Source organism: Haemaphysalis longicornis, unplaced genomic scaffold, assembly GCF_048455015.1.
Source record: "Haemaphysalis longicornis isolate Haplotype H1 unplaced genomic scaffold, Haemaphysalis longicornis Haplotype H1 scaffold_9, whole genome shotgun sequence".
Classification (NCBI taxonomy): Eukaryota; Metazoa; Arthropoda; class Arachnida; order Ixodida; family Ixodidae; genus Haemaphysalis; species Haemaphysalis longicornis.
Genome location: NW_027526460.1, coordinates 167,653,507 through 167,796,639, shown reverse-complemented (window position 1 = coordinate 167,796,639; position 143,133 = coordinate 167,653,507). Strand labels below are relative to the sequence as shown.

The following is a 143,133-nucleotide window of genomic DNA, read 5'->3' as shown; positions in this document are numbered from 1 at the left end:
CTCTTGCCATGTTGGTCTGGCTTTGTCGAAATTCTCCACTTGCTCCAGAAGAAACCTAGCGGTTTTGTCACCCTCTTTTGTGGCGTCACGAATCTTCACAACTGCCTGCACAGCGCGATCCTCCTCGAACTTCTTCACTTGTTCGCGGAGTTCGTCGCAGCGTTCATGCAGTTTTTGTAGTTTTTCGTTTAGTCTGTTTGCTTGCATTTGAAGGCGGTGGGCATTTTTCTTGGTATCAGTGATAAAGCCTGTCAGATAGAATGAAGTCTGGCATTCTTGAGTCCCAAAATTAGGTTTGTCGCATGACTGCTTGTCCGTGAGAGAGTAGAGGATTGGGTCTGCATCTGTTGGTGAGTGCGGTGGCATCGGTTGATGTCTTTCTTCATTCCCAGTTTGCGTCGTTTCATTTTCTGCAGCCGTTGTGCTCACTTGCTCTTCATTGCTTGCTTGAGATGACGGCGCACACGCCTCGAGCGGCGGCCGAACAAGCGCCCTCCTTCTTTTCGGGCTTCCCGGCTGCATGTACGTTGGGTACGACGGGAATCTTGTCGGCACAGCTGTTGGTAGCAAGAACTTGCGCTTCAATCCCACCTTGTAGTCATCCTCTTTGAAGTGCAGCGAGCAAACGACTGATCGGGAGCTTGGTTTCCATTGGCTGCCCTTGTCGATACCTTGACGGGAGATGTTGTGCAGCCAGGCGTCACGGAGTTGCTCTTTGGCCGGAAACTCGTGGTAGCAGACGTCCGAGGTTTTCGAGGAATTCGACTTGCAGCGCGGCACGCAGCAATACTTAGGCATTTCATAGCCTGAAGCACACTAGTACGTTATATTAAGCGCGCAATCCGCGGAAGTATGCGAAACGAAAAGCTCAAAGCGCTCACGCGAGCTTCAACACTCCCGCCACTGCTGCTTTTCGCGCCCAAACCGTAGTCTGCGCTGATACGTGGCGCCCCACTGCGAGTACAAGCGGCAACCGTAAGCTTCGCTTTCATGACCTCGCCCGTCGCCCACGCGCGATGGTGCAAGCCGCATTAATCCTTCCGACCACGGCTGCTCGATGGATCCCATCGAGGGGCCGTGTTCCAACCGTGTTGCTTGCCCGGGTTATTCCGGTTCCACTCTCCTGAAGTTAACATGTACGGATTACTAACACTGGAAGCTGAGCTAATTCGTTGGTGTTCAAAATGAAACACGACAAGCAGTGCATATGCTAGACGACATAGAATCACGCAGAAATACACAAGTTCTCACTCGCACGCAGTTTTTATTACATCTTTGAATACACACCCAAGCGGCCTTTCAGACTTCACACAACAAATTTCACACATACGGGACACTCGATCGCACATGCGAAATCAAACCACGATTCAAACGAAATACGGAAAGAAGAAAGCAAACCAAAAACACATTACCGATAGCACGCAGGTGTTTCTCTAGCAAAACAATCAGGTTCGCAGCGCATCTCAGCATTTTACGTCCCTGTTTAACGAGTAAATAACTGGTTTACTAAGTGATGTGGCCAACTATTTCTCCGCATTTGGGGACACGTACTTCGGGGCAAAATTACCGTGCCTGAATTCAAAATGAGACAGCCCTGGTGCTGCTGAGCCTGTGCTTGGCCATGTTAAAACACGGCCGTTTTAACATTGTCCTTCAATTAGCATATGGTGAATGGCAGCTTAACAGAATTTTATTTTCCAGCACAAACGGGCTGCAGTGTTCAAACCGAATTGGCATTGTAACATCTACAGTCATATTCCCGAACATCGCGGGAACTGGGTCGCGCGAGCGGTCGCATCGCTTTCGTCCTTTTAAACCGCGAGCAAGAATTACTTACCGCCGTCAAACAGATGAAATTCTTAGATGTTGAAGGCATGTCTTTGCCGTAAATTGTGGTGTTATTATTTTCCAGATACGCATGTTACAACGCGAGTGAACGACGTAGTTTCCATCGAGCTACCGATGGAAAGCCCCCGCGTATGCCGCATGGCTAATGACGAAAGCCTGCAGCAGACGCAGGAGGCTTCCTTCTCTCATGCCTCGCGAGCGAGACGAAATCCGCTTTACGAGACGTGCCGCGATGTCCGTCTTGGTGACGATGTTCTTCACCGCCGTACCATTGGTTTGGGTGCCGTCCACGAACATACCCAGGACTCGGAGCCCCGGGACGTGTGGGATCGGTTCCCCGTCGCCCGTGCGTACGACGATGTGACGAGCCGCTTCTTGGCTTGCGCTCTTCCTGTGCCGTCCTGGCGGTGGTAGGATGAGCAGTTGTGATTTTTGCGGCGAGCATCGCAGTCCCGTGCCCGAGAGCGCGGACTCCACGGCATCCACCGCCGCTTGCAGGCCTGCTTCTATGTCGCCGTCGCTGCCACCCGTTGCCCAAATGGTGATATCGTCGGTGTACAGGCAGCGTCGGATTTTGGGATCGAGTGTCTCCAGGTTGCTGGCCACCTCTATCATAACGAGGTTGAACAGGAACGGGGAGATTACTGAGCCTTGTGGAGTCCCCACGCTGCCCAGCTCTCGCTCTTCCAGCTTCGTTCCTCCCACCTCTAGCCGAGCTGTGCGGCGGGAGAGGAAGGCCTTGATGTAGTCGTACGATCTTGTTCCCAGCCCCAGGCGGGATACCTGAGCCAGGATTGCCGAGTGGCGGACGTTGTCGAACGCACTCTGCAAATCTAAGCCCAGGATCGCTCTGTTGTCGTTCTTCGGGATCCCGCCCGGGGGGTCCAGGATTTCCCGTTGAAGCAAAAGCATGGCATCTTGGGTTCCTAGTTTTGCTCTGAAACCCAGCATGGAGTCCGGGTACATGTTCTGGGTCTCCAGGTAGCGGTTCCACCGGGTGTTGAGGACATGTTCCAGCACCTTGCCCACGCAGGACGTGAGCGAGATGGGGCGCAGGCCCTCTATTCCCGGTGGCTTATTTGGCTTTGGCAGCAGGATGGTCTTTGCTGTCTTCCAGGCTTTGGGCAGCTGCCCGCTGTGCCAGCACTTGTTGTAGAAGCGCGTGAGCGACGAGATGGCCGAGTCGCTGAGGTTGCGCAGAGCTTTGTTGGTGATTCTGTCGGGTCCGGCCGCCGAACGACAGTTCAAATTTTGCGTGGCCTGGCGTACCTCCCACTCCTCGATGTCTCGGTCGAGGGTAGGGTTCGGCGGACCCGCGTAGCTCGGGTGATCTTCATGCTGGGTGGAGGGGAGATAGCGCTCGTTCAGGCGCCTGTGCATCTCTTCCTCCCCCAGTTGTCTTGCGGTGGTGTGCAGGATTTGAGCCATGCGCGTGCGTTGGTATTCACAGCTCTTGGTTTCGTCCATGAGCTGCCTCAGGAGCTTCCAAGTGCCGCCACGGTGCAGCCGCCCGTCAGCCTGGCTGCAAAGCGCAAACCATTGCTGGGAGCATAGCTGTCTACTGTAGCGTTCAATTTCTCGTCCGAGCTCTGCCACTCTTTTGCGCAGCTTCCTATTGTGCCGCTGCCTTCTCCAGCGTTGTTGGAGCGAGCGCCGAGCCTCTAACAAGTGGGCTAGGCGTGGGTCCATCTTTTCGTATTCTTCTGGCGCGTCGACTTCGTCTGTGGCGCCTTCTGTGGCTGTCAACACTCTCGCTGTCCAGTCTTCGATATTGTCAATTTCTCCAAGTTCCGCGTCTCGGTATTTGTGCCAATTGACCAGCTTGTGCTTCGTTGTTTTGCCGTAATTCACTCCTTCGTTGGGGTGACTTAGTGGCACTTCGATTTCTATGATAAAGTGGTCGCTGCCCAAGTTGTGTCCCGTGTTCTTCCACCTTACGGCCCCGCCGTCAGGCAGGAGCGCAAAGGCAAGATCCGGGTTCGTGTCTCGGGCAGTCGACGTTCCAATTCTCGACGGATGAGCTGGGTTCGTCAGTAGCGTGAACTCGGCCGCACTTGCGTCTTCTAGGAGATCTCTCCCCTTGGATGTGGTGTGGGTGTATCCGAGGTCTGTGTGTTGAGCGTTGAAGTCGCCGCAGATGATTGCTGCCGCGTCTCCTCTTTTCGCCAGATCCTTTTGCGTTTGCATCGTGGCGTTCTTGATTTTTTGGAACAGGGTTCTGAATTTCTGTTTTCCATGCTGTGGGTTGCTGTAGGCGTTGGCAATGTGTATCGTTGTCGACGTCTTCTTCTTGCCGCCTCGAGTCTTACGTCCCTTGCTAGAAATGACTAGCTCGGTGACGCAGAGCTCGATTGCGGTGTCTCTATTGCCCAAGAATTTGTCGTGTTTTACGTGAGCGATGCCTTTGCGGACAAACGTGCACACTCCCTGCGCCGCACCCTTCCCGCATGTGCGGGCGCTCGGCGGGCAGGCATGCGCACGCTATCCGGGCAGCGTCGGCGTGTCTTCCATGTGTGTTTCCTGTATCGCTAATATGTCTGGTTGTTCCGACGGATCAAGTGATTTCAGGTGCTGTTGCAGTATTGCTTTGCGGCATCGGAACCCATTTGCATTCCAGTGCCATATCTTCATCGTGCTGTCGCTGTTTCTATCCATTATTGCGGCGACTGTTTCTGCGCGTTGCAGTAACGTTGCACCGCCGTCTCGATGAGTGGTTGCAACTTCTCGGGGCTTAGTAGTTGTTCGATCGCCTGCTTTACTTGCAGTTGTATGGTTTGGGCCAGCTGTTGCTGGATGGTTTGGGTGCATTTAGTCAGGAGTCTTTGTTCGAGAGCCTCGAAGTTCCTGCCCCAGCGGTTCACCGTTGTGGTGAGCTGGTTGATGCTTCTGTTGAGCCCGGCATATCCAAGAGGTTGCCTCTTAGCCTTGTCCCCTCCGTGTGTTGCAGTGGATTTGACGGAAATGTCGTCTTCATCGTCTTCGCATTCGCTGTCTCTGTCGAGCTCCTCTGTAGGTTGCTCTTCTATTCTTCTTGCGGCCGCAATGATGGACGCCCTAGTCTTGGGAGTCGTCGCCTTAGCGGTGAATTGAAAGGTCTTGGGTACGGTGGTGTTGATGCTGCAGCTTGCCGAGGCTTTTGCCTGGGTGCCCTCGTCATCTTCGTCGGCGTCTATCGACATCATGGTGTTGTTGGCTTCGCTCGTTGCTCTGCCTTCCTTGAGTTTCGATATGGTTCCGCGTTGGTGCGCTATCGTTAGCTGCATTGCAGCCATCTTCGTTTGCTGGTCCTGCATCATCTTTTGCAGTTCCCTCACGGTGGCCTTTAGCTCTCCCACCTCTTTCTTGTATTGCTCCTCGCAACCGTTGCTGGGCATTCTGCCAGACTCCTTATCTCTGCCTGGCGTCGCGTCCGCGTTATCAGGGGTTGTTTTCGTTCCCCGGGACACGGACCTCCTTCTCTGCGTCTCCTTCTTTCCCTCCTGTGTGACGTCAATCTTGTTTTCCGATCTTTCGCGCTCTCGTTTCTGCGAAACCGAGCGCTGACGTCGAGTTGTTTTCGACTCTCCAGTAGTGATGTCAGCCCACGTTGGGCCGTCTGACGTCATCTTTCGCCAATCGCGGTTCACCACGTTGCTCCCCTTTCGGCCTGCTTCCAGTTCCGGGAATTCGTCCCTTCGAGAAAGTCTGGCCTTCATGGCGGGTTGCAAGGGCGCGGGCGCCATCTTTGCAGGGGCTTCAGCGTTCTGCTTGGCCCACTGTCCCTTCTTGATTTGGATCGGCGTTTTGAATTTGTTCTTGCAGCTACCCGCGCCCGTAACGTGGGAGCCGCCACACAGCCTGCATTTAGGCTTGCAGTATTCTGCGTGATCTTCGCCCGGATTTCTCCGTCCGCACGCAAAGCACACTTTCACATTTGGGGTAGGGCATACATCCTTCCTACGCCCCACTTGGCCGCAGATTTTGCACACCTCGCGGTGCTGGCGGTACAACGTACACTTTGCAATAAAGCCTCCGTACTTTACGTAGTGCGGGACCTTTTGCCCTTCAAATAATATTACAACCGACGTGGAGTTGCCCAGTCGGTGCGCGGCCATGGCCGTTGGATTGTACTTGTTCACGATGCACTTGGTGATCTCCTCATCAGTTTCATCGTGCTCAACCCCGCTGATCACGCCACGGGAGGTGTTGTCCGGGGTAGCTTTGTACGCGAAAGTCTCGTACGAGCATTCTCCGATCGTTAGTCTTCTGATCGATCCGTACTGGAAAGATCTCTTTTCGCTGGGCGTACTCAGCACTATGATGTTTTGAGCAGCGTTAAGGGCAATTGAGTCCTCCTCTGCTTCCTCATAAGTAATGTTGGCTGCTGCGAGTATCGCTCCACGCAAAACAGTCATCGCAGTCGTGCTTACGACTAGCCCGCCACGAGGCCTAACCACCACGCGGTGCTCGTCCTTCCCGGCAAAGTTTGGCATGCGTGCCGATTTGGCCATATTGGCGTTAACTTTAGCTACAAATTGCGCTTTGGCTGCGCATTGTCGCTCCTCTTTACTTCTAGCGTTCGAAGCCGAGAGAGATGTGCTCGGCTTACCTTGGCTCGGCTTACGAAGGCTGGGTCCCTTGCTGCGACGAGGCTCCCGTTGCCTGCTGTTTCTTGCTGCGGCGCGAGACTACAACAGTCCAACCCGCGCACAAGTTCGCCGGTTCACTCGCACAGTCCACTGATTCGGTGCACAGTCCGGTGCCGGTCTTGGCAAAGCTGCCGTCGCCGATAGCCGAAACGCTCCCGTAAGCACTGGGTGGCGGTCCCGAAGTAGTGTTAGCAGCCTTCTCCCTCGCTGGGTCTACGTCCACGTGGCCGTGTCTCCTCTTGCGAGTCTGGTCTGCATCCGTAGTCGCAGCAGTGATGTCCATGGATTGGATTTCTTCATTTCCGTAATCCATTTCGCCTCCAGGAGTCGTGGTGAACTCAGAAACGGCGCCCAAGGCCGCTTCAGGGGCCGCGACGGCCGAGCACGTGGCCGCCGCGGAGGCAGTCAGCGTTAGGCTTAGCGGGGCGGCGCCCACTCTAGACGCAAAAGTCGCCTTAATTTCTCCAAAATTGGGTAAAATGGCCCGAATTTGGTATCAACGTGGTCCGCTAGTTAAGAGGAACGCTCACGTACCAAAATTGATCCGGTCGGGGTCGATGATCCGCTGATAATTAGCATAGTCGACGGAGCCGATGTGAAGTGCGTTCGCTCTCTCCGCGCGCTCGCAGCGCCCCCTCAGGGGCCTAGACAGAGCAATGCTATTGACACAGCGAATCGTTATATTAAAATGTAAAAACAAGGGTAACAAGAATGTTGCTTTGTTCAGAAGAATGGTTGTCATACGTATCTGTATTTTTGTGCAGATTTTGTGCGTCGACGAAACAAATAACACAGACATCACTAAAGCAGAAAAACGAAAATTGTTTCGTCGCAGGATCTATTTCTTTTTATTTTTTTATCTGTGGCGTATAGCAACCCCCGAAAATAATTTCTGGATACGCCACTGTGGGAAATAATAGACACCGCAATGCAAGGCTTCAAATTAAAACCGAATTGGGTTATTCAAATCGTACAGAACACGGGCACCAGTTGCATTCTTTCGCTGATGCCGCAGTCAGTGTTTCACTTATGTTGTTCGATTGATCTCCCTGATCAGTAAAATCTCACAATATCAAAAGTCTGGAGGTCACAAGGCCCCCGGATAAAATAATTGAGGCTTTCGCAAATTTTGACAAAAAAAAAACCGTGTAAGGAAACAGAAACATGAGCTCTTGTATTTTCCTTTATTCGCCCTTGTCTACGTGAAGTTTTTCTGTCAAAATGTGCGAAAGAACCAGCTAGCCCAAGTGCCAAATTTATTAGAAATAATTGAGGCTACCGATGCCGATATCTTCCATGTTTTTTCAAAGAAGCATGTATACATATGCACACCACACGCCGTATGCCATGGCAGCGATGCGGTTAAGTTCATACAGCCATCGCGGGTCCAGTTTTTACCCGCTGCACATTTTGGTTTAACATAATACGTTTATAAAGCTGTATAATATGCCCTGACCCTACGTTCGGCGGAAAATTTTGTGATCCACGAAGTCGCCTTACCTAGCCGACTGCAATTATTCCAAACTGACATCCGCCAATCCCAGTTTAGAGTCGCGCCAGTATTTTATATCTGGGCGTGCACGCCTGTTTCCGAGATATCAGGGGCGGATCCAGCCACTCATTTTAGGGGGGGCGGTCACTTGAAGTACAAATGAAGAGGGGGAGGGTGTCTTTTGTTTTTAGTAGTTACTATTATCAAAGGAACCCCGTCAGAGCATAAATACTGTTAATTTTTGCTCACAGTGGTTCTACTCATTTGTTCTAATCAGTTTTCTAATCTTAATGAATTTCAAGAAATACTACAAATATCCGGCTACCTAGTGTCACTAAATAAACCTTATTTAGTGACTCTACGGCTACCATACTTCAGATGTAGGCACATTTTGCTGTGCTAAGCCTTTGTTAGGAATCGGGTTGCGTGGCCGGTGCGAACACGGGTTGGTGTCGTGCCGGGCAGTCATCAGGACAAGTTGATGTGAGAAAGAACGCTGTCTTTATACAAGTATTTACATTATCCCGATCACAGTGAACAGGCACGGCGCTTTCCGGTGCACGGCACCATATTAAATGAGCCGATTGACGTCCAATCATTTTCCCTCTTTCGATGTGGTCACCAGAATTCCACTAATTCTTGGATATTTCCGGGGTCATAATGATGAGCACATACCTGCACAATTCAAAAGTGAATGTCCCATTGATAACCAAGCATTACTGCAGATACAATGGGAGTTCATGTACGAGACAAGAAACAATGCCACAGAAATATGTGCAGCTAGAGCACCACGACGTCTGGTTGGTAGATTTGGGAACTTCTACTGAAAGTTCTAATGTGAGCAATCCAATGCTACAACACAAATTTCAACCTCCGTCGTCCACAATTTCCGTTGGCGAAGCGATCAATAACTTTTTCACAGCCAACAGGGATGTCTCTGTGCGTATGTAGCAAGGCGAGGCCGGTCAGGCATGTCTCACTCATCTCTGATCGCAGCCATGTCTTTAAGCGGCGAAGCGTAGAGAAGGATCTTTCGGCGCTGGCGACGCTGACAGGGAGAGTGGCCAGTATTTGTAGTAGTGCTTTGATCGAAGGAAAGATGTCGACGTCGCACATGCAGAATGCTTCAACAGCAGTCGCAGGGATGTCGGCTCCTTGTTCTCTTTCACGCTTCCACTTTTCCCGCCATAGCCGCAGTTCTGCTGCAATAACACTAGCACTTATTGGGCCGTGCCTTACGAGCGATCCATACCGCTGGGCAATCTGCTTGACTACTTTTGCTTCGTCTTCTGATGCTATGGTATTCAGCAGCTGGGACGGCAAAAATAGGAAGAGCTCACAAACTCCAAAAGTATCATCATTGAATCTCCATTTCATGTCTGCCAACACATTATCCAGTAGAGGAATATACCTTACTAGCGATTGCGAACCTGCCCCAGGTTGTAGAGGCATTTGTGGATGCTGGGGCCCAAGACGGCGTTTTAACTACAGCGATCGTATGCCCCTCTCATCCAGAAGCAAACCAAAACTGTGCATATGAAACACTCCGCACCTGTAAGCTGCTGGCGGAGCTTACAGCCATCCGGGACGGACTGCAAGCTCTCCTACCGGCACTTCTTGAAGCTCCTGGAAGTTTTACGGCACACATTTACACGGACTCAACGGCGGCCATACGGGATTTGCGACGTGTAGCCTCCAACTCGTCTGTCTCAAGAGACATTCATGACCTGCTGGACACGTGGCCCTGCCCTCTCCGACTGTCATGGATACGACGTAATACTATCACCGCTCATATTGCGGCGGATAGTTTCTGTCACGTTACGTCGGTTCCACGGCCCCTGCCCTAGCTGACAACTGACCCACATGACCAACTTGTCCAACTAAAGGAAGATCTGCGTCGCGCCACACGTGCTCTCATCCCACCGTGTGGAACAGACCTTCCCAGTGGGCTCGCTCGCTGGGAGGAGGTCCTGCTGCGTAGACTACGAGTTGGGGTGGCCCTCTCTCCTGCGGTAACCCGGGCGTGGCCACCGCGATACCATGCCCCGTTTTCCACGACCTGCCCCTTTTGTACGGCTCCTGCCGAAGAAGCCGACACCAACCACCTGCTATGGACGTGCCCTTCACTGAGTGCAGCGAGATCCCGGCACCTTCGCGGCACAGGCCTGCATCCGGGGAGACCCCCCGATCTTCAGCGATGGCTGTGGGGGCCCCACCACCGCTGTCTTCTGGACTTCATCCGGGAAACGGGTGCAAGCTTGTACCTGTAGGAACTTATGCCAAAGGGCATACTGTCGCAATTAAAAAAAAAATACACTGTTGTCCTGAAGAAGCTCTCTGGATCAAGCGCTGGAGTGTTAGACCTGTAGGACTGTCTCTTCGTGATGCGAGGGAGCCGCAGCTCTGTTTCAAGTTCATCCGCGAGCGCGACGGCTTTCTCGTAGAGAGGTGTGAACGCCTCTTCACTGTCACGCCTTTGAGCAGTGAGGGCAGCTACAGTGTCTGTCAGCGTATTCCTTGCTGTATGCACATCAACGCACTCCTTTTGGTAGAGACGACTCAACGGAAGCGTGTGAGCCGAGAGGCAAACTATCGCCATTATGAACTCACCATCGCCAACGGCGACGCGGAGCGTCCTTGCTTTTGCATCGCTTTGAAGCTCCTTCCAGTTGGCGACGGCGTCAAGAGCTTTCGCCACGAAGACAAGAGAGTCCCGAAATTGGATGACACTGTCATGTCGCTCCACCCATCTCGTCTCGCAAAGGCTTTTCAGCTGGTGGCCAAGTGTGTTCTTTAATACACTGTTTCGTTTTGGTGAGTTGAGGCGGTGAAGAAGGCAATTACCTCCTTCATAACCCCCACCGCGTTCCTAACGGCTTGAACGCGCGATGACTTCGAGATCGACAAGTTGAGTGCGTGGTTAAAACACGGAGAGTGAACTGCTTTTGTGGCACACCGCTTAATTTCTGACACGGCGCAACGCAGCTCTGACACCATGAGGCTGCATCCATCTGTAGCTATGGCGACGCACCTGCCCAAGTCGAATTGTAGGTCCTTCAGCATCTTCAGAACCCGCTCACCAAGTACTCTTCCTGTCAGGATAGGCTCAGTTATGTTGGCGTCGACAGCATGGCTGTCATTGCGAGGGTCAACAAATTGGAAAAAGTCCTCTCGTACAGCGTTCTCGTGTACATAGCGCAGAGCAAGACTTAGCTGCGACGTGTGAGATACATCGGTTGTTTCGTCGAACATAATGCTGTAGACGCGCGACTCGTGCACCCACTGAATAAAGGTATCAAGAACCTCTTCTCCACAGCACTTGATCAATTCGTTCTGGGTCGTCTTGCTGATGTACGTGGCTCGAGATGATGTGCTGGCAAGGCGCTTCTGAAATTCAGTGTCCCCGCTTGATACTCGAAAGCGCAGAAGCTCGCGGAAATTACCCTCATTCGAAGTCATTGAGGCCTCATTTGACCGCTCAAGAAGTCTTCCGTCGTCTCGATACCCACGAAATGGTATGTTTTGGCGCCCTAGAAAGATGATAGACGTTATAATTGGGACCAAGCGGTTTCGGTTCTCGTTCACTTGATGTAAACGCTGATTGCTGATTTGGTTGGCTACATCTTGTGGGCTAACGTACGGGATAGCAGAGGACCCCGGCTAGCTTTGCTAGAGAACGCTACGCGCCGTACACTAGCCCTGCGGAATCCGAAGACTCACGCACGGGTTCGAGTACTCACATGCGGTAGACAGGCTCCGGCAATCCAAAGTGAGGCTTTATTGCCTGGCAGATACAGTGCATACACCAGACAACACGACTATCGCTCGCGGGGAGACAGTGGCTCCTGTCGCTCGCTCAAGCCGCTGGGCTCAGACCTCGATATCCGTCATCACGGCCGCGGGAGCAGGGGAGGCATCCCGAGGCGACCGATCAGGGCAGAATCTCTCGGCAGAGTCCGTGGAGCCAACTGGGTTCACCTAGCGTCACTAAATAAAGGCTTTTAGAGTATCGGCACTCTTTTCTCTCATTGTTATGTGCCGCCGGCATTTCCATTGGTCGGTCGGCACCACGTGATGTTTGTTTACATATGGGCGCAGCCATTTTGTTTTTGGGCGCCTCTCCTCTCTCTCTCTCGGCTGCGAGGGCGTTAAAGCGGCCGGTCGCACTCTGCCCGTCACAACCGGCGGCGGTTTCGTTCGGAGAGATGGCAACACTGCAACCCAGAAACAAAATGGCCCCCAGACGCCTCCGGACGCACGAAGTGGCGGTACTCTTAAGCGTAGCTTATTTAGTGACGCTAGGTTCACCGTCATCGGGGCATTCGGCGTAGGCACAGCCGAGCCAACCGACTCCGACCAAATCGCCCAGTCACTCTCCGCCGGAGCGCTCGTTCGTCCCGCAGGTCAGCTCAGAGGGGAGAGGAGATCTTCCCCAGGTCGGGGAGAGGGTGGCGCTAAGGAAGGTGACAAACTGGTCCTCCTTCCCTCGCGCCCTCGCGCACACGTTCGCGGCAAGCCGGTTCGGCGCGTCGCGCGGGGTCATGAAGAGGACACGACCTACGTGACGCGCCGGCTACCCAAAATGGCGGCTCCCAGCTCGCGGAAACATGTGCAGGCGAGGCGTAGGGGAACACGGGCCCCCACAATCTTTTTCGGGTGCCTTCAGACGTGCGAGAAATTCCTCCCCAGCCTGGATTGCTTCATTGTGGTACTTGCTTGCTTCATGTACAGAAAGATCGCCGTCCTTTCCCAGCAGCTTCGCAAAGGATGTGAGCGGCTTGGTGACCAGTTTTTGGAGTGGAACATTTTTCTGGTAGCCTCCCATCGCACCTGTTACGAACAAAACGCAGTACTTGCAGTACAGGCCCCTGCTATAATCGGACAGGACAAGACACTTGAACTTGTTTAAATGCGACCGACTTACGTATCGCTTCTCATTTTTGCCGTTTTTCCGGTGAAGTGAGAATGGAAAACTGTAGTTATCCGGAGGGCACCAATGCGTTTCCAACAAACGCCGTTTAGTGTAGTCATCGACTTTCCTACCGATGAACTTTCCTATGTCACTCGAGAATTCCGCGGAGATGCTCGGAGATACCACGTCCAATCTTTCGCTTTCAAATTCGGTATTCTGGCCGCATGGAGAAGAAAGGGGTGAACATTCGCCTTGCAGAGGTAGCGATGCGCTACATGCTGCCGACCGTGGAAGAATACAGGTGTTACCGTATTTCTCGTCCAGTCGTAGCGTTGGCACAACTGCTGATGAGGTGGCCTGTTCCGTGCCTTCGACTGCAACATGTAGGGATTTCTTAGCAGCAGGAAGGAATAACTTGTCGATCTTCTGCGAACTTGCCCTCTTCATTCTTCAGAGAGAGCTTTGGGGTTGCAAACAGGCGAAAGAAAATGTGATAGTCCAATGCTGTCGGTGTACATGACAAGCCGCAATTGCGAGCTTCATGTTTTAAGATGCTTCATGTATCAATATGCAGAATACAAAAAGTAATATTTGCTGACCTGACGATAGAACGAGAACTCATGACTTAAAGCCACATCCTAGAATCTGTGCAAGAGTATATGAACATTTAAATTACTAACAGGGGAGCTTACCCAGCAAAGAAAATTCTTCGAACAATAAATGAATACACACAGGAGATTGCGCAAGCACTGCTCCACTTGCTCATCTTCAATCGTGCGTTGCATCGTTTTAAGAAGTAAAACAGAGCGAGAGCAACTTCAACGTGCAGAAGCATCGCAGACGACGAAAATTAGCAAACGGCGCAGTGCTTAGGCATATTTACGTAAACCTTACAGGGGACTTTCAGCGGAATACTTTAAAAAGAACTGTTCATCGTGTAATCGAAAGAATTAATCACAAAGCGCGTAGCGACATGATGTCGTGCTAAGCTTGAACAAGAGATGCTGTATCGGCTTGCGATAATCAAATCTCTTGTACTTTAGAAAAATTATTTCAGTCTATGTGACATTGCTTCACTACCTTTGAAACTCCCCAGCATAAAATCGTGGGCAGTGTTCATTTCATCAATATGAAACAACACATGCTCGTATTCTTTGTAAACGCATGTTTAGAAAAACGTACCTTGAAGTTTTATCATATGAATAACCTATACTGCTGCAAAAAGTACTTAATTCAATCACTGATGCATATTGTCGTAGCGGGTTCTATAGGATTTTGGTACATTCCTCGTAACTGCGCTAGAAGGGTCAGTATAGTAACTACAACATCCGGGGTATGCTTGGCTGAATACTGGCGTGACTGGCATCTCGAATACTGCAGCTAGCAATGATAGGCACGTTTCAAGTCTTCTTCTACTCAAAAACGAAACAATTAAGAGGTGCGGGTATCAAATCTAAAGTTCTAAACGCAAGCTATATATTTGCGCGTGGCCAACGCTTACCTCGAGTCGTCAGGATGGATCAAGTGGCTACTACAGTACCAGTCGTCAGATTCATGCGACTCGGCCGACGAAATCATGTGCTGGTCATGTATTGAGCACGTGAGTGTTTCGTCACCTTCGACCACATGTCACACCTCCTTCAACTTGTGCCGCAGTACTGAACCAACTGAACCACCGAACCTTCTTGCCTCGTCGGCTGACGAATGACGATAAAAGCGTACACACCGATCGGTTGCTGGAACTCAGGTGTCTTTATTAAGCGAAGAGAAATGGTGACCCCCCCCCCCCCCCCCCCCCGGTCCCCGATGGCGCGGCAGCGCAGGCGTGGAACACGATATCTCACGTGTCATACATCCGGCGGGTCAGGTAACTCGAACCGCCCGAGCAAGCGTGAGAAAGGCACATTCAGTGAGCTGTGAAGTGCGCGTCCACTACACTTCTGTTTATTTTGATGGAAAAAAACAGAGCGGTCAGAGCGGCTGTAGCAATCCCGGCTACGCAGCGGCGGCCGCGGCTTATTGCACCGTCTGAATAAATACAAAAGCACACAAAAATGTGGGAGGTCACTGCTCTTTTTGTTTCAATCTCCTGAACGGCAGCATGCGCGAAGAAAGCGGGGGCAGAGAGAAATCCCAAGCACGGCTGCTCCCCCCGCCGCTCCGCGAAGCTGTCGATTAAAGCGCTGGACACATGTACGACTGGTACACGCGATTCGCATGCGACTGATCGTTACGATTGATCGTTAGGACCCGTTTTGGCGTCGATCGCTGGTCGGAGGAGGCTCACGACGTGCGTCTGGCAAGCCAGATGCAGTCGTGCCATCGTTGCAATCGTCGTGAGGCCACAGCCAATGAGAGCCCGCTGAGCCCCAACACCCCGCAACCGGCGTGCGTTGCTCTGGTCGGCTCGGGTGTTGGAAACTCTAGGCTTAGCATCCTGGCGGATATTTGATTGCCGCTATCTGTGTAACTGCGAATGACAATCCGTAACACAACTTTTCACCACACTATCATCCCTTTTCTCGCATAAGCTACTTCTTTTTTAGCGATCAGATTGATTCAGAAGAGCAGCGACAAGCGCGGTTGCTACCGTGGTCTGCGCCGGTTCGAGCCGCTGAGTGTGCCGAGCTGGCAGGCGCGACCGGCGTGTGCGCGGACTGTTTCCGAAGGCAGAAAACACTTCGCGATTGCCTGCTTTATCAATTTCTTGCGAACAAACGCGCGGAATCTACAAATTCAGCTCAGCGATCGTCGTAGTTGAACATCTGCGTAGCCTGTTTCGATGTTTCCGCGCAGGTATTGCCATCTCTCGACCGGTCGGCGCACCGTCCGCCGCGCTTGCATCGCGGCAGATATCTGATCGCCGCTTTTAAAATAAGCCCTGATAACAATCCCAAGCACAATTTTTCACCACACTAACACCTACTTTCTCGCATGTGGAACTTCATTTTAACGACCAGATTGATTCAGAAGAGCAGCGACAAGCGGTTGCTACCGTGGTCTGCGCCGGTTCGAGCCGCTGAGTGTCCGAGCTGGCAGGCGCGGCCGGCGTGTGCGCGAACTGTTTCCGAAGGCAGGAAACGCTTCACGATTGCCTTCTTCATCCATTTCTTGTGAATAAATAAGGGGAATCTACAAATTCAGCTCAGCGATAGTCGTAGTTGACCATGGAGCAAAAACGGTGGGCGGAGCGACGCCGACGACGCATCGCATGCACGCATCGGGTCATGTGTCTCAAATTCACGCGTACGACTAGTCGTGGTGACAGTCGTGACGATCAGTCGCATGCGAATCGCGTGTACCAGTCGTACATGTGTCCAGCGCTTAACTTGCGCCGGTTCACGGCTGGTGCACCGGTCTGCAGCTCCTGGGTTTGTGAGGGTAAACCGTGCTTGCCTAGCTCGGTTTGCGATAACCACGGTTAGGAGACTAACTTCGGTTATGCCTGCCGTGTAGTTACCTCTCAAGCCGTGAAGGCCGATCATAACAGCCGTTCCAGCCGTTCTAGCCATTCGGCTTCCACTGCGGTTAGGGCAGTCGTGTCGGGGCAACCTGACCAAGGAGGTGGCCACAGGCACTGAAGGGAGGGGGGAAAGGGGGAGATGTTGACACAGGCTTTGGGGGGGGGGGGGGGGGGCGATCGCCCCTACCGCCCCCCCTCTGGATCCGCCACTGCCTCCTCGTCGCTCTCCGCTGACCACAACATCTCGTCCTTGGTGCCATCAAGCGCGTTCGCGATGCCACACTTCATAACGAACGTTCACCCATGATCGATGGGATCGTGGCCCACGCCTCGCACGCCCATCCTACGAACTTCTCCAGAGGCGCACGCTTCAGCCGACCACTCGTTTTGAACGCGCGAGAGCCGCTGCTGCCATTGCTGTTATCAAGTGCGCAAGTGGAACGATTTGACAATTTGTGTGAACGCCGATCGAAAAGCCTGGGCGCCTATGCTTCCTGCGTCCGAAAAATTGTTGCTAAAAGCTTTGGCGCCATCTTGAGATGGCGATGGGCGAGACGAAATTTCCGTTGTTTCGGCAGTTTTGGTTTCGTATCCGATTCTAACGTGCATGCAATTTTTCGACCTATTTTTCCGGAAAAAAGGTGCGCGTTAGAATCGGGTAATTACAGTACCTCCGGGAGACATTCTTTAAGGACGACCCATGCCCACGTCACCACACAGAACCTCCAGCAAAGGAGAGCCATTGCAAGAGGTGCCGTTGTGAACACGCACAAGCACAAGACAGGTGCAGAAAGCATCAAGCCACTTGGACGGCAAGCAGGAGGTCAACATACCCAACGCTCGGAAGTTTCTCAGAAACTGGAAAGTCATCACAGCGACGCCCTGTCCCCAGAGGCTACCAGAGCAAGAATCCTCGACCCCAGATACCCGGTGCATACCTGCCAGGTTTGCAGGGATGGCATTAGGGAGATCGGCAGCGTCTCCTGCCACGCGCGTGGCAGCAGCCACGCCCCCCTGGCAACGGCTGCTGCCACGCGTGACGTCATAATGACGTCATAACATTAATAATTGTCATTATTTTGTGTAGTGTAGTCCGAAATACACATTTTTTTTATTTGCAGTACAAAATAACGCACCACTGAACTGCTAAAACTTTTCTAAACAAACAATTTTTGTTCTTGCGGGAGCAGCCGGCGATGCTGCTGCTGCTGCCAGCTGCCGTATCGCGCACATGGAGTCGCGTATCCGAAAGCGTGACGAAGCTCAGATTTTCTCGGGCCGACAACGTAGATAAACCGGAGTTCATATTGTTAGAAGCACTATCTGAAAACGTGAGAAAGTTGCTTGTGATTATGTATTGCGTGGGGACCCAGCCAGCCTTTCCAGACCGCAGCAAAATAGCCGCTCTCGAGTACTGTTGACCTGTGACCGCTTGGTTCTGCTTGGTGTACGCCGATGGTACCTGCGTACAGTTTTAGCGTACGTGAGACGACATCGCACAGCCGACTGGCCTCGTTCGAACAAGCTACGTTCCACACAAGAAAAGACACCGTCCGAGCGTAATTCTGTGAACCTTCCGACGCATGTCGGCGCGGCGGCATCTGCTATCAACAGTTTGCACCACGGCAAGTCCAGAATGCTTAAATGGGCGACCTGAAATCGCGGTGTGTGTTCTCGAAATGAAGACAACTTAGCAGCGCCAAAAGATAATCAGAATGTACAGTGCCGAGGACGAAGGGTAGTGGCGGCAACCGTTTTTTACTAGGCACATGTGCGCATTACAATTTTAGACAATTGCGCCGAGAATAGGAAAGGTAATCTTTGGTGTCCCCACACATGTACCACGTACGTACCACTACAGTAGATCTCCTCTTCTGAAATATTAGCAAGGAAAACTCGAAAATCGGGAAGTTCTTATTTTCTAGTGGGCGAAATTGTAGCTTAAAATTTGTTTTACACCCACGATACGTTTTATGAGCAGAAAAGTCTTGTGAGCATGCGCCACAAGGATCATAATTGCGTGATATTCAGCGCTTAAAAAGATTTCCTAGTAGAAACCAAATATTTCGTAGTAGGATACATGATTCTACAACAGTTTAGGACCTGCGACCTTCAAAAGGTAGACTAGCTAGACGCTTCATCTCATAGCCACTGCACTGGTATAACTTTCACGTCTCACTGTACCGTGGTGTACGCTATGTTGGCCAGACTTGACTGAGTCCCTCATGCAAAGGAAGTTAATTCAGGACACACACCCAGACGATAGGGTCAGAGAAGAGGCTGTAGAGACGGCAATAGGAAGGGTATACGCTTGGCCGGCCATCATGTCTAATACACCTACATGCACTCCAGCATATGAAAACCTATGGGTTCTGCACAGGCTCAATAAGCAACGTCAAAGAGAATCTTAAGATGTGCCTGGAACGTGAAAGCATCTACGGATTGTTTGTGTAAACAGGTATAAGCAGCGAGCATGCTGCAAATGTAATTGATAGGCAAACGTCAAGGCTATCATGGGGCGAATTTAACAAAAAGAAATGGTGCAAAAGATCCCAATTTTAAACTACATTGATGTTATATGTGCATGCACTATAAACACAGTCATCAGTATGTTAACTGTACGTAAACACTCAAGTGATATGATCAAACGGAACTAGAGGCCCCACTGCAATCGCCCAGTTATGTTTCTTTGCAGTGGAATAGGTCGGTATCTGTTAGTCGCACAAACAAGATTCTCTGATGGCATGGAGAAATAGCTGGAAAGTGGCTATGGAGCTCCAGCTGCTTTACACATTTTCTGTAATACCAGTTATTTGTTTGAAGTTTGCAATAAAATTGATCTCATTTGTTAGTCTTTTTAATTAATGAACGAAACTTTTCATGGCCACAAAACAGTGGTCGATAAACAAATGCTCACTTTCTTTGGTGGCTTGTAACGATTCACTAGAATTTCACATGGCCAACCCAAGGAATCCATGGCTTGTACACTGCAGGGTAGTGCTAGTCTCCAAAAACATTTGCCAGGACGACTGGAAACTAGTGCGGCCCACAGGCTCCATAGGTGGAAACCAGTAGCCCACCCAAAGTGCCATAAAACAGCTAATGAATGGAGTGAGTCTCTGCTAAATATTAAGCAGGTTCAAAGGGTAGGTTCGCATTGATAGATTTTGTGCCATCGTTCACTGTGCGTAGATTAACTATTTAACGGGCACAATAGTCATTTTTGTTATTTCGGACAGTTGAAGGGTTGCCTAAATGTTCTTTAACAAAACAAAAAGTGAAAGCTCTCAGGGATTTTAAAAACATTGTTTAGCCTCTCCAGCAATTGTCCCAGCCTGAAGGAACTCAGCTGATAGTTTGTGCCGACTGTCGTCCTCGCTTGCTAGCTCCCTGACCAAGCACATGAATGCAGTGACTAAGAAAGATGGTGACCAAAGTGAGAAGAGAAGGTGGATCCCGTACAACAGCCCTTGATCATCTAAACACCAGAAAAAAGCGCCGATGACTCACAGGCCACGACTAGGGCGTTAAAATACCTTTTGACATACATTTACAGGGCATTTACAACCTTTTATCAAAAAAATCTTGATTACACACAGTCCCTCCATGGAAGGGGTTTGTTTCTGACAAGGTCGTTGAAATTTGTTATTAGTGACAACATAAACTCATCATTGGTCCCTTTCATTCAGCACACTTACGGGCTTCGTTTTAAAAACCCTGCTGTTTCTATTTCACGTATAAATGAACTGCTTATGCAATATTCTCTTATTTACCTATGTTCGAAGTAAACTGTGTTATACCGTAAAATGTGATGTGCCGAGTGCATGCAGGTGTAACATTCTTCAATGGGACATGCAGAACATGAAGCTCAGTGCTGATAAACTTAAATCAGGAAAAATAAAGCTTCCCATGTTGCTTCTTTATTTTTGTAACTATTCTCTCTACCAAATACCTTGGTGGTAAACTCAACTAAGCTCATCTTTTCCCTAGGCCTTTATAATTGTTTTGCTCTGCAATTATACATTCTCAGCTGGAGCATGCCTGCTGAATTCAGGCCCCAACCACGCTTTACTATTTCTCAATTGCAGCTGTATGAAATGTTGCTCTTTAGGTTTTGCCAATGATTTCCAACAGGCCATTTAATTGGTGTCAGAACCATTTTATACCTTTAATTGCTATTTATAGCAAACAGTATTATATCATTTTTCATAACACATTTTCTTGTAACCTCATTCAATGATTTTGTTACCCCGCCAGCCTGGTTCATAAATCTTTGCGTGAACATGCCCGTCTTGCAGCTAATCTGCATTAACAGACACCACACATTTTGGCTTTCCAGCGTAGCTTTGGTGTCCGCAAAAAGGAATATTTTTCTTGGCTCCTCTGCAGCGCTTTGTAGAAAAAGATCACTTGCTGGTTTCGCTTTCCCACAGGGCTCTAGTGTAGTGCAAGAAAGTATCGCGTGCTTATTCCTTTTTTGTTGAGGTTTTAATGCTGTGCATCTTCCAGAAGAACCCTGGCATTTTGTTTAGAAATGGAACTTCACAGCACAAACAGTGCAGAGAAAGTAGAGCTACTCACTTTTTGCATAGACACGGAAGTTTGGCAGATCACTTGTCATTGACAAGCAAGTTTGATTTCTGGCTTAAGGTGCAACGCTGGGATAGTTTACTAGCTGGGGGGAAAAAACACAGCACTGATAAACGGTACTGAAGTACTAGGAAAGGTGCTGTGATCAACATGGTTTCCATGTGTTGGCAGCTTTTTGGTCCAGTGTTTTTCATGAATATTTGCCAGGGGGCCTTAACATGGCCTGCTTTTGTGTAACAAAAATGTCAACAGTGAAGCACTTATCAATGCTCACATGCTGCTCATTGATACCAGAGCAAAAGTACGTTCAGCAGTCATTTTATTGTTAAAGCCACCCATGATCCATACACCTTCCAGCTGTACTGCAACTTTCACAAACACCGACAGACATTCACATCTACGCACATGGCCTTGGCTCCAGTTCTTGCACAAGGAATTAAGAAGTACTCTTGGGAGTGGGCAATGTCACGCTCGACACCAACCATTACCCCGAAGTTGTACTTGATGAACTATTTTTTACGCCTGTTGGCTTAAAGGATTGTTTAAGTGCCCGTTTTGTGGAAGAAAAAGAAACAGCTAATGGGCACACAACACACAACCTGTGAATGTGTTTTCTAGCAGCTGGCTTCTGACGAGACTTGCATCATTGTTGGGACATTTTATAAAGCCCCTTACCACTAAGTAAATTCACTTGAGCAATTTTCCAAAACAGTTTACACAGTGCGGAGTTAAAAAGCAATAGAATGTGAAACGTCCCCTCACAATTGGAAACTCTTCCTGTTCACTACCCCAAAGGCTTTGACAGTAGACGCTTAAGCACGCTTCACCAGTTGCGAATACAAGCATTAGTGTCAAGTTGAACTCCGCAGAGTGCTTGGGATGGGCATATAGATGTCACAGCCACTTGGAATTTGTGCAAAGACTGCAAGCCTCCGAGATAAGCTCTCATCATCATTAGCCCATCCTGCTGAGAGTGAATGAAAGTATTGTGCCTGGTTATGTTCAATTCCAACCAAGCCAAACACAAGAGTAAAGAAGGAACGAGCCTATCAAAATACATACTCAAAGCAGATGCAGGAGGAAGTTCTGTTGCCTAACCAGGTTAGAGGAGGCGAAAGGTACTGGAGCGAAGGAAAGGGAAATAAGAGCCAAGCAGTAATTTTAAGCCTTGCCTATCATTCCATTAAGACTTCCTAAGTTGAAAGCACAATGGTACTAAGCAACAAATCTGAGCATAGATGAACAATAACTGAATTTTCACTTGTTAACCTTATGCACACGACTTTTAAAGGACTATTAGCAGAAGTTCCAAACTTGGCTCACACGGCGATCTTATCGGCTGCACTTCTCCCATGCTTGCACAGTTGGAGCTTGAGCCTCCTTGCACAAGAAGCCAGCCAGTCAGCGAATGGTTTCAGTGGTATCTTGAATAGATATATCTTTGGACGGGCAGTTGGGCTCCACCCACGGAAGTGCAACTGCGCTCCCTGCACGGATTCTGCAGCGCTACGTGCACAGATCGTTTCTGTGGAATAGTCAGGATACATTTCTCGGCGACAGTACTACTGCCCCGGGGGAAAAATTGCAGAAGCTACATGCGAGATCGGATTGCGTTCGATGATGCCGTGCGCTACCTGACGACACTCGATTCGTGCACACGCTGACACTACGTCGCTCGCTACGGCGCGACGCGATGGAAAATACTGATCCCTACGTTTTATAATTGAGCCACCACTCCAGAATCAGAACACAAGGCTTGGCATGGAAGAAGCGAGGCACAAGTAGACAACAAATGCAGGCGCGTAAAGCAAATAGCACGCGAACTGCAAAACAACGTGAAGCTTACGCGATGGAAAATACTGATCCCTACGTTTTATAATTGAGCCACCACTCCAGAATCAGAACACAAGGCTTGGCATGGAAGAAGCGAGGCACAAGTAGACAACAAATGCAGGCGCGTAAAGCAAATAGCACGCGAACTGCAAAACAACGTGAAGCTTACAAAATATTAAACGACAACAGTACAGTTCTAGGAGCATGTAAAAAGCGGGGCGAAGCAGCGTGCAGAAAACAATGCGTTAGGCTTACCAAGACGTGCAACAGCAAGTTCACAAAAAATACCCAATCTAAATAATTACAAGCACACCTCCCAACAAGAAAAAAGCGCCGCGAGGCAGCCGCTGTACAGGGAGATAAGGACGTAACGATGCGTCAGGCCTGCCATTCGAACCACGGGCGGAGAACATCGGGACACAAGACGCGAACACCCGGCTGCCGTCGTCAACACAAAAAAGTGGCATGATCAAATGACGTAAATATGACGTTTGTTTTGTGACGTCACAGGAAGTCACGTGATTACTTTAGCTTGACGTCACTTCTGCGTGGCAGCAGCTGTTGCCAGGGGGGCGCAGCTCGTGCCACGCGCGTGGCAGGAGACTTAACCTAGGGAGATCTGACCGGGAGGCGGGCAAGGGGGGGGGGTGTTGTAGCAACAACAGAATGGGCAACCTTACAGACTTTTTTTGGTTTGCTTACAACATAGCAGAAAATGAACAGTTTCTTTGTCCATTTGTCCAAACTAGCTACCAACAAGCTACACCACTTAAGTGTTCGACGTGGCTGCCGCCGCCCCTTTCAGAAAGTCCTCGAAATAGTACTGCAAGCGCAATGCAAAACAGCAGGAACTGAACTGTTTTGTTCTTTCGTCTAAACTAACAAGTTACACCACTGGAGACTTGCTAAATCTTCAGAACTGCCATCCAGAACTGCCGTGCTCGTGCGTAAATGAAAGCGGCGGTGGCGCTGTGCTTCTATCAACAGTCAACTAACAATGGGACGAACAGGTTCACCGTTTGCGCATGGCCGACTATGCTTTTTAAGAACTTCACTGATAACAATGCCAATTGGTGTCGGGTTCAGGTATACCTCCGGCGCATTGTGGCCAGACTGGGAAAAAGATTTGGCCAAAGACGAGTGCGTTTTCGGGAGATTTTTGTTTCGGTCGTACAATCGTGCAAAACCATGGAAATTCGGGAGTCGCGAGGAAAATTCGGGAAACCTGGCAGGTATGCTCATCAAAGGACATGCTTTGCCTGACCTGACGGTTTCACTGCTAGAGAGCTGCGCAGCGTCCCAGCAGTCACACTGCAAGTAGTCATGAACCTGCTGATGGCAAGGCCGGTCTTCATTCCCAATACGGATGGAGCGGCGGAGCAGTGGCGGTCCCAAGGGGGGGGGCGAAGGGGGCGGTCGCCCCCCCCCCCCCCCCCCCCAAAGAGGTCCTCAGTTTCTTATTTTTAATTTTTTTAAGCATTCCACTTGCGCGAAGTTAAATCCCAGCGGGTTGCACAGCATACGCGCACACGACTCCATGGTTATCACCACTTCAGCAGAATTGGCGCAAGGAGGGGAGCGATTCTTAATTCGCCTCGCCCCCCCCCCCCCCCCCCCCCCAAAAAAACCGATTACTGCGGCGGAGGCAGCCGACTTCAGGCCGACAACGGTATCTTCAGTACTCATTCGACAGAATGCTCACTATGGCACTTTTTGGCTGCAGACAGCGAGCATTAATTCCCGCAGACGGATGTGCAGAGAGTATCGCTTTACTCGCAACAATGGTTCACAAAGCCCGAACAAACTTGCGTCCCCTTTGCATGGCCTCAGTGGACGTATCGAAGGCCTTTGACAGAGTATCACTACATGGCTTTGCTGATGAGTTTCTAGACTACGTGAAAGACTTCTATCAAACAAGTAACACTGTTCCGACATGGAACGAGCACACGCGTCTCGTCCGACCGACCGGAGGAGTACGTCAAGGGGATGATCCTTTATCTCCGATACTATTTAACTTGGTACTCGACGAATGGCTGACTTGATGCCCACATTGGACCGCCTTCTGCAGCGACGCATTCTACTTAAACGCAACAGCCACTACGACTCCTGCAGGTCTCCAGGCAAGACTGGATTCCTTGAAAGGCTTTCTGCACGACAGGCCTTGAGGTCGACGCCCAGAAGAGCCCGACACTCTGTCTCTTGCCAGCAGGAAAACAAAAGGTTGCAGCTGAAAAGAAATTCGGCATCGCAGGAACAGGGCCAGCGTCGGCTGACAGGAATACGCGCTGGAGGCACTTGGGCGTGACTTTCACAGCCAGAGGAGTTGCGAGCGGGCTGCTGGAGCAAGAACTGCGTAGCCTTGTCCAAAAAATATCAAAGGCCCCTCTAAAGACCCAGCAACAACTTGTACTCTTCAATCACTATACGACTCCAAGGCTTCCACATGGACTCGCTCTCAGCCCCGTGGTGCTCAAACTCCTCAAGAAACTGGACAGTATGATACGCTTCGCAGATAGTACATGGCTACGCCTACCACATGACTGTCCGCTGGGATTCTTTCATGCACCTGTCGAAGGAAGTCGATTGGGCATAACGTGCCTGCAAACATCGGTTCCGGCACTGCGTGTGCGGCGGTTCCAATCTGTCAGTGAATCTGAAAACAAGTCCTCCAAAGCAGCACCTCAGCTACCGTACATGACCGATCCACTCGAGTCTTCGAAGTCAGAATCACCAAAGGCCATCAAGAAGGACTACACCGAGACAAACTTCACTCCTCAGCTGAAGGAATGTCCCCCACTGGGGCAAAGAATGTGCCAGGCTCAAACAACTGGTTCACTGAGGGAACAATATTTCTCAGAGGCAGAGAGATCATCGAATTGGTCCGTATACGCACCAACGCTCCGCCCTGCCTGACTAGGACAAAGAGGGGACAAAACGTCTCACAGACTTGCAGAGCGGGATGCAGCTAGCCAGAATCTCTATGGCATACTCTACAATAATGTCACCAGACCCACCACGAAACTATACGGAGACATGACACTATAACAAGACACGCTGCAAAACGCCTAAGAGAACTCGGCTTTGCCGTTCCAAGAAGAACCCCACTTCAAAACTCCACTGGGTGAACGGATCCGCAATCTCATTGTCAGAAGGGACAGTCAGTCAGCGATTCTTGACGTCCAAGTGGCTGGAACTGGAGCCCCCTATCACAAATCATCACCATCATCATCATCACCAGCCTATCTACACCCACTGCAGGGTAAAGGCCTCTCCCATTATTCTCCAATTACCTCGGTCCTGTGCCAACTGTGACCAATTTATCCCCGCAAACTTCTTGATCTCATCTGCCCATCTAACTTTCTGCCACCCCCTGCAACGCTTGCCTTCTCTAGGGATCCACTCTGTTACCCTTAATGACCAGCGGTTATCTTGCCTTCGCATTACATGCCCTGCCCACGTCCATTTCTTCTTCTTAATTTCTACTAATATGTCTTTAACACCAGTTTGCTCCCTGACCCACTCCGCTCTCTTCTTGTCCCTTAATGTTGCACCTATCATTTTCCGCTCCATTGCCCGCTGAGTCGTTCTCAATTTAAGTTGAACCCTCTTAGTGAGCCTCCAAGTTTCTGCCCCGTAGGCGAGTACCGGTAAGATGCAGCTGTCATACACTTTCTTCTTCAACGACAATGGTAGGCTGCTATTCATTACCTGATAATGTCTGCCATATGCACCTCACCCCATTCTGATCCTTATAATTATCTCTGCCTCATGGTTGGGATCTGGGGTCACAACTTGGCCTAAGTAGATATATTCGCTTACCACTTCCACTGCCTCGCCACCTATCTCAAACCGCTGTGCTGTCCCGAGGTTATTGATCACTACTTTAGTTTTCTGCATATTAATTTTCAGACCCACGGTTCTACTCTGTTCGCCCAGTGCGGAAAGCATGCTTTGCGATTCGTCCCCCGAGTTACTTAGCAAGGCAACGTCATCAGCCAATCTGAGGTTACTGAGGTATTCTCCATTAACCCTCATTCCCACCTGTTCCCAATCCAACGTTCTGAATACTTCTTGTAAACATGCTGTGAATAGCATTGGAGAGATTGTGTCTCCTTGTCTGACATACTGCTCTCATATGGAGGATCATGATAGCTGTAGACCCATTGTAGATATCCTCTAGTATTCTTACATAATGCTCATCTACCCCCTGGTTCACAAATCACAAATACACTTGGCCAAAACCATGAAATACTATATGGACCAGGCAATCCTAGACCAAGCTGGCGGGAGGCCTTTGGTCTCAAGTATCACGATCACCTACCGAGGCATATGGGGCCAAGAGAGTGCGAACATGCTCTGGGACTTGGGATTTACAGCAAACAGCTTCAAGGTCATTACCATACGTTGTCTTCAGGATGGCATCGGGGCCTTTGCTGTACATCGCCATACGACATCCACTCTAAGTGGCTGAAATCCGAAAGAATACCACCCGGTCCTCGCAACAACCCCCGGTACCACTGCTTCGCCAGTAGGAAGTTCCTGGAGTGTTCTTTTCCTTGGAGGGTGAGCAGTGCGCTCGGCCAACAAGTCGTCAGTGTGGCCACCTTCTCGTATGACAAGGATCCCACACTCTATGACAAAAGTGCTCAAAAGGTAAACACCACAGCGGGTCAGTACGAACAGAGGTGACGCAATTGAAAGGAAAAATGAGCTGGCTGGTGTACGAGTGATATGGGTCAGGCTCTGAACATTCAATCCCTGACAGGCACTTATAAACACCCTTCAAAAGAATCGTGGGATCATCGCTTACCAAGAACGATGGGTGGATTGGGATATGTGCTTGGACTTGAATTAAAATGTGCATCATGGACAGGCACTGTGTGCACCACCCCCATTAACTAAAGAGGCCGTGAGTTGACCATTCAGTCTGTTGCCCCAAGAAGTACGATGGTTGGCAGGACCGTGAAGCTTGCGTGACCCAGGTAAAGCAACGGATTGCCCCCCACCCAGGCACACAGTTGTGCGAACGGTGGCCATGTCGCCCTGCCGCAGTGGGGCCCCTTAATTAAGCGGTGCAGCTCTTCCACCTGCCAGTTTCCCTCCACGACCCTCGTCAGGTGCCGCATGGTCCCCATCATACGGCAGAGCACTACCGTACAATGTCCGTGCCTGCTCGTCAAAGCAGGCCTCAGCGCATCATGGCGGGGCCATCGATGGGCGCCCTGCAAGCAGGCAGGCCTCGGTGGTGCACCTTCAACTGCTGCCCACCTGACGCGCCTGCCAAAAAAGCTGGGATACCCAGGGCCAACAGATCCGCACCGCGCAATGGCCCTGTGTTTTGAGCCAGGTCCCAAGTTTCTGCCCCTTCAGTCATCACTGTCGCACCTCCCACCCGCACTGTAGAAGGAAAAACAACCCCCAAGCACCTGGAGCATGCATTTCGATAAGACCATTCCATGCTAAGTAACAATGTACACTAGCTTTGCCAGTGTTGCTGTGTGCACGCCTCCTGGTCAAGAAAGCTTCGCCTACCAGTCCCAGCCCGTTTGCCACTTCTCTGTACACACCGCATTAAAGAAAACTACCCCTGTTGCACCCCACGAGGAAGGGTCGAATGGGGTTGCTGGGACGCAAGTGCACTATCAGGACATGAGGAGGGCCGAACAGCAAGGAAATTCGGGGCTCTCCAGAGGCCCCCTCTCTTCTACCCTTCGGCCGCGCGTGGGTCAGCTGCCACTCCAGCAAGCTGGTGCAATTGTGGTGGCAGCCGTAGGTGTTCCAGGAGTGACACGTCCGGAGCCTCCTTCCGAACTTGCTGCCAAGGAAATATTTTGCGCTACATTTCTAGTGGGGCATTCCTTCACAAGGCATAATTTCATGTGTCCCACTTTAGTGAAACAGCAGCCGATATGCAGTTACAAACCTCAAAATGGCTCGATTAAAAATGGCGAGACATTCCATTCTGTGAAGGCAGATGACCAGTAAAACCGAGGAGACACACAATTTTGAGCAAAGGTACAAACTGTTGTCGCAAGTGACTACCGTAAAATACCGATCAAGCGCCCCCACCCACGCAAGCGCCCCCCAAGCATTTTCCCGGAATTTAGAATTTCTGTACACGACCAAGCAAGCACCCCCTCCCACTTCCCGCCATTCCGAAAGCGTTTTTTTTTCCAGGCTTTTGGATGCCATAGTGTTCATAGCCGATGCCGAATCCAATACAATCCAAGTCGTTGCTGCTACGAGAACGAGTTACCAGTCATCGCCGCCATTTTTTCGGGAGCGGTTGTCTTTGTTCACTATGCATTCGTACAAGGTAAAAAGGACGCTCGAAGTAGTGGACTGGCATCGGAAAAATGGCAGAAACGTGCACCTCACTTCTCGCGTGTTCAAATAACGAAGTTTTGCTGCAACAAAACTTCGTTGTCCCCGAGGACCCTGACGAGCTGCAGACCGAGGGCCTGAACCTTATTTTGGGATCGAATTCTGAAGAATCGTTTTGCGGATTTAAGGGGAGACGCGGGTCTTGGAATCCCAAAATTTGGCCAAAAAATCGATTTTTAGAAATCGCCATTTTCGGAAAGTAGAGCTATTTTTCTACCGGTTAGCAAAATATCCAGACCCAGGAGTACGTATTTGAGCCATATCAATTTATAGCACCGACGCGCGCTAAAATCGGCCAAGATTCGACACGAAAATAGCATTTTTTCGACGACTCGCCCCTCGGGTTCTACAAGCGCCACGGCGTCCATCTTGGTCTCATTCGAAAGCACGTCTTTTCGTTTTCAATTCCCCGCCAGAACCATTCCGTTTCGTCTGTTGGTTGCGAGTAAAACCGGTATAGAAAAGAGACGGATCGCGCCGCCTAATTGGTTACTGACTGCACGTGACCGCAGGGCGCAACCTCATTGGCTGGGCGCCGTGGGTCGTCTGCTCGGCACTCTCATCACAGGGCAACGGCTCATGTATTCGTCTGTGCGAGGACCGGCAAAAGCCCCGCATGGCGTAAAAATAAAGTAAAGATGTCTATCGATAACCGAAAGGAAGAACAGGCATTATTAAAAGCGCCTGAAATACGATTTTCTGCTCCTGTGACGACGACTTATCGTGAGAACGGCGCCGAGACGGAGGTAGGCTTAGCGCCCGCGCGGGCTGCCGAGACGATAGCGTAGCGATATGATTACGCCTGCGGGGGCACTAAGGTGCGTCTATCTTTCGATCAGCAGCTAATATAAAGAAAAGAAATGATAAAGTGGAGGATGCCGCATGCCGACGTCGCAAGGGAAGTGTGTTCATTCTGTTATCAACGATGCTGCGGCGGTTCGGCCCGCACTCCGGCGCGCGCTTCCTCGTCGGCAGGTTAGCATATAGATAAACGATTTGAGAATTATAAAGTTTCGCACTGCGCACAATGTGCGTTTGTGACGTGATATACGAGTAGATTAAACCGAAAACGTGGTTATCCCACCTAGCCAAGCGCATGCACGTTACAGAACAGTGGCGGGCATTCCGTTACCAGCCCCTTCGCTGCAACTCATTTCACGCGATGCAAATCCGATTTGATTGCTACAAATGAAGCAGTAACATAACAAAATAGACGTTTACAAGTGTGGTGCACGCTCGGCACCTCAGCCCTAGTCGCCAAAGAGAGACGGCGCGCTGCCAACAGCATAAAAATTGAAGCAACATTCTGGCTTTGCTTTTGTTCAGTTTTTCTGCCAAGTGCCATCTGTAGACAGATGATTTCATAATTTTTCCACCAACTGATTAAAGCAAACTTGGTACGCTCCTGTTGAGCGAAACGCGAGCTACATTCTAGAACCTTTCTTTTTTTCATATGCTCAATAGATAAAACTGTAAAACCTCAACTGCGATTTTCTCAGCTTCCCTTTTTTTGCATATGTGCCTTGCCTTACCGGGGTTTTGAGGTAGTTTTTTTCAAAGGATTTCTACAAGTGTTATACCGTTGAATTCGGGATAAAATGAAATGCATGCTGATGCTATTTTAACTCATTTTGCCTCAAATAAATGTTATGAGTAATAATTAGAGGTCATTAAGTTTTCAGGAAACTGTACTTGGCATAATTAGACTAATTCTATCCAATCAACTATCTTTACAGGAACATACATAGCTTCAGCATGCATGGCAGGTCTTAAGCTAACCATCCATACCATTTATTAAAAAAAATTGAATAAAAACTTCCTTAAAGGCCCGTAAGAAATTACTTAATTAGGCTCCAGTGTTTTTTTATAACTCAAAAAATAATTATACCACTTGAAAACTAATTACATATTTGAAATGAGGAAGACAAAATACATATGCACAGTGATTTTCATTATCACAGACCAATTAATAAAAAAGTTCATTTCAAGACCCACGTCTCCCCTTAACAGTGATTGAAGTGAATGTGAAAATTTACGTTTTTAGCATTGCCTAGAAGTGTCACGACTCATAAATAAACATTTTTCATAATGAAGGCTACAGTGCCTTTCTCGCGATTGCCGCCATTTTTAATTTGGGGCCCGATCCGAATAAGGGCCCCCTCCCAATCTCTAAGCCAATTATCTACAAGTTTTGGGGGGGCGCTTGCTCGGTATTTTACGGTAGCCATTCCTCAACGTCATTCGACACCAACAGAATCGGGACACAGTACCTTGGAGCCCAGTCTCCATGCAGATGCACACACTTGGAAAGTGCAGCCTCCCCTCGACAACAACAGAAGGGAAGAGAAATTGCAGGGACCGGTGCCTTTCTGTCTTGGGCAGCAGCGTGAACGTTCCTGTCCCGGCATGCGCTGCCTGTCAAGTGAGCAAGCGCGTGAACAAGCAGGCAGGCAGGCTGGCAGGGGGGGGACAGGAGACATGGGTTTGGGAGCAGTCCTGGGAGCAGGCTTGGAGCAACCACAGGGGCCTTTTGGAGCAGGACTGGAGCAGGGGGCTAGCACAGGCTGCTGTGCCAGCAACCTAGCAGTTTACCTCCTGCATCAGCTGTTCTACCTGTCACTAGAACGTACTCCGAACCAAGAACGGAAGTTTTCAACAGGTGGAGTCATCTGCCTTCGGCCCCAGCGAGCGCACTGCGTTATCGCTGTCCAAAGGGTAAACCTCACACGCGGAATCAAAGAGGATCAGGTAACAGGCCACGCTTCGTGTCAAGTGAACTCACGGCGGCATTCCGTAAAACAAGGCATTTGCTTGAACCTTGAACCTTTTCTATCGGAGAGAAGTTTCAGTGCAGGCAAAGCAGAACATAACTCATCACGGGGTTGCAAGAGTCAACAAACATACACTGTAGAGTATAAGCAATGAAAGCATGTTAGGAGGCATAATTAATGCTGGACCATCCTCCACATAAGCAAAGCGAACCCAAAAGTTCACAGGCGAAAATGCGCAATTAGCTCACAACAACAGCGAACCGAATTAACGAGCGACAGCAAAGTGCCTAGGTCCCCATTTGTTCAATACATGCAGTTATAGGCTCTTCAAAAATGGTCGACTAAATTGAAGTTCACCTCCAATAAACTGCAACCTTTTGTGTGAATATTATTCTATGTGTTTACGATGTGACAGAAGAACATTTCACGTACTTTTGGTCATTTTCCATCGATTGCGGTGCATCCGGCGGCACCGGCAAACGAAACCCCGCAAATGCAACACAAATAAATCCAAAGCAAAGGTGCAAAAGCTACGGAGTGCCTGCGGCCTTGCAGACAAGCAAAAGCCAACTCCCACAGCCGCTCATAGCCTTGATGAAACCGAAGCCAGAACTGCCTGGAAACCGAAAACACAGATGCTTCAGCCAAGCTGTCGGGCACGGGGCATAGTGGGGGTTGTATCTCGCGCCTCAATTCAGGCGATGCAGTGCAGTGCAGCACTGACAGACGAGTCTGGAGCAATGGACACGGTTCGGCGCAGAACGGCGCAGGCAAACAAGTTTGACGCTCAATGGCGCAGCTGTTCCACCCCTGCAGGCCAGTGAGTGGCTTGTGCTATGGTGCACCTCCCCCCTTAACTGCACACCAACAAGGCTGGCTGTGCCGCCTTGAGGCAAAGCCCCCCTAGCCATGAGCAGCTTCGCTGAAATGTTCGCGCTTCTCAAATGGCGCTGCCAGTGTGGCACTGCTCTGTTGGATATTGCGGAGCAGCTTTGAGCCAGAGTAGTTGGTGGAGGGCAGTGTCACAGTGGCACGATCCAGGGGAGGAGCACGGTTTATTTGCGAGTGGTGCCGGCCGCTCACTTGGCGCCCTTCCTGCCGTGACGCAGCTTGCCCAGCCGCCACTGCTGGCTGCCGTGGGCCTTCTTGCCGTGCCGCCGCTCCAGGGCCCGCTTGGCCATCTTGCGCTTGGACAGCAGCAGCTGCAAGGGCACAACAGGGCCGCCGCTGCTCGGGGTGGTTCTGGGCACCCTTCCCACCAGCTCACCTTGACCAGGGCCACCTTGCCGTCAAAGAAGTTCCTCCGGATGGTGTCCGGGTCACTCTGGCAGCGGAAGAACTTGGCACCCTCTGCAGCGGGAGGAGGAGGGGGGGGGGGGCATAATACTGTGCCCTCCTGCCTTCCGTCTGCTTGAGCCTTCCTAACGATGCAGCTACCAACAAGTGCACACATCATGCAAGGCAGGAACCCCTCCCAGTTTGCTGGCATGGCACAGGGCTGATGCCAGAATGACTGCTGTCAGGCCGATCCCCACCATTGGTGTTTTCCCAACACCTCGAGGCCACAACAATCAACACTGACATAACAGCAGAAAGTTCTGAGCAATGCACAATGCCAGCTATCGCTAGGAGGCATCCTGACATCTTCTTCACCAAATCTGGGCCAGTAACATTGGGTGCAGCTACCCTTTTGGGCTGCCCTATGGAGCCGCCAGGGCAGTGTGCACAGCTGCCAAGCAGACGCAGCCATAGAAGGAGAGGCTGCACAGGGCTGGGACAGGGAGCGGAGGAGAGAGAGGCAGTCCGAAGAAAAGGCTCACCCAGAAGGCGGCGGTCACCCGGGACAAAGAAGAAGAGTGGCCGGTCCACCACAGTGGCAAAGCGGTGGTCGTCCATGCGGCGAAACATGTCCCCCACCGGTCCACTCCTGCACAGGGCCAGCAAGGGAGGCATGCTGCTGCCAGGCACCAACACTCGCTACGGGCCTCGCCTAACATGGGCGAGGGGGAAGCAGTGATGCCGACTCCTGCAACACGCTACACGTGGCCTCTGCATGTGCCTCCTACTGGCGGACCCAAGTTGAGCACTTGTCTTGTTTATTGATCCCTGTCCCACCCCGTCTGCATTGACGTAGACAATACCATATTTACTCGCGTAATGAACCCACTTCTTTTCAGAAAATTTGGCATGAATTCGGGGGAAGGGTTCATTATGCAAGGAAAAGTTGCAACTGATTTTTTTTAATAAAGATGGTAAACAAAGCGCTATCAAAACCTTACCTTTTAAGTAGAAACTTGTAATAAATTGTGTAACCCAGTTTTTTTTTTTTTTTTTTTGTTCACAACATGCTAGTGCCCCCCACACCTACTGGTGTGTCGGTTCATCCCCCTACTCGCCGTTGGAGCTGCCTTCCTCACTGAAGTCTCTAGTGGCTCCCTGATCATCGTCAGCCCACAGCGCATCATCTTCTATGCCGTCAAGGCTGTTGCATATCCCTGTCTTTTTGAAGCTGTGGCCGACGAGCTCAAAGGGAATCGTGCCTCATGCCTCCAGCATCCACCGGCAGAGCTTGTCGATGGACGGCCTCCTCATTTTTCCAGCTGGGGTCAAGTGGTGATTCCCCTTGGCCACCCACTGCGTGTGCAGCCGCCGTTTGTCGATCGCGACGCCAAGCACGCAGGTCAGGCCACCTGGGATCATGGCAAGGTCAGTGCACGTCTCCTGCATACGGCACCAGACAGCCTCCTCAACTGTCCACAGCGAGCAGCCCCGGCGCGGGCCGTCCCCGTGCTCCCTCGAGTCAGTCCGCCACCCGCTCCGCCCACATCCAGCCCTGCCAGCGGGAGGGCGTGTCTCTGGGAAGCATCTTCCTCTCACAGACGACAAACGAGCGCCGTCAGCCGTCCCAGCCAGCAAGCCCTACGGTGCACCGCTGCTTTTCGGCACCCGCTGCCCTGACGTGCACACTTTTTGTGCCCTTCGTTTCGACCGCGGTGCTTCGAGGCATATCGCAGCTTATGGCATTCTGGCGTGTACTGCTGATCTGGGACAGAAGAAACTGTTTTCCCCCCCGAATACCAATGGCCAAGCGATGAAAATTGCGCACATTGTCCTCACAGTCCGCTGGCAACTGCTGGCTTGATTGATGTTGATTGTTGACGGTTGACGCGCCGACGCAATGCAGGCATGAGGCGTGCCGTAGTGGAGGGCTCCGGATTAATTTTGACCACCTGGGGATCTTTATCGTGTGCCAAAATCTCGTACACATGGGCGTTTTTGCCTTTTGCCTCCATCAGAAAAGCGGCCACCGCGGCCTCGTGCTCAGCAGCGCAACGCCTCAGCCACCGCTAAGGCGATTGAAAACCGCTGGCCCAACATAGTCTGCCTTGGGAGGCATAACGCGTTTTGGCGCTTAAACCACACCGTCCAGCCACTGCTTGCTTGGAAAGCCGAAGCACGAATGCCATGACTTCTGGCAGTGGCCGCATGTGAGTTGGCAGCCACTCGTGGGACCTGGCAAAGCTTCTTCCTCCACCTCCTTCTTGGGCCCCCGAAACACACGTCGCCCGAAGCTCTTCTTGTTTTCGCCAGTAGTGCACACGCACTGGGTCAGCACTGAAGCGCCGCCCAGCCACACGGATCCCATGAAACTTCAATGCAGGCTCGCCCACCTTCCGTTCAAAACTGGCTGAGTAGCTCACACACTCGCCCATTGTACGCCACACACCAGGAGCGCACACACACACACACAACAAGTTTAGAGCACAGCTGTACGAAAATGTGTACAGAAATGGCAAAGCTGCAGGCCAGCACAAAGCAGGGAAAAAACGCGGAGTGCATTTGTTGCTTTGTTCGCATTCTGCCGCGCTTCTACGCCACTATAAGAAAGAAGATTTGTTTTGTGCTCGGCAGATGGCGTTCTGCAAGCTTTTAAGTTGTGAGCCACGCCATTCATGTTCATGGCACTAGTGTTCAGATTTTTTAATTTAGAATGCTTTTGTAGTGTTGCTGCCACTATTGTGGTGTGATATTCAGTTACTGCGATTGTCGATGGCTTCAGCAATCTTGCCGAGATAAAAATGTTGAACAGTACCTTTCTTACTCAGCTGCATTTTTATGCAAGTTAACACAAAAAGTGAATTATCAAGAACAAAAGCGAAGGGGGTGGGGGGTTTATTATGCGAGCAAATACGGAATTTCATGAGTGGGGCCACTTTCTCAAACCTCAACTGCTGCACCTGTAGCTCTGGACCCATGGTGAACCCAGAGTAGATAAACCCAGTGTTAACCCCAGAAGTCCACTCCTGGACTTCTACACTATCCATTGGTACCACCCGCTTTAGGCACATATACCACAATTACTCACATAATGATTGCACTCCCAACTTCTCTTGCTTCCAACTGGATGTTTCAACAATCACAAAGTGGATTTTACCCCTCACATAACGAGCTCCCACAGTACTACACCGCGACAGCTGCCTGCTTGTTCCGACTGATGGTGATGAAGCATGAGGGCTGAGTGCCACCGATCCAAATTATGCTCCGCACTAAGTTGGAGGCCAACGGCAAGCAACAACAGCAGTGACGACAGCAACCGCAACCACGGTGCTGGGTTTGTCTACTGGGCAATAGTCTCGCGGCCATTTAGCAAGGGAGTGGTATGCGGCGGAGTGGCATGTCGCTGCATTCCGGTGGAAGGTCATTCACTGGGCTCTGAAGGACGGCAGCCGTGAGGCTAGCCAGCGCTGTGGGCTCGATGAGATTCACCTCCAAGAGTGGAAGTAGAGTAGGGCAACTTGACGGCTACAAATAAGACGGCTTCCATGGGCCCAAAGCCAACAAGTTTCCACAAATTGAACATGTGGTGCTGCACTGCATGAAGGGTTGTAAGGTTCTCACGGAGACGGGGAGTTTCAAGAAGATGCCTCTTGAGCCCCCTTGCCGGGCCCATGGCTGCCCTTATGGAAGCGGTGCCATCCATGGAAGAGGGCTGCTGCCCAGGTTCGATCCCACCGGATTCGGAGAACCTCACAGACGGTAAATACAGTCTACGCCCGTTACAATGGACCCTCTGAATCCGGAAAAAAACGTCCGCTGTAGCCGAAGTATGCAGTATCCGACGAGGGGGGGGGGGCGGAGTATGAGCCCTAAAGTGCATACTTTGACCGATATTGTTTGCATATGCATAGTACATTCACTTTGTTCTTTCTACACGCCTGCAGCATCTCTGCACAGTGTTCGCGTAAACACCGTTTCCAAAGCTTAGCCCCGGCACTTGGAAAAGGCCTAGCGCATACGGTCAAGCGTGTAAAGACGCATGATAACCTCAGCAAATAAAGCAAGAATATAACTAGGAGCAATTATTAACCAGCTATAAAACATCAGTCGTGGCCATGAGCATTAGCTAGGCTCTGTTAAATCCCCTCACGACGAGGCAGGTTTTCCCGAAACCGTTCGTCAAACAAATCGGATCGCTGCCTGACGTTCCCTCAAGGAAGCTTCTACATTTTTAGCAATTCTAGTCTGGTCATTGAAACAGCTGTAATGAAAGAATCTGATGACGGACAGTTGTAAAATCGAAAGTTAGACCAGTTGGACGGCGCACGGTTACTGGCAGGAGGCATTTCTTACCTTTTTCACCGAACGGAATGGGAACGATGCATGCATGGGAATAAAGCCGAACTTCACTGAACCCGAGTTCTTTATTACATAAAAAAAAAAAAAAAAAAAACTGACGAGGGCAGACTCGCCTTCGGGTGCACCACTTTGCGTATTCGATAGCGCTGTTTTCAATCTCACCGGAGTTGCATTTATCGGCAGCGGCCTTGTTCTTGACGGTAGAGCGGACTGTCTGCTTAGACAGGCCTGTAGTTCTGGAGATGTCGGCCTGTTTTTCCCCATGTTCAACAGCATTAATTACACTTAATTTATCCGACAGTGAAATCAGCTACCCTGCCGCTCATGCTGCTGATCGCAATAAAAAAAAAAAAAAAAAAAAAAAAGCCACTGGCTTGGCTTGGCTGCGCCAATGACCCGGCTGCCAGCAATGCTGCCAGACATAACAGTTTTCTTGCAAAAATAAACAAAGAAAAAGCACATCGGGTGCCGGCATCGCGGAAGTCCGCTATAAACTTTCAGTCGAAACAATTTTCGCCTAAAATTTAGTCTGTTGTAGCCGATAGTCTGCTCTAGCCGGGTCCGTTGTGCGCGGAGCGGACTCTATTTGAAATGCATGGGGACCAGACAGACCAACAGAAATGGTCTGTTGTAACCGAAAGTCCGTTGTTGCTGGATCCGCTGTAACGAGCGTAGACTGTAGGCGCACACAAGCGTGCTTTGCGAGTGCTCTTTGGCTGCCTACACTGGCTTTCGGTGCTGCAAAATACCAGTGCATGTACCGGCAGCTGCCCGTTCACGGTCCAGCATACCACGGTGGCACTTGCACTCTGTAGCTCCAAGAAAAAGAGCAGCAGCATTAACGTTCATGGGCAAGGGAGGAGGACAGCACTGAGAGGGGCCCGAGACAGAGTTTGCGAAGCCCCTCCATCCAGTGCATGCACCAGCAGGCCACCCTGCAGTGGGCAGTGCAAATGCCAGCAACAAAACCTGGCGACACATCCTCATCCATGGCTTGGAGAAGCGAAGATGGGGGCGGCAGGCTGGGGCTTAGTGTGCCATGGCACTTCAGATGTTCAGCTTGGGTTCACTAAGAAACAAATGAGCACACTGCAATTTTTGTACGCAATGCATGTGCACGTCCATTGCAAAGGGAAGTCTCGTTGCAAGATCCATTTCCCACTTATGGTATCTGTCTGACAATATTCCGACACGCAATGTACTTCCGTTATTCTTCCTGTAACCAAAGATGATCCCTCTGAATTATATGCCGTGCAGTAATTGCGCAGTCATTATGGTACGAGCTGTAACATTTTTAGAAACGCATCTTTTTGCTTAGTACGTGCACAAATTTTGGGACGCCTGTTTGAAGGAATAGCGCGAGCACTCACTGCTCGCCATGGTCTGGCCATGCTGGCTGGAGGGTTCCATGCTCCTGGTCGTCGTCTCCGGAGGAGTCGTCGCGTCCCAGGAAGGCAGCCGCAGCCTCCGAGAGGCCCCGCACCTGCCGCCTCCGGGGGGGCTCCGCTCTTCCGAGCGGGCCTGCTTCCTCGCCCTCTGCACAGACAAGGCTCCACTGGTCCACACCCTGAGCCTCCTATCTGCTCACTTGGGGCAAGCCTGGCAAGCCCTGTCGTCAAAACACGAGCAGGGACTGCATACCCGTGACAAAGAGGGGAAAAAATCGCTCCACTTTGGAACACGCATACAGGTGAAGTTACAACAGTGGCAGCTCATTTCATGAGGCCTGTGTGGTGCCACAGAGCCCCTTACTTTTTGCGCTGGAAAATTTAAAATTCTGCAAATCTGGACACTAGAGGAATCTGTGCAATTCTGCAGCAACATTGAATGGACAAAGGTACAGACACGCTTGGTTTCATTTACAACTGAAAGAGGCTGTTGTGGCTGGGCATCAGGTGGTGCTTAGTGCTCTCTTCCCCACGAGAACGGCGCCTGTGGGAAAACACGACGCCAGCACAGCGACTGAACGACCTTGCTGCCCTGACAGGGCTGACTGGCAGGTGTTTCAGGGCAGTGGAAGAAAGTGGTGGAGGCGGGTGTTCCATGCCAGCCCAGAACATCTTCACCCATCTCGTTTAGAAAAGAATGGTGCCAGTGGAAGCGAGTTCTACGGCAGACTTGAGGCACACCTGCCCTTCAGCAGCCAGGGCCAGTGCCTCTTCCCCAAGTGCAGGGGATCCAAGCAGCTCACACTGCAGATGAACTCCATGTACTATGTGCTGGTGCCTCGCTAGCCGCATCGCTCCTTTGCAGCGCTTCTTTCCCTCGTGACGCGACGTCGGGTGCAAGGTTTTCTTCCGTAAGTTGCACTTAAAGAGAGCTTCCCGACGCAGCTGCCCCCGGATACCTCCAGAGTGCACACAAGGCACTGCACGCTCCACGACAGGCTACACGCTGACCCCCTGCTGCTGTCGGCAGGCTCGCCACCACCTTTTTGCCAAACACCGCACGCCACACTCGCTCATTCAAAAGTTCCACATGAGCACCAACGCTTGCCCCATTCGAAGGAGGACAGTGCTCTCAGAGTAAGCAGAGTGCTCTCAACAGCACCCTGGAGCCCGCACTTTTCCAGGCGAGATTTGCAGAATGCCTACTCGACACACGGAAGGCCCTCTTCACGCAGGCAACAGATCTGTCCAGCAAAGGGAAAAGAGCCCCGCACGGTGCTGCCTACAATGTCCACTGCATGCGCTACGCACGCCAGGTGAGCAGCACAGCGGCTGCACGCACTGCTTGACGGACCTCACTGATGAGATCCAAGGGACCACTCCAGCAGAGCCCTGAGAGACGCTCACATACCGGATGCTTCAAGAGGGAGAACAACCACCAGCTCAAGCTGGGAGCTTGCTTTATCAGCACACACTACACCTCTGATGATGATGGTCGCCCTGGTGCCATCTATGCAAGACGTGACACACTACACTTACCAGATAAGCAGCATATCGCTTATGTAGCCCATCACGCCCTCGAATTAAATTCCGTACGTCGTCAGCGTTTTCATTACAATGTGGCCTATCCTGGCCGAGTTCATTTCATTCACAATTTAAATTTTACCAGCACCGGTTGCATCGAGGCACTTGTGCTTTTGGCCAACTGGACGAACAGTAAATTTACAACTGATTTTGAGCGGTCGTCAGACGTTTCATCCATAAGTGCAGACACCGGGGCACTTCAAAAAATCGATTTCAAAGCTGTCTCATTCTTTTAGAACAACTCAAGGAGCAGTGGGCAGGGTGCGTCAGATCCAGGCACGAGCCTGCCGTTTCGCACTTGTGTCTGCCGCTTTGGATTGTTCACAGACATCAACGCATCCAGGAACTTGAGCACAATGTCGTGCCTCGCTCCACCAATAGTGACTTGGCTCACTCGCCGTTTCTGAACTCGCAGCGCCGTTTTCTGATGCCTCTTTCTCACTTGGAAAAGTCGGCGTTCTTACAATGACGGCTGCTCACGATGTGCTCGTCAATGATCGACTCGCAGCGATAGTCAACTGCTCTTGCCCAAGCTCCGCAAAAAAGATCCCCTCCATATTCATTGAAGCTCGCGTGCTTGTATTCTCGGGCACGTTCTTTGGCTGTCTTTTTGCTTACAGGAGATCTCAAAGTAGCCAACACAGCCGGTAGCGAGGAAAGGAAAAGGAAAGATTCTTGTGCACTGGATGGATAGTTGACTCGGCTATGGCCAGCTATGGTTAAAATCTTCAGATACAGATTTGAATTCCTTCAACAGTAAAAATTGCGGGCAATAAATAGAAACCATTTTGCCATTACAGACGAACCAGACTATACTGAACCTGTTTACATCAAATTATCCTTTATATCGAAGTATTTCTGGACACAGTACATTTGCAGTGAGAATGTATAGCGGAAACTATGCTTATATTGAAAAAAAAAAAAAAAATACCAGCAACAACTGCTATATTGAACACAAAACAGTGCAGAAGTGCCTCCCTCAAGTTGGCTTTCCTCGGGGCAGAGGAGAAATTCTGCGGGCACACTCCTAAGAGTGGGTCAGCCTGGCCGGTCATGGGCTCTTTCAGCTTTCTCACCTCGCTCTCCCCATCGTGACTGCGCCACTGCCATGTAGGGCGAGCTGTCGACAACCCCCTTGCAAAAAATCCTCCCGGCCCGCCCGCCATGCTTTTTTAATTCTTTGCATTTGCGACGTTCGTGCTTCGTAGGCTTTTTCAGGAATGTAGCTGTGGTGGCGACTGTCAGTAAATAAAGGCTTATTTAGTGGTTCTAGCTAGTGCGAAGCGGCCAAATTTTCCGTTTGCCGTGAAGCTGGCAACAGTAAATCGAGTCGAACTTGGTGAGAAGATGGTTGTCCCAGTCAGGTGCGCGGCACCGTGCTCTCTGCTCCCTTTGACTTTGACACACAAAGAAGAAAAATAGGCACCCTTGCATTTGCTCATTCCATCTTTGCTCCCTGCAAGTGAGCTTGCTTGAGGGCGACGAACGAGACGAGTATGAAGGGCTTTAGCTTGAGGCACATTGGATAATAGCAAGCAATTATGACATTGTGCGGAAGAGCAACCGCGTTTTCACTTTTCAAACATCTGGAGATAGTGGGCCGCGATGCTCGAGGTTTTCACAACCTGTACATTTTGCTGACAAGCAGCGCTGCCTTGGGCATTGTGAATACAAGGTGGGGTAAAAAAAGAAATAAAAGCCCTCTTGCGTTCTTATTCTGTTGTTCCACGGCATCCAAAGTAGCCGATGTCCTCCAAACACAAACACAAAGGAATTCAAAGCCACACTCGCTGTTTGTAAGACCTTGCCGCAGCTTGTAAGACCCTGCAGCAGCAGCTGATGCGGAAAAAGAAAAAAGAAAAGAAAGAGAAAATTAAAAGCCCGAGCTTCTGTTTTTAGGAGGATGGTAAAGAAAGAATGATTGAAAGGTAGGTTGCAATGTGGCCAACCAGAATGCAACCTACCTTTCAATCATTCGCACATGTTTTGCTTATACTTTATTTATTTATTTATTTATTTATTTAGGAATACTGCAGGCCAATTCTTTGGCCCTGGCAGGAGGGGCATTACATAAACAATGACAAACAGTATTAATTCAAAAAGTATCACAGTGGACTACGCTAGTACAATGGGCAGACATAATGCCAAAACAAAAACAGGTAACAGAATTATCGCCAACACTGAGAGCATAAGAGCGTAAACTTGATAAAATGCAGAACACAAAACGCACAACCATAACATAATAAACCAAGATGAAAAAACAAAACAGCATAAAATGTAATAGCACCTTAATAACCACAAAATAGCATGCACCGCCAGAACTACGGTTTCTACGGATCACTAAAGAAGCGTTCCAACTCTTGTAAAAAATTGTTGGAATTGACAACATTTGGTGGCAAGTCATTCCATTCACTCACCGTTCTGGGAAAGAAACTATACTTATATGAATTAGTCTTCGCAAAAATAGGGGTTAGGGCATGTTTAGCAGTGTGCCTTGTTTTTCGTGTCAGAGCAGGTTGGATAAGATTCGTCTCGTTTAGAGCAATTTTTCTTGAAAGAAACTTGTTAAGTAAAAGCAGCCGGCTTATTTTCCTGCGTGTTTCCAATGTAGCAATGTTATTATCTTTCATAATTGATGACGGCGAATCTGTCCTTTTGTGTTTGCCAAAAATAAATCTAACGGCCTTCCTCTGTACGCGTTCAAGTTTTAATATATCCTTCTTAACATGTGGGTCCCATAGTGCCGACGCGTATTCTAACTTGGACCTCACACACGCATTGTACGCTAAAAGCCGAACACTTGAAGTGGCCTTTTTAAGTTTCCTCTTAAGAAAACATAATTTTTGAAAAGCTGACACGCAGATTTCAGAAATGTGCACCCCCCACGATAGATTACTGGTTAGTGTTACCCCTAGGTATTTATATTTATCAACTTCTTTAATAGTGCTGCTGTTAAGCTGGTAACTGCAAACACTCGGGATTTTTTTTCTTGTTACACGCAGAAGGACAGTTTTTTCACCATTCAGGGCCATGCCCCACCTCACACACCAGTCATGAATTGCCACAACAGTTGCCTGTAGAGACGCATGGTCGCTTTCGGTCTCGATTGTTTTAAAAACAACACAGTCATCGGCAAATAATCTGCGGATTTTCGCGACTCCTGCTACATATGTGATAGCCGGTCTACACTACTTTTCCATTAACTTTCGCTGAATCTGTCGTTTCGAGGGTTTAACACCATATGTTTAACATTGTTTTGTAGGCTTGTGCGAATAGTAATATTTTAGTTCGAAGCGAATACTCCTTGGAGTCGAATACTTTCGAAGCGAATTCGAATAGCTGTCAGGTGTCACTGAGCTTCCTGCCACTGAGACACTGAGCTCCTGGGCCTGGCGGGACCTCCATAAAAAAGTTCTATATGGTGGAATACTGACATGAATTTCGGGGTAATACAAATTGCTGATAAGTACCGGCGAAATAGGATTGTTTGCAATTGGAAAAATTTCGGCTCTTATGAACGGACCTGCGCGGCCCGACGGATGATACAACCAAGCCGGCGAGGCGCCTGACTGCCGAGCGAGCAAGTGACGGCGACGTACGGGCTCTCTTTCCCCTCTTAGTTGCTTTTTCTCCAGGAACGGCTGGGTTGTTGTTTTCTGCTCGCGAAAACGCGCCGCACATGTCACAGGCGTGCTGACGCTGCCGCGGAACCACCCGCCCGCTACGCGCGGCCGGCGGCGGCAACATGGTGTTGGCATCGGCGTCGGCCGCGAAGTGGTGTCGGGAGCTTGAGAGACCGCTTCTAAGCGCTCTCTAAAATGCTGCTCAAGGCACGCACGAAGTTGCTTGTACGGTAAAGGAGCTTATAATGTGGGCTGAAAACAGTACTAAAAAAAACATCATCCGCACCGCTAGTAAGAGGGGTGGTAAGAGGGGTGGTAAGCCTAAACATCTCTGGCGGAGCCAGCCGGCTGTCTTGAGCGCTTCGAAACTGCCGCCATGAGGTGTGCGCCTACCCATTGGCACAAGTCGTCAAGCTCCTCCCACTACCGCGTGCGACATGCATCATTTTCTGAGCGAGGCAGAAGCTGCCGCACGCGTGGAATCGTCGACGCGGGCGTCAACAAATCGCACGCGCAACACGACGCACGCGAATCGCGTGCAAAATGTGCCATGCGGGTCACAGGCTACGACAACGTTCTGAATGTGGCTTAACTTGTCTTGGCTCCACATGTAGCCAAGATGTAGGCCTGATGTCATTGGCACTGCGGCTTGCCTAACGAAACCAAAACTTGAACGCAGTTTTGATATTCGTTCACCCCGAATACTTCGAAATATTAGAAATTTTAAATTTGAGTCGCGAATTCGAATACTGTAATATTCGTTGGAATATTCAAGGCCCCCGAATATTCGCACAAGCCTATTCTTTTGTATTCCACAATTCTCGGCACAATGGCAGAATCACACAAAGCTAGGGCCTTGAGTGATGCTTGAACAGCCAGTGCCTATTCAATGCAGGGCCACACCCCGCGAACAGAGAGGCAGCCCCATCGTCACCTCGGGTGGTTTGGAGGCGAGCGCGAAGGGGCTCACCAGCGCCCAGGCGGGTCACTTCTCCAGTGGCTGCCGCCGGGCACATTTCGCGAGCGCCAACAGCAGGGACAGGCCTCCTCGCTGCCCGACGGCCGACCCACCTGAGTGCTGGTCGTCCTCGTGTCCCTCCAGCTGGCCGGCAAACATCTGGGCGAGGCTGAAGGCTGCCCCCGCGCGGCTGGCCAGGGCGTCGTGCAGGCCGCTGCTCACCTCGTAGAACTGCTCGCCCGACACCTGCGGGGCTGCGGGGGCCGCAGGCTCCTCCTGCGCCGCCTGCTTCTTCCTGCGGCCACACAGGGTGTCTCGTGGGAGGACGCTGCCCCAGCCACCTACTGCCCCCTACGCACGCCTGTGTGCTCCGTGAGAGGGCCATCCCGAGGGGCACACTTCAGGCAGCCTCGCCAGCCTCGCACACGTCAATTGTTCACCTATTTCATGATACAAACTGCACAGGTTGCACAGGCTGGACATGCCAGCAATCTGACCCCAAAGGCAAGCCAGTGCGCCGTCATAAGGGAAGCAGCACTTTCCTTCTTGAAAAAATGTGCACTAAAGTAGTACGTATGCAGAATTTTTGCTTTAGGTTTGATGCTATGCCTGCCTACCAGCCCAGAAATCCTAGAATGGCACATTCGATGGTCCATCACAGCGTAAATACAGTAGAAGCCTACTGATACGTTCCCAGTTTCTTACCGGATACAGCTAAACCTCGAAGTAACGACGTCGGTAGAATTCGTAATTTACTTCGTTACATTGAAATTTGCAGTTATAATGTGTTCGTCCCGTGAAGCGTTTCCTGCAAAAGAAAATGTGGCGCGTATACACGACTGCCACACTGTTTCTGTTTCTATCGGAGCTTAATCGTCTACACGGGCATCACCGTGGACCGCATGGAGCGTTTTCTCCCTGCAAAAACGCGCCCCGCAAGTCACAGGCACGCTGGCACAGCTGTGGAGACAACCCGTGCGATGCGGGCAGCTCCAGCGACCGCTTCTAAATGCTCTCTGAAATGCAACTCGAGGGGCAAACGAGAGGGGCACGCGAGAAAAAAGCGGATTGGGCGAAACTTTTACTGTGAAACGTCATAAGCGCCACTTATGAAAGCGCCCATCAAATATCCTTCGTGGCGGTAAGCCTAATTGTCTTTGGGGGGGGGGGGGGCCAGCTGGCATCCCCGGGCACTTCGAAGCTCCCGCCATAGGGCTCCTGCACTGGAGTTTTGGCGACATGCAGCGCCCTTAGTGGCCGATGCCTCTGGGTGGTACAAAAGCAGACAACCCTCACCGCCCTCCATGGGGCCCTGAGAAACGGGGCTTACCTGGGGGGCTTGCCAGGGGGCTTCAGCTCAAACTTGGCCGCACTCTCCTTGGTCGGGTCAAAGCGGAGCTGCGAGGCATCCCTGCAAGGGAAGCACCCACGTCACGGGCACGGCCACCAGTCGGCCTGCCAAGCACAGTCTGCCGGCGGCTCCCCCGCTCTCGTGAGGCGAGGGAGCCCTGCAGGGCCAGAGCCTGCACACCCACACTTCCCGCTGCTGGCCCCCAACGAGCTCGTACCCGCACATGGCCTGCCTTTGACAGCGTTTAACTAGAACCTCACCAATGCATGCCCCAGTTGACACATCCACGTGTGAGAACACTGGCAATGCTGCACCGTTCCTTGCTTCCCCCGCCCCTACCAGCGTGTTCAACATTTTGCCATTCATCGCTCCAACCATACGCTTTGCAGTGAGGAAAAATGCCAACACACAAAACCTCCCCCCCTTTGGCCAAACCTGCCCTCTCCACATTCTGTCCTTACACTGACGCAGAGCTGGCTGCGCACAACCAAAGAAGGGCCCGACTAAAAGAAGGCAGACTCGGAAGGAACAAGGTGGCATTCTGAAAGCACGAAGGGCAGGAGGGACAAGCTTGGTTCCAGCCGTGCCCCGCCATTCACTTCTCTTCGGTCTGCTTCCATTTTCTCTCCTCTCTCAGCTACGGTGTGAGGAACACCTTTTGGGCACACTGAAAGCCCAAGTGCAAGTGGGCCCTGGTCATTCCCATGAACAGAGTGCAAGAGTGTGTGGCAAACAATGCGGCCCACTCAGAGCCATTTTACATCTCCACTGAGCCAAATGGAATTCCACTCCCACGCCACCATGACGGCTTTCAAGCACCATTTGATGCAAAAGGGCACCACTACCAACCTTTGAGCTGCTCAAAGGCCTTTGAAACGCAAGCTTTCCTGCTTTCGGGTGCCCTTTCTGCATGCTGCAATTGCGGAAGTAGTTACTTGCGAAACACTTGGCTTTCAAAGAGCGTGTTCGAAATACTTTCTCACTTGTTCTGCCTTTTTAGTACTCAATGCACTGTCACAGGGTAACTCCGTACTTTCCACACGCACACTACACACACATGCACACGCCCTGAGAGAGAGGGATCCACGGAAGGGCTATTGGCCATCCTGTTCTGCACAGGTCTTTTCCTGTGTAGGTACAGTTAAACCTCGTTATGACGTAATAATGGCTATAACAAGCAAATCGCAATTCCCCTTGAAAGTCCCCATAGAAACCAGTGTATTTAAAATCTCATTTTAACGAGGTAAAATTTCCCCGTTACGGGATATAACGAACAAATTTCGTTGAGAAATCAAATTTTGAGCTAATTTTACAACAGTGCGCAACTCGGATTTGAGACAGTGCGCGACGCGCCAACTGTATTAGCAGTTAAAAACTCCCACCACGCGCGCGAAGCCCCCACCCTCCCCTTGCTGCGCACGGAATGCAGACAATGGGGCCCTTCGATTTACAGTCTCGGACTCACCACGGGCTCCCCGAGAAGCAGTCCGACGTTCGATTTTCCCACGTATCCCTATGGCTTCGGGGAATCCGCCGACTATAAGCAGTGAGTCCGAGAAGAACCCCAATGCACATGGTGCACACAGTTGCGTTGGTTGCGACGCCTTCTCCCCCCCCCCCCCCCCCTCCTCCCCTGCTCCCCTGTTCGTATTGCCGACGTCGCTGCATAGTTGTGTGTGCGTGGGTTTAGGCAGTCTTCAGCCTTATCTTTTATCATACTGCCCCCGTGATTCCAAACAACGCAAGTGCGACAGGCGGGAAGAGAAAGCGAAAGACTATCACGCTTGAACAGAAGACAGCTATTATAAAAGCCGTTGCATCGGGCGTGAAGGAAGGTAAGGTGCACTCCGTGGTAAGGTGGCAAGAGACTTTGACATGTGGACGACGACTACGCTGTCCACCATCGTGAGCAACCAAGAGTCCATCGTCAGCGCTGTTGCACATGGCTTGAAAAGAAGCGCTAAAGACGGTGTTGGAGGCACTAGATGCGGTGGACGTGCTGCGCCACTACTTCGGCAAGCACGAGAGCGGCGAAGATGGCGTGAACATAGCGCCCGCAGCTGAGGGAGCCATCACTCGCATCAGGAAGGTGCATCAACGTCCAATTATGGACTTTTTCGTAGCCAAGTCTGTTTGAAATGAGAGTTTTGAACTGCAATAAAGTAGGTTCGTGACTTTTCCTTTTTACTTCCGGAATGTGTTTATTTTACTGACTACCGCCGTGCAGCAAGATGCCCGCTTTTTGTTTTAGGCAACTACAATGCTTAATGTTTGCAGTAAATGTCGGTTTTCCGGTCTATAAGTCGCATCTTTGTATAAGTGGCAGCACCCCCTCAAAACGGCAGTTTTTCTGAAAACAAAATGTATATAAGTTGTGCCGGTGTAATAGTGTGTACAAAACGCACTAGTTAATCAGGTAAACCTGTAAAAGATCAGTTTGTTAAAAAGTTCAGCGAAATACAAGGTTGCGGCGGCCGCCACCTCTGAATGTATCCCCCGGTAAGCAGTGCTAGACATGTGCATATACCGTACGAAGTCTAGACGTAACTAACTTCTCAAAAATGGTTTACTGATACACACAGATGGCATGTATTTACAGATGGCGTTTAGGCAAAGCCATCGAAGCCTTCTTCCTCCGACTTGCTAACAAATAATTCATTCATTTAGACCATAGAGCCCTGTCTCTTAACGTGCGCTGACATCATGCAATGCACAGGCACCTTTTTGAGCGTGGACCATATGCAGCCGCCGCGTACCAAATTAATTCCATACATAAGTCGCACCAGTAGATAAGACGCACCAACGAAAATTTCAGAAAAAAAACTGCGGCTTATACAGCGGAAAATATGGTAGTTTAACTGTTACATTGGGTCATGCTTGAGAACAGAATTGGGCAGCAGTAGCAACCCCAAAATGTGATGAGCGAGTAAGGTAAGCCCTGGAAAACTGTCGTGCAGGTCGGAAACCCTCTTTCCAATTCAGATGACCTTTAAAATGCCGCAGGCTGTTCGACTCGAGCTCCATCATTTCACGTGCTCATGCAGCACGGGTGCTATCACGCCAAGTGAAGAAAGAAGTGGCCATGGCAAAGTGAGCTGTCAGGATTACGTGCTAAGCCCCCTTTCATGCTGGATGAACTTTTTCCCAGGACTGATCTGCCAAGGTGAACCAGAAACGGCAGTCAGGCCAGACGGCAGGACCAAGGCTCCTTCCTTTCACGATGCTCTCGCGCCCCCCACTTTGGGCTCTTGGCTCTCTGCTCATCAGTGTCTTCCAGGGCCGCGCTGTCGCTCCGTTCTTTCCCTCTCGCCGTGCTTCGCTTGGCCTGGGCAGTTTCACACTCTCGCCCTCTCCCCTCTCAATTAGCTCGTGACCGCGCCAACCTCCCGGGCTTATTTCGCGCGCGAGGCTCAGGGCTGGTGGGCCAGCGCCAGACAGCGTGGGGGGGGTCGCGCAGCAGCGCACGGCTGCTGGGCACGCAGACGACATGGAGGGGCACAAAATAGGCATTTCTTTTCCCTTTTACATAAACTTGGCATTATGGGTAAAGTTTCGCAAATTACACGAGAATGCGCCAAATATATCAGTTTAAACAAGTTCCTAGCCCACCTGTCGCATGAGACCGCCTCCTAGGCCGGCATTTACTCGTGCCCTAATCATACGACGCTTTCGCGTGGCCCCTTGAAAGTCGTGTTATCGGGGTTTTTTGATGTGGTGTGCAACCGCAGCTTCAGTGCTTCCACAGCTTCCCCGAGGTGGACAAGGAAGGGCCTGTGGCAAACACGAGGCTGCAGGCACAAGCACGTGCACACAACGTGCTGGTAACAAGTTCCCTCATTCATGGACGCCACAACAGGCAGAGATGGCCAATGAGCACGGCTGTCCATCGTAAGGGTTGTGAGCCTGGAAAAGCAGCCAGCGAAGAAAACCACGGGGTTGGGAAGCAAGTCCCTGTGCCAGGGTGAGCTCTCGAGGCCCAGGGCTGGCTGGCTGGCTCGCGTGCAAACCCCCCCGCGGACTCACTTGAAGAGCGGCCGGTTCCCCCTGGCTGCCGGGCCGAGGACGTCCCCGAGGATGTCAAGGTTGCGTGAGCGCTCCTGCGCCACGTCCCAGGGCTCGCCCCCTGCAGCGACCACAGCAGAATGTCCCATCAAAGAACACACTCCCCCGTGGTCCCTTCACACTGCTCAACGTTAAACAAACGCGCACCGGAGGTGCATTCCCAAAGCACGGCTAGCTTTCGAGCCATCTGCTGTTTGCAACCATCGTGTGCAGTTTATGAAGCCCCACCCCCCAACAGGAAACATACCGTATTTATTCGAATATAGGTTGACCTTTTTTTTCCGGAAATGTGCTTAAAAATTGAGGGTCGACCTATAATCGTGACCGAAGAACCTCGACCTACAGTCGTGATCAAAAATGGCGAGCGCACCGAGCAATCCGTTTCTCCGTCACGCCCGGCGCTCGTCAATTTGAGGCGGCAGTGCGGAGCATCTAGAACAAAGACAGGCAAGAAAATAAAGGAAAAAATAACAAAACAATCAGCGTAAGAAAACCACCAACAGTCACTGCCGGCTATCGCACATTACCTGCGGCCGAACCGGACACGAGCGAGCGGACGTACTGGCTAGAGAGCCGATTGGCTTGGCTTGGTGTCTTCGGAGGCGCGGTAGCGGCTAGCGCGAGGTGGGGGTAAAGGTGACTTTCGCCACCTAGCGTAGCCACCTCGTGAACGGAACGGCGTTGCCTGCTTCGCTCGCTGTCTCTACTATCTCCCGTTCTCCGTTTCATGCGCTTTCTTTGTGTTTGCTTCGTCGTGATTTCCGCACACAACGTGTTTCTCGTGCGCATTTCGCGATGTCACGTTGGACTTTAAGCGGCGGGTGATCCTGCTTGCTGAGAACTTGAACAACTGCGCCGCTCAGCGAGAGTTAGACGTTAATGAAAAGCTGATCAGGGGATGGCGGAAACAGCGGGACGAACTTTTTGCTTGTAGGGGACTGCGTCGTGCGTTTCGTGGCCCTACAATTGGGAGGCACGATGCTCTCGAGAAAAAACTCCGGCTGCACATGGAAAAGGAGCATGCGAAAGGACACCGAGTGTCCTGCGAAGGACCAAAACTACACAGTTAGCGCTGCGAGGCGGGATTGGCCGTTCAGCCTTCAAAGCCAGTCGGGGGCGGGGGTGGGTAATGAACTGCCGCGCATGCGGCGCAAGTTCCGACGACGACGCAGTGTGTGGCTCCGACCAGTGAGGTGACCGCGTTGCAAATAAATAGGAGTTTTAAAAAGTTTCCTCAAGTTTTTTTTTTAAAGTATGGGTCGACCTACAATCGAATATATTATTTTTTTTTCGGCGACTTCAATTTTTAGGGGGTCGACCTATATTCGTGCTCGACCTATTTTCGAATAAATACGGTATGCACACCCGAAAACAGCTGGTGTGATCCTCCACCTCCAGTTTTTGCTATCCCCATTCAAACTGGAAAAGTGCCGTGCGAGGCTCACCGCCGTCGCCGTCGGATGTGCCGCCAGCAGCCGCCGGGTCGTCCTCCCCCTCGCTCTCCCAGAAGCGCTCGCTGAGGCGGAACCGGTCGTCTGCGGCAAACCGGGACTGCAGCTCCAGGGCCTGCAGCAGCAGCAGCAGCCACACACTTGGGCCTACTGGACAGGGAGGCCTTCTATGCAGCCATGCTGAGATGCAGTTTTAGTCAACTTCCATTTCTCTTTGCCATGTTGGAACTTTGTATTCTGATTTGTGCTCCAGTGTGATAAGTGTCACATTTGAACACCACATTTCCGCGATTGTACCGAGCACCTTTCTTCCCGGAAAATAGGTCCGGAAATTGTACGTGCGTTGAAATTGACTGCCTACTTGAACAGCACCAGTCACTGCTAATCATTATTGACAAAGCAGAGAAACCACAATCGGCCGCTCACGCAAGCAAAGCCCTGAAGGTTGCACGGATGGTGGCACCATCAGAACAACAACAGATAACACGCAGCCGAGGTTTATTTTTTCGCACAGACAAAGAACGCTGGGTCACGCAGAAAAGGAAAAGATGAGCACGGGAGGCGGGTGTGAACCACAAGTTGCAAAGGTGGCACGCAGCCAATCAAATGGGCCCTGGGTAGGGCTCCCTGCAGGGCTGAAAGCTCGCACGACACTCTAGCAGATCGCAAGTGCCCCTTTGTACCGAAGCAAGCGCACGCCTTCCCACACTTTGCCCAGTTAGCATACTGCGCAGTGAATTGCCACTTCTGACACAGCCGTTCACTGGACATCTTTTTAGCATTTTTTAAACTGTCTCAACCGGAATTCTGAAAGGTAGTCCCTATGTGGTCCTGTCATGCTCTTGGTTTGATAATAACTGAACGTCTTCCACCCATAAACGGCCTGTCCTGGGAAGCAAACTGCTGCGCTTTCTCTTTCTTTCAGTTCCAAAAATCAAGTCCGTGTTCGAACCGAGGGCACGTTAGATGCGAGTGTATACGTTAAGTGTTCCCATTTTCAACCATTAGTCTCCTTAAGAATTGCACGTAGTCAATATTACCTCGCTTGTCACTCTGTGGCCAAGATTTTCCACAGGCAACTACTGGGAAATCCCAATGACACAATTCTGCATGATGACAAGTCCCGGAGAAATTGCATTGCTTGCAATGGGCGAAATTTTAGCTGATACGAACGGACCTCTGCAACCCGGTGGATAATACAAACTAGCTCGTGAGGTGCCCGCATGTCAGAGCTGTCTAGACCACCCAGCAAGCAAGCAACGGTCCATACTCTCTCCGCTTTGTCACTCTTTCTTCAGGAATGGAGTACAGGCTCTTTCTCCGGGAACAGCCGGGCTGTTGTCGTACGAGCACGCTAGGTGTGCCGAGTCTACGGCCGCCATTCCCACCGGGCTCTGGGCAACACCGTTCGAGCGAGAAGAACGCCTTGAGGGACTTGGGCATGCAGGTGCCCTCAGCTAGCCACTCGACATCACCTGCTCCTCGCTGTTGCCGCCGCCTGCTCACGGTAGACGTTCACTTTCCAAGATGCGTATGCGAGGCTTCGACTGTGAGCGGGCTTCTCCCAACCAAATCAACCAGGCAATCAGTCATGTCGTGTAACAGAAAAGCCCCTTCCTTCAGTGGAAAGCGGAGGATTCAGAACAAAGTCGACGGCAAACTGAAAAAGAAGGGCAGCGACTTGGCAAAAGGGCTCGTCCCGCGGCCATCGAAACTGTGCATCATTATTGGGCAGTGCGACGCGACGCCATTTTGCAAAACGTGCAGCCGTTGGGCGTGAACATCGAGCAGGCCCAGCCCCAGCATGTCAAGCTTGCAGACATCCTCTTGACGTGGTTCAAGGAAGTGACTGCGACTGCAGTGAACGTCGACACCACTGGTTCCGGACAAAGCCAACAACGTCGCCCCCTTCCTTGGAACTGAGCCGGGCTTTCGGGCCTCCGGCGGGTGGGTTCCCTGTTTCGAGCAGCAGCACGGTCTTGTATACACAACCGTGAGCAGCGACGGAGAGAAGATGGACGACTCAGAGGTGAGCCACTGATGGCGCTTTTATCAAAGTACGAAGTATGGGCTCTGCCTAACACGGGTGAGGCCGGGTGCGAAACCCTGCCTGCCCTTGAAGCGTTGCCGCATGCAGTGAGCGTGGGCACTGCGAATGGAGTTTTGCACGCTCCGGAGAGGACTGCTCAGCGACATGGAGGCTAAGACAAGGCAGAAAAACATCACGGATTTCCTCGCGCGAAAGTAAGAAAAGAAATAAATGAAAACTCATTTTCGGTGCTCAGTTTTAGGTCTGTGTTGGTTTATACAATTTTCCAATGATAGAAATATTTTTTGCGGTCCTGTGAGATTTTTATTATCGAGGTTCCACTGTATTCAATATTCAATTACAAGATGTTCAGCCAAAATCATTATGTGCTTCAAATTCGCTTCAATCTTAACATCCACTATTAGCGCAAACCTACTTTTGAGGCTGAGTGAATATTGGTGTTCAATCAACCCCGCTCGTGCGCAGCCCCTGCAATGCTCCTTGCACAGCGCTACCAACAGATGGTTGGACAAGTGGCACCACCCAGTGGCACACAAGGAACATGTTGCACACCCTTGAAAATACTGACTTCAGCCAAATAGGCGTTCCTGTGTTATTTTTCTTTCTTTTTTTTAACGCAATGAAAGCACGCAGAGGGTCATTATAGTCACCTGGCTGAGGTATTGCACCAGGTATTGCACCGAAACTGAAATGACTGTTGGTGTTTGGTTTTGTCGCGTGATGCATTAACTGAGCTCTCACGATATTGTTTCTAGCTTTCGTTTTCTTCTTCCATGTACCAATATGAGACTTCAAGGACTTTCAGTTAAGTTTCTATAAACTTCTGAGAGTGGATTGCACAAATATTTGTTGCGCAATGTTAACTATTTCTGGTGTAATTTGTGAGGTATGGCCATTGGTGGCAATACCTGTCTTCACTTATAAATGCAGAGCATTTCTTAGCCTCGCCTCTTCCTGCGTCGGACGGCGTCCACAGCTCCGCGTCCGCAGCAGGTGCGCCTCTCCTCCTTCCCTCCTCTCTCTCAACAGCAGCTGGCGCGCGCATGCGTCGTAGTCAGCGCGTTCGCTCCGTCGCGGTCTCGGCGTAACAGGTGCGTGATAGCAGCGCGGTGGGGCGTGGAAGGGCTCGCGCTGCTTGCGCATGCGCGCTCTCCCCCCGTACTGCTCTCCCTCTACTGCGCGCGCTGCAAATATAAAGCGGCAAGCGGTCGCTCGTGCTTCAGTCACTGCGTTGCTCCTTCCTTCCTTGGTTGACGCTCGCTCCCACGTTTACTCGTCCAATAATAATAATAAATGACGCATTCAGCCCTATATACACTCTTGTCTCGCTCTCCTCTCTCTACCCCAAAACAACACCAACGCAAGAACGACCGAACTACCCACCCTAACGCGACTTTACTCTCCTCTCTCTACCCCAAACTAACACCAACGCAAGAACGACCCAACTACCCACCCTAACGCGACTTTACTGTCCTCTCTCTACCCCAAACTAACACCAACGCAACTACGACCCAACTACCCACCCTAACGCGACTTTACACGACGTTAACGACCTCCAATGCTCTGCATTTACTCGTGTTCCCCTCGCGGGAAGGCGCGGGAATTTTTTTTCACTATTTTCTACCTTATTTTACAAAAAGCTACGTCTAAGAGAGGTACACATATTGGGGTTGTCAGTTAGCTAATCTATTGACTTGCACATTGCATTCAGAGTCCGTGTAAGAATCAGCACAGTCTAGGCCCCCTTCCACCTGCTCCGCCAATAAAGATGCACGGGATGCAACAATGAAGTCGATGGTTGGACGGCCCACAGTCTGGTCAGGCAGCTTAATACGAACCCTGCAATCCCCTGACCAAGTCCTCAGACGCACGTTCCCCAGCCACAAGAGACTCGCAGGCAGCGTCTCAGCAAGGACTCGGTGATGCAAGAAGGGACGTGGCGGGGCTGTGCCAGCTGCTTCGCCTGGCCAATACCAACACTTCAGCCACAACAGCCACTTGCACCAGCAGACTTTTGGAACAGCGATGGGAGCCTGGACTTCTGTAAGGAGCGCAAACCTTACTATGGAAGCCACTGAATCCAAAGCCTGGGACCATTTGCAGCCGAAACTGTTCCTCGGGTATGTGGGCGGCTGTTTCTGCATTCTCTGGTGGTTCCTGGAGCCCCTCAATGGTGCTGATTGATTTCACCTTGATGTCCACCCGAAACCTGGCCGCCGTGAAAGGTGTCGGGATTTCAGTGGGCCCATCCCCTGGGCCAATAAATCGTGCCAGAACCTGCTCCGGTTAAGCCGCGGTGAGGCAGAACCACCACCCACATTCATTCGTGGGAAATACCCAGAAGAAAAGAATGGCTCAGTTGCCCACCGGGGCCCTGCAGCCCCCCAGAGTGGCTCCTGGCAGTCAGCGAGGCCCTGGCACGGGCATTCTGCGAGCACAGCCTGCACATGCCCCTGCAAGCAAGCTGGCTAGTGCAGCTGAAGACAGGCTTCTTCCGCAGTGCACATTGGGCCATTCCTGCAAATGCCTGGAGCCACACCAGTAGGACGGTGGGAAAGAGAGTGCGGCCCTCTCCACGTCATCGCAAGGCATGCGAAGGAAGGGGGGCAACGCCAAACTCTGACAATGCCTCCATCTGGGCAGTGAGCCCCACAACATTGCACACCCTCTGGCGACGACATTACTCAAGGCTACCAAAATCAGGGCCTTGCAGTGAATGGCTGGCACTGTGAACAAGGGAGCCATAGCGTTCTCGAAATGCCACCTCTTGCTTTTTCGTTTGGTCAGTGATTTGGTCGTTTCATCTTTTGCGAAAAGTAATAACTAGGAAATCTAGCCCCGAACTCGCATTATCTATGCAGCAGCACAATTGGGATACGTACTATCACCGAGACCGGACCAGGTTTTCAAACTTGGTAACCCACACAAGAAATTACGCTGGCAAGTGAACAGTGAGGAGCTGCAGCAGCACAGCTGGCACAGCACTCTGAACACGAGAGTAGCCGTGGCTAAAATGGTGGCCCCTCTTAGCGCTTCTAATCAGCGCCCGATTTTTGTGACTGGGAAAAAAAAAATAGAAGAAGCGCAAACTTTTTTCTCTTATGACAACCCCTTTATGAGTGCCGAAACAGCTCTAGTCATCCTCGAGCCGGCTCCCCCATACTGTACGGCAAAGCAAGCACAGGGGCTGCCCTGAGTCGCCAAAACTCAGGAAAATGGGAGAAAAGGCCAAGGTATTTGCAGCAGTGGCAGCACAGCGGACCCTCGCCTGAAAATCTTCCTTTCAACCTTGCAGACGGTGCTTCTGGCCTATCGCCGACGCCTGGCACGCTCGGAACGGTGGGAAAGGACTTGCTGCCTGCTCTTCAAAACGCACTCGTGGGACCATCTGTGTGGCTTCTGCGCATCTTCAGCGGCGCCCCTACCGGCTGAAGTCCCTTCAAAAAGACTGGACTGGCGCGCTGTAGCCGTATTTGCAGCAGTGGCAGCACAGCGGACCCTCGCCTGAAAATCTTCCTTTCAACCTTGCAGGTTGGTTCGCAGTCTTGAGCCTCTGTAGTATTCATATGTTTCTATTGCTGCCGCTGCTGCCTTAGTGTGTGATAAAAATTGTGCGATTTTGCTCTTGTTCTGTACTTAGCTCTTTGTCTGTAGCTGCAGCCAAAATGGCTCCAACGATAAGCGATCTGAGGGATGAATTGCGCCAGGAAATTAGGGCTGCTCGTGAGGCGGTGGAGCGATATTTGCGTGCTGAGATTAGGACACTGAAAACTGAGCATCGCGAAGAGAAGGAAAGTATTGAATTCATGAGTGGCATCTTCGAGAAACTGCGACAGGATTGCAGTGACGTGAAGGCTGAAAATTAGGGGTGTGCGAATATTCGAAACTTCGAATATTCGATTCGAATTTTTTGGTATTCGATTCGATTCGAATGACACTTTTATGGTTCGAAATATTCGAACCACCCAAAACTAAAAAAAAAAAAGAAAATTGGAGCGTGTCTCAGCAGCAAAGTGGCGAAGCATATCCACGGCGAACGGTACGTGCTTTCGCACACTGTATCGGGGTTGTTGTTTTCTGCTCGTGAAAATGCTCTGCGCACGCCCAACGCGCGCTGACACCGCCGGGAAACCACCCCCACGCTGCGCGCGGCGCGGCCGGCGGCGTCAACATGGCGTCGGCTCCAGCCGCGAAGTGGCGCGGGCGCTCCAGCGACCGCTTCTAACCGCTCTTTAAAATGCGGCTCAAGGGAGACACGAAGTTGCTTGTGCGGTAAAGGAGCTGATAATGCATGCGAAAACGGTACTATAAAACGTCATCCGCGCCGCTAGAAAGCGCCCGTAAAATATTTGCCGTGGTGCTAAGCCTAACCATCTCCGGCGGAGCCAAGCCGACTGTCTCGATCTCATCGCAAGTAGTCAGGCTCCTCCATTCTGCCGCGCGCGTCGTGAGTCATTCTCTGACCGAGGTAGGCGCTACCGCGGGCGCGAAATCGTCGATGCGGGCGTGAAAATACAGCGCTCGCAGAGCCGAGGCGAGCGAATCGCGTGCAAAAACGCACCATATATGCGGTTCACGCTTGACTATTGCGGCGTGTAGCGAGCTTGGGCACAGCGAGTGAGGAGACGAGCGCGAAGCTTTACGGGCTCCAGAAAGGACTGCTTTGCGACATGGGGGTTAAAAAAAGCAGAAAAAAATCATGAATTTCTTCACGCGAAAGTAAGAGAAGAAATAAACGAAAACTTTTTTCAGCGCTCAATTTTTTGGTCTGTGTTGGTTCATACGAATTTCGGATGATACGAATATTTTTCGTGGTCCCGCGAGATTAGTATCATCGAGATTTCACTGTATCAGCGCGCGGCAATGTGCACGAGCTCGAGCATGCCAGCCACTAGTGTCTCAAGTGAGCGGCTGTTTTCGGTATCTGGTGGAGTCGTGACGAGCAGGAGGTTGTCACTGCTCCCCGAACATGTCGAGCAGTTAACCTTTCTCCATGTTAACATTTAAGTGAATGCAGACCTTAACCTGTTGAGTGCAATGGTATTGTGTAATTTCTAATTTTACTTAGTATGATTTGTTGTGCAATAAATTTCCAGTTTTTGTGTCTCTAGATGGTGAAAACTTTAATTTTACAAAAAAAAATAAGTATTCGTATTCGAAAAATATTCGAAAAATATTCGATTCGATTCGAACTTTGTTTTTATTATTCGAATTCGCTTCGAAATTAAAAAATTGATATTCGCACACCCCTACTGAAAATGCAAGCCTTACTGCTGAAAATGCTACTTTACGCGCGGAGCTAGACTCTATGCGTAAACGACTTGCAGACGTAGAATCCCGCCTGCTTCTTTCCGAGCAGTACTCGCGCAACAAGAACATTGAGATTAAGGGAATGGAAGAAGCTGCTTCTGAAAACCTAACTGACACGGTTTGCAAGCTGGGAGCCCTTTCAGGGGTAACCATTGAGCCTGAAGACATTGAAGTCGTTCACCGGGTACCCTCCAAAGCAAAGCCTAGCGGAATCGTGGTGCAGTTTGCCAGGCGACAAAAGAGGGACGCTCTGATCGAGAAAGCTAGGAAACTGCGCCTGACAAATACAGATTTTGGCAACTCTTCAGCTGCACCTGTTTTTGTAAATGATCACCTGTGTCCCATCCTGAAGCGTCTTCTGGGCATGGTCGTTGCTAAGAAAACGGCGAGTGGGTGGAAGTATGTTTGGTCACGTGGCGGAAAGATATACGCAAAGAAATCTGATGACTCTGAAACAGTTATCATCAAACATGAACTCGACCTTGACAAGATCCAGTAAAGAATCGCACGCTTGCACTATCGTGATGTTACCTACCCCTCGACACCTAATCACGCCAATAAAGGCAACCAGAAGCAGTCCTCTTATAAGGCAAGCAAATACGCCCCTTTTTTCTTTCGATCCTATCTCCTTCATCTTTCCTTATTCTGCAGCACAAACAGAGCACAATATCCGAGGTCACACAAACCATTCTTCATACCGACTGTAGCGAACTGAATCGTCCTTATATCTTCGCACCAGTGTTCCGGCACGTCAAAACGAATGCAGCTTACTACGAGACAAAAACACGTATTAAATTTCGCCCTGACACTGCCTCTACGTGGTTTTTGGCCGCACTACCAATGTTCCTCTGCATTACATGCTTTATTCCCACTTGCTTTCACCTTGTTTTAGGTACGCCATGATGCGTTCGCATGACGAAAAATTATTCGTGTCAGCATTGGAAAAAAACATAACAAGTTCCATTAGACCTCGGTTTAATTGTATTCATTTCAATTTGCAGTCGGGTAAAAACAAGTACAACCACTTGGAGTGTGTTTTTAATGAAGTTAACACGTTTTTCGATATCATAATGTTTTCTGAAACGTGGTTCACCTCGGAAAAAGATGTATTTGTGATCCCTGGATATAAGCCATTTGTTGCGAATAGAACGGGAAAACGAGGGGGTGGTGTATCTATGCTGGTTTCGAACAGATTGAGTTGTGAACTACTGTCTCAGTTTTCATCAATAACCCCCAATTATGAAACGTTAGCGATCAAGACTGGCTCTTGCATTTTTTGCGTTTGTTACCGTCCACCGGACTCATCTGCCCCAATTTTTTTTTAATTCTTAGAATCCTTCTTAGACTTTGTCAATCACCATAAGTACGAATTAATTATGGGTGGTGATTTTAATATTAATATGCTTGATGAAAATAACACCAAGCATGAATTTGAAACTATACTGAATATGAATACCTGTCAAAATATAATAACATCTCCTACTAGAATAACTCCAAGCTCTGAAACACTACTTGATCTTTTCATCACTAACTTCGATACTGGTAGCTCAGTCGGTGATGTTATTACGTATGCCATAAGTGACCATTTGCCCATTTTTGTATCTGTCGACCGGAACGTTAAGGCCACTAGGTATACACAACGAGACTCAACTTATCGATTGATTAATTCAAGCACATTGGATATATTCAGACAGCAGCTTGGTAATGTAAACTGGGACAACGTTCTGGAAGATGACAGCCCCAAATCGGCCTATGACAATTTCATGACGAAATTCACCGCCATTTATAATCTTTCGTTCCCTCTTCAAACATTCAGACAGTCAAAAAAGGCGCGGAAGCCATGGGTAACTGGATAAACGCTAAGGCTCATAAGGAAGAGAGACCAACTACACCGAAAATGTATGCATACGAAGGACCCTGATGCATTCAGGAGATTTAAAGAGTTTAGAAACCATGTTACAAAAGAACTGCGCGCTTCTAAACGACAGTATTACATCAATATATTTGACGCTGCAGCAAAAAGTTCAAAAGACACCTGGAAAATAATGAACTCTTTACTTGGACGCTCCACGCAGCCTGTAACTAAAATTGTTAGGGGTAATTGTGAGCTAACTTAAACTAACCTTGCAAATGCCTTTAATAATTATTTTCTGTCCTTAGCTCCAGTGTCTGAAAATACAGATTACGACTTTTCTTACATGAAACCCCATCAACAAAACACAATGTTTATAGAGCCCGTGTCCCCAGGTGAAGTCATATCGGCATTCACGTCACTCGAAAATAGTAAAGCTGAAGACAATCTTGGCCTTCAAGTTAAACCGATTAAGCATGTCATCGACATAATCTCACCAATCCTAGTGCACATATTTAACATCTGTTTATCGGAGGGAATATTTCCTCGCAATATGCAATGCGCAAAAGTGACCGTAGTTTTTAAAAAAGGTGACAGTAATGACTTTGGTAACTACCGTCCAATATCTATCCTTCCAATTTTTTCAAAAGGACTCGAAAAAGTAATTCTTAAACGACTATTATCTTTTTCCAATGTGCATAACATTTTAAGCTCGGCCCAATTCGGTTTCCGCCAGAATAAATCCACTGAACTAGCATTGCTGGCCCAAAAGGAGTATATTTTACAAAACTTTGAAAATCGGAACGTGGTCCTTGGTATTTTTTTAGATTTTACAAAAGCTTTCGACCTTATTGATCATAAAATTCTTCTGCTTAAACTTGAATACTATGGTTTCCGGGGTAAAATACACTCCCTGATTGCTTCCTATCTTCAACACCGTTCTCAGTTTGTAGACATTAACCAGCATTGCTCCATGATAAAACCAGTAACCACTGGCGTCCCCCAAGGCAGTATACTTGGACCCTTTCTTTTTATACTTTATATCAATGAAATTGTAAACATTGATCAATCTGCAAAATACATTCTGTATGCCGATGACACTAGTTTGTTTTTTCACGGCCAAACAGGTGTTGCTCTTGCCAACCAGGCGAACAAAACGCTTAAACTTATTCACACCTGGGCGACAAAAAACAATTTAAAAATAAACGTAGATAAAATAAGGCAATACTATTTCGACCACGCAATAAAGTTCTCGATCTTCCAGCAATCATGATCAGCAATACACAGCTTGAAATGGTACCCTGGTTTAAAACGCTGGGTGTCTATTTCTCGGAAAATTTATCATGGGATCGGCACGTTAATTACCTGGCAGGAAAACTGTCACAAGTGATAGGTTGTATGCGTCGTCACTGTCTGTATTTTTCTATTTCCGTAAATAGAACTTTGTACAACTGTTTATTTTCCTCATCTATTAATTATGGAGCACTGGTGTGGGCGACTACCACGGCAGAAAATATCAACAAGTTACTTCGACTACAGAAACGAGCCGTTCGTATAGTTGCTAAGGTTTGCTACCTAGCCCACACTGCCCAGTTCTTTCAGCAAATGAAGATTGTTAGTGTTAAATCTTTATATTCTTTCCGATTGTGTCGATGCTACAAAACTGAACTTAACAAAAGAGAACACACTTTGACTGAATTAGCTAACCTAAGAATAAATGATCCAAGTTACTGCACTCGCCATCCTGAACTTTACGAAGTTGATACATGCCGAACAGATTATGGCACACAGATGCTGAAACATCGTCTGCCGTCCATTCTTAATAAGTTATCACGTGAAAGCAACTCAGATATCGCTTTCATCTCATTCAAACGCTTGCGGGAAAATTTCTTGTAGTTTCTTTGCGCTTGCGCAAAAACATACTTTTTTACTTGTTTCTATTTGCGACGTATGACTGTAATGAATTTGCGTTGCGCCAAGTTTCTTTGCCATGTGCGTACTTTTTCTTGTGTCTGAGCTGTTCTCTCTCTTTTTTTTTTCTCCCACTTTTTTGTTGTCTGTTTTTTTTTTTCGATTTTTTCTTTCTTCATTTCTTTTTTTTTTTCTTTTCGCTTGATATGCTTCCTTCCTTTCGGTCTTTGAGTTGTTGTTCATTGCAATTTGCTGAGTCAGTTATTATGCATATTGCTCAAAATCGTACAGATTAAGTTGCGCATTTTTCCCTGTATGTGTTCACCCTATTTCAGCAATCGGACTGTATAGATTTTTTTTTTCTTTTGTTTCGGAATCCGAATCTGTATTCTTTTATGCACTGTACCACAGACGTGCTAATAATGTATCGCGTGTAACTTTGTACTGTTTGCAAAGCAGGGGTACGGGCCCAGTCAAGCCTCGTTATGGCTTTTTGCCCGTACCTCCCAACATCGTGTGATGTTAAATAAAATTGAATTGAATTGAATTGAATTGAAAGATGGGTGAGAGGCTGCCTGTATGAAAGGGTGCAGTACAATGCCGTCCTTTGGGGGGAGAAAATGCTTCCAACGGCCCACATGCAGCGCTTGCAAGGCCCTGGGGAGGCACCAGGGGAAGGACCCGGAAGCCGGCGCATGTAGCTTAGTGTGGCTGCGGCAGCGTGAGCGCTGGGCCCCAGGCCACGCAGCCCTTGCTCCGTGATGGACAACCACTGGCTAGTACTCGCCTCTAACAGGCTTGGGGATGTGTTCCACAGAAAGAAAAGGCAGCGCAACAACTATGGCCTGTACTAGCACTTGTGTAGGTACACAATATCTCAGAGCCATTTACAATGGAGTGTGCCCATGACGTGCCAAAGAAAGACTCTTCAGTGCATGCTGCTGCGTTCCCATTTGTCATATGGCAAACACGGTGCGTCAACGGTAGATTGCACGAGCATCGCAATAGCGGGGGGGAAAGCAGATGACGGATATCTAGGCACCCATTGCACACACTATGGCTGCCACCGTGACCTCGGAAATTGCTTCATTGCTTCGAAAAGCAAGAACCAACTGACACGAGAGATGGCTCAAGCCTATTTCAACAGAGAAACCCGTGTCAGATACCCTTCTGCGCTGTTCACTGACAAAGAAGTTTCTCATCTACCTGGTGGTTGCACTCAGTGAGCTGCAGTGATGGTTTCAAATGCCCCTGCCCTCTTCCCCTGTGTTGCAATGAAATTGCGAGTCATCTCCTTTGGCGCTGTTCCAAGGATGAGATCCCTGTTGCGTGCCTTGCCTTTACGTTTCAGCAAACTAGTACTTGCGACTGGCGGGTGGGGGTGACCCTCCCCTGAGAGGGCATGCACAGGCAAGCAGGGGCGCTGACCTTCTGTCCCAGGCGCCCCTGGAAGTGGGGGCGCAGCCGGAAGTGGTCCTCCTCTGGGCCCTCCTCCTCCTCCTCCTCCTCCTCCTCGTCGAACAGCGCCCGCGTCCCGGCCGGCCCCGGCTCCTCGTCCTCGCTGTCAGCAAAGACGATGCGCCGCTTGTGCTGCTGCTGCCGCTGGCCCCCCCACCGGTCCTGCAGCAGGCCGCACCAAGTTTAATGAGCTGTAAAATTAGTTGCAAGAGATGCATAAAAAAACCACTTCATTTAATGCATTCACGAGGGTTCATAGTGTTGGAAAATATCAGGACTACAGTTTTATGACCAACACTGTTTTGCATATTGTTCCACCAAAAATGGCTTGGGAACTCATTGACTGACACAAAAAAATAATGGCATATTCGAAATAAGTGGGAAAAAAGCAGCATGACTACTGGCAAGTTTCAGAGTTTACTTGAAAATTAAAAGAAGTTGCTCGAAGAGCCATGTCCCCTCCTTAAAACGAAGTCTGCGAGGCAGAAGTGGGCATGCGTCGCACAACTTGCCAGCTCTGAATCGAACAGACAACTATGGCTGACCGAACGGGCGAAGATGGCGGGTAAACCCAACGGAGTCCTGAACTAAGCACCCCGCCCACCTACCAGCTCGTCAGTCAAATAAAGTTTTCCCCCATGCTAACTATATCAGCCTCATGCTAACTATATCAGCTACAGTGGCTTCAACTTTCCTGTAATCGGCTGGATTATACGCACAGCAACCTTACAACAGGTGAATGACTTCCTTAATCTAACCACGCAATCAGTTTCCATTCCAACTACTTCTCAAAAAAAAAAAAAAAAATTTGTTTGGGGCACTACTTTCTAGCTTTCTTGAAAACTTCAAAGTGCACAAACAAGCGCTGACTCGAAACTGCCAGTTTATTTGAAAAAAGACAAAATTTATGCATGAACACAAATCGTAGATTACAGAAACATGGTGCCGATTAGCGCGTGCTCCTTCCCGTGTAGAGTGACAGACAATTGGCGTACACACTTGTTATTATGTTCCTTGATAAAGAAGGCCTTGACCAGTTCCCTGACAATCTGATCATTATGCCTACACAGCACCACAGTCCCATCAAACAGCCTTGAGGTAGCCTTGTGAGCCAAATCAAGTGCAACTTCTCAGAGGGCGAGAAGGACCGGCGTGACAGAAAATGTGCTGTAGTCCTGTACGCCCATAAAATGGTGCACAGTTTGCAGAATGCGAGGTCCCGGTACGGCGCAAGGGTGTTGTTCTCTGCAGAGGCGAAAGTCTCTGCCATGCATCGTTAACCACAAGGATCGCCCAAGAAAAGGGAGGAACGAGTGTGGCGTCACCCATGTGTTGTGCGATTGGCGTCGTTTACAGAATTCCGCTATTATGCAAGTCCGTGCATGTGGGCCACACTGAACGCTGTCCGTCTGAGGGAGCACGCGTTCACGATAACAAATTCAACAAGTGCCAATCTTCCTGCGCATTGTAGAAAGTGTGGGTGTCACCCATTGTTTGATGAGACTGTGCTGCTGTACAGGCATAATGATCACATTGTCAGGGAACTGGTTGAGGCCTTCTTTATCAACAAGCGTGTACGCAAACCGTCTGTAACTCTACACGGGAAGGGGCACGCACTAGTCGGCACCATGTTTTGTTTGTGTATAAATTTCGTGTTTTTCAATAAAATGGCAGTTGCAAGTAAGTGCTTGTGTGTGTCGCTCCTGTTTCTCCCCGTTGTTTGTGCGGTTTCAAGCTTTCAGTCATGCACCAACTAGCCCAACTTGCAGTATCGCTTTCGAAAGAAATGTTTATTTCACGTGTAAATGCACCCAAATCACTTTTTTTCGCCAAAACAAATGACCACTGCAGAAGGGTGTAATCACAGCCCTGGCTGCATTTTATAATTGGCCGGCGGTAGATAACGTCATATTCAAAAGTGCCAGCACTGCGGTGACCGCTCATCTCAAAGAGCTCATTTTGCTCCCGTTCATATACAGGCCAGAAAGTGTTCTGGGGAATGGAAGACGCACACAAATCTTCCCTTAGAATCGGAGGGCCTGAGGGAAACATATACGCAAGTAGTTCACTCGCATTTTTTAACGACTGGTGGCCGACTTGGTTTCTTGGATGCAGGGAACTTATGCAGACATGGGATCGTCGCGTTCACTACCAGCGCTAATCACAATTCCTAAAACAATTTTTCAACACACCATCATCCTCTTCCTCGCAGGCGGCAACAAGCTGCGTTATTGCTGGCTGTCTTTCATCCCCTACTGAAGTGATATCTGGTGCCCCACAAGGCTCAGTTCTGGGCCTGCAACTATTTTTAATCTATATTAAATTCCATCCAGCATTTCTTCACCTATCCACCTCTTTAACGACGACTGCATTATTTATAGCCAAATAAGCTGACCAAGACCAAATTCTACTACAGTCTACGCTCATTACAGTGGATCTGGCAACAATGGACTTCCGGTTACAACAGACCATTTCGTTGGTTTGGTCCCCATGCATTTTAATCCACTGCGATCATAACGAACCTGGCTAGAGCAGACTATCGGCTACAACAAACTAAATTTTAGGCGAAAATTGTTTCGACTGAAGGTTTACAGCGGACTTTTGCGGGGGCGGCACCTGATATGCTTTTTCTTTGTTTACCTTGGGAAGCAAACTTATGTCTGGCAACATTCATGGCAGCTGGGTCATTGGCATAGTTAAGCTAGAGTGAACTAGAATAAGGGAGTGTCCCGAGCGGCGGTGCCGAGCCACTCCGGTTGGCGTCGACACCGCGAGGTGGCGCGACTGCGCCCTTTCGCAGCTGGTCTGGCGCAGTGAGACTACGCGTCTGGCCTTGCACTGTCATGTTCTCGCGTTCTCTTTCGGCTTTCAAAGACATTCAGAAACTAAGCAAGATTCTAAACAGCCAAACCTGACTTTTGCTTTACTTACTGCTGCTTCAGGTCGAGCAGAAGAACTGTGGCCTTGATGTGGTCAGCCGTTCTGGTTGCAGGCACCTTAGTTCCGCTATCCGCGATTTTGATTCACCTCGATCTTTATATCTGGCACGGTCGCTTCTGAATGTCAATGAACTGTCACCTGTGTTCTACGCAACACGCCGAATACTGCCTGACGAACGATAATACAGTCGAATCCCGCAACAACGAAATTGACGGGACGTGCGAAAAATTTCGTTGAAGCGAAAATTCGTTGAAGCGAAAATTCGTTGAGGCGAAATCTGCCCCAACACACCACGGAAAGGCCATAAAAATAGCCCCGTGCGTTTCCGCAACATTGGCAGCATAATACAATGCTTAGAAAAAGGAGTGACGCGCAATAACTCATGTTTATTCGGATAACAAACATACCAATGGTTATCTGTTTTTTCACCACCCAAAGAACGCGTTACGGAGGGGGGTGAAGATATGCAGGCGCAAAACGTATCGCTGTACAACAAGGCGTGTCCACCGAGCTGATTACTTGCAGATAGCTGCTAGGCCGTGGGAAGCCCCCCTCTCGCTTGTGGCAGGAGCAGTGCCGTTATCTTATCCTCTTGACAAGGCACGGCAGCTACTGACCTTGGCAGGCAAGACGCGCACGCTTGCATTTAACATGACCGCGCGCTCGCGACTAAGATAGGATGACTAGGCTTCAAGACCAAACGCGCAAACATGATTTTCGCTCTTGGCTATGAAGAATGGTAGAAGGAAAACGGCAAGGACAGCTGCTCACAACGCATACACGACGGCACCGCGCCAGCAGCGGAGCACATTCATGCAATTTCAACTGGATACGGATTGGCTGTAGCTCTGGGTGCTCTGGGGCTCCGCCTTGGCGAAGCGGGCCTGCGCCTCGTGTAAAGACGGCCAGCCACATTGTTATCACCATCAAGCAATGGCGTGCGCCTATGAGTTATTTTTTTTGTTTTGTTTTGGGTGGCGGTGTGGTCGCAACGCGCATTTTCGGTAAAACTAAGCGTCCTGAATGTATAAAAAGTTACAGATAGCTAGTGCTATGCTTATTTTATTGTAAAATAATTGTGCAAACCCAGCCCAAATCATCGAAAATTTCGTCGAAGCGAAAGCAAGCCTGACAAATGGTTCGTTGTGGCGAGGACTTTGTTGCATTGACTTCTATGGCTAGCTGACGGGGAATTGGAAATATTTTGTTGAAGCGGAAATTTCGTTGAAGCGGCGTTCGTTGTAGCGGGGTTCGACTGTACTTACTTTTCGCGAACTGGCAGCTGTTCAGCATGGACTGATAGTCCCTGCGCAGGGCAGAGCATCGCGGTTCTAAAAACACGTCATTGCTCGTATAGCAGCATTTAAGAGCGACAAATTTTTTTAGCCATGTGTTGCAGTCAACTCTGATGTATTATTCGGCGCATCCGCGCAAATAAGCACGTTGACCACCAACCCTCACCCCCAATCTCCTAAAACGAAACTAACTGCTGCTTGCTTGCCAATATGGTATGGAGTCTTTACTATTTTTCAGAGATCAGAGGTGCTATCATGGCGAAAGACAAATTATTTTGTGGTTATTTCTTGCTATAATTACTATAAAAAAAGAACAGTAACTAATGTTAACACTTATATGCAATGCTACATGTTAAGCGAAGTTGTGTACAGCTATAATGGCCCAGCTTCACCTTTTTCATACCCGATTGCAATTTTTATAATATACATACAGTGAACGAGATAGAACAGTTTACCTTTCAGTGTGCTGTCACAGTTTATTTCGCGATTTGGTCCTGTACTACGCGCATTTACTTAGTTTAGCATACTTTGCAGATTGCCATCTTTTTGCATTGCTTCTGTTGATGCTTTTGATGTAGAAGTGAATGCGGGTCGTGAGGTAAAACGCACCTCTGCCGCAACAGCCTTACAATGGTCACTGCACCCAAGTTCACACTGCTGCTTAGCCTTCACCACACTCAAAATGTCAAGGACGCTATCAAAATGAAGCTCAAGAAGACTGAAGCATTCAGTGAACACGTTCTCCATGTTTAGCACAAACCTGTGCAGAACGGCCTGTACACAAAGTGGAGCTCGCACACTGCAGCCGACGATTCTGTGAGGGGCTTGTCCTAATAGTGACAAATACGTTTCCCCATCCAGTCAGGATGCATCTGTTATTTCCCACACAATTCGACGCACAATGAAATTCCGTACTCAACCAGGCACTCTATGGCACATAATATGGGAGTGCGTCAAGAACCCAGACCTCCCACCTCCTTTTCCTTCCCCTACTCCTGAGCAGTGGGAGCTACTGCTGTCCAGCTCCCTCCCTCAAGATCAACTTCTGCTGGTCGAGAGGGCCAGTCGAGCCGGGACGGCACATGGTTACCTGAAATGAGGAACCACCCCACCTAAAAGCTCGATAAAGAAAAGTTTTCTCTCTCTCTTCTGCCGGCGCAAATTGCGCTTCCACTTTTTTCGAACCTCTTCGTCTCTTGGGGCGGCGAACAAAGACGCCTTTGAAGCGCCCTGATAGCCGGTGTGACAGCCTGGGCAAAACAGTGCACATAAGTCCTTCTTTTCGCCATCTTCCTTACATGCTGGTCCTTGACGAAATGCGCTCTCTCACTGTTTTGAAAAACACGTCAGAATCTCCGCACCGATTCCACCGAACACACGTGCACCCACCGCCTCCCAAGTTCTACGTTTCGTCCGGTCTTAGGGCTGCGGCGACAGCGCACAGTGCGGGCACGGCTGTCCGGCTGCGAGATCGTGCACCAGCGCCCCTACCCACCCTAGCGGTGGTCGACGGCGCGCGGCACGCCGAAAGCAACGCTGTCTCCGCCCGCTCGGGCCACTCCCCTATTCTAGTTCACTCTAGTTAAGCCAAGCCAGCAGCATGAGCGGCAGGGTAGCTGATTTCACTGTCAGATAAATTTACGCAGTTGAACATGGGGGGAAAACAGGCCGACATTGCCAGAGGTCTGCTCGACCGTCAAGAACAAGGCCACCAGTCCGAAATTACTTTTTCCAAGTTCCTCTTGGAGTTACCCGCTCCAAGTCGCAGCGGCGCGGGGCAGGCAAAATGCTGCTCCTCTTACTGTTTTTCCCTCTCTGCCTCTTCCCAGCGCGACCAGAGGCACGCATGCGCAACAACGGGATAACGGTCGCCGCTGCTCCCGAAGCAACAGCAGTGTGCTAGAGATGTTATGTGCGCACCGTATCATACAGTCTAATCCCGCTACAATGAAGTCCGCTTCAACGAAATATTTCCGATTTCCCGTCAGCTAGCCATAGAAGTCAATGCAACGAAGTCATCGCCACAACGAACCATTTGTCTGGCTTGCTTTCACTTCAACAAAATTTTCGATGATTTGGGCTGGATTTGAACAATTATTTTACAATAAATTAAGCATAGCGCCAGCTATCTGTAACTTCTTATACATTCAGGAAGCTTAGTTTCACCGAAAACATGCACGGTGCACCCACACTGCCACTCAAAACAAAAACTCATAGGTGGACGCCATTGTTCGATGGTGATAACGATGTGGCGGGCTGTCTTTACATGAGGCACAAGCCAGGTTTGCCAAGCCGGAGCTATAGCCTATCCATATCCATTTAAAATAGCGCGAATGTGCTCTGGTGCTGGCATGGCGCCGTCATCTATGTGTTGTGAGCAGCTGTCCTTGCAGTTTTCTTTCTACAATTCTTCAAAGTCAAAAGCAATCATAATGTTGTCGTGTTCTTGAACCCGCGTCATCCTATCTTAGTCGCGAGCGCGCAGTCGCCTTAAATGCAAGCGCGTGCGGCTTGCCTGCCAAGGTCAGCGGCTGCCGTGCCTAGTCAGAGGATAAGATAACGGCGCCGTTCCTGCCACAAGGGAGAGGGGGGCTTCCAACCTCCCAGCAGCTATCTGCAAGTAATCAGCTCGGTGGAAACGTCTTGTGGAAGAGCAATACGCCTTCTTTTAGCCTGCATTTCTTCACCTCTCCCCTCCTCCTCAGTATCTGGTACAAAAACAGATAACCACTGGCATGTTTGTTACCTGAATAAACACGTCGCTACTGCGCGTCACTCCTTTTTCTAAACATTGTATTATGCTGCCAAGTATTATGCTGGTGAGCAAGTCTGGGTTCGAGACATAATTAGCCTTGCATTGGTTCTGGGGCCAGCGCAACGTCCCCGTTCTTACGTCGTGGAGACCCCGAAGGGAGTTATCCAACGTAATCGGCCACCCCTCGTCCCAGTGCCCAGCACCCCAGCGCCGAAGGGTCCGTCGAGCCTGCCTCCGAAGAACAACCCGAGAGAGCCATCCGTCAGAGACACTGATGCAGGGCGGTCAGAGTTAGTTTGCCCGACGCAGTCTTCTGCGACTTCACCCCAGTCCCAGTCTCAAAGTTTGCCTATTCGTGTGTCCAGGTATGGGAGAGTGATCCGGAGGCCCAGGAGACTGCACTTGTGATTGTGTGGTGAAGTGTAGCGAAGTGTTGTGCGGGCAGTGGGGTTCATCACTAAACAAGGGGGGATGTAGTGTGTGCTCATAAAGACAGATGGCACCATGGCGACCATTGGTGTGTGTGCTACCGATCGAGAGAGGGACCACTTCCACAGTTGCCCATGTGTATACAGTTAAACCTCGATGTAACGAACTTCAATGTAACGAAACCCTCGATGTAACGAACCACTGAATTTTTTGTAACTTCAAGTGTATGCACACCATGTATTTTCACCCTCTGTGTAACGAAGTCCCGTTTGCCGGAATTTCAATGTAACGAAGTTTCATGGAGAACGAGGCACGATATTTAAGTTGTAGAAGTAGATTTTGGGAGACGCAAGCGCCGAAATGGGGTCCCAATAAAACGCGAACAGCGACACGGGTCGCCCAATGCCGCGGATGCAGCCAGCCACGGAGTCTTTGATTAAGTCCCTTGCCTACAAACTGCGTGGCGTGCATACACGGCTGGCGCACTGTTTCTGTCGGAGCCTAATCGTCTACGGCTTAATCGGCATCAACGTGAACCACACGCAGCGTTTTTTCCCTGCAAAAACGCAAAACGCGCCCCGCAAGCCACAGGCGCGCTGACGCAGCCACGGAGACCACCCGCGCGATGCGGGTAGCTCCAGCGACTGCTTCTAACCTCTCACTGAAACGCAACTCGAGGGGCATATGAGAGGGGCGTGCGAGAAAAAAAGCGGATAACGTGGGCGAAATTTTCATTGTAAAACGTGACACGCGCCGCTTACGAAAGCGCCCATCAAATATCCTCCGCGGTGGTAAGCCTAATCGCCACTGGCGTTGCCGCCGCCGCCGCAAGCCGCCGCTTTGCACTTCGTTCGAGTTCGCTCATGCTTGTTGGGTTTCGTCGTCCCGGCAAGCATTTGTGAATCTTTATGAGCCTTGCACGCGCGTTTTTTTTCACACCGGCGTCCGCGATTGCGTGCCGGCGGCGGGAAGTGACTCGCGCTGCGCGCAGCGGTGGGAGGAGCCTGGCCAGTTTCGCCATGGTTTCGCCAATGGGGAGGCGCGCACCCTACGGCGGGAGCTTCGAAGCGCTCGGGGATGCTGGCTGGCTAGACGATAAGGCCGCCGCGAAGGATATTACAGTGAAGGATTTACAGTGAAAATTTCGCACGCGTTATCCGCTTTTTTTCTCGCATACCCCTCTCGTTTGCCCCTCGAGTTGCGTTTCAGCGAGCGGTTAGAATCGGTCGCTGGAGCTACCCGCATCGCGCGGGTGGTCTCCGCGGCTGCGTCAGAGCGCCTGTGGCTTGCGGGGCGCGTTATTGCGGGAAGAAAACGCTCCATGCGGATCACGCTGATGCCCGCGTAGACGATTAAGCACCGATAGAAACAGAAACAGTGCGCCGGCCGTGTATGCGCGCCACGTTTTCTTTTTCAGGAAACGCTTCACGGGATGAACACTTCATTATAACCGCGAATTTCTATGTAGCGAAATTTCAATGTAACGAAGTAAATTACGAATTTTACCGACTTCGTTACATCGAGGTTTAACTGTATATTCAAAGGTAAATAAAGCCTTGGGGTGAGTTGTCCGTTACCGGCGTGGTGTGTGTTCGTGGTTGGCCGGGCGCGTGCTGTAGAAGTACGCCCCGCAACAGGTTTCACTTATCAAAAGTCGTCAGGGTTGTAGCCTTTCGTGTCCTTTTGAACATGGGGCTTCTGGAAGGCCATGCCTTTCTCTTTCCACAAAACATCATTTTCAGCTCCTCCGTGAAGAGTAATGTCATACCCCAGTTTGCAGACCAAACGGAGGGGGAGATGGGTTTCAATGGGCTTTCAATGCAAAGTAGGTTAGCTGGTTGGCTGTATCGCACTGGACAACCTCCTTTTGCAGTGTTGTCACCATTGCAACAAGTTAAGCATTTTTTTTACTTAAATTTGAACATTTTTGGCGTCTTTTATGTTTCATCATCTTACCTGGCACAGCAACTTAGCACTCATACGTGCAGGTGTTCACTGCCAAAAGTTTGCATACCACAAGGATGAAAATGAGCTACTTTGAAGCTTGGTAGAATATTCTGCATAACTCCCAACTTCATGCAAGAGCATATTTTTTTACTACTTTTGACATTCAAGGCATCCAATATTTCTCGCAGCACAGCCAGTATGCCCTAAGCAATGGTATCAATAATTTCCCTAAAAAAATCACTGTTAAATGCTGCGACAGTAAAGTACATTTTTAACGCAGAGTGCATATTTTTATTCCTATATTACTAACTCAGACCTGTTTGCATGATTATTACAAGTGCACGGGAAACGTTGCGCAAGAAAGGCTATATGGCTTGCGCGCATCGCAGCGCACGCTTACTGCGACATATCGAACTTTGATTATTCCTAATATGGCTGGTCAGGTCGCTTTAAAGATTAAATCTAACGTCGTAGGCATTAATTACAACCACTGGCGTTCAATCGTAACCGGTTGCCCAGTCATGTGATGCTCCAAGGCGCCTCGTAGGCGTTGTGAAATCCCCCCCCCCCCACCCCGAGACGGCCACTACGAGAGCAGTATGTCTTGATTTTACCTAACCGGCCAAACCGCTTCCACTCACTGACTAGCCAGAGTTAGTGACTCTGGCTAGTCAGTGAGTGGAAGCGGTTTGGCCGGTTAGGTAAAATCAAGACATACTGATCACTTGCACTTGCGAAACGACACCAGCTAGCAGGGGTGAGACAGCCCAAACAGATTTGGGAGCAGTTTTCGGAGCAGCAAAATTTCGATTTTGGAGCAGAAGAATCTTGATTTGGAGCAGTTAGGGACATTTAATACATCGTCTTGTGAGCTTAAAAAATCATTATTTCAGCAATTTGCAGGGTCAAGTGCACATTTCAATCAGTTTTGAATACACAGAACACTCAAACAGCCTTACCTGAGAGACTTTTTAAGAGTATCACAAAGTACTAACTGCACTACCTTTTTCCTAACTGGTGATATTGTGTTGCGCCTGCACGCAACACTGACAACAAAACTGCAGTTAACATTCGAGAGTTTTAGCAGTCCGTATGTTCCGTTGGTTGCTTTGTTACCGGGTTTACCGGACCGGTCTGCGCCTGCGCGCGCGGAAGGGCGATGAGGCGCGGGAAACTAATCCCCCTACGGCTACGAATGCCCAAGTGCCCAGACAAGTCCCGGTGAGCACGGTAACTACGTACACGACGGAACAGACGAACCGCTAAAACTCTTATCAAATTTAAGGGCTCCGCAATTGTGGCATTTTTTTTTGCTGTTTTAATGCTAAAATTATTATTTTTGTAATCCCAGGCTGTGTTGTACGAACGACTGTAGTCACGGCAACAGTTGAGCAGCTTCGAGCTAACGGTCGCATAGCCCAACCAGCCTACCCGTTTCAGTCCCCGGGGCGCAGGTTCACCCTATGGTCATTTGAGTAGCGTTAATGTTTAGCCACCTAGATTTTGGCACTAAATTTCACTTTGCATACATCAAGTATTATAGTCGCGTTCTATGGCAACTGTGTAGTCCTGCAGCTATTGGGCGCTGCCTGAACAGGTCGCGGCGCCGCAGCACAGCCCGCAACTTTCGTGTCGATCGTTCCATCCCAGAGGCTCGCGATCGCACTTCGAAGCACAGCAACACCTCAAAATTTTACAACAGCACAACAAGCCAAAAAATTCACTTCCCGAACCCGATTATAGACGCGCGCACCGCGTTTCGCACTCAAGGACAAACCACGCCGAAGTCATAGGCCCCACATTTCAATGAACTTTTTTTCGAGCCGCCCAACCTCCCGTAATCTGGCACCAATCTCAAACCGTATCCTCGCGTTAACGTCACTGTTCAGAGACACAACAGATAGAATGAATGGACTGGAACTCAGCTGATAGCGTAAAATAAACCAGGGAAAATATCGGCGATACGCACTGAGCGCGTTGGTAGCAGCCAGATCAGGTGGCGGCCATATTTGTTGCCACAGCGATGCCTAATCGAGAAGGCCGTTTCTGCGAACCCGGATGGAAAGCGAATCGAGTTTTAGAAGCTATCGCTTGCTTCGTTTCAGTCTTTCTATTTGTGCCATTTCTGTGTTTGCGATTGACCGACGATGAAAGCGGTGACCGGGATGCGGGAGGCGTTTGTCCCCGCCAAAACTGACATGAGCATTAAAATCCGTGCCGTTGAGGCTCTTCTGGAGCAGTTTGGCACAATTTTCGCCATTTTTGTGCTTTTGGAGCAGCTTGGCGCAGGAAAATGGAATTGTATCAGAAATGCGCAATATGCGCAGCTGTCTCACCCCTGCAGCTAGGATTGCTGTACTGGATGAGACAGGGTTCGTACAGGCTTCAAAAGCAAAAATTTAAGGGTTTTCAAGAACTTTCAAGGACCAGAAAACACATTTTCAAGGTACCCATCTAACATTTTATCTGGGATTAATTATAACTTCACACAATACAAACGTTTTTTATTGCACAATGCCTAAGCACATTAGTGCACATTTAGATAGGTGCTAATGGTTTCGCAAATGCTCCCCTAGCTTTACTTTTTATTTTATGGCTGGTATTTAGAGTTTTTTCTTTTTCCTTTGTGTTTGCTAAGGCTTTTTGATTTCAAAACTTCGTCAATGTTGCCTGCATCTCCTGCTTTGCCAGCAAGAGTATCAGCTGAAATTAAATCAGCAAGTGTTGCTGCAAGTCAGGATAAACAATGTACACGTCCACCATTTGCACGTAAAAGCAAACGCAGATGGAGCGCACGAGGCACAGCAAACATGCAATGAGCGAGCGTCCACAGACTTGATGGAAGATGCAAGATAGAGAACAGAAGCTGGCTTTCACTGGATTGTATCGTGACATGGATTGGATTGACAAGGGCCTGCTCCTAATAATAATAATAATAATAATAATAATAATAATAATAATAATAATAATAATAATAATAATAATAATAATAATAAGGGCCTTGTAATAATAAAAATCTACCAAACTTGTAATTTCACGCAATACACCGAAACTTGATTGTTCCAATGTTTCTTTGCATTTGTTAACACCTAAAATCCACGACAAACACATTAAATTCTTGTGAAAAAACAGGCAAGGGTTTTCAAGGACGATTTAAAAATTCCAGAACTTTCCAGGCCTTGAAATTGACACTGCCAAATTCAAGGGTTTTCAAGGTTTCCAAGGACCTGTGCGAACCCTGCATTGAGAGCAGTCTGTCTGATTTTTGCCTAACCGGCCAAACCGCTTCCGCTCACTGACAGACCGCTCTCGCGGCGGCCATTATGGGACGCTGTCGGGACGTGTTGGCGCGCGAGTACAGCAATTTCACGGCACCTGATGTTGCTGCCGAGCTTCACGAGTACGGCACGCATATCAAGGCAAACCGTGGCCTGAAGACCGCGAGGTGGACGGTCGCGACAATGGCAGCCAGTCTCGCGAGCGGAACAGCTGCAAAGCGCACTACATAGAATTACCAGTCTCCGGTAAGGGGGGAGATTTCACAACGCCTACGAGGCGCCAGCCGACGCGTCGTTCGCTTCTTTCTCAAGGCTAGCAAGCCCACAGTCAAAACACAGCAATAACTAAGTGTGTAAACATCGCAAATCCAACTAAAAGTTCACTTCACGAACCGCTATCACAAGCGCGCACACCGCGTCACCCTCCGGGGTCTGGCGACAGTAGAGTCATGCACACCACGAAGCGTTCGATGACCTCCACATTTCGAGCCACACAAGTTCGCGTAATCTGGCTCGTTGTCTCAGGCATTCCCATCGCGATAACGTCCGTGTTGAATACCACAGATTGAACAGAAACTCGGCCGAGCGAATCGGCGAAAATGAACTTAAACCGTTCACTACGCAGCTCAGGCGGCCGCCATCTTGCGTTGCGCCATCTTGGGTTCTCTTGGACTTCTGCTCCCCACACGAGCAAATTTGTCGAGGTCGGTCTGGCGGTAGGTAGCTATTGCGAATAGCTCGTCGAAACATTCATTGCGTGTTGCCTAAGCAGGTTAAACGTTCATTGTCTTTTTATTCTGTGTGTGCTCTACAGTACTTCGTCAAAACATGGCACTATTTCACGGGAGAAAATTTTTGCTGGCGCTTCATGAATGCAGAGGATCAATACACAGAATTGTTTTATGGCACTAATTGGCATGCAATGCCAGTGTAGACAGTGTGAGAGCGCTTTCAGGAACAGCAGGAGTTCGAAAACGGGAAATGTTGCTACGAGTAAAAGCAGACCGCAGACCACGTTGCTGCTTTGGCTCCAGCCTCTTCGATGCACTTTGCGCATCCACAATGTCAGCCAAATTCAACTTTTTGGGGACTCGGAAGAGTCTGATGCCGCTTCCGTAATTCCCAAAGGAGCCCAGGGGCACCACTGCTGAGGGGCAGCTGATTAAGTAGGTAGAGGCCCGTGCAGATCCTTCCTCCGGGTGGCTCTGCATTCTTCCTCTGCATTCATGCAGTGCCAGCAGAAACTTTGTCCAGTGAAATAGTGCTGGGAGGAATTTTCGTGTTGCAAAATAGTGCCACGTTTTGACGAAGTAAAGTATACAAGCATAAGAAGACAATGAATGTCTAACCTGCTTGACACGCCATAAATGTTTCGGCCAGCGATTCGCGATAGCTGCCCACCGCCAGATCGACCACGACAAGTTTGTTCGTATGGGGAGCAGAGAAATGCGTGCTTGTCAGTGGAATGCTGGGGCCAGCCAAGGCAGGTGAGCCCCTCGTGCACCGCTGCAGCTGTTCTAGGGGCTTCCCCCAACTTCAATTCTTATTCCACGTTGCCCGCTCCCAGAAACAAAAAGAACAACACCTGCTCCAGCAACGCGGTGGCCGGTTCGCAGCCCACTCACCAGGGCGGCCAGGCCTTCCCGGAGGAGGCGCCTCTGGGCCTGCCCCTGGGCGGCGCGCTGCTTGAGCGAGGCCAGCCGCTTGGCGTTGGCCAGCCGCCGCTTGCGCTCGGCCGGGTCCTCCGGGGCAGCGGGCTCCTCCTCCGGCTGCTCCTGCTGCCCGTCAGGGGCGCCCAGCCGCTGGCCCCAGGCGTGGCGCAGCAGGGCCACGTCCGCCCGGCACACCGGGCGCGCATCTTCCTCCTGGCCAAACAGGAACGCCTTCTCCTCGGCAAACTCCACGGGGGCCGCCTGGCGGGGAAGGAGGCGAGGGCCACCGGGTGGCTGCACTGGTTCCCGCCCCTGCACCCAGTCCACAAGGGCTGCCGACAGACCCGCTCACTTGGGCCCGCCACTTAGGCCTTTGCACTGTCTGGCCAGGACATCACCCCTCAATGAGCACATCTCCTCCATTCAAAGTGTACCGCCACACAGTATCTTCAAACAACACGCAAAAATTACAAGGTGAACGTGCACATGACGTTGCGGTACCACAAACACTCTGCAATTATGTTGCGCATCCTGGCTCGATTTATGTGCTAAAATGTTCATTAAGTTGCCCGCATCAATTACTTATTCATTAAAAACGCAAAGACTGCTGAAATGAACTACGCTGCCACAAGCAATCTACCACATTTACCGGGCAAAAAAACGCGCACCTTTTCCGCCGAACATGCGTTCCAAAACCACATTGCGTGTTGCAATCGCACACTAGCAGAAGAAGCTGGGTACGCATCATTTGGTCTCTTTTATTTGCCAGACCAGAACAGTTGCAAGCAGATACTCCCAGTTTAGAAGGGCTTGTTGGTGAGCGAGTTGACACATCTTTAACGTGAAGTGAGAAACTGCACAAAATTTTGAGATGGCCAGAAAAACAGAATAACCGGACAGGACTGCACCTGTCCTTTTTGTGGCAGTCTCAAAATTTTCTGCAGTTTTGTGGAAACTCAGCAACTCAGCTCAGGCAGCTCCTTTGGTCCACTTCTGAGGGGCTGTTCAGAATAACACGAGAGGCCTGTTATCGCACAGCAGTGAGGCTACCACACTCCATGTTCACGGAAGCAAAGAGTCAAAGATTGCACGGCCAGCCGCTGCACCCAAACAACAACGAACAATCCATGCCACTCCACTGCGTGTGGACAGCGCACCACGCGCGCACCTCGTTGACACCTTCCGATGTCACACGTGGCCGCATGCTCATGCTGTGTGACGCCAGACACTGTAGTAAGGGCACCGAGGTACCCAGAAGCCGCAAACCATCCCACAGCACACAAGCAGTGGCTGGCTCCTGCTGAAACCGCACCGTCGCACCGGGGAGCTGCTTAGCAGGATAGTAGCCCCCTTGCATTTGCCGCCCGGCAGTATTTGTGGTCGGGCATCCCGCTTATCACTGGGGTCCGCTCCAGCCCCCTCGCGTCCTCCTCTGCTGCTGCTCTGCGCAGCCCGCCTCCTACTGGCTGGACCACCCCTGGGATGGCATCGCTGGGTGATGCCACAGTAGTAGAGCGACACGCCACACAACTGCCGACAGAGGCCAAGGGGGGGCGAGCTCATGACTGCCCCGCCGTAAGATCGCAGAGGGAGGGCACCCACTGCATGCGAGACCCCTGGCTGGTGGGCACGTTACCCGCCAGGCCATGCGCAGCCAGTGCACGGGGCCTTGCAAGCGCTGCTTGTGCCCAGGGACAAGACACAGAGCTGTGGCTGCGAAGCTCAAGAGAGCGTTGCCACGCCTTTGCCCCAATGCCAGGGGAAGAGCGACCATGGCAGCCCCTGGCAGGTGGAAAGTTCTCACAACTTTGGGTTCAAGGGGCAACCCCGTAGAGCACGTTGTGACTGGAAGACAATGAGTGCCATCCCAGCAGGATGATAGACCGAGTTCTCGCACTTACAAACGGCTAGTCCAGCAAAGAGAAACTCTGGGCTTTTTACATTTCTCTCATGAAAGTTGAGGGTGCGCTGGATTTGAGTAAATGTGGCCCATTTTCCCCACTGCAGAACTCCACTTAATCTAAATTAGCAGTCCGTATGTTGTACCCGCGTAACGAGTTGACCGGGACCCGCCTGGGCACTTGGGGGATTAGTTCCCCGGGCCAGCCCTCGCTATGCCCGCGCATTCGTCACGGTGGGGTTTGCCTCCTCTCCCTTCCTGCGCATGCAGGCGCAGTCGGGTCCCGGACAACATGCTAACTATGTAAACGACGGGACAGACGGACTGCTAAAACTCTCCAATTCGATGCTTGGCCAAAATGATATACACCTCGCGTAAAAGCCCTCATTTCAACGTGCAGTACTTATTGCTATCCCTTGCTCAAATTTTGTCTTTAAGAGCAACTTGGGCATTAAAACCGGCTCGGTTGCTGCACAATAAATGCTTTGCTGCCCGGCAGAAACATTTGAACCTCATTGAAAAGTTGTTGGAGTAGAGGAGTATTCCAACCAGAATGACTTGCATGTGCCCAAACAAGCGTAGTTGCCTACAAGCCCCACAGCTGGACATTTCTGAGCCAAGCAATGCCACTCCAGCACTGCATGTGCTCTGAACTTGCCCCCCTGGGAAGAGCAGCCGCCCGGCCAGCCACAGGAGGGAGGGCTGCTGCCGCGGACGGCAGAAGAAGAGGGGCTCTGCTGGGAGGCCCCTTCTGCCAGCAGGCCTGCCGCCCAGGGAGGCTTCTTCCCCGCTCGGTCCTCTTTGGAGGCCAGGCCCACCGTTGCAGTACTCACCTCGTCAAGGCCCTGCCACTATGGCTGCTCCCTCGGACAGGCTCAGAAAATGTGGCCTAGGCTGTGCGCTGCAGTGACACTGCTCAAAAGCAGCTGGAAACAAGAGTGTCGAGGCACACCGAGGTGCCTCGTGCAAGGAGCGAGCCCAAGGAGTGCGCAGGCCATTTCTGCCGGTAAAGCATTGTACAAAGCGCAGCAGTTCCCCAGGAAACTCCTGTGGCAGCCACCACTAGCTACAACTCCCTTAACCACCTTATACAACTTTATGCCGTAACGCTCGCGTCTAATGGCAACACTATATGAAGACTGACTGCAACAAACTAAACTTGCAAAACCGACCGGCAAGTAGCAGGAGTTCTCCACCAGAAATCTCTATCCCCAAACAGAGCCCCCCTCCCCCCCGCAGTGCCACAGCAGCAGCAGCAGCATTTTGCAGAGCCCGTGCCCCCCTTTGCAGTGGACACGGGAGCCACCAGATGATTGCCGAGGTGCGTCCCATCTCCATGCTGGGCAACCCCGTTCCCCTGCAGGAACAGGGCGCCAGGCACGTGAGACATGCCGGGCCCGCGCACTGGGGCTGCCCAGGGCCTGCCCTCCGCCCCCACCTGGGCGCCACACCCGTCCAAGTGAGGAGCACGGCTCACAAGCAAAGGCACCACAAGCGGCACAGAAATGGCAGCCCTTGGGAAAGAGCCCACTACGTTGTACCGGCGCCACAGGACAGGACCCGAGAGGAGGAAAGATGCCCTGATCCCGTGGGCGGCCTCGTCTGTGCAAAACCTGCGCATTCTGCACACACACTGCGAAAGAAGCCTTCCGAGCGCTTCGTATGGGCGAAGAGGGCGACGCCTGCACCAGCACCCCCTCTGTGGCATTGTCCAGGAGAGCAGTGTGGTCCCTGAATCACGCAGTGGCATTCGCACGTGCAAATTCACACATGCCTCCGCTTCCTCCTGGCGTGTGTGCCGTTGAGGCGGCAGGCACACGGGCCCAGCCAAGCCCCTCAGGGGCAGCCCAGCGTGCATTCCCTCCTCCTGTGGTGCTGGAACAGCGCAGGCAGCATCCACCGACCAGGCAGCCCAATTTCCCGCCCCAAAAAGAGCCACACAGAAAACAGGTGCTATTTAAAAAACACAGGACGAGGCGTGGACGGGACAAGCGCTAAACTTCACCAGCGTTCAGGGGTCAAGGTCGTGTTCACGGCGCCTAACAAGCTTTTGGCTTTGTGCAGGTCGAGCTGTCCCACGCTTGCGCGGAAACCGATCTGCGCTATCAAGCACAGAGACCCCTTTGTGAAATGCCTACAGAGCGTTGTCTACGAAATTCCTCTGTCGTGTGGCAGACACTATTGGCCCTGAGGACATACCGTGGCGCCACCTACGAATGACGTCACTTGTTGGACGGCAGGTCGGGTTGTCGTCTGCTACAAGCCATTACCTGTGCGTATGCGGCCGCGTGTTTTTGTGTGTGTGTGTGTGTGTCTGTGGCCACCGCCCCCCCCCCCCTTCCCCCCCCGCGCGCTCCTTGTGGATTTGATACAAATTACCCAAAAAAGTTGTCTGCAACTCGAATAATCCGGGCGAGCAATCAGCGACTCGCTTTTTCCCGGCGACACTGCCGCGCCCCACAGCTTGTACGCAGTCAGCTAACGCCAAGGATGATGCAACTGATGCCAAGAAAAGTACACTGTAAATTCATTATGAAATACTTGTGACGTGACATGTAAGAGACTGTGTATGCAAGGAAACACCTTGTAACAGCGATGGAAGCGCGTCGCTAACTTGTGATCTCACCGCGCGTACTGCTCGCCTTGCCTGGTAAATGAATGACTACGTGAGAACGGTGATCGGATTGCTTCGCCACGCATGCTGAAAAGTGATGCCTTGATGCGCAATTTGGCTTAAGCAGTGCCTATTACCCTTTCAATGTTTTTCATGGTTATTCCCGGATTTGATTAACGATCACTGCCGTAGCCTGTACTCTGCCCGGCTGATATGTTTACTTTTCGCGACAACTTGTACGCAATGTATGAATGGCATGAACGCGAGTTTTCAACGCCTTCGAGCGGGTTTGGACACGGCTATGTTTAGTTTTTATTATGACTTTGGCGTGGGAATGTATAATTGTAACGTGGGCTCTTTTCTGTTTACAGTGAGCCTGCTTTCCTCTAGCATCAATGAAACTCACGATTGCTCACAGAAGGCGAGGCTGTGTACGAGGCGAAACACGTCGTTAATGAATTATGGTAATTGGGAGTTTTAAAATAGGAGAACCAAGCATTGGGGGCCCCTCAAAGTGATAGGGGAACCCAAACGCAACATGCGCGGGCGCGACGAAAGGGTCTTCTCGAACCGCTCGCTGCCTGCTTCGGATGCACGTAATCGAATGCTGGGAACTTTAGGCTTAACGTCGCGGCAGATATTTCTTCGCCGCTATCGCTACAGTTGTGAATGAGAGTCCCTAATACAACTTTTCACTTTACTGAAACCCTCTTTCTTGTATGTGTAACTTTGTATCCCTTCTGTTTAATCGATCGATGATCAAGATACCTGCCACGGCCTCGGCCGATGCTTGCGCACAGGCACATATCCTTCGGCCGCTCGCCGCACCGCGCGTGAACGGGCCGGCGGTGCTGGGACCGACCTTCGGGGACGGTCGGCGTAGATCACGGCAGATATTTGAGCATCGCTTTGAAAACCACAGCTGATGACACTACCTAGCACAATTTTTCACCACTCTAACATCCACATTCACCGCTGTCGAATTACGTTTCCACAACAAGCGTGATTTTAAAAAGCGGCGATAAGTTGTTGCTGCCGCGACCTGCGTCGGTTCAAGCTGCTCCGTTGGCCGCGCGGGCAGGCACGGCGGTGTGTGCGCGGAGCGTTTTTGTGAGCAGTAAACGCTTCATGATTTCTTGCTTTATACATTTGTTGCAAACAAGGGAAATCTAGAAACTTAGCTTGGCAATCATCGTAGTCTACATTGTTGATCTGGGAAACGAGCTGCAGCTTACGCTTCAGTCGCATACAAACGCCACCACGATCAAGTTGTTTGCAGAGAATGTACCACAGTTGATACGGTTATAAAAATCCCCATGAAGTCAAACTGCGCTTGACACACTGAGAGTTAACTTCAAATGACGGAAATTAACACGAGAATACTTTTAGAACGCGTGTCCTAAGCGAAGTGTCATGCGTTGCAAACCAACTGTGGAGCAAGGTAGGAACGGTGATCCTACAAGTGACGTCAAAACGATCGCAGCGCCAGCCTCTCCAGTGGTGGGCCTCGTGGCCAATATCGGCCAGACCGGCAGATGCTTAAACGTTCGCCTACAAGAGCACAGGAACAAGGTCAGGAGCATTGCAGCCGACGGCCAGCTGGCTGCCCATTGTAAAAAATGTGTCTCGGGAAACCCGTGTCATCCTCTGTACGACCAAACAACCGACTTGTATTTTCACCACTCGGGCCTGACAAGAGAAATTGTGGAAGCGGCAGAGATTGCAAGGTCTGGGGATCAATGCGTCAGCAGGCCGCCTGTAGCTTTATGAAAACTTGAGCTGGATTTCTAGTCGTGGGCGGCACGCCACTGTATTTTTTATTTCACCCACCGTTTCGATGTTTCCCCTTCCTTCCTCCTCTCTTCATGCTAGCCAGACGTGTTTATAAGCGCTGGTTCTGCAATGAACTTTTTGTTGAAAGTTTAGCACTTGTCCCGTCCACGCCTCGTCCTGTGTTTTTTTAAATAGCGCTTGTTTTCTGTGTGACTATGAACCGACACTCCCAAACCTTTAACCTTTTCCCTTCCGAAAAGAGCCCCCTGAAAGAGGGACAGCCCTGCCCCCCCAGCTGCTCTCTGCCCCAGTGCTCGCCAGAGTGCAGCGAGGAGCAGGCGCCAGCCTCCAGGCACACGCACCTGGCTGTCCCCCGGCGGAGGAGGCGGCTCCTTCTTCCAAGCGTGGCTCCTCCTCTCCTGGGGACCCTGGCTGGGGCTGGGCTCAGCCGGCTGGCATCTCGGTCAAGGATCCAACCGCCCACCCTCGACGACTCCTGCAAACTGGGCTTGTTTGTCGATCCACAGGGGCCCACCACCCCTCTCTAGGCCAGCACCACCTTTGCCTTTCTTTTCCCACGACAGACAGGCTCACTAACCCCTCCCGAGATGTTTCCCTTACCCTTGGCAAGGGCCACAAACGTGTGGTACGCTTTCCTTTGGCGTTTCTGCAAAGTGCGCGCCAGAATGAACGGGGCAAAAGGCAAGGAAGGATACGGTGGCGGCCGGGCCCCCTTGGTCTCCTCCTCCTCGGGCACCCTGCAGGGCTGCTGCTTCCCGCTGGATCCTGCAAGACAAAGGCGGCCCCCGTCACTCCCCGGAAGGCAGCAGGGAAGTCTAGCACAGCAAAGGTCCCCCTCCCTTGAGCCAGGCCGGTCCCCAAACGACTGCAAGGCACATCGCCCCCCCTTCAGGAACACACCTCCTTTTATCCCTTTCAGAGAGTCCACCTTCTTTCGGCCGCTCGCAGCAACCACACTATCGAGTCATGCAACTGCGGGAAGAAAATCCCTGCTGAAAAAACAAATACAGTTAAACCTCGATGTAACGAACTTCAATGTAACGAAACCCTCGATGTAACGAACCAATGAATTTTTTGTAACTTCAAGTGTATGCACACCATGTATTTTCACCCTCTGTGTAACGAAGTCCCGTTTGCCGGAATTTCAATGTAACGAAGTTTCATGGAGAACGAGGCACGATATTTAAGTTGTAGAAGTAGATTTTGGGAGACGCAAGCGCCGAAATGGGGTCCCAATAAAACGCGAACAGCGACACGGGTCGCCCAATGCCGCGGATGCAGCCAGCCACGGAGTCTTTGATTAAGTCCCTTGCCTACAAACTGCGTGGCGTGCATACACGGCTGGCGCACTGTTTCTGTCGGAGCCTAATCGTCTACGGCTTAATCGGCATCAACGTGAACCGCACGCAGCGTTTTTTCCCTGCAAAAACGCAAAACGCGCCCCGCAAGCCACAGGCGCGCTGACGCAGCCACGGAGACCACCCGCGCGATGCGGGTAGCTCCAGCGACTGCTTCTAACCTCTCGCTGAAACGCAACTCGAGGGGCATATGAGAGGGGCGTGCGAGAAAAAAAGCGGATAACGTGGGCGAAATTTTCATTGTAAAACATGACACGCGCCGCTTACGAAAGCGCCCATCAAATATCCTCCGCGGTGGTAAGCCTAATCGCCACTGGCGTTGCCGCCGCCGCCGCAAGCCGCCGCTTTGCACTTCGTTCGAGTTCGCTCATGCTTGTTGGGTTTCGTCGTCCCGGCAAGCATTTGTGAATCTTTATGAGCCTTGCACGCGCGTTTTTTTTCACACCGGCGTCCGCGATTGCGTGCCGGCGGCGGGAAGTGACTCGCGCTGCACGCAGCGGTGGGAGGAGCCTGGCCAGTTTCGCCATGGTTTCGCCAATGGGGAGGCGCGCACCCTACGGCGGGAGCTTCGAAGCGCTCGGGGATGCTGGCTGGCTAGACGATAAGGCCGCCGCGAAGGATATTACAGTGAAGGATTTACAGTGAAAATTTCGCACGCGTTATCCGCTTTTTTTCTCGCATACCCCTCTCGTTTGCCCCTCGAGTTGCGTTTCAGCGAGCGGTTAGAATCGGTCGCTGGAGCTACCCGCATCGCGCGGGTGGTCTCCGCGGCTGCGTCAGAGCGCCTGTGGCTTGCGGGGCGCGTTATTGCGGGAAGAAAACGCTCCATGCGGATCACACTGATGCCCGCGTAGACGATTAAGCACCGATAGAAACAGAAACAGTGCGCCGGCCGTGTATGCGCGCCACGTTTTCTTTTTCAGGAAACGCTTCACGGGATGAACACTTCATTATAACCGCGAATTTCTATGTAGCGAAATTTCAATGTAACGAAGTAAATTACGAATTTTACCGACTTCGTTACATCGAGGTTTAACTGTATATTCAAAGGTAAATAAAGCCTTGGGGTGAGTTGGGAACAAGCCTGGGAAATTTCTATTCCACCAAAGCACGCCCACTGGTATGCAGTGAACAACTCTGTGGTTTGCGCCATTCCCCAGGCACAGCCACAGCTGGCCACACTCGCAGTGCCCCCGGACATGGCCAGGGTCACACTGTTCCAACACCAGTGGCGAGCGCCAGCTGCTGGGGGACCCGTGCAGGGTCCCCGTGCCTCCCAGCAGGCTGCCAGCACCCCTCCTGCCTTCTATGCAGGGGCACTTTGAATAAGTAGGCAAACATTAAGCAAGTTTGTCTCGTTACCATTAACACTGGTTTTTTGCAGACACAACACTGGGCTGACCAGAATGCAATACCTCATACGCATCGTCAAGATTTTCAAGGAGGCCTCTACAGTTTCGCTCAACAATGTTGTTCTCTTCTCAAACACACGAGACGCCAACCAGTCAAAAAATCGTTCTTGACGTTTCAGCTTTGTTCACAATCTCCCGGCCAGACGGCATTCCGTCACTGTCTCGACTTCAACAGTGTTCTTCCTTCCCATTATTCAGAGCTACTGGAATGTATATGTTTATGTATGGCCTTTTGGGGCTGTTTTTCTTGGTCTTGTCTGTCGACTTGCACATCCCACCCCGTTCTCTGCACTGCAATGCAGGCGGGAAGGGTCTGACGTCCGTGCCGTCGCCAAATGTCCTGGGAGCCACCGATGATCGGGCTCCCGGACGGGTGCTCTTTGGCACAGGCGGTGCAGCGAGGGTGGGAGTGGTGGCAGCTCCCCCCGTGTCCATCTCCTCTGTGCCCTCAGCTGCACTGGGGGCCCGAGCAGTAGAAACGGAAGCAGCAGCAGCACTGGTCTTGACAGTGCTGGCTGCCACCACAACTGCTCGGCTGCCGGAGGCAACCCAGTGGGGGGCGGGGCAGGGCTAGGTCCGTCTCACCGACCGAGGCACTGCTCTGCGGCCTGGCAAGCTGTATCGAGGTACCTCCACAGCGGAAAAGAGACAAACCTCTTCGCGCCTGCAGAGAGGACATGTCCGCGGTGACTTGGATGCTCTTTTCCACTCGAAAACCTTTTACATCACAAGCACATGCAGGACGGGGTCGTCCCTGGCGATTGCTGCATACAAATTGTTGAGCCTCGTGGTTTTCAGTCGGACAGTCTTGTAGCGAGCCTTTGGCTGAGACCGGAGTTAGTGCCATGGCCGATTGCTGGCCCTTGGCTTCGGGATGTACGGGCAGAGGGAACCGCGAATGGATTCTGGTGGTGCCGAACAATCGAAGGCCCCTCTTGCGGGAACCTCCTGTGGGCCTCTCTGAATTGCGATGCACCTGACGGCCCCGCTCTTTGAGGTCTTCCGGCTCAGAGATCACACCCAGGCTTCAGTGGGCTGTGACCCTGGTGTCTGGACCAGGGAAGCGGGTTTGGGCAGGGAGGTTGACGGCTCATTGCTGGGTATTCACTTCGACAATTTTAGCCCGATACTTCCGCCTGTGATGCTGCTCTGCAGGAATTTTGATACCAGGAATATGGACAGTGAGGCGACAAGCATTGCTGCATCAACTGAAGCAATCACAAGAAAGCAAGAGTGTGGCTTAGGAAAAATGGTAGCAGAAGGGGTGGAAATAATACTTCGATGCAGCCCCTTTTCGGGGGCCGATCAGAAATACCATGCACTAGTGTACAAGGATGTGGACCAGGCTACTTTCTTCACTGACTTCTTCACTACTGGTGGCCAGTGAAGTCCCGGAGCTCCCTGCCTGGTACACAGACAGGGAACCACCAGGGCTCCGAGAGCCACCGTTAAGAGGCTTCTACACTGCACTTTTGAACATGTCGGCACGGTTAGTTACAGCTCGTGTATGGGGGCTCGAGGTCTGCGGTTTCACCAATCTATCCCCGTGAATGCACAAGGTGCCCTGTGCAGGGAGCATAACTCTTTCGTTACCGCGCCTATTCAAAATCGTTCATTTTGAACGATCCTTTTTCGGAGTTCCTCTTCATAGGCATTGCTCGAACAAGTAAAGCTGTTTGGAGTTAGATCAGAATCTTATTTTCCAGATTCAAAATCACTTTTGTTTCACTACCCGAAATTGCAAATTTTGAATTGAAGGTTGGGCTTCACTGCATGACACTAGCACCGCGTGTGCTAACGTGTTTTTTTTAAATCTGAAAAACTGTTCCACGCACGTCAACATTTTTTCTAGGGCGTGTTTTTGAAATGTTTCCCTAGAAAATGTATATTCTAATTTCTTTCTACTACCGGTGGTCTGTTATTATAACCCCTTTTTCACCGTTTTTTTTTTTCAACATTTTGACAGAAATTTTGATTTTGATATTTTTTCTCGCAACTATGATATAGGAAAACATTTTAAAAACTGGTGTTATTGGAAAGGCCGTTAAATAATCTGCATTTTGCGTTCCTGTAATTAGTACCTAACCAATTTTATTAGCAGAAACAAAAATGTTTTCTTAGACCCCTAAAAATCAATTTTCTCGCGGTAACGAAAGAGACAACTCGCATTATTCATGAAAAAAAATGCAGACTTCATTTGTGCGGAAGTAAAAGGATGATGGGAGAACCTCAGCGAGCGGCCTGGATACGTTCACTTTTGCAGCGGAGCTGTAATAAAACAAGTCGTCCGTGTTTTTACTGTGCTTTGCGCACGTAGTTGGAGAAAAGTTCTCCCTCCCTTCGGCCCCCTGTTCCCCTACAGCGCTTCATATTTTGACGCAAGGTGGCACACACTGTCCCTGGAAAAATACCTTCCCACTCAGGAATTGGTTTACAGGCACTGGGCCTAACAGGGCGATTCCACGAGAGAACGAACATGCGTGTACACGACCATTTTTTGTTCATTCTGGTTTTTTTATTATATATGCGCGCAATATGGAAACCCCCGAAAATCAAGTTTGTTTTCTCCTGAGGTGCGTAGTTCGGGAGAAAAAAATGTTTGAATGTGCCCGGAGCGCAGCGGTGGTTTCGGCAACTGCAGATTTTTCCAAGTTTGCGTCTCTGTGTACGTCAAGGAGTACAAGGGGTGTGTATAAAATGTTTTGGGCCATAAACTAGACCAGAATGCTAATCTGTATAACGCAAAATCAGCGTCCTGCAGTGAACAAAAAATTAAAAAAAAAAATCGTGAAATCGGCCCAGACGATAATTTGTTAGTGTTTTTGACGCCCCCTATCTACATTTCTTCTTTTCTGAAAAACGTTTAAGTCGGCCATTTTATTGGCCATACGTATCTGAACGCATAAACAAAAGATGGTGTTTGTAGAAAATTTAGAAGTACTAAAAAAAATTGAATAACTTCGGCTCTTTTTCAGAAATTGCGCAAATTCAAAACTCAATATAAAAAAAACCCCATACTCGATTTTCTTCAAAATTGCGAAAATAAGACTCCTTTACTTGGACAACAAAACTGTGGAAAAACATGTTGCATCATTTTGTTGAGAACAAAGTTATAAGGGGCCGAACTTGGGGCTCGCGCGACGCGTCTTGGCGCGCCGCGGTAAGTTCTGGCCGCTGTTGCCGGACGTTGCGCGGGTGTACACGGGCGGTAATTCATATTCCACTGCCACATGCCGGCACGGTCAATCTCTCTCCAGTATTCCCAAACGAAAAAAACTATTCTGGAGATTCTTCTGTTTTTTTGTTTTTTTTGCCCGCCTCTGTTTCCCTAATTTGTTCTTTAACGAGCTAACTTTCTGGCCGATACCAGCTCGAAAGCGCTCCTTTGCGGCGCCAGTATTTTGCGGGATGCAAAACAAAAAAAACAAAGGTTCCTCCGATGCGCAGGCAACCGAAACAGATGGCGCTCGGGCAGTTACAAGGGAGGGAATGGATTGACCTTCAGACCCTAATCAGTTCCCCACCACGACGGGCGCATTTCCGCTGGTGGTGCATGGTGCGCTGGCGTCAGTACAGGGTATCCCACCGCATTCTTTGAGGCAAACATGAGAGAACGACCTTAAAAATAACTAACCAGGAAACAAACACCTGCACCACGGCTTACGAGGCCGTAGGAGGCTTTTCGGAGACGCCACGTGCACGCGAACCTATTTTACTGGAATGAGAATCAGGTGCGGTCGGGTACCTGGCTTCTTGACGTATTATTAAATTCCGGTCTGTTGTCATATTATTGCAGTATATTTATTGTTTAGTCACATATCACAAAGGCGAAGCGTACATTACGGTATTACTAGCGATTTTGATACGCTTGCGTACGAAAATTGCAGTAAGGGGAGGCTACTGCCCCGTCCTTTTCTGTCCTTCAACTCACTGGTTGATGGGCTCTCAACGTATGCTTCCCTTTGCTTTACTCTTGCCATATTTTTGTTTGCTTTTGACTCCTCCCCTTAAAAGTTTTTTTTTTTTTTTTCATGGGTGGATGCTTTCGTTTGTGCCTAAGTGTTTGCACGTGGATTTGTGCGCGTGTTTGCTTGCTCGACTACCCGCACACTCTTATCCTGATAGATGTGGCAGGGGAAGCCTAGCGGATGTTGTTCTGAAAAAAAAAGTGTGACCCGTTCACCCACCCACAGTTCATTCCCGCCCAAGTCTTGCACTCACCCCAGCATGAAGTGTGCGTCTGCGTTTATTGTGCGAATGCCGACCTGTCTGCTTTGGCCCTGCAAAATGTTACAGGGGTTGACCGAAGAATGAGCAACTTAAAGGAGCTTTGTCTTTGCACCTCACCATCGACGCAGTGTTTCTTGGGCGCGTGCCGGCAATTCCCAATGTCCGACAACCTTACCATGTCCGCTTTGGGCGTTTCGGACGAAGAAGACGTCACATACGCTGTGTGGGAAATTGGTTCTCTGATAAAAAAGAGTCTACCGCCAGCTGCATTCGTGAAGGAGCTAGGCAAATGGGTCACCAAGTGGATTTCCCATGACTCTATTAGGCGGACCCAGGCCATTGCCATAAACGAAGCGAAAAGATGCGAACGGCGATCAAGCATTGTACTGCACTTCGACTTCTCTGAAAATTGGACAGTTATTCTGCCAAATGAAGTCCAGTCATACCACTGGCACAAAACACAGGTTTCACTGTTTACGTGCGTTGTAACTACAAGAAAATCAGTTCAGAGCTTCGCAGTAGTTAGCGATCACTGTATGCAACACGATACCGCACATGCATGCTATGCGCTCGCTCCACAAGGTGCACGAATGCCTGGAAGAAAGTGCCCCTGTGTACAGCTACGTTGTTTACGTTAGTGACGGTGCAGCCAGCCATTTCAAGAAGAAATATCAGCTGTACGAACGTTCCAGAGCAAACTACACGTCTGCGAAGTGGCTGTGCTTGACTGTATGAGCGCCCGAGGAAGCTGTGGTGCAGATATTATAAATATTTTACTTGAGTTGTATTCCCACACGTATGCCTTTTGCTGTGTTCCTGACTGTAAATAATTAATCACGATAGTCTGACAGCCAATTTCCAAACTTGTGTCTTTTTGCTTGAATAAATATTCTTGAGAAAAAACTGAAATACCTTCAGTAATTTACTCGTGCTGTGACCGAAGCGCCATAATAATAGAAAATTTCGACCACTCCTACCACATCTACCCGATATAACCACCGGAAAAACTTTTCCTGTTGTTTCGAATCCTTCTTTCCTTTCCCTATAAGAAGAGCGGCATTCGCAAAGGAGCGCTTTCGAGCTGGTATCGGCCAGAAAGTTAGCTCGTTAAAGAACAAATTAGGGAAACAGAGGCGGGCAAAAAAAAACAAAAAAACAGAAGAATCTCCAGAATAGTTTTTTTCGTTTGGGAATACTGGAGAGAGATTGACCGTGCCGGCATGTGGCAGTGGAATATGAATTACCGCCCGTGTACACCCGCACAACGTCCGGCAACAGCGGCCAGAACTTACCGCGGCGCGCCAAGACGCGTCGCACGAGCCCCAAGTTCGGCCCCTTATAACCTTGTTCTCAACAAAATGATGCAACATGTTTTTCCACAGTTTTGTTGTCCAAGTAAAGGAGTCTTATTTTCGCAATTTTGAAGAAAATCGAGTATGGGGTTTTTTTTATATTGAGTTTTGAATTTGCGCAATTTCTGAAAAAGAGCCGAAGTTATTCAATTTTTTTTAGTACTTCTAAATTTTCTACAAACACCATCTTTTGTTTATGCGTTCAGATACGTATGGCCAATAAAATGGCCGACTTAAACGTTTTTCAGAAAAGAAGAAATGTAGATAGGGGGCGTCAAAAACACTAACAAATTATCGTCTGGGCCGATTTCACGATTTTTTTTTAAATTTTTTGTTCACTGCAGGACGCTGATTTTGCGTTATACAGATTAGCATTCTGGTCTAGTTTATGGCCCAAAACATTTTATACACACCCCTTGTACTCCTTGACGTACACAGAGACGCAAACTTGGAAAAATCTGCAGTTGCCGAAACCACCGCTGCGCTCCGGGCACATTCAAACATTTTTTTCTCCCGAACTACGCACCTCAGGAGAAAACAAACTTGATTTTCGGGGGTTTCCATATTGCGCGCATATATAATAAAAAAACCAGAATGAACAAAAAATGGTCGTGTACACGCATGTTCGTTCTCTCGTGGAATCGCCCAACAGATGAAGCCGAGCTAAGTCTCTGTACACTGGCTTCCCCACACTGCGTGCTGTACAGTGAAGCCTACTCAAAGAAAAGGCATAGGCAGCCACGGCCGCCAACGCAACCAACGGAGCCCACCGACGACAATAAGGCCACGGATGCCAATCGAAGCCTGATGCCCGTATTCGCAACCCCAAATACCGCGAGGTATACCACGCAAGACATCTGCACAGCTACAGTTTCTCTCAACATGGAGAGGTTTGAGCAGGAATTTCTGGGGTTTGGGCGAGTTGGTTGATATGGACTTGCAAGTTCAGCTTGAATGAAGAGCACCGGATGTCGGAAGAAAACACGGACACAATCCTGACTAACAAAAAAGGGGAACATACTGTGTTCACTTGATTCTAAGGGTCGCGATGCCCAAAGCTTAGATTCGAAAAACCCCTCCCGCCGCTTTTTTTTTCGGGGCCGTATCTTGACGAGATGGGTGCAAGGAATAATGTTTCTTATTAGGAAAACATTAAAAAAACATAGGCACAAACAGTGAACCCTACGGCTGTTAAATCGGACACTGCCAATCGAGTCCTGTGGCCGCCACTCTCAGTGTACCCCCGCACGTAGTGTCCTGTTCTGCTGAAGTGGTTTGCAATTGAAAGCTTCATAAATTACTGGTCTGCAACATCATCTAGGGCCCGCTTCCATGCAACACACATTGTGATAGTTGCTTATAGCATCCTCAATAAACACGCACGGGGGTTGCACCCAAAACCGGCGCGGTGCACGGTGCCCAACGACGGTGCGCGCCGGCACGGTGCATTGATCGAGAACAAACTGAGCGGTTCTACCCTAGCGCCATCTCTTAAACTGTGAAAGCAACTCATCAAAACGTTCACAAGTGGCTAAAAAGCAGCATAATATGACACAGCGTCACTACAAAGTGATATGAAAGCTAATGATTATATGTACACGCAAGCCATATCCGTCACACATGAGCGACAACGTACTTCACCGCTTCCACTAAACAGCTGCCTACAAGCTGCTTCTCATCTTCGTTCTGAGAGCCATAACGCGAGTGCCTGTTATGTTCCGCCCTTCCGCCACAGCCAGTTGTATTAACTCTATGGCCACAGCAAAGCATGTAGGTCTTCGTGGTCTAGGCACTCCAGTAACGTACTGTTCGTGTAATTCAGTCGAACGAAACGAATGCAAAGCTCCAACTGACTGGCCATGCATTCAGCCTTCTTTGCAGTGCACGAAGTTCGCGTCCTCATTTTCAATCTCCGGCACTTACTAACGCCCTTTATGAGCCCGTCGCATCGCTGTCTGATTAATTCGCAAACAATGCATGCTTGTCAGCAACAATATACAGCCCGTTCCGCCTTCACATGAGTGCACCGATGCTACAATTCACTGTACCGATGCGCCGTCGCTGCAGCAGACGGCCACAGAACAGGGAGAGACGGCAGAGGAAGCCGCTTCGCCGGCGCCGTCCGCGATGCATCTCGGGATTGCACTCCGTCGCACCGTCGACTCTCACGGTGCGCGACGGGGCAACGAAAAACTGCCCCGCGACGGTGCACCCCAGTTTATCGAGGACAGATGGTGCACACCGGTGCGGTTTATCGAGGATGAAAAGGCGCACCGGTGCACACCGGTGCGGTTAATCGAGGATGCTATTAGAAAACGGGGTGTTAGATTCGCATCCAAGCTTTTTCCAAGCTTTTTTCTCCGAAAGTAGGGGAGGGTGCTAAGCATTGCGGGGTGCTCAGAATCGTCAAAATGCAGTGTTAAGTTTGGGCATCTCGTTCGATAATTAAAACCGCCCGGCAACCAGACATCGTTCAGCAGGTACAGCATGTTCACCTTTATTGTGCTTGTTTTCATGCCGGCTGAGCTGACTTGGGCACCAGGGACGTGAGGAGAAACTGCGGAAGCTTATTTGCCCGCCGCGCTGTTGTGTTCACCCGACCAGCGGGCCTGGAAAGGTCTTATACAAATACACTAGTCGTCCCAAAATACCGTATAATCTGCACCAGAAATGCAAAAATCTCAGCGGTGAAGTAGGGGCGTGGATTATACGCGAGGTGCAGCTTCACTGCAATGTGCGTTGGGCCATGGAGCCCCTACAGCAGTAATAGCAACTAAGCCCCTGTCATCCCATTGACAGTGTACACAGCTCAACACAATACCAACCTGAAAAAATGTATGCAGCAACTCATCTAGTTACGTAGTCAAATGCGTAATCCTGCTGGAGTAGTAACTTTGATCCATCCTTTTATGTATAAAATTTGTGGGCAATACACGGGGATATAATTTTTTCATTCGTCGACGGAAAGTGGGGGTGGGGGTTTATGCAGGGGCGGGTTACTGGCGGAGGGGGACCGTTGACATTGTAACGACCGCGGTTACCGCCATGAGCATGCCCGAACCGGACGGGAGCTGGAAGTCGGTCAAGGGGTCAAAGATAGGAAGAGGGCAGCAGACAGTCTGCCTACCACAGTTACAGTGCTCAAAGCGACCGGGCAAAGCTTCCATTCGTCTGGCCCTGGCGACTGGGATGCGTCGATGGGCAGGCGACCAGGCTTTGTTGGGCGCTCAACGCGTCTACAAAGTGAAGGAATTTTGGCTGCGTGGGGCACACTTATAAGCGCGCATGGTATGGACAATACTTTAGGACGAGCCACCCGAGAGCCGATGGTCGGCGCTAGGTCTGCTTTTAGTTGGTTGGTTTTCATTTGTGTTTTGCGCAACACCTCCGCGTTTCCGCATGAACATGAGAGAGGTGGGTCCTGTGACTATTTTGCATTCGCCCAAGTTCGTTTGTCACTGTGGCCAATCAGTGGCCCAGTGTGCCATCCTCACTCTCAAATGGTGGCTTCCCTTTTGGGGGCGGGGCTTTGGTGGTAAAAGCAAGGCCTTTTGATGCTTTCGAAAAAAAGAGAGAGAATCCCCGCTCGACATGGGCCTTGCCCGACCTCTTCTATGCTATCATGAGCCTTGAGAGTTGCAAGTACGTAGTGTAAATAAAGAGCAGTACCTATTGCCTTTGCTTGGAGTAGACCATCGTCGGGTACGTGCCATCGGCCAACAAGCCAGCTATAATCGGTTACAACTCAAGAACGGCACCACCTCATGTAGTGTATCACTCCGCCAAAGCGCCGGACCCGTGACGTCAGTGCGCACGCGTTTTGAAAGAAGTTTGCTATGAATGCGTGATATCGTCTGCCTTGTCTCACGCAGTTTGTTTGTCGTCACTGGAGTCGTTTTAAGCATATTAAGTCCAAAAAATCACGGGAACGGCTCACGCCATGTTCAAAATATTCCCAGTAACGCCCTACTTGCGCCGCGCGGAGAAACATCCGGCTACGGTGATAAGGCACAGCAGCAACTCCCGGTGCCGTTCTTAAGTTGTCACCGAGCATAGTCGTTACATCAGATCATTGCTTCGATCGTCGGTGACCAATCCACCCGATGCTGGTCACATCATGATCTTCATCGTCTCTTGAATTTAACTTACGGTAAACCATTGCACAAAATTGGCACAGTGCCACACTCTTTCCTCCGAGATCATTTAACAGCATAATCGCTAAGAAGGTCCATTTCTTTCTCTGTCAAAGCTACAGTACCTGTCAGCTTTCCTGCTGATAGCCATTCTCTCGACGACTTCATGTGCCGCGCGAGACGATTGCGTTTTTTCCAAAGCACATCCATATTGTCGATGCGCACGGTGCTTTTGGGGCAAGTGTACCAATGGAATGGTAGGTGCCCGGATGACATTGTCTAGAGCGAAACGGCGTGTTCTCATGTCCTGTCGTTAATGCAACTTCCAGTTTGTCCTACGCACGCTTCTCTGCACAATAATGGGATGCCATATACAACTTTGGTATGGCATTCGGCGTATTTTGTTGGATGATTTGTTGTGCATGTCTCCCTTGTTGGTTCGTTGTTTACGCATCGGCCCATTTGATACGCCTTGTTGGGGGCACTGCACACAACGAACACACCTTGCCTGGCTACAATTTTCCTGAGGTTGTGTGCAATGCCATGTGCAAAGGGAACTACCACCGCATTCCCTTTTGTGTGCTGCATGTTCCATCCTTTTACACACTATTGTGTGTAAAGACAGGCCTACGCTGTCATGTCAGCTGCATTTCATCTAGTTTTTCATTGCAGGGCAAGAACTATGCGCTTTCATTAGAGAGAAATAAGGCAAACTTTAGAACTGGTGCCAGTAAACGTCACAAAATGACGAAAGCACACACAACCGCTTTGTCAACCATGTGACCAAAATTGAATGGCATCAAAAAAAACTTCTGGCGAATTCACCGCTCACGGTGAATTTAGTGCGTCGAGAATAGGGTCTCTGTTCTAAAAACAGTCTACAGGCACTTCAACAATAATTTTGAACCTTTGCGAGCTTGCTAATCGCAACACTAGTACTATCAAATGACGTTTGATTTTGTTTTACCGTGTAGACCTGCATGGCCGAACCAAATGTCATTACAGCTAATGTCATTCATTTTGAATGACATTAGATTTCCTGTAGGTTTATATTCAATACTACTGCCACGGGCATGCGTCGCGTTGCTTACCGCTGAATGTAGCTTTCTTTCGCAACTTGCACAATAATGTCGCTCCCCATCCAGTTGAGATTGTTCAACTTCTTGATGCCTGTAAATCAGAAATGAAGGAGGAAAATATAAGTGACTGTAATAGAACGAAACTAGTTGACATGCATCCAGCACAGGATTCTGAAGGCAGTGTCTGAAGTTGGGCGATATAAGCTCAACTCACAGTCGACAAGCTGCTCTTGGCTGATGTTCATGTCCAGATAGGCGAACTTTTTGAATGGCCTTCCGGACTCGTCGTTTTTTGTGTGCAATTCGACGTTTTCGACATCGCCGAACATGGAGAATTTCTCCCTGAGGTGCTTGCGCTTGGCGGCAGTCCCGAGGTTTCCCACAAACAAACGCTTCTTCATCGTGGCTCCGCTTTCTCGCTGCCTCTGCAGGCCGATGTCTGCGAACTAGGATCGCACGCAAGGTGATAAAGCAGACGTCGAGTGCGAAGCCAGCAGCACAGCACAGCCAGCAGCACGCAACTGTAAATTTGTAATCAAAACGACCACACGTGTCTCCTGACGCGCGCGGCCATGCATGCTGTCACGATGTCACTAGCATTGCTAGGAGTCACAGCGGAGACTTCTTGCCTCTTTTCCCTCCAAATTTCCTTAATATTTTTCGACAACATATTTAATTGTGTTTTAGTATTACCACCGGTTTGTTTTTAGAGTGTAAGACCGCATGAGAGAGAGTAAAATAGACTTTTAATGACGTCATGGATTCAAAAACGAAAAAGGATACAGAAAAGCTCCATTCCTTCCAATTCAACCAAGCAGCGAGCAAGTGATCTTCCCTGTTCTGTGGGCGGATGAACTTCTGCGGTGGTTTGGGCGTTTGGGTAACGTTGGCAGTACCAGTGCGTCGAGGAAGAGCAACAGGTGATTTGCTCATTTCCGAGGTGTGCTAGGTAAGCGGACGCACGTGACGTTGTTCCGTATGGCGTACAAGTACTACTTGCGCGGCTCATGCGACTGCGCTGGTGGAAGTTGCCGATGAAAGTGCGGAGTGCAGCTGGCATTTAAACCGCTTGCAACTCGTTCGCTGTGAGGCTGATAGAGGCCTGCACAAGCCACCTATCAGGCGCACGCTCTGGACACGTTGTCCGTGCGGCGTTCTTGACGGATCACCTGATCCGCGGTTTCGTTCGCCAAAAACCTCGAGGAGCGCAGAGCGACTTGGTGGTACGTGGCAGGGGCTCGCACCGCGGCTCGCCTGATCAGCTGTGTGTGCGTGGTTAACGCCTGCTGTTTTCTCTGCGCGCGTAGGCCACCTCTCGGGGTGACCAACAGTGCTGGCCGGCAAGATGCGCACACGTGAGTAGACACCGGCGGAGGCAGTGCTTGGGTGCGCCGGTCGCTGGCAGTGTTGCGCTTCTTGTGCAGATCGCTCGCCTGCCGCTGTTGCTGCCGCACCCGTGAAACACGCTTCGTTGCCGTACTCGCGCACCGCCCTGTGCTCCCGCCGCTATTTTTGTTCAGGCGCTTTGCACGGCTGTTGATGTGGCCAACCAAAACAGAGGGAGGCGGTCGGTTTGTGTCACCCTTGCAAAATAGCCTAGTCCGAATTCGAATTAATAAAATCTGAGGTGACGGGTATCGTGCGCTCATAAAGCTTGAATGTAATTGGTTCAGGATAAATATGAGAAAATAGCAAGTAATGCTGAACAGACAGGCAGGAAATATCCTTTTCGCCATAGGCGATGAAATGCTGAAATCGGTGGACAGTCACAACTTTCCTTGGCAGGTTGTCAGCGATGGATCCCTAGTTTCTGATAACAGAATTTCGATGTTATGACAGGTGCAAAAGATTGTGAGCACAGAGCAGAGACACACAGATTGGATGGGTGCGCTGGAGCACTCTCAGATAATTAATGGTTTGTTTTACCTCCATCACTGAAAAAAATACGATACAACCAGTGCATACTGTCGATGAGGGCATATGGTTGCTAGGAGTGAAACGACACAGTTTGCGAGACTAAAGCAAAGGTCGGTAAGAACCAGATGGCAGAAAGGTCAGTGGTAAACTTCAGAAAGGGCTGTTGCAACAGTCGAGGAGATGGAACACTGCTTGGATTTGTAGAGAGGAATAACCTTAGGCTGATAAGCACATTCTTCCGCAAACGTTCCAATGGTACAACAAGAAACGAGATTGACGTCAATTTAAGTAACAACCCAGGTGTTGTACAGGACATAGAGGTACTAAGCAATTGATTTAGAGCAACGATCATAGGATGGTTAGGTGCACAGTTAGGTTAAGAGAATGAAGGAAACTTGTGAAAAGTAAAAAACCCAGCATGGAGTCAGTCGGAGCCAGGACACGGGAATTTGAAATAACCCTTCAATGACAACGGCAATTACCGACCCTGCAGCAGCTTTGGGAGAAGCAACACACTGCTTGTATTCACTGGCGAGGTGTGCATGCAGGCAACCGTGTGAGTGCGCCGTCACTGGTCACTGCGGGCTCCACGGGATAGCGGTACTTGTCCGTGCTAAGCACACAACTGTGTTTCACGTTACAAACTCTACCTCACTGAGCACAAAGTATTGCCTCGACTCCAATGAGAATGCGATTAATAACATCTCTGGTGACACCACCGTTGAGAATTGGGTTGAAATAGAGCAGGCGACGCACGGCAGTGTTTTTTTTCTTCGGCGTGCAGGCGCAGTGGCCCAAGCCGCGCCATGTCCGTGGCGCATTGGTCATGTCTGTGACCGTTTCCAGTGTTGCCAAGCAAAGAAAGTGACAGCTAAACTTTTCAATGAATACCACCTATAGGAAAGAAGCTGGCAAGCTAACTCTGAAAACAAAGGAACTTATTGCAAAACGTAAGAACGTGAAATTGTTGTGTACGGTGGATCAAACCGCCTTGACAGAGCTGTCAAAATTGATCACCAGAGGTATAGTGAATGTCATTTGTGTGTACAACATGGCAGTGATCGAGGAAATGCCGAAGGGAGGAGGGAAGAAGCTAACTATTTGCAAAGATGGAATGTGCACACTCAGAGGCAATCCGGATAACGTTACGCGCAGAATGGACGAGGTAGTAATAGTAGTGGGAGGATGCTACGCCAGGCAGTACGCCAGTGATGCCAGATGAGGGCAAGCTACAGGGCGTGCAAGCTTGCCCACCTGTCTTGCCTAGCATTTGCCACAAGATGCGCTGGATCACCCCTTTGCAGGTGCCATGTTTTTTGGCACAAGTTTTTTGTTCACGGCGGGGCACATTCGCATCAGCTTGCCAGGTGCTGGGGCCAGTACGGGAACGGCGCACTTCTTGCCCGCTTTTTTCAGGCAGTGCGTCAGCTGGTGTGTGCCTGGCGCAGTGCAACTCGTTTCGGTTGGCATCGTCTCACCAGCTTTAACCTCCTTGATGGGGCTTTGTGCAGCAGACGCCCCCAGTTCAAGGGGGAACCCCACGCATGCAGGCTTGGCCGTGAGCAGCATTAGAAGAGGCCACTGTGGGCACCAGCTGGCCTACTTGACAGGAAGCCCTGAGCGTGGGACACGGAGCAAGAATAAGATAGGAGGGGAAACAAGGCTTCCTAGCGCGGCGAGATCATGTCACAAGCGCTTGTCATAGGTTAAGCTAGCGGCATCTGCCGCGGTTGAAGAAACTGCGTGGCTGCCGCTTTCGGCATTGAACTGCGGCCGCTAGCTATCATTTCGTCCATCCGGTGCCACTACCCTCTCCTTCGCCGTCGCAGCCACGAAGCTACGCAGCCCGCCTTGGTTTTCATTGTGATATTATCTGGTCGCTCTCCCGCGCTTGCCGCAATGGGCCGTTTCGCCTCCTATATATTCTTGCTCCGTAGCGTGGGACGGAGGAGGAGACAGCTGGGTGCAGCTTGCCAGAGGTGCCAGAAGCCCAAAAAATGGTACAAGTAGAGCAACAGCAATGCTGTACAGCACAAAGGGTCAGAGATTGAGCGCATCCAGGGCTGCTCCCACACAGGCACAGGTAGCAGGCGACAAGGACACTCTCCGAATGGGTGGGCAGGGAGAGCCTGTCCCAGCACCTGTGCCTTTGCTGGTGATGGTGGCTGTCCCCGATGAAGCAGCGTTCCTGGTGCACTGGCAGTATGGGCCAGAGCACCAGCTCCCCAGCCATGGGTTTTGCTGGAAGACCGCACAGAAGCCAGCCCTGCTGGTGCATAGAAGATGTTGTTCGGTATGGAGCACCGTGGTAGTGCTCTCCGGATTCCTTGGTAAGCACTGTGTGGGCCTCTGCCTGCTCGCAGGGGGCAACCGAACTGCCAGGAGTTACGGCCGGGCTGTCATAGGGGCACTGGCACTGCAGTTCTGGGGGCAGAGCAGCTGCAGAGTGACTGAATAGTGCAGCCATTGCTGCCCTCTTTATCCATAGTCCTCCCCCCAGATTTTAGTTGCTGCCAGTTACGCATGGCGGGACACGCTTGGCGGGGCTTGTGCTCTGCACAAAGAGAAGCCGGGATGCGGGGGAAATGCATCCAGCAGCTTCTGCTGGGAGCAGGGGCCATGCCAGCAGAATGCAGAGACGGCTTTGTGCCGATAGCAGTGATACCAGTTTTGTGAGAAACTTCAAAGAGGGAGATACGAGGGTAGACAGGTGCAGCAGCTCTGTGGCAGTTTCTGCATGGAGTCGCAGAATCATGTTTGTGCAGTTGGCGGCTGCTGCACTAAGCCACGACCTAGAAACAAAACTGTGCAATAGCAGCGGTACAGTGTACTAGAAGGTAAGGTGCGTCGTTCTGGGGAAAAACCAATGGAGAGCGTGGGTCCCTTTAGCGATGAAGAAATTGTGTGGTGCTCAGGCGTTCCCCAGAGAACTCCTGTTGTAGCCAGCGCCCCCTATAAGTTTTTAAACCAAATTCAACTGTATTCGGCAGGTTTATAAACCTTTATACCATTAAATGAAAAAAAAAAAAGACTATCTAGGGCAATAAATAGAGATTAATTTAACAAACAAAACTTCTGAAACCAACTGGTAAGCAGTGGCCGCCAGGGGCGCTGCTTGGGGAACTCCTGTTGTAAACAGGAGTTCCTCAGCACACATTTTCATCGCAAAGGGACCCCCCTAATCAGCCCCGAATGACCCATCTTTCTCTTCGAGTGCACTGTATCAGCGGAGCCTTAAGCTTTGTTTGATCGGATTAGTACTGAAATGCTAACGTGTGGTTGGTGTGCGGAAACTGTTTTAGTGCTGACCCATATTACGGCACTACTGCCCCATGCAGAATTTTCAAGACGCTTATCGTTGCTCCACCATTTTTCTGCACAATGATTTGTACCGTCTTGAATTGGTGATGACATGAGGGCACCACCGTTTAGGTGCCTTCACCGAAATAACAGTGACGTGGGACAACAAATGCACAGAAGGAGTGTAGCTGGCAGCTGTGGTGGAGTGCATGCCTTTAAGAAGGCACAAGTTTCAGTTGGTCTGACACAGCATTAGCACCGGCAAGGCAGCCACAGCAGTGGGCTTTGTTTCAGTTGCGATCTCTACCAACGAGAGTAGTGGAAGCGTTTGTGAATAAGCTTTGGTCGGCAGTTTCTCAGCTGGGGTGTGGAGCCCAAGGTATTTGCAAACGGCCCCGAGGGGGTCTTTGACGAAACGTTCCTCCTGGAAGACCAGCTGTGTGTGGCATAAACTGAGTTGAACGTCTAGCATGTATTCCGTCTCTTCCTTAGCTTTGTCCCTGTGTTAATGTTCGCTATTATCATGAATTCCCCAGCCGTGGCACCTGTGTGAGTCGTGAGGGAATGGCCTGGACATTCTCACAACTTCTCCAGCTGGCTTCTTTGCACAGCACCGAGGCTGTGCGAGAAAGCCAGACCAATAAACAAGCTCTGATGCTCAGAGCAGCACCAAAGCAGACAAAGGGCTAAGTAAAGAGCCACAATTCAGCACTGGCCTTTCTCTGTCCTTGCGCTCTGCTGACTATTATGGATTCCCAACTAGCCGGTAGCCTCTCTCACTTAACGGGCCATGCAGACAAAGCACAAGTTTGCTTTATTGCCTCGTTAGAATCCTACTGACACCACTTTTAACGTAAACTTCGCTCAAATAAGCCGCATAATTAGGAAGAAAGGGAATGGCCGTGCGACCCACTAGCTCATTTCCTGCAAGAGAAGCTATGATGTCATATGCCCTGCCATGCGATTGGCTGAGGCCGGCAAAGGAAACGCAAATCAGGCAGGGCTTATAAGCTCGCCCAATGAGCTATTTGCACTTACATTCAGGGCACATTCTTTTTATAGCAGTAAGAAAGAATTGTAGGGTGAACAATTAATGTTACGACCAAGCACATATAAACATTGAAGCATTTGCCGGAGCACTTTGCTGGCTGACACTGCCTGACACAGCCGCCAGACGCGTTGGACTTGTTTGACACAACACTGACCAACTGACATAGGCGGCACGGTCACTTACCTCATCGTGTTTGTCAAGTCGTAGCTTACATTTGGGAAACAATTGGTACGAACCCTAATAAAAATATGGCAGTGTATGAAATACAGCCAGAAGCAAAGTGCAAACATTGACACTTCAGCGGCATTGCAGCACCATCAATGAAAGTGGGCGATAACCAAGATAACCAGGCGGACATCTGTGAGATGGTAGCAGCTCTGGTCAGCAGGCTATCTTTAGTTGTAAGGCCCTGCTCTGTGTATGTCATTGTCGACGTCACGAAAACCCCCCATTTATTTATTTATTGTGGCCCTCAGGGCCAAAGGCATTACAGAGGGGGAGTGGGTTTTGAAGCAAGATTTAGCGAGTGCATTGAAGCTTTGGCTTAAAATGTTTTATTTCTCTGCGAATAAAGCATCGTTTGCTGCCAGGGAAGCGCTGAGGGCACTATAAAAACACTAGACCTTTTGAATAAGAAAAACCTGTATTTTGTCAGCTGTTCATTGTAGTGTGGATGTGTGGGTGGCTGTTTGTGCATACTCATTGCAATGCCAGATGGTTGCTGAGAAGCAGTGTTGCACCTGTGCGGCTTTGCTGTGCGCAGTGTCTCTTGCATGCCGTGTGCCTCTCGGCCTGCGTTCAGGGGGCAGGGCCTCGTCGGCCCCTGAAGCCCCCCTCGATGTGTGTGTGCTGCCCAGGGGCTGAGGAGCGCCCCATGGGATGGGCTCTGTCCCCACGGCCAGCCCGGAGCCTGGGCCCCTGAGGCGGCGGCGCACCATGGTGCCGCGACTGCCCTCGGGGGACGGCGAGGAGGCGGGCGAGGGCGGCGACTGGACGGCCGACGAGGAGGTGGTCGTGGTGGAGCAGCAGGAGCCCCTGCTGCCCCTCCGGCGGCCGAGCGGCGCCGGGAAGGCCAGCGGCCTCGTCTCCTCCCCCGACACGCCCCCCGAGCCGCTCTGGACCGTGGCCGTGCAGGTGTTCGTGCCGTTCCTCATTGCCGGCTTTGGCACAGTCGGTGCGGGGCTCGTGCTCGACGTCATTCAGGTGAGCCCCTCTCTTTCCCAAAGCACTGTGGGGTGGGAAACAGAATGCGGCAAATGCACTTCCGAATGGTCTGCGTCTGGACGAGAAGCAGCGGATCTGAATGCAAAATTTAATTTGCTACGCAGAAAGCTTTACCGGAAGCATCAGAAGTCAAACGCAAGTGTCCTGATATCTGAGAGCAGAAAAGATTCCGAAACCTTTATGAACTGTGCAAAATGTCTTCACACTCATTAGCAAACAGGTGAGCCGAAAAATGATGTGGGCGTAGCATGTACGGTTTTGTGGCAGCGACAAAAAACATGTTCCATGAAGTTGCACGCCACTGGGCCATGGAAGCAGGCCCTGAGCAAATGGTGCGGGTGATGTCTTTGCCAGCCATGGGGCATTACCCTAATCATGCCGGCTATTGCTAAACTCAACAGATAACACCCACTGCAGGGAGTTATCGGAAACACTAAACAAACCGAGGGGCCGTTGCCAGTGGCTGGTTCCTGTCACCGTCACTCTTGGAGCTGAGGGCCCACGGCGTGCCGTCGCGGAGAGTCAGCGGTGCTAAGGTCCCTGCGGAAATCGGCCAAGGATGCTGTCGAAGCGTGCCGCTTGCGAACATGGACGGCTATGCCCACCTTTCTCAACAACTCCGGGGCTCTGATCAGCTCACCAACCTCGTTGCATCAAGGTTAACCGCCACGACTTTCCATTGCACAGAAGTCTCAAACACATGGGCTTCAATGGGGGTGGCAATGACTGGCAATGAATGGGGGGTGGCAATGACTCTGTTATATGCAAGAATTGGTTGCATAGAGGTTTGTTACATCCAGGCTTAACTGTATTGGCAATGGAAACTTCTGGAAGCCAGGAAAAATGATTTTGCCACCATTTTTTTGTCTTTTGCCAAAGTGCGTAGCCCACACAGTAATGATCCACATGGTGTTGCCTCCACCACTGTCGTGGTCTTTGTCACTCGCTTCTGTCGAATCACTGCCACCACTAACTGATGGAGTTGCTTAGTTGTCTTCCTAGCTGAAGTCATCGTCGTAAAATTACACGATGAGCAAAAGGCCATGCTTCTCAGCTAACAGTGCATGCATGAAAATGCTCTGATTCAGAAGGCCCGTGCTGTACTTCAGCAACCAAAGTTCACTTATCCCTCGAGATGGTGCATCATGTGTACTAAGAATGCATGCATATCGCAGTGAAGAAAACCACGAAATTTAACCTTGAACACCCAAGTCGGGTGGTGCCCGACAAGGTGCCACAAGGGTTAAGGAGTGCGTGCAGCCACTGTGCTCTTCACCTGGCGTGCGTAGCGCATGCACTGGACATTGTAGGCAGCACCGTGCCGGGCTCTTTTTCCTTTGCTGGACAAATCTGTCGCCTGCGTGGAGAGGGCCTTCTGTCTGTCGAGTAGGCATTCTACAAATCTTGAGCAGCACTCTGCTTACTCTGAGAGCACTGTCCCTCTTCAAATGGGGCAAGCGTTGGTGCTCGTGTGGAACTTTTGAATGAGCACTCGGCTGGGCGCAAGTGCAGCGTGCAGTGTTTGGCCAAAAGGTGGTGGCGAGCCTGCCGACAGCAGCAGGGGGTCAGCGTGTAGCCTGTCGTGAAGCGTGCAGTACCTTGTGTGCACTCTGGAGGTATCCGGGGGCAGCTGCGCAGGGAAGCTCTCTTTGAGCGCAACTGACGGAAGAAAACCTTGCACCCGACGTCGCGTCGCAAGGGAAAGGAGCGCTGCAAAGGAGTGATGCGGCTAGCGAGGCACCAGCATATAGTACTTGGAGTTCTTCCGCAGTCTGAGCTGCACTTGGGGAAGAAGCACTGGCCCTGGCTGCTGAGGGGCAGGTGTGCCTCAAGTCTGCCCTAGAACTCGCTTCCACTGGCACCAAGCGAGATGGGTGAAGATGTTCTGGGCTGGCATGGAACACCCGCCTCCACCACTTTCTTCCACTGCCCTGAAACACCTGCCAGTCCGCTCTGTCAGGGCAGCAAGGTCGTTCAGTCGCTGTGCTGGCATCGTGTCCCACAGGCGCCGTTCTCGTGGGGAAGAGAGCGCTAAGCACCACCTGATGCCCAGCCACTACAGCCTCCTTCAGTTGTAAATGAAACCAACCGTGTCTGGAGCCTGAAAGTGTTTAATAAATGAACGGCTCCATGTACCTTGTGTCCTTTCAATTATGCCACAGAATTGTGCAGACTCCTCTGGTACCCAGGTACGGATTCCTGCTGGGCAAGTTGGTGTTGCGGTGAAGAAAAATCCATGGCGCATGCGGACAAGGACAAGAAATCAGTCGAATAAATGTAGTAGTAGTTCTGACCCGCCGCGGTGGCTCAGTGGCCAAGGCGTTGCGCTGCTGAGCACGAGGTCGCGGGTTCGTTTCCTGGCCGCGGCGGCCGCTTTTCTGATGGAGGCGAAAAGCCAAAACGGCCGTGTATATGAGATTTCGGCGCACGTTAAAGATCCCCAGGTGGTCAAAATTAATCCGGAGCCCTCCACTACGGCGCGCCTCATCGCCTGCGTTGCGTCGGTGCGTTAAACCCTACAATCAATCAACAGTAGTAGTTCTGTCTGCCCCTAGCAAAATGACTAACCTCTACCGCGAAATGCCTGTAGTATGTGAAAGACAGCATGGGACGCCCTTGGTACAGTGCACGGTAGGGGTGGTACAGGAAGGTCCACTGTTGTGCGGAGAGCAATGTACCGGGCAGAGTGGCCGATGTCTTAACGACCGCCTGAGGGAGCACAGACGAAACATTGGCAACCACAGGGATGGTCTTTTGTCTGTCCACTGCCACGACTGCAGCTGCGTGCCACTGTTTGAGTCATGTGTTGTCCGAGCGAAACATAAAGGTAAGAAGATGGCATTTCTTCGCATGGCTGCAACACGTGGGCAATGGGGGGGGCGAAAAGTGTCTTTCCAATAAAAACTAGTTGATAGTAGGGGGGCCCCGTGGTGTATCTGTTTTCTTGTCCTCGTCCGCTTTTCTTCTTTTCCTCTAGCATCGAGATTTGCAGCATTTCACATTTTCCACTGCGAAAAGTAAGCTCTAGGCTGGTCTATGGGGCTGTGAGCACCGTTTCTGGCCAGCAGTTTGCCTGACAGCCCAGCACACCTAATCTGTTGCAAGGTGGCGAGTTGGTGCACTTGCATCTTGGGGGACAGCGTGAAACAGGGACACAAAGAAATAAGTGAACGGGACAGGCACTGGCTATCAACTCATTTTAATGGAAGGATGTAAACTACATATGCATACACATAAGCTCCCTGCCCCACACCACGTGCCCACATCGGCCAATGATACCGAAACACTCCACAGTTGACATCACGCCCTTCTTGCCACTGGAGCAACTTATCGCCAGGACCATTCCAAAAACGTGCATTCTTTCTCGTGTAAGACAAGACGCGATTCACTAACGCAGTCACTCGCCCGTTTCCTGGTATGGAATGATTCTCACAACTCTCTAGTAAACCTGTCTTTGTGCCTGCACAGAATATCAGCCTGGCAAAACAATGGGCAACAAGTGTGCTCACGCGCGCGACAATGCTCGGCCAGACGTGCGCATTCTCCACGCGTGCACCTCATCGGGTGCCGAGGCAGCTTGGGCATTTGCAGTGGAGCGGGGCATGACGTGAGGAGGAGGAGTGCTTGCCCATCATCGGTCCCTGTCCCCCCGTGCTGCAGCACTGGAAGGTGTTCCAGCGGGTGTCGGAGCTGTTCATCCTGGTGCCTGCGCTGCTGGGACTCAAGGGCAACCTGGAGATGACGCTCGCCTCCCGCCTCTCCACCCAGGTGGGCTGCAGCCGTGGGCCTCCGCTGCCAACTGGAGGCCGTTGAAACTTAAACTTTGTTTTAATCTTTATGTTCGCACTTTCACAAGTTTTTCATTGCTTTTATAAGTGCAGTTTTTATGCTGCTGCGATTGTTTTTGCGTCTGTGCAACTGCCTTGACCAATGGGCACTTGTGTGGGCACAACATAGTAGCTCCAACCTGAAGCGCTAAATTTGCAGTTTTGTCGCTCGGCCTACAGCACACTGTATGCCAAAACTAATCCAGTAGCTGATCGAGTGGCTCTAAATAATCCTTTCAAGCTTGCATAGAGCCGTAGAAGCGAATCTTTAACTCCTTTTTTTTTGCCACCGAAAGACCGCAGATGACGCAGCAGACGGCAATGCGCCAGCGACGACGCATCTCACTGACCACACGGTTGCATCTTTTTACTACTCTTGCTTGAAGTGCATGTAAAATGCTTGCATGGTTGAGCGTATTGGGCTCCTTTGGCACAACAAATTTACGTAAGCACCCAAATACCATTTTCTGCCTAGGTTGTGAAGTGGGGAAGCACATTGTGCAGTTTATTTTGCCACCAGCAGATGGTGCCACTGTACAGAAAAAAACTTACATCATCTTCCCGTGGGGAACCCTGGTGAGGATGCGAAGCATCGTGGCGGTTCCATGTGGTTCCCATGTGTTGCCGTTATGTTGAGTGATCTGGTTTTTACTAGCGCCAGAGGGGATTCCGCGTCCGGGTCCACACCGGTGGCAAAGGCACGCAAGTACTGTTGTGTTACGGTGAATAGGCGGTGGTTCTCGAGGCGCCGAAACTCGTCCATCATGTTCTTGTCGATGTGGTCTCTCTGGTAGAATCGATAGTCTCCGTCAGCTTTGGTGAGGTAAAGGTTGTTGACATTGGTGCACCGGCTGAGAGCAATGTACACGCCCTCCTCTTTGCAGCTTTGTCTTCTCGTTCTTCTTCTTCTTCGGCGGTTCCCCTATGGGAAGATGACGACGGTGGTTGAACGCGAACCTATCTCGTGATGGATTCTTTGGTTGGCCAATCCCTAGGGGCATCCTGCCACAATCAGCATCAGAGGCGCTGCGGACGGGGCTGGTTGAGCTGCAAGGCGCGTGGCGCTTCCCGCCACAGCTTTCCCACGGGAAATTCAGCCTCCCCCTCTAAAGTTTTCAGTTCGTCGTTTCCATTGACATTCAGCTTCGCGTGCCTTCGTTGTATCAGTAGCTTCTTGACGTAGTTTGAATGAGTCAAGGACATAAGGCGCGTTCGTAGCACTTGCTCCTGTCCCAGATTTGTAGCGTAGTGGGAAGAGCACCGCGTACCTCCCGTTGCAGCCAGAGAGTCGTGGGATTGAAACCGGGCACCGCTAACTATTTCTTTTTTTATAGTGTAGTATCGCGGAGCTGTGGGTGTAAGGAGGAGAGTTGCGCATGCGCAGTGTGAGTGTTGACGGCGCCGCCATCAACGACGGAGGACCAGGCGAGCCTAAGAAATGCTCCGCATTTAAAAAATCCAAAACAGTGGACCAATGGTAGGGCCACTTTTTGATGCATGGGGCGTTTTTCAGATCCTTCATTAAGTAACTCTGGCGTGAGTGAGAGGTAGTCTGTTATCCTGGCTATTGGCTACGAAAAGGGAGCGCAGAAGCAGCGGAGGAAAAGTTTTTTTTTAAATTCCCCTCACCACCTCAGAAAGAACAATTTGCCACCCACAACAGAGCTGCAGCATAACAAAATTGTGCATTACAGCAGGGCGTTAACAGCCTGCGACGACTCTGCCACTGGGTGTTAGATAAGATGGCACTTTAGATGAGAAGCTGCGCAGCTTTTCCTCATGTCTCCCTTTGAAGACGGCAGGCTTGGCTGTTGAGGTTTGCGCTGGGATGGGGCGTTCTGTTCGAGCACCGGGCGTGCCTGACATCGGCCCTCTGCCGAGGAGCGCTTGTGTTCAGCGGACCCCTGCTGAGTGAGCTACCGACGTGGCAGCGGCCATTGCACGCTGCTGCATGCTCTTGGCACGTTGTGGGTGTGGTACATCTGCCCCTGAGTTAAGGGGGTTGTTGGGACCGTATTGCCGGTCTCAGTGACAGGCGGCTAGCTGCTGGAGTGCTTGTTGTTGCGTCCGAGCATACCATGATGAACCCAACGCAGACTCACAGTTGCCCAATTCACGGTGAGACGAAAAGAGGTTGCAACAGTGCGAGATCTCGCTCTGACGGCACGGTCTTATGTGACCTCTTAAAAGGAGCATCTTTATTCCTCCTCCTTAAAAGGAGGAGGAGAGAAGAGAGCGCTCTGAAGGTCCCTTTGCGTCAGGGTAGCAGCTTTCGTTGGCGCACACCACGTAGCAGACTCGCGAAACAGCACCTGGGAACAAGGCCGGCGGCCCAGCCATGCGCGAGGTGGCCAATCAGGGATTGTAACGGATTTGTGACAGGTCCAAATATGCCGCCTGATCCGTTCCGTGCTTTGCTTTGACCACGACCAGCTTTATTGGTAGCGACCTGCCCATGAGTGCCGATTGCATGTACCAATTTAGTCATTGCTTGTTTCTTTTTTTAAATAATACTTTCCGGGGCCACTTCACCGGCTGGCACTGCATTTATTCCCCAGTTGTTCCTCTGTACACGCATTTTCTCAGCCCGCCATCGTTGTTATTTCACCTCTCCCTTGGTCCATTGTGCTCAGTCTTTGCGCCGACCCACACTGGGAACAGTGCGCACCTTCTGTGGGATCAGCAGTGGGCAGAAAGAGGTTTCTTTAAGGGGGCAGACTGGTCTTAGAGCTATTTTTTTTATTTACCAACCAATTTTAATGAAACTGCACTGCGTTGTAGAGTTTTTTGTGCTGATTTCAAATCTGCCATTAAATCTTTAGTAAGTTGATTATATTTTGAGTTAATTAATGATTAATTGCCATTATTTTGGGTCACAGTTAAAAAATAACCACTCCATACAAAATGGCAATTACCACATGGCTAGGCAGACAAATGACTAAAGAATACAACATAGGAAGTACTTTTTTGATTCAACTATTTTTGGTCGTTTTACAACACAGGGAACTTCGCTTCTCCCGTGCTCTGCCAGAAATCGCTCGCAGGTGGTGCCAATTGAACACAATAATAATTTTCCAAAGCCTCCATTTGAAAAATTTGTTTCCAACATTGTATTCTCCACACATTTCGGTATCAGTAGCAAAAGGAATTAAAGTTGTACCTGCTCTGGGTGCCGAGATATCTGAGGATGAAATGCTAGCTTTGCATTGCAAGAAAAGTGCTGTTTCACCATCGAATTCTGCGCTTACTGAGCTGTAGAGTGCACTTTAAAATGCTATTATAATATAATAACAACAAAATATGGTGCCTTTTGATGAGGAAATTTACAGACTGATAGAAAAATGGCCGTGGAGGCCAAAAATGACATTTTTGAGAAAACGCTTTTTTTGACCATTTGACCAAAGACCCAACTGCCCCCTTAACGCAGGATCGTTAGTTGGCTGGGCGGGCCAAAGCACACACCTGGCTGGCGTCCACTGAATGTACACCTATCCGGCTATTGTCCGCAAAAAACTGTCGACAGCTGCTAACTCTGTTGCTGACGCGTTCCATGGCATTCCAAGCATTTGGTAGCATGCATGCACCCGAGAGAATCAAGCAGAAATATATTCAGCACATTTGGCTCTACAGCGTGGAAGAGAAAAAATGAACAGGAAGAAGCAGTTTTTGCGCACTGTTTCATATCAGTCTACGCTCGTTACAGCGGATCCGGCAACAACGGACTTTCGGTTACAACAGACCATTTCTGTTGGTTTGTCTGGTTCCCATGCATTTTAAATGGAGTCCACTCCGCTCACAATGGACCCGGCTAGAGCAGACTATCGGCTACAACAGACTAAATTTTAGACGAAAATTGTTTCGACTGAACGTTTATAGCGGACTTCCGCGGGGCCGGCGCCCGGTGTGCTTTTTCGTTTATTTTGGCAAGAAAACTATTATGTCTGGCAACATTGCTGGCAGCCGGGTCGTTGGCGGAGCCAAGCCAAGCCAGTGGCTTTTTTTTTTGTGCGACCAGCGGCATGAGCGGCAGGGTAGCTGATTTCACTGTCGGATAAATTAAGCGTAATTAACGCTGTTGAACACGAGGAAAAACAGGCTGACATCGCCAGAAGTACAGGCCTGTCTAAGCACAGTGTCCGCTGTACTGTCAAGAACAAGGCCGCTGACGATAAACGCGACTCCGGTGAGATTGAAAACAGGGCAATCGAATACTCGAAGTGGTGCACTCGGAGGCGAGTCTGCCCTCGTCAGTTTTTTTATGTAATAAAAAACTCGGGTTCAGTGAAGTTCGGCTTTTATTATTCCCACGCATGCATCGTTCCCGTTCCGTTCGGTGAAAAAGGTAAGAAATGCCTCAAGTAGGGGTTGTTCCCCATCCATTGTGTGCAATCTGCCGGTAACCGTGCGCAGTCCAACTGGTCTAACTTTCGATTTTACAGCTGACCGTCATCAGATTATTTCATTACATCTGTTTCAATGACCAGAATAAAATCGCTAAAAATGTGGAATCTGCCTTGAGGGAACGTCAGGCAGCGATCCGATTTGTTTGACGAACGGTTTCGGGAAAACCTGCCTCGTCGTGAGGGGATTTAAAAGAGCCTAGCTAATGCTGATGGGCACGACTGATGTTTTATAGCTAGTTTATAATTGCGCCTAGTTATATTCTTGCGTTGTTTGCTCAGCTCATCTTGCGTCTTTACAATACATGCTTGACCACATGCGCTAGGCCTTTTCGAAGTGCCGGTGCTAAGTTTTGGAAACGGTGTTTACGCGATTCTTTGCCCTCGAGCGAACACTGTGCAGAGGTGCTGCAGGCGTGTAGAAAGAACTAAGTGTATGTACTATGCATGCAATATCGGTCAAAGCACCCACTGTAGAGCTCATAGCCCCCCCCCCCCCCCCCCGTCGGATACTGCATACTTCGGCTACAGCGGACGTTTTTTTCCGGATTCAGAGGGTCCGTTGTAACGGGCGTAGACTGTAGTGCGTCAAAAGAAAAGGGAAAAGCGCGAAGAAACACTCGGTGCGCGGTAAACTGTCCCTTTGGCTTACGACACACAGCCCGAGTATAAGAAAAAACCTTAGCATGCGTCAGAAATTTCCCGCGCAGTCTTGGTTTGGCTTCAGCTTCTGGGGCAGTATAGCGGCAGCATGAACAGTGATTCTTGCAAAAGTAGCTGCAGTGAGTGTGATGCCGAGGTTGTGGGTTATAGTCGACTTAAAGGAGCCATGAAGACAAAACAAAAGTTTGTTTTATTCGAAAAAATAGGTGTTTCATAGTACCCTAAGCACTTTCCCGGAAGCAAACGATGCTTTATTCACTGAGAAATAAGGCAATTTAAAACAAATTTTTAAGTATCCCGCTAAATTGTACATATCATGACGTCAACAATGGCATCATACGAGCCGGTACATGAAACAGATACTTACTATGTCGACTCCATATAGCACCCACACGCGGGAATCAAACAGGAACCGGAACTCCTGCCGAAACCGAGACAGCGGCCATTTTAAAAGTACTAGCAAAACCTAGTACACCCGCAGCCCTAGTCATGGAATCGCCTGATCCGGACAACAAAGCTCTCGCCGAGGAGCTCGGGCTTGCATTTAACCACCTCACACCACTTGAATGCTCAATGCTTCTAAGTGCACGAGCGGCAGGAGTTGTGGTATACACGGATGGACCGGAAAGCGACCATGCTGCGATACCCACAACAGACGAACGCCCAGCCGTCCGCACCTCTGCCTCGTCAGTCCCGTCACGACGGACGAATACAGACTGGTACATATGTGCCGTAGTTTTATTACGGTTAATAATAGTTCAATTTCAGTAGCAGTGTCGCTTATGCCAGTTGCCTGGTGTCGTGGATGGAAAGCCGTTCGCGTGAGCTATCTGCTCCGACCAGAAAGATACAAGTGCCAATGCGCGGTGTAAACGGTATTTTTCTTTTTTCCAAGCTCGGAGTGCTTTGATGGCGATTTGACGAAGTTGGCGACGAGCGAAGGCATGTCTCGGGAGTGAGCTGGCGTAAGGGTCCCTGCCGTAATCACTTGGTCGGAAATGAAGCGGGCACACTCGTGCTTCCTTTAGCTCCCTTTCTCCTCCGTTTGCAAAGTTCACAAAACGTAGCCACTGGCTTCGCCAAGGTTCGTCGTTGGGCCGCGCACGAAAGGAGATCTCTTCACCGGCGGGGATGTCGCACTCCCTCAACAATTTGCCTGTACTACACAGGCATTTCAAGATGCAGCAACGAAATTTCATTGTAAAGTACTCGAACAAACTGAAGTTTTCAGTGGTTGTAAACTGAAAACGAGCTCGTAACAACAGCAGCAAGCCAACACGACCACCATTCTGAAACTTCTGCGACGAGTGGCACTATCTCGTCGCTGCTTGCTGTCTCTTACTCCCCTCATTTCTATTTTTACCTTTGCTGGTTGGCGATATGGCGCCAACTTCCTGTCAAGGGATTAAGATACTAAGTTAGGTCGCGGCTGTGCGTGCTAGAAAGGTTCGTGTGCCCCGAAGAGCCTCGAACACGAAAATTCGTCTGCACGACGGCGAGATGTCCAGCTCGGCCGGCGGTAGTTTCGTACACATTGGCGTACATGTTTGCGTGTTTGTTTGGAACTTCAACCATTTACTCCACCGTTCTTAGTGTCATCAAAGGAATGAGCGGGCATATAGCTCACTATGCAAACTGGTAAGCCCTGCCTAACTTGCGTTTGCTTTTGCCAGCCTCCGCCAATCGCAGAGCATTCTAGCTTGACATCATAGGTTCTGTTGCGGGAAATTAGCTAGTGGGTCACATGCTCGTTCCCTTTTTTCCTAATTATGTAGCTTATCTGAGCGAAGTTTGCATTGAAAGTGGCGTCAGCATGGCTCTAATGGGGCAATCTTCTGAATGCACCAAACTTGTGTTTTCTCTCCATGGCTCCTTTAAGCAGGAGGCTCGTCAACAAACGTAGCCAAAAGAAACGCGCTGGCGAAAGAACGTGCCGCAAGATCCTGCACATCGTACTCTCAGTGAACATATCATATGCAGTGGTATCTGCTGTGTGCAGCTGAGCGAGCTTGGCAGGCGCAATTTGTTTTCTGGTGAAATGGTACTGGATAAGCATTGGACCTGTGACATTTTTTCCATTACTCACTGTGGCTACCAAACCTAATAGGATGAGAACTACCTGCTTGTTGATCAGCAATATGGACAGCCCACTCTAATGAAGTTGAGCTGGAAGAGATTCATGCAAAAGAAAAGAAGGGTGTTTGATCGCAGCATTTGCCACCTGACCTGGTGCCTGTTTTGCCTGGCATTTTGCTTTGCCTTTGCAGAACAGCTGAGCAAACGTGGCTGGAGTGGCCATAAAGGAGCGCAGGCTTCATTTTTGGTGCATTGTGCACGTTGAAGGGGTTTTCTGGCCGAAAATGTGCCAATGACTCTTCCGGAGCACTACAGCTCCCCCAGAGTGGGAACTAGGGAGCCATAGTGCTTCTGAAATGTCATTTGTATATTTTTTTATTCTGGTCAGTGACCAGTAAACCACTGCAACCATGTTTCTAGACCCAACAGTATGCCGTCAGGCCCCGATTACATTGTGCAATATCACAAAAAATAGAGCAACCACTGTTACTTCCGATGTAGTGAACACCTTTCTCCCTGAATCTATTTGATATCAGCTGTCGATTTTTAAGCCAGTTTCATCAAAACGTCAGCATGCTGTTTTGTTTCGTTGTTGTTTTGTTTTTTCCCTGAAGTAAGCATGTGTTGGTTCATAAGTGCATGGGGCGCAAGAATGAACCAGTGTGTGTAAATGCTTCCTATTCACCCAGTTTTTTTTAATGTCAGACGCATCTTGCTTGAAGCTGTTGCACTACCATTCACAAGTAGGCAGTGTGGAAGTTTAATTACAGGTAGTCAACAACGCGAATTGCAACGGCATGAGACTGCTTGAGGAGTGCAGTAGTGTGCGGCACCACATTAACTACCCTAGGTGCGTTGCAGGCTCTAGGGAAATGTTCCGCCCTTTTCCCAAGTTGCTCCACCCAAACGAATGTGGCGAAGGTGAGCCCCCTGGATTGCCCGATCCCGCCACGGGGAAGCAGTGCGCCCTCGTTCGGTTTCCCCTGCAGTGTTGGGTGGGACTGCTCTGCAGCCCGTGGTAGTGTGCCTTGCCTTCAGGAGGGCCCCGCTGGGAGAGGTGCAGTAGATTGGGGACACAGCCCTGCATGCACGGGGGCACACACTCGTGCGTGCAGCAGCGGCCCTCTTTCGTCCGAGCGCAGGCCAACCTGGGCAAGATGGACACGGCGGCGGAACAGTGGAGGATGGCCACGGGGAACCTCGCCCTGCTGCAGGTACGCCTGCGCTGCTGGGCCCACCCGGGAGCTCGCTTTGGGGAACCAACAATGTTGGACGCAGCGCTTCCACGCGCTGGCAGTTGAGCAGACACCATGTCACCTGCTGCAGCCCTTGCTTATTTACACAGGGAATTCCAAACGCACGAAAACAGGGAATTGTCCCTCTGTAAGGAATTTTCAGCTATGGCAAGATGCTCCTTGGGGAGTTGGCTGGCTTGCTTTGGAGGTGAAAGCGTGGCGACACTTAATGGTAGCTCCTTTTCCTCTGCTTTCGTTGGTTGGCCTTCTGGCACACGCTGCTTCAACCGGCTGCTGCTCACACGCTGTCACGTCCAGGCGGCATGCACAATTGTGCTGCTTGTGAAGAGAGGTGAAGCAGGCGCATCAGCCTCCTAAAATTTCTAGACCTGAGGATCCGTTTCTGCCAGGACCACGTGTGCTGGCTTCACGAACCGCGTGCTAAGAAGGCCCTGTTACCATCTACCTCTGCGCATTCGAAGGTGCTTAAGAGAGGTATTGTGCGGCTGTGCTTCAGCAACGCTCTAGCAAAATCGCCCACACGATAAAAGAAAGTGTTACCAAGCAAGAGGAATGGCTCTCTGCCGCGGGGTTTTCAGTGGGTGAAGGGTTGGCTGCAAAGCTGAAACGTGATGCTAAAAACCAAGGGCATGCGCAAAACGCTGACGAAGCACGTAGTAAGAGTGGCAATACAGTATTGGCACAGAATATCCCATAACAATAAAAAGATTGGAAAGCGTGTAAAGGTCAAAGTTTTGTTTACCGCCCCAAATAAGCTATCGCGGCTCTGCAAGCAGACGAACCCAGTTGGCCCAGGCCCAACACCGAAAGGGTGCCCAGTAAAGCTCAGAAACCAGTTTGTGGCTCCTTTCCCATTCGGTGTGGCAAGCAGTACATACAGTGCAGTGGCAAGCAACACAAGAGCAATATGGTGTGGCAAGCAACCTGCATAAAATGCAGATTGAGGGAGCATAACTATAACGTGCGGCAGAAGCAGGACCACATTGGGCAGCACTGTTGCGATTGTGGATGCGTGCTTTTGTTCTCGAACTGCGACATTTTGCTAATTAAGCAAGAGCCAAACCACCAGGGAAATAGTGGAAGCGCTAGACATTTTCAAAGCTGGAGACAGATGCATTAGTCAAGCATCAATTGCTTTATCTGCCAAGGAGATAGCTTGTTGGGAAGCCCGTGGCTCGGGAAGGGGGCGATAAGAGTACCTATGTGGTGGGGTATCAAATTTATTTCTCCTTGTTTTTGGGTTGTGTCGCATAGGTTGCCTGTTTTTATGTACTGCGTTGTTATAAATAAGTGCTCCACTCAATAAACCAGTAGTTGCAAGTTAGCGCTTTGCCCTCGTGCATTCTTCTTTGTCCTTCGGCTTTCCTTGCGCTATACACCCCTGAAGTATGACCAGCCCAACAACGTACTTTACTAGTAACTGTAACAGTGTTACTTTTTCCTGGTAACGTGCCCATGACTGGCTATAAGGCCTGGAGCTTTTGCATCAAAAAACTGTGGATGCTATTTAGATAGGTGGGAATTTGGTGGGCTAATTTTTGCATACCATAGTTTGTTCGGATCATTGGCGTCCTAAAACAACTCGGCCGAAGATCGTAATGCACATTCACTGGTGTAATTGTTCTAAAAATAATAAGTTCTTTGATATTTCCCTACGAATATAAAGACTAAGCTTAAGGTCAAACAACTGATGTATTGTAAGAATACCGTGCTGCAAAAATAACGGGGCAGAGTGGTGCGTACTAGGTACATTCTCAATGCAGCGATGCAAAGAGGTCTTTTTTGTAGTACTAGAAGTCTTTAAATTAGTTGCCGTCGTGCTTCCCCATACTAAAAGACGTAATGAAGATGCGACTGCACTAGCGCGTAGTACCTTTGGCGCATGAGCCACATGTAATTTTACAAACCAGACATCTAATTTTACAAAGCAAACCAACAGACTGTGACACAATGACGTGTACCTTGTACGGCCTAAGAATGAAGAGTCCAACTGAGGTTTTCATAAAAAAGAATTCCTAGAAACTTAGAAGCGGGCACCCGTTCGATAGGAGTGTTCCGAAATTCTGCCTAAGGGTCATAATCATCGAGCTTGTTTCTGGGTTTAAAAATAACATATTTTGTTTTTCTGACGTTTAATTCTAGTTTATGTAGAGTCACCCACATTGATAGTTCAATGAGCCAGTTATTAACTTACGCGGAGACAGACCAGAAAAAAACACTAGTATCATCGGCATAGTGTGTAATAACAGGAGTGGAAGGAATATGTACAATGTCATTAATGTATAAAATAAACAGCAGCGGGCCCAAAATGGAACCTTGAGGGACTCCACAGGAAATACCTTTTGTCGACGATCGGTAGCCATTGAGGCTGGTAAACTGTAAGCGTTTGGATAAGTAACTACGGAGCAAATTCAAGGCGACACCTCGCATTCCATAGAAGGAAAGCTTATCAAACAATATGTCATGCTTAATGGAATCAAATACCTTTCTGAAATCTAGAAAAAGTCCAATGGTATATTCTTTATTTTCAAAATTATTCAGTATCGTTTCTTTAATATTTAACAATGCCATTTCGGAAGAACGGTGTTTTTGAAAGCCAAATTGTTGATCCACAATCGCGCCAGTCGAATCGAGAAATTTGGTTAACCTTTTCTTTATTAAGTATTCTAGTAACTTCGAGAAAATTGGAAGGACTGAAATGGGTATATAGTTATTAATATTGTCCATTGGACCACCTTTATGCAATACGGCTACTCTGGCAATTTTCATTGCATTCGGAAAGATGGCAGTAGTGAACGCTTGATTACAAATGTGAAGCAAAGGCATGCACAAAACATCCGCGACAGCTTTAACAGGCTGAGCCTTAATGTCATCGTAAGTTGATGTGCAGGACCAGTCAGTTGGAAAAGGATCGCGCAGGGAAAAGTACAAGGGATTTGTTGAGAGACCCTCAGGGGAAAGGAGGAATTCCTGCATCTAGGAAAGGGAATTTTTTTCTGCAGTATGGAGGGAAATGGGTATGACACTTTGCGAGACCACGAATAAGGTGAAACGGGATGGGTGGAACTTGTTGAAGCGTTTTCTGGAACAAACATGGAGGCAGAGACGCTTCCACGTAAAGTAAGTGTGTGCAGAGCTGTTGAAGCGAGGCAAACCTGAGGCAGCGAAAATGGGCCCCTAGGGTGCCTCAGCACGGGTGGTCTGTTTGGTTTGGTCGGTGAGAGATGGCGGTTGGAGCCCTGTGGTGCCTGCCCCCGCAGTGCCAGGCGACGGTGGTGGGGCTGCTGGCGGCGCTGTTTGCCGTGGCCATGGGCTGGGTGCCCGCGGGGCAGCTGGTGTGGGCGCACGCGCTGCTGCTGGGTGCCGCGAGCGTGCTGACGGCCAGCGTGGCCAGCCTGGCCCTGGGCCTGCTCATGGTGGCCGTGGTGCTGGGCTCGCGCAAGTGCCACGTGGACCCGGACAACGTGGCCACCCCCATCGCGGCCTCCCTGGGCGACCTCACCACCCTGGCCCTGCTGGCCCTGGTGGCGGGCCTCCTGCACGCCTCCCACGGCGGGCCCTGGCTGCCGCTGCTAGTGCTGGGCTGCGTCCTCCTGCTGCTGCCCCTGTGGGGCTGGCTGGCCTGCGGCAACCCGCTCACCCGCCAGGTGCTGCGCACAGGCTGGACGCCCGTCATCTCCGCCATGGTCATCTCCAGGTGGGCAGAAGCCAGTGTGTGTACGCCACACAGCTTTCGCTTGCAATGGAAAACAGTGTCTAGCAACGCTTCGTCTGGCGATTACAAGGTGAAATGCACTCGAGTCCCGCAATAACGTAACCGGCGGGGAAAGCCGAAAAACTCGCTTTTGCGCGAACTTTGCTTGTGCGAGAATGACCCGTAAATGACAGAAAAGTTGCCCGCACGCCGAAAATTTATTTCTTGGTCTGCTACATTACTTTGCGAACCTTTCCTTGCAGCAGCTTCAAAGCTCAGCTTTCACACTACAAGAAGTGGTCCACTGCTAGTCGTCGTGCGCCCTTAAGAATGACCGAATCGTGTTAAATGCGTTCAAAACATCCTGCAGGTTTGCCTTTGCTGCACATTTTTCTTTTTGGTCCTCGACTTTGAGCATGTCCGAGCATGCAACTGAAGTCTTCTGTTGATGAACTCTGAATCTTCTGTTGGTGAACAGTTGATGACTTCAACCCTGGAATTTTGTTGTTAATCAATTCTGTCACAGTAGATTACAACTCGCCTAGCTCAGTGTCATGAGTAAAGATGGTGTTGCAGATGGGTCAACTCATGTAATTAGAGCCTGGATGGCAAGACACCGAGGACGGGCCAATACTGGTGAAGTATGAACTGAAGCTTTCAGCGGTGTGTTTGTCTATGGTAAAAGGGAGAATGCCATATTTACTCACGTAATGAACACTCTTCCCACTTGTCTTCTTGAGAATTTACTTTTTTGTCACTTTGAATAAAAAAATGCAGCGGGAGTATATTTTTATCTCAGCATGGTTAGACCATTCCTTAGACGATCACAGTAACTTGATGTCACGCTACAGTACGTGCAGAAATGCTAAAAACTCATTCCAACAAAAAGAAAACTCAACAGTAGCAAGAGACATGAGCGCGAATGCCATGGCTCACAATTTAAAAATTGCGCGCTTGCGGAGTGCCACCTGCTAAACGCAAAACAAACCTGCTTGCGCCATAAAACGTTCCTGCGTGCGAACAAAACACAAAACATTCTCCACACTCCTTCCCTGATCTTTGTTGCTAAGGCTGGTTTTAGTGGGGTGCGAACAACGCACTAAACGTACTCCGCACTCCTCTGCTCTTAAGGTTCCGCGACTTCGCGGTTTTGTTGTTCAGCTGTGTTCCGACCTTTTTTGAGCTCCTAGTGCGCGCCGTATGATGGGCCAGTACATAAGCTAAGCTACACAGCCGGATTTAAACTGAAGGCGGTGGAGCATGCGTTGATGCACATGGAAACAGCGCGGCTGGGCGGCACTTCGTGTATGCTACGGGCGAAAACGACGTTTTTGGGCGGGGAACAAGGATCGCCGTGTGTTTTGTGGGTCCAAAGAAGGGAAGTTTCCCAGTGTCGGAAAAGAAGTTTTGGAGTGCTTTGATGGCACGCAAGACTGCGCTGTGGGCCGACAACAAATGTGAGGCGGCAAGCGACTGTACTAAGGAGGACAGCTCCGTGGCGAGTAGGGACCCACTAGCATGTTGCGAATAAAAAAGAAATTTGATTACATAATTACCTACGTGTTTTTATGAAAATGGCAAAGCTCTGACAGTGCTTCTCTTAGCAACTTTATTGTATGAAATTTCAACCTCTAAAACTGTTGCAATTTTTTTTATGCATAATGAACCCTCCCCCGAAATTCATGCCGAATTTTCTGGGAAAAAAAGTGGGTTCATTACGCGAGTAAATACGATAAGGTGCGCACAAGAATTTCCTGCAACTCCCGGCACAATTTCCCATATATTTTTAGAATCCCCATTAGCGCGGTGAATCAAATTGGAGTGTTACTCCTTTTTGCACACGTGGATTATTGCCACTGGCTGATTCCGTAACCTTTTAAACTGCCATAAGTAATACTTGTTATGCGCACTCCAAGTTGATAAACACTGATACCATATCTGGGCATGTGACGTATTCTGTTTTCAAAAGCGAGTATCCTGATTTAACGTAAAGTGTGGCTTCACAGCCATGGGTCCATGACTCTCGTGAATTGGATGTGAATGAGTACCCACTGATGTCGCCATTTTTGCCCTTTGTTAACCACGTTTCCGTCAATGCTATAATATCTATAGGTTCAACATGTGTAGAAAAGAACCCAAGGAGCAAGTTAGTTTTTGTTGGGACTGAAGATGTTTATGTAGAAAACAAAAACATTGCTGCTTTTAGTTGCGCTATCAAGTTTGATTACTGAGAAGGGCATGATGTCAGGTATGGGAGTACCAGTAGCTGCAGTGTACCAGTAGCTGCATGCCTATGGCAGCAAGAACAGACATTTTTAATCTTTTTTCCACATTCCATCGAATCAAGGAACAGACTGCCAACGGGGATAACAGAGCTGAACTCCGTTGGTGCGTTTGAGAGGGCCGTGTTGAGTAGTGTTATCAGCATGTGATAGTACCAAGGCGTGCAACTTTACATGTTTTATTTTGACGATCCTGTGTTGGAAAATTGTCCACACCTTGATTCTTGGCAGCACTATAGGTTGTATTCACTGGTGCAGCACACATGCTGGCAACCATGTGTGTCGCCTTGGCAATGGGCATGCATGGCCACCATCATGGTGGCACACGCATCAGGCCGTCCCACTGAGATCAAAAGCGTTACCTTGTGGAGAAACGTGTTTCTTCCTTTCACTCTAAGCGACGTACCCTCTCCGCGGCGGAAAGGTAGCCTTTTTCAGGGCCCAGGCATCCATGCCACTGGGCGCAGCAGCTCCAGGGGCTGTGCTATTCCTTCTCTTCTGGCACTGTCCCCCGTTTTCAGACGTGTGCGAGTTCACCCGCGCATGGGGAGCAACTGATGGTCCTCCCCTCTCCTCCTGCTGCAGTGTGGGCGGCTGCATCCTGGACTTTGCGGTCTCCCGCTTCCACGGCATCGCCGTCTTCCAGCCCGTCATCAACGGTGCGTGCCGTGCAGTGGGGAGAGTGCGGAGGGGAGCCTCTCAGGTGTGTGTGCACGCAGGCGTGGGCGGCAACCTTGTGGCAGTGCAGGCGAGCCGCATCTCGACCTTCCTGCACCAGAGGGCGACCCTGGGCTCCCTGCCGGCCTCGGACCCCGTCGTCTGCCTCAACCCCTGCACCGCCTTCTTCGGCAGGAGTGAGTGCTGTCCCGGCCGGTCGGGGGCTGTGCCTAGGGCCGCAACTTTCGGGAGGCACTCGGAGCCAACCCTTTGCCGGTGGCTTCCCCAGCTGTTACGGTTGCTCGCACATGAAGCGGACACTCTTTCCAGAATGGCCGCGACATTTGCAGGCTCGAACCTCGCTGACAGCATCGTACGGAAAACTCGTACCGCATTCATGCACCCCTGCGAACCTACTGTTCCTGGACTGTTAACCTTCCGATTGCGAAAATGCATTCTTTGCACTGCTGAACTCTTTGAAGGAGACGGGACTCTCGGGCCGACTATAATGCTGCCAGTGCTGTCTGTGCTGCGTGGGGCTCTCTATCCTCCTCTAGTCATACCCACTTTTCAAAAGGGGAGGCAAGTGAACGGTGCCCCTTCTTCAGATGGGTATCCCTCAGGTTCGGTCGGCACTGAGCCAGGAAGAAGCTTTTAAATTTCTGTGTCTGCTGCTGACGTAGTCACTCGAAAGAAAATGCTTGCTGCAAACTACGGTGGAGGGAGACTTGTCATTGGGTACAAGATTTTCAAGGGAAATATTTTTCTGCCGCATCACACATAGTTCCTCATTGGCAGAGAACTTGTGAAATGACTCGCCAGCAGTCTTCCCAGGCGGTGACTTGCAAAAAGGGACACAGCAGTACACCATGTGCGCGCTGTGTGAACGAAGTGCACCGAGGAACTCGCTGCGGTCCGACTGCGGGGAGCAAGCTTTGACAGAGGACGCGGCGAGTTTTATTTCAGACTTGTGCAAAGCGAGAAGGCTACATTGTCCCGACAGGCGACTGTACTGCTTTCACCGCTTCATACAGAAAACAGGAAGAAGCAAATAACAGGCGAAACGCACAAAAAAAAAAAGCCATAAATAGGGGTAATGCATTTGTGGTGCAAGGCTCCTTGAAGAGTTAGGGCGCCTCGATGCGAGCGCACGTGCACCTCATGCAGGGTTGGCTCGTGATGCCCTCACTGCATGCAAACAGCTCTGTTCTGATCGTGGCAGCTGCTCCGGCCGTAAAGGTGGCACGCTGCGAGCACGTCCCGACCGGCCATCCTTGTGGGCCCAGAGATAAAGCTCAGCCGGGTTTCGTTTTGTTATTTTGGCTTTGTCACTGGCTGCGCAATCTGATGCCCTGCTGGAGCAAATGTCCAGTTATGGTCAGCCTGCTATGTCGGTGGTGGGGAAGCCACCGGGGGGGGGGGGGGGCTCAGCTGGCACATGCGATTGTGGCACGCATTTGCTGGGAAGAAAGGTGCATGCTGGAGTGCCTGCCGAGGCTGTGGGAGCAGCGGTGTCCCAAGTGCTGTCGCGAGTGCAACGGCTGGGGGGGGGGGCACCTGTAGTGGGCAGTGGCTGCTGCTGCTGCGGCGTTGGTGGCCTGGCAGCAGTGCCGGTGCCAGGGCAGAGGTGTGAGCTCCCCCTGTGTGCGCAGGCGTGCACGCCCGCACGGCGCGCGTGCTCCTGCTGATGGTGGTGCCGGGCCAGCTGGTGTTCACCTACGGCATCCGGCTGCTCAAGGCTGGCCACACGTCCATCACCCCCGTCTTCCTCGCCGTCTACCTGGCCGCTGCACTCCTCCAGGTGGGCTGCTGTAGTGTGCTGTCCAACCCACTTGTGAACCAACTCAGGGTTCGATGTAGGTGGTAATTCGATATGGACAAGCTAAGGAATTGGATCCCATAAAGCACACACCATTTGTGAAAACACTTTGTTGATGCAACTGCCTTACTTTAGCACAAAATACCAGTCGATACGAATCATCCTTATGAATAGAAGATACAGTAAAAACTCGTTACAAGAGACACTCGAGGTAACCAAAAAATGTGTCTCTTGTAACCAAGGTCTCCTGTATGCACTGTTGCCAACATGGCGAACGTGGGAAAGCCAACCAGACCGCTTTCATTCAAATGTCTTTTATAACCAAGTGTCTCTTGTAATGAGGTTTTACTGTACAAATCATCTTTTGCTTGCGCAACTTCGCTGCCTGTGACACTTCTCCACATTGTGTACGAAGCCTGAGCAGCTGAGACTGCAACCTTCCACATTCACGAAAAAGCACCAAGCTGGTGCGAGTGCACCAACCACCTTGGAGGTTGCTGGAATTGTGGAAACCCGCAATCCCGATTCAGTACGTGGTTAGCACTCTGAGGCTTGCCCTGCTTTTCAGCGACAGCGCGGTGACCTTGCACAATAGGATGGAAACTGCAGGGAGTGTCGCTTGCGTCTCTTGAGATGGTGCACCCACTTCTTTGGCTTGGGGGTTGCGCCAGCACCGAGGGGAATGGGGCACTGGCGCTTGGCACCGCCGGTTGGCCGCAGCGAGTGAGGCAATGGACATCACGGCATGCAGCAGCGGAGTGACCCAGCTCTGCCCCTCCAGCCTGGACCTACCATTGTTCCCTGGTAGCACCGGAGTCCAACGGCTCCCGCCGAAGTCGAACAACTCCGGCCACTCGAGCAGCGTGGGATCCGTCGATGATGTAGAAGACGGGAGCGGTAGGGTGGTTTTGGGAGCAAGCCCCCTTCAAGGTTGGCGTTGGTTGCCTTTGTGTCACCGGCGCCGTTAACACAGCAGCCGCGTGTGGACGATCATCCGAGTCAGACCCTCACCACAAGGTTGTGAGCAAAGGATCATCACTGCTGTCCTCGTTGCACTCGCTTTTACTTGCGCTCGGTATGACGTCGGCCATATAGCCATTCAAACCGTCCCTCGGTCGCTCTGCCATCATCCAGACTAACAAACTTGGCAATGGACCTCTCCCGGGGTGCGTCACGCGGCGGCCGTGACGTCACGGAAAGCGCACGTGCTGGGTGTGGCCGGGAGGGTGGTTGGCAAAACATTCATTCGGACCGGCGCGCGGCGCGCATGCAGTGAGGCTGCATTAGACGCGCGCAAAAGTGGAATTTTTGTTTACGTGTTGGCTTTTCTGATGCCGGTGGGCTGCTGTGCTCTCGGCTAAGCAAATTTTGCGAGCAAAACCAGTGGCATCAGGCTTTTCGGAGTCCCCAAAGATGTAAATTTGGCGTGTATTGTGGATGCGCGCCATGTGCCGAAGAGGCTGGCAGCCAAAGCAGCGACATAGTCTCCTCTTACTCGTAGCTACATTTCCCATTCTCGAACTTCAGCTGTTCTCCAAAGCGCAGTCATACCGTCTACATTGGCAGTCCGCGCTCATTCGTGCCAGGAAATGATACTATTTATCAACCATCTGCTATCATGCAGCACCAGCAGAAATTTGGTCAAGTGAAATAGTGCCGGGGGTAGGGGGCAGACGGAAATTTTCTTGCTGCGAAATATTGTGAAGTTTTGAGGAGGTAGAGCACTGTATTAAAAACACAATGAATGCCTAACCTGCTTAGGCGACGCGAAATAAATGTTTCGACGAGGGATCCGCGATAGCCGCCTGCCGCCTGATCTACGACGACAAGTTTGGTGTTTGGTTATGGGGGGAACTCTTCAAGACGAACGAAATTCACTGCTTGTAAGTGCAATAAATTTTTACCTTGATCAATTATATTCTGCCTTGAGGATGCCGGAAAACCGAGATGCTTGCCGTGCTCACATGTAGCATCGTGCCTTTGGGGCGAGATGGGCCGCTCACGCGACTCGAAAAATGTGTTTGCCCTTAGCGAACAGACTCAGTGAATGTATTCATTTCTTGCGGCCTCCCAACGCTGGCGTATGCAGCAGCGTACAACGACACTAACTTTAACTATCGTGAGATAATGACTACCGAAAATATTTTCAGTGCACTGTCGCAAGATATACGCACTAGCCATATGTGGCTGCTATGTTACTCTCACAATGACGATGAACCGTTTCGAGATTTCACTGGGGTAAAGGTAATCGGTCAGTCACGTATAGAACGACAACATCCGGATATTTTTATTGCAATAATTTTTGCCTTTTGCTCTTCATATTTTTGTTTCGTTGCTGCTTATTTTGCTATTTAATCCTTTCATGCTTTACCTTTCCTTTTTCCCCTCGACATGAAGTCATCGTGTGTACGTGCACCGTCTCCGGGCGACGCAAAGAGACCAAGAACAGGGAGCGTTTAGCTGCCTGAGGCACCGCGCTTAGCTTAAGCGGACCTCGAAAGCAACAATAAATTAGCTTTCCTTGGTATGTGTCCGAACACAAAGAATCTTAAAAAACATTCTTGGAATGCGTCGCAACAGCACCAACCTTCAGAATGACTCGTTTAGGCTGCTCTAGCTGTTCCGCACTGATTATCCGAAAGCGTAGCCCTTCAGTTGACCGTATGGTAAACGAAAGTGTTGCGGAGGTTGTAGATGCGGAAAGCTACATGGAGGTGTGACGGCCACAGCTAGGAGACCCCACCTGCAATGTGGGCGGCCAGTGACGGCCCGAACCAACGGCACATAGTTTCTTTCGGGCGCCATGCGGCCAGGCCGCGCCTCAGCGCAGGCGCGTTCTGCCAACCGCCACCGCACGTCGCGGCCGCCAGAGGCGCCACCCGTCGTGCACGTGCGCTTCGTGACGTCACGTTGTTTACATACAGGGAGAGGTCCATTGTTGATCAGGCAATGGCAATCACACACCACACTTCAGTGACATTGGCAGCGTCTTCGTTGCACTCCTCAGGATTTTCAGTCGTTGCCGACGCAAACAAACAAGCATGTCTGGAGCAATTTCGGGTGGTTTCTTTTGGAACATCTGACCGGGCAGGGTGTCTAGTGTCTAGCGACCGGGAAAACCGGGAGAACAGGGAAAAGTCAGGGAATTTTGAGCCACCGGGAAAAGTCAGGAAATTGTCAGGGAATTTTTCAATCAAGTAGTACTAGTCAGAAAAAACCACTTCGGGGCCTGCCCACACTGTTTTAGAATAGGGGAAACCAGTCTTGGAGTCCCCCAAGTTACACGAACGCAACACATTCGCGGGTGACGAAAGCGTGATCTGCATGAAACGTTTTCTCAGCACGGTGTGTGCCGAGCGGCAGGCGCCGGCAACATGTCGGCAGCACCGGTCGCAAAGTAGTGCGGTAGCTCCAATGGCCGCTTTTACCACTTATTAAAATCTTAAAATGTTACTCAAGGCACAAACGCACTTGTGCAGGAGAGGAGCCACCGCAGGCTCGAAATCATCGACGCGGCCGTAAAAATACAGCACGCAAATTGCGTGCAGAAACTCGGCGTGCGGTTCACGCAGCTCGCAGCTGGCTTAGGTTGCTGGGTGCACTTGCGCAGAAGGACAATGTGTGTGGTGCCCAAATTACACGCACGACGCGCTTTTTTTCCAGCGAATTTTAAAAGGCAGCGCTTTTCGGGAGCTAATCTTGAAAGAACTTCTTTCTTATGACATCAGGAGCCAGAATTACATAATCAAAAAGGAACATGACATGGTTTAGCATAAATTGCATGCGGCGTTTTCTGTTCGCGAAAACGTACTGTGCACGTCACAGGCGCGCTGACGCTGCCGCGGAACCACCCGCACGCTGCGCGCGGTGCTGCCGGCGGCGGCAACGTGGCGGCGGCTTAGACCACGAAGCTTGAGCGACCGCTTCTAAGCGCTCTCTAAAATGCCACACAAGGCACGCACGAAGTTGCTTGTGCGGTAAAGGAGCTTTTAATGTGCCTGAAAACGTTACTATAAAACATCATCCGCGCCGCTAGTGAAAGCGCCCATGCAATACCTGCCCGGGGTGGTAAGCCTAAGCATCTCTGGCGGAGCCAGCCGGCTGTCTCGAGCGCTTCGAAACTGCCGCCATGAGCCGCGCGGCTCCCCATTGGCGCAAGTCGTCAGGCTCCTCCCACTGCCGCACGCCACGCGCGTCATTTTCTGAGCGAGGCAGAAGCTTCTGCGCGCGCAAATCGTCGACGCGGGCGTCAAAAAATCGCACGCGCAACGCCGACGTGCCCGAATCGCGTGCAAAAACGCACCATGTGGTTCACGTTGCATGTCGAGCCAGGACAATCAAGAAAAAAAAGCAAAAGGTGCTCGCTGAAGCGCAACTTGAAGCTTCTATCCCACAAGATGAAATAAACTTTCTGAAGCCGTAACTGAAGGCAAGCAAACCTCAAGCTGAACGAACTGAAGTTAATCAAAGTGCAATTTGAGAATCAGGGCACTTGCAACAAATGTGTTTTTCCCTACAATAGAATGTGCTTTCTGTGCGCTTTTTATATGCTTCATGGACCATTTCCACAGAATGGCGCCTGTATAGGTCAGGGAATTTCGACTAAAATGGTCATGGAAAACATGGAAAAGTCAGGGAAATTGAATTAGGCAATTTGCTAGACACCCTGCCGGGAATCTCTGCTCTCGGGAATCTCGTGCGCCGTGGGGACTCGATTCATTACTTCCAGCAGCATGGCGAAAGGAAGATTCTGCCGCTTTGCGCTCGATAGAGCCGTCAAATAAGCATTTATTTAGTGACCACAGCCACACTTTGGAAGAGAGCCCACACAGCGAAAACGATGCAAACACAGTGAAGTTTCTCGAGAAAAACATGAAGACAACTCGCTTGGGATTGGCCGTCTGAGAGATTAAGACTGGCAGGCCAGGATCATTTTTGGCATGGGGGTTGCCCACACGGCGCCGCAGTGCAGTCATGATACGGAGAGTAACGGAAGAGCCGCCGGCTGCCCATGAATGTGCAGGCCACTTCTAGGCTGTGCCGGTGGAACTTGTGAGGGAAAGCCAACTTGTTGGAGGGGGCAGGTGTGCGACATTTGCTGTTTGACATATTGAGAGTCACTGGTATTTCTGTGGGGTTACTGTAAGCGTAGCCTTTGCTATATGCAGTCTAGTCCACTTCCAAGTGCCAAGGAAAACCCATCGTTATAACCAATAATTGTTGTAAGTGGGTTGCACAAAAAAAAAAACGGATATCAAAACGTTTTATTCTCATGCAAGCAAGGTGGTACTACTACTACTTACCGTATTTATTCGAATCTAGGCCGATAGTTTTTTTGAAATACTTATATATCAAACTCCGGGGTCGGCTTGGATTCGAGGATTTTGAAACGCGCCAATTTCCAAGTGAAATTGAGGGAAGTGGCGCGCAGCTAGCGCCACTCAGAAAAGAAAGTATTGTAGCCATTACTAGACGAGCCAGTGGCCACTTAAGGGGTCATAGCTGGGCCATATGGCTGGGGGCGATGCCGCCATTTTGAACTGTGTGGATAGTGGCCTGCGTGCGGTGTGGCGTTTGGTTTTGACAGCGCAACGGCACCAAACAAGTGGTGCCATTATAGTGCCGCTTTTAAAAGAAAAGTTGTTTTAGCCGCGGAGTTGTCGTCGAACGTTCAAGCCAGGCGGGACTTCGGTGTGGATGAAAAAAATGTCCGTCGTTGGAGGATGCAACGGGAGAGGATATTTGCGTGTGCCGCAACGAGGATGGCATTCACCGGACCACGAGAAGGCCGTCACCACGAAATGGAGATGGCATTGGCTGACTTCGTTCGGACGCAGCGAGCAGCTGCCCTTCCAGTAACGACGGAAGTGCTCCAGGCAAAAGCAAAGGAAGCTGTCAAGGGAACGAGGCTTATCGCGGCCACACTTCAAAGCTAGTCGGGGCTGGCTACAAAAATTCATGTAGCGCTTCGGCTTCAGCCTCCGTCGTCGAACCTCAATCACCCAGAAGGTGTCCGGTGATTTTGAAGATTGATTGATTGATAAATCTTTATTTGCGAGCATGAGGCGCAGATGGTAGGGCCCGGTGGAGGGCATCCTTAAGGGCCAGACACATGTCCGTCTTTGCAGCCGGTTTTCGGCGCTGGTGAACGTTCCGGAAACCGTTCCCCGAAGCCATTTGGTGAATTTGGAGACACATGGTGCGCGGGCGCCGTCGACGCGTCGGGCCGCTTATCTCCACCCCGTTCCGTTGTGGGTGCATGCAGCCTTTGGCAGCCCGCAAAAGGGTCGCATTAGTGCTTGACTGAGATCTCCTGGGTGCCCCGCGATGCTCATGATTTTCTCTCGTAGGAGATTGTTGCTTTTGAAGAAGAAAGCTGCGCTTTTGCGCACTCAAAAGTGAAAGCCCGGAAAAGAACGACAACACGAATAAACAATTGTGCAAACGGACGAAACCAGCCCCACGTCTGTCATCTGCGGAAAAACACACTATTGGTCAAGTTAATGCGCTTAATCAATATAATGGTGTAATTTGGATCATTGGCGAAAAGAAACAAAATAAAAAAACATAAAAATAAAATACCCCAACATATTACGCTACTCATAGCCAAATCTGACTCTGAAAAACTCGACGAATACTAGCGGCGTAAGAATGCTACGCATTATTGACAATTATCTGGATTTCTGCAAATGCTTTTCTCATTCAATGTGGCAAGAATATGGTTTTGGTGGTTGTTCTTTTCACGTGAACTTTAATAAAACCACCGAATCAACCACGATAAAGGAAGTTTTCACTGACTACACGGAGAAGAGAAAAAAACACTGCAATGCCGACACTTCTCGGAGATGTTGCTCTTAATTTTACTGTATGCAGCGCGGTCTTTCGCAGTTACAGGGCAAGCGAAATCTCTTCCATTTGTGGGGAAAGAATAAATTAGTAAAAATGTTTTTTGATCCCATATATTTGGTTCTGTTCATACCAGAGATGTCAGCAGATCGTTTTTGGCGATGCGGGCCTCCCTTGAGGTGCTCATGGCGGGGTGCAGAAGAATGCCACCTCGCGAAATCCAGGAGCGGAGGACACACTGAATAGAGGCTCCCCCCTTTTTCCTAGAAACCCGCGCAAAACATCATGAATGACGCTTCCGCGCCTTGTGCTGTTATTTGCTGCCGGCCCCTGCCAGTTAATTGCCCACACGTTTGACGCGAGTCGCGGTGGAAAATATCTGGCAGGTTTGACGCATGCGGAGAGCCGGTTTTGGGTGCCTGGTGGGGACCGTTCCGGCTACCGGAACGGAGAATCGCGTGCACAGACGCGTCCCTCTCCACTCATGTGTCCCCTGCTTTAGTCCAGAAACTGAGTTCCAGCACCGCATCTTCATGTTCAATAAACGTGTTTTCTTTTTGTGAACGCTGACCTCGCCTTTTTGTTCGGCCTACATTCGAGGTAAGCTTTTTTTTTCTTTTTTTTTTCCGTGGCTTCGGACTTTCGGGGGTCAGCTTAGAATCGGGGCCGGCCTAGATTCGAATAAATACAGTATTTGCAGAAAAGATACAATGGTCGGTAGGTTTTGTTTGCTTCACGCGAAGCTGGCACACACCTTTTTCAAGACGGGTGGAACAGCTGTGCCATTTGCACCATTGAGCACAAAACATGCTTACCTGTGCCGTCCTGTGCTGAACCACCCCATTGCAGCAAACTCGTTTATCAGCGCCGTCTTGCGTTGCAGAGCCCGAATTGAGCCGTGAGGTATGACCGCCATGATTCCCCGTGCCCGAAAACTTGGCTAAAACCATGGCTGAAAAATTGCTTTCAGTTTCGGTGCGGGTGTGGTTTCGGTTCCATCAAGGCCATGCACGGCTATGGCTTTTGCTTAGCTGTAAGGCCACAGGCACTCCGCGCTTTCTCCACCTTCACTTGGGATTTGTTTGTGTTGCATCTGCACGGTTTTGGTGGCCGGTGGTGGCCGCTGCACCATAAAAATAGACAGTGACCAAAAGTGAGTGAAATGTTCTTGTGTCACATCGCAGACAGTTAGAAAACAGTAATATTTACATGGGAGGTTGCTTATTGGAGGTCAACTCCAATTTTCCCCACCATTTATGGCGAACACAGCTGCGTGTATTGTACAACGAGGGTCTCAGACGCTTTGCCGTCACTTGTTAATGGGGTTCGCCTTTATTAAAAATTAACTACTCATTTTAGCCTGTGAACTTGCTGATGTGGAGGGTGGCCCAGCATTAATTATGCCTTCTAACACACTCATTACGCAGTCTACTGCGTACGTTTGTCAACTCTCGCAACTCTGTGGCAGGCGAAGACAAAGGTGTGCTTTGCGACCCTGAAACCGCTGTTCGATAGAAAAAATGCAAGCAAATGCCTTGTTTCACGGAACACTGCCGTGAGTTCACTGAACAATGCTGTCTAGTGATCGCGAATCGAGGCCTGTTATATGATCCTCTTCAACTCTGCGTTTGAGGTTTACCCTTTGAACAGCGATGATGCGGCATGCTCGCTGGGGCCGCAGGTAGATGACTCCGCATATTTGAAATTTTCAGATATAGTATAGTACAAGAACAGTGCTAGATCTGGTTCGGAGTAGGTGTAGTACACAGTAGAATGCCTAACTTAGCAAATAAGTAGATATAACTTTTCTGGCAACTCCAAACGCACTCCAAAAGGCCTTTGTGGCTGCTCCAAGCCTGCTCCAAGCCTGCTCCAAAAGGCAATTTTGCCTGCTCCCAGGACTGCTCCCAAATCCATGTATTCTGTTCCGCCCCTGTCAAGAGCATCTATGGGTGCTCCACCTAGCTGAGTGAAAGGTCCTTGGTGGAAGCGAAGTCCCTGAGGGGCTGCATCATGCGTTGGGCCTCCTGCGAAGTTCCCATTTGATTAGAATGCGCAAATGCGTCGTCCGAGTACCGCTGTCAGCGCTGTCCGCAGCACGTATCTGCGCAACGGTTGCTTCTTCAGTAAGGCACTCGGACGTTTCCAAAATATTGGCCCTGACGTCCCTTCCGCTGAAAACAGGCAGTTGAAGAGGCAGCCAGTCAGTCAAAGCGGTTCAGGCGAACACGTGGGTGGTGCCGACACCGGCAGCGCGAGTTCGGGAGCGGAGGCAGGGACGATGCCAAAGCGGCAGCGCCGGGAGGGCGCTTTGGAAGGAAAGCTGCCCTCCCCCTGGCCGCACGGTCAACTCGTTTTCCAAGGGCTGGGAGGGATGCGAGGCACATTGTGGTCTGCAGTGCGTGCCGTCGGCACGGAGAGCCAGTGGCAGCTTGCATTTTTGGTGCACGCTGTAACCGGATTCGACCACTATATCCAATGTCGCGGCACTGGAGCGTTGTAATAAACGCTTTATTTTACCATAGAAAGCGTGTGAAAGTGGACAGTGCCATAGTTCATTGTTATATCCGATACGTTATAAACGGTATTATTATTAGTGGACTCGACTTATTCTCATTGTAAATATACCGTGTGCAGAAATAGTTGGATATAGAAGATAATTAGACGTAAATGGGTTTGGTATTGTTGAGTTCAACGGTTTCAAGGAAGGCTGAGAGCAGTGTGTGTGACACAGCTCAACGCGCTGAGGCCCATGATAGCTTCTGTAGCCCGTCACAATGAAACAGGTGATTTAAGGGGCGCTTTGCTTTCCTTACCTCTTGGGCATCCTGGCGGGAAGCTGCCCTACTCGTGCAGTGCCTGACAGGAGGGCAATGGTGGGCATACAGGTGCTGCTGCTGCTGTACGTGGCACACGTGATGGTGCACTGGATGTGGAGCCGGGGGGTGGACCCGGACAACTCGGCCATCCCCTACCTGACCGCTCTGGGGGACCTGACCGGCACCGCGCTGCTTGCCCTGGCCTTCCTGCTGCTGGACGCCCTCGGGGACGGCGACTCCGACGTGGGTGACTGACCCCGGGGGCTCGGGGGGGGAGCAAGGCGTTTCCACTACCCCCTTGAGGAGAAGGCACACTTTCTTGGCAGAACAGCCGTCCAGCCTTCCGACCAGAGTGGCATCAGGGTGCCCTCCCCGTGGCTTGGCTGCTCAGCACTGCTCTGGCGAACAGCGCAGCCCGGGGCTCCACGCTGCCCTCACTAGTCTCCCCCTCCCTGGGCAGCTAGGAGGAGCCCCCGGCTTGGAGCAGCTGTAGTACTTACCTTCCCGACTGCCTCAGAACGACCTGGTGCCTGCCCATGGCCACCAGTTCTCGCACTGGCTGTGCCAGCAAACGCCCCCTGGGTTGTGCTGCTGCTGGTTCAGCAGGTTGCACTTCCCCACCCCCTCTGCGGGCATTTCATTGGCTGGCGGATCTCATTTTGTGGGGGAGCAAATCTCTGCTGCCACGTCAACTGTTGCTCCGTACTGGAGCTCCTGTTCTTGGAGTGTGTGGATCTCTTGTGGCCGCCTTTCCCTCTTCAGTGTTCGGCCCCTCTCTTCGGCCCGCAGTGTACTTCCCCTGTGTACGTAGGCACAAAGAGTGTTCCCTGCAGGGATGTGCCAGTCGGAAACCGTGGCGTTTTTCTGCCTGTACGCTTTGTCTTTCCCTTTCTCGGGTGCAACCAGCTGCGTTTGGACAAAGAGCACTATGCGAAACCTGCCCATGTGACGGACACCGTGCTGTCCTGAAAAAGAGCTAATGGAGAGGGGTGTGCGACCGTTCGAAATTTCAGATACGAATCAAATATTCTCTACATTCAAAGTGCACTCGATTCGAAAAGTGCATGACCAAAAATTTTCGCATATTCAACCACATGCGAATATCGCAGAAAAGTTGCTCAAGTGATGTGTCATGTGCATGCCCACATTCTCCTAAGCTTACCCATAATTTATTGTAACGCACTTCTATTGTTTTACGCTAGAGTGTTTTATGCCGGGATACACCAAGATCACACTGACGTCATGTCTGTCATGGAAATGACATCGCAAAGTTTCATTGAAGCAGTTGCACCAGGATTCGAAACCACAAACTTGGAGCTCTGGCTGCAACGGGAAGCACAAAGCGCTCTGCCAACTGTGCTATAGACTCAAACGTAAATAGGTCTACGAATGCGCCTTATATCCTTCCCTATGACCTGCTTTATTCAGATGGTGCTGGCGTCTAGGAGAGGTGAAGCGAAGTAGTGCATCATGCCGCTAATGAGCACCAACAGTTGGCGCCTCAATGCCAGCTCGTACGTGTATGGGGGACGCACGTGAATTGAGCCACCCTAGCAGCCATGGAGGAAGAAAGAAGTTAGCTAGCAGCAAAAGTGGCCACCTACTGCTTCAGGTGTGATGGCCCTGTGTAAGAAAGCTGTTGCATTAAGTGCCACAGTAAGGCAACAACGGCGCCTAGCGAATGGTGTGACGACAGACACACTGCGTTCACGCTTTCACGGTCCAAGGTATGAACTCTGCCTCTCACATTCCACAAAGCTGAGCTCGTCGCAATGCAACCGTCTGCCCTACGCACTGCGGAGCAGGACCGAAGTGGTTGCACCTTTGCCGAAGCAACCCGCCAGCAGGACTTCGGTCTCCAAGCACACCCACAAGACAGCTGCCGACCCGGAAGTCCTGCTCCTTTCGCTGCAGCGGACCGTGATTTCACCAAACGATTCGCTGACAAACAGTTCGGTTTCGTTTGCACGATTTGCGAGCGCCTGTGGTTTCAGTCGGATTTACGCAGTGCTCTGGCTCGTGCAATCCAGTGGCTGATGTTGATGCATCTAACTGAGGAAATTTCCATACTGAGGAAATTTAAAAAGCGATGTGCAAGTTCACATCAATGCACAATAAACATTCAACTGCTCCTGTGAAGGCACATTTCACTTTCGTGTTTTACCGATTCCTATGAAAGAGGGGTCAACCACAATTTTTCCAAGAAAAAGACCCCCCAAAATCACATGAGCATTCGAACCGGGTGGCAGCCGTTATCAATATCACGGCGCAAACATGTTCGCAGGTTTATGCGAACGAAGTGTCGAAGAATGTTCATGGCATCGCTGAACCAGCGAAAAATACCACGATGTTTATCTTTTCACGCCAAACGGAGGCACCTATTTAAACGAAGGCACCTGTATTACACAATTCAGCAACGTGAAGGCCGCCACGCATTTACGCAAGCACCAACAAGAACCAATGTGCAACAAAAGGTTTTCCCCCTTTCCGGTGGGTGTATAAAAGGAGCAAAGCAGTAGAAACTGCATTCACTGCGCTTTTGTCGCAGCCATGTAAACGCCACCATACCATATGTAATAACTTGCAGGTCGTGCGGGCCGTCCTGACACAATAATAAACAAATTTCTTGCATCTGTAAACTGCTTGTATTGTTTGAAAACATTTGCGAATTTTCTTTATTTATTTTTTTCCTTGCCGCAAATGTTACGGCACATAGGGAGTGCATACATTCTGCAAATGTTGGGCTGTTTTTTTTTTTTTTTTTATTTGACACGATAATTTTTAATGAGTGCGTTACAACAAATCTAATTATGACCTGGTGCAGCACAGCAAAATGTAGTTCTAACTATTTATTTTGGAAGGTTGCCTGTTGGTTGGTTGCCTGTTTTTTTGTTGTTGTTATTGTTGTTTAAATATATCACACACACATTTGATTCAATATTCGAAGACAATTTCTTTGCCTTACTCGTATTTGATTCGTATTCGAAAGTTCCAATATTCGCGCAGCCCTAGTTTCAGGTGTAATTTGGGGAGGACTCGGACGAGCAAAGGGTTGAGGCTGGAGGGAAGCTGGCAGAGCAAGAGTTGGCACATCGGAGGTCATTGATAACACAGCCACACACTTGGTCGCCTTCCATAGAAAGGCTTAAAGTGCAGCCTTCCAGAGCACAGCGTCCACATTTGACCTGACTGACTGGAGCAGCTGGCACATTGTTCCAGGGTCGTAGAGGTGCCTGTGCTATTGGCCCAGCTGCTGCAGCTGTGGCATCTGTCTCAACAACTGCCGAGAAATGAGGAGGGCCCTTGGTCAGAACAAAGGTTTGAAGAACTGCATGTACCATGCAGCAGCTGCTGATGTGACAAAAGTGCTGAAACACTGGCCGTCTGTGCCTATAAGGCATGCATTTCAATTTTGCAGTACACGATGTCTGAAAGGTGTCTCGTGCACGCACATGTGGGCTTGCACATGTCGGGTTTCTGGTGCTCGGGGTTCCTGTGTGTGTGATCAGTGGACTCGGCTGTGGTCTTGGCAGCGAGCACAGTGGCAAGCCACCTGCAGAGGAGACTCGCTGCGGTGTGGCATGCGCTTTGCTGGCCGCCCCAGTGGCAGAAGTTCTGGAAGATAGCTCTCACCACTTGTTCGTCAAGGTCCTGCCAGTGTTCCCTCGCTGTTTTGCCGCCTCCTATGTGTGACACTGCCCGCATAAAATGACGCGAATGGCGTCCCTTTCAGCGACCAGTGTTTTAGCGATGGTGCGTGCTATTGTGTACTGACACGGAGCTTGTTCGCGCTGCTTCTGCTCATGTTGCTCCTCCCGTCTCTGCCCCCGTTGCCACCAATAGGAGAAAGTGCTGCCTCGCTGACTGTTCGCAGCAGCCCCCAATTGTAAGTAGCGGCTGGCTCTCTCGTGGCATGCCGCATGGCACCCCTGGTGGCACAGAGCTGGTGGTGGTGGAGGGAGCACTGGTCAGCTGCACTGGCACAGCCGGGGGGGCTCTGGTGCGATTCCAGCCCAGCTCACCCACACCTGCTGCTGTTTGTGGGCTGGGCAGCTCTGTTCCTGGGCACCCTGTCCGACAGGCCCGCTTGCCACCTGCCGGCTGCCCCCTCGGGCCCACTGGCTTCTGGGCGCTCCAGCCACACAGCTGGCCCATCTGTGTGCTCGTGTCGAGGGGGATGCAGCTCGTTCCTTTCGGGACACCCTGTGACCACGTCCCCCTTTAGTGTTGGCATATTTGTCGCTGGACCGTCTTCTGTTTTGCACTGCTCCTGGGCAATGTACAGGCTGCCCTGTTGGGGAGCAGGCCTTGTGCAAACGTCGAATGGAGATGCTCCGTTTGGGCACTGGCGTGTATGTACAATCTTGATCACAGGTGGGGGAACGAGGCAGCACGTGTCATTCCGTGCGTGGGAGCCGCCGGCGTTCCGGGTAACTTCACACGCGCATTACATAGCCTCGTTGCAAACGAACTGCGCATGCGTGCGACGTTACCCGGAACGCCGACAGGTGTCTCCCACGCACGGAATGACACGCGCTGCCGCATTCCCCCTACCTGTGATCAAGATTGTACGTGAGGATTCTTGACAGAGCAGCTGTACTTGAACGAGCAAGGCAGACGAGGAAGCTGGCACACTCAAAGCACACCCATACATTCTGGAAAGGCACACGGGACGCCCGCCGCGGTGGCTCAGTAGCTAAGGCATTGTGCTGCTGAGCACAAGGACATTGCGGGTTTGATTCCTGGCCGCTTTTCTGATGGGGGTAAAAAGCAAAAATGCCCATGTGTTTGAGATTTCGGCTCACATTGAAGATCCCCAGGTGGTCAAAATTAGTCCGGAGCCCTCCACTATGCAGAGCCTCATGAGCTGTGTAGCGTCAGCGCGTTAAACCTCGTAATCATTATCAATCAATCAAGGCGCAAGGGATGCACACAGCAGCACTGCTGACACCACATAACCCTGAGCACGGGGGAGCCCACAGGGGCAGGTGAATGGAAGCACAGGGCACCATTCCTGCCACCTTAGCTTCTTGATTGTGGGAGAAGCGTTTGAGGTCAGTTAACTGTGCACACACCGAACCATTAGGGCTGATTTCAAGAAAACATGGCTGCGGGCATCAAATTCGGTGGCCCTAGTGCTGCTCTGGAACCTCGGGTGGAAGGCGAGTGCAGTGTTGGGCGTGGTGGTGATTCATCTTCATACTGCAGCACGACAAAAACAAGGACTGAAGCTGAGGCACACAGTCCTGTGCGCCTCAGCTTCAGACCTTGTTGCACTGTAGTATTAAGGTCGGATGGAAGACAGCTCAGTTCTTCTGCTGGGCGTGCCACCACAGAGGTTGGCCAGCTGTTTGAGCAGGTGTAATGCAGCTCCTGCCGCACACACCGCACTACTAGTCTGGGCAGTGTGTTGAAAGTTTGCCACCTTTAAGGCGCACGTTGAACCAAGGTATGCGAGAAACTTCTTTCAAGCTTGTTCTGCCTTGCACGAAGGATTTCTGACCTGGGGGAAACCGGTGGTGGCAGTCAGAACTGGCATCTTTGCAGCCACCCTTGCCTCGTGACTGCCCTGGTGCCAGATGAACAGGTTCCCTTTCGACAATCCTGTGGGGCTGTGGGTAGAGCCCAGTACTGGCTTTGGGACAGGGTTCAGCCAGTTTCTGTGCGTCAAGCGTGCTGCCAGGCGTGAGCTGTTGTGCCTAGCACCTCTGCTCCCTCCTGGGTAACCAGTTCCCACGGGAGCAGAGGGCTCCACTGTTAACTTTGGCAAGCCAAAGATGTTTGGCCTCCTTCCTTCCTTTTGCAGCAGCAGAGTCGGAGGGGCTGCACTGCAGCATGCCGAGGGAGCATCTCTGTGGCCCCCCAGTGTGGCCTAGTCAAGGGCCGTGCCGCCATGCACGGCGCATGCGTGTTCCTGCAAAGATATTTTTGTACTGTTGATGTTATTTTTGTATTGCCCCCCGCCGTGTGTACACATTCCTCCCTCTGTGACCAATTGCCTGTCCTCTGGTGTACAGTAAACATCCCTGTTGACAGCATGCCTCCCTGTGTGTTAACTTGGGCCCTGCATCGGCCAACCAAACCCCGCACCACTGCCACCTGCGGGAACTGCGGCCTCCCCAGACTGCTCTCCTCTGAACACTTTTTGCCGGCAGTGTGGCTGGCTCCAGTGGGCCGTCGAGGGTGTGGGCCCGTGGTGTGGACCACTGAGCACAAATGGAGGAAACCTTGCAGGAAGCGTCGGGGAGGTGGCGGTGATGGCCTACACCCTTAGAATCGTGGTCAGTGGCCCCCAGAGGCTGGACAGGTGCCACTGACAAACCAACATTGCTGCAGATGGAGGATGTGACAAAACGCAGGAAGAAGACTGGGCGCTCTCCATCAACTTGGTAGATTCGGGAATGCCAGCTAAGCTGGTACTGAGGCACTGAGCTGCACGCTGCCCTTCCTTCGTGAACGTTGCTGCGTCTAGCGTGATCGGCAACTGGCTGTGCTCATGGTTGCTGCCGATATACCTAGCCTGGTTGAGCGAGGCTTGGAGATTTCACTGATGTGCACATGCGTGCACAGGACCAGTA

The 143,133-nt window shown here is 50.5% G+C and overlaps 2 protein-coding genes and 2 pseudogenes across 10 annotated transcripts; 1 reads left to right on the top strand and 3 right to left on the bottom strand.

Annotated features, from left to right (window-relative positions):
* Positions 1-8,600: 8,600 nt before the first annotated feature.
* LOC144153558 (52 kDa repressor of the inhibitor of the protein kinase-like) lies at positions 8,601-11,589 on the bottom strand (annotated as a pseudogene).
* A 21,368-nt stretch (positions 11,590-32,957) lies between these two features.
* Positions 32,958-99,515, bottom strand: LOC144152323 (putative RNA-binding protein CG14230). Of its 2 annotated transcripts, none has more exons than XM_077683585.1 (14): positions 98,939-99,515; positions 98,737-98,815; positions 85,856-85,925; positions 85,502-85,591; positions 78,826-79,164; positions 64,527-64,718; positions 51,970-52,090; positions 50,486-50,585; positions 46,442-46,522; positions 45,225-45,406; positions 38,929-39,094; positions 33,742-33,848; positions 33,189-33,271; positions 32,958-33,123 (listed from the first exon to the last, which is right to left on the bottom strand). In XM_077683585.1, the coding sequence occupies exons 1-14, from the start codon at positions 99,123-99,125 to the stop codon at positions 33,001-33,003; spliced, it is 1,920 nt and encodes a 639-aa protein (XP_077539711.1). In that variant the 5' UTR covers positions 99,126-99,515; the 3' UTR covers positions 32,958-33,000. The 2 variants fall into 2 exon arrangements, with proteins under 2 accessions (XP_077539711.1, XP_077539712.1); XM_077683586.1 differs by having other exon boundaries at positions 78,826-79,113.
* Positions 39,108-41,620, bottom strand: LOC144152447 (uncharacterized; annotated as a pseudogene).
* LOC144152321 (solute carrier family 41 member 1-like) lies at positions 99,509-142,844 on the top strand. 8 transcript variants are annotated; one of them, XM_077683580.1, is made up of 11 exons: positions 99,519-99,644; positions 100,032-100,079; positions 105,850-106,195; positions 109,877-109,984; positions 118,325-118,396; positions 121,699-122,135; positions 125,000-125,073; positions 125,134-125,268; positions 126,724-126,872; positions 136,625-136,798; positions 142,362-142,844. In XM_077683580.1, exons 3-11 carry the CDS (start codon positions 105,872-105,874, stop codon positions 142,827-142,829), a joined length of 1,941 nt encoding a protein of 646 aa, XP_077539706.1. In that variant the 5' UTR covers positions 99,519-99,644; positions 100,032-100,079; positions 105,850-105,871; the 3' UTR covers positions 142,830-142,844. The 8 variants fall into 8 exon arrangements, with proteins under 8 accessions (XP_077539707.1, XP_077539706.1, XP_077539705.1 ...); XM_077683578.1 differs by having other exon boundaries at positions 99,534-99,673; XM_077683576.1 differs by lacking the exon at positions 99,519-99,644 and adding an exon at positions 99,726-99,947.
* The last annotated feature ends 289 nt before the right edge of the window (positions 142,845-143,133 follow it).

Bases quoted from the DNA above. Each gene is read 5' to 3' on its own strand.
- LOC144152323 (XM_077683585.1), bottom strand. From the start codon at position 99,125: ATGAAGAAGCGTTTGTTTGTGGGAAACCTCGGGACTGCCGCCAAGCGC. The intron at 79,165-85,501 runs GTGCGTGTGCCT...GACTGGGTGCAG, and splicing joins CTCCGCCGGGGGACAGCCAG to GGGCGGGAACCAGTGCAGCC. The intron at 33,272-33,741 runs GTGAGCCTTTTC...CTCCCGCTGCAG, and splicing joins GGGTGACCGCCGCCTTCTGG to AGGGTGCCAAGTTCTTCCGC.
- LOC144152321 (XM_077683581.1), top strand. From the start codon at position 105,872: ATGGGCTCTGTCCCCACGGCCAGCCCGGAGCCTGGGCCCCTGAGGCGG. The intron at 106,196-109,876 runs GTGAGCCCCTCT...CCCGTGCTGCAG, and splicing joins TCGTGCTCGACGTCATTCAG to CACTGGAAGGTGTTCCAGCG. The intron at 109,985-118,324 runs GTGGGCTGCAGC...GTCCGAGCGCAG, and splicing joins CCTCCCGCCTCTCCACCCAG to GCCAACCTGGGCAAGATGGA.